This window comes from Chelon labrosus (genome assembly GCF_963514085.1).
Source record: "Chelon labrosus genome assembly, chromosome: 6".
Classification (NCBI taxonomy): Eukaryota; Metazoa; Chordata; class Actinopteri; order Mugiliformes; family Mugilidae; genus Chelon; species Chelon labrosus.
Genome location: NC_140342.1, coordinates 25,823,833 through 25,944,166, shown reverse-complemented (window position 1 = coordinate 25,944,166; position 120,334 = coordinate 25,823,833). Strand labels below are relative to the sequence as shown.

Genomic DNA, 120,334 nt, shown 5'->3' with positions numbered 1-120,334 from the left:
AGGAGAGAGAACTGTACGAGCGGTCTGAGCGCCAAATATCCCACGACGGTCGCCCCCTCCGTACCAAACCTCTGAACCCGTTTCTTCTTCTTTTGTTTATTTTTGTTTGTGGCAGGAAACCAACGTCCGATCATCAGACGAATTAACCGAGCAACTTAACGGTAGCTAGTGTTAATCTCCTCCTGCCAGTGTCGCCGCTGGATTGATTTTAAATTTGTCAGCCTAAAAAGTCACCCCGCATCCTCCTTCCTTCCATCCTTCATTCACTCGTTCATTCATTCCACAGCTGATAATGTTATTCCACAGTTCGATAGGAAACCAAAGGAGGAGGAGGAGGAGGGAGCTGCAGCAGCTGTGAGAGCTTCCTCTGCTTTCCCCCCCCCCGAAAACAAACTACGAGATAAATTCAGCTTCCCGCCGACAAGTCGAACGTCTTCAGCACCGACATTTCCAACAGATGCCTCAGATCCTAACCGGCCTTCAAGATAAAAAAAAAAAAAAAAAAAAAAGTTGGAGATATGCCCTTATCCGTCCGATCTCGCCTCGTTAGCTACGCTTCGTTAGCGGTGTTAGCAAACAGTGAAGACAACAAAACAGCAGAGGGGGAGAAGATCGGAAGAAGACGACGACGATGATGAGACCCGGTTAGCGACTATCGGTGACGACGCCGATAAGAATAAAAAATAAAAAAACTAATCTGCAAACGTAGCTGAACAGAAGTCGTCTAGTGTAAATGAATCAGAAATAAAAATAAAGATAAATCAGAGGCCACCAAAAAAAAAAGAAATAGGATCAAAGTGGAGATTTAAATATGTTCTAATAAAGAGCCAACGTGAAAACAAACCCATGTCGCTGTCAAACAAGATGGAGTCTGTTTACAGTCGCTTTCCCATCATCCTTTGGGGGGGGTGGAGGAGGGGGGTGTGGCTTCCAACAATGCCCTGCTGCTTCACACACACACACACACACACAATCACACACACACACACAGACTAATTAAATCCCACAAGGCCAGTTTGGACAGAATGAATAACTTTCAGTGTTGTCTGTGTCGACTCACAGGCCGACACAACTACGTAATGCAAAAACAAATGAAAGAAAAAAAAAAAGGAAAATAAAATAAAATAAATAGAAATAAAAAGGATGACACGGTGCTCTACATGCACAGTAAAGTGCTTTTTGTCTGCAAGCCCTGATCCAGAAAAGAAGGCGTCCTCTATGCTTGTTTGCGACTGGTGATTCTGGGATATAAGTATCGAGTAGCCCTGACTTATATTTCCTTTTTTTTTTTATTATTATTCTTTAAACGCATCTGTGGAGCGTAGTGGGGGGAGGGAGGAGGGAGTTGGAGGACTCGCCCTACTGCGGGGACTTGGGCGGGGTGTGGTGGGGATCTTTGCTGGGGGTTTTCCCTGGATGCGGGGGCGGGGAGCCCCATCGCCCGGCCGGCCTCCGGGCCTCCTTCGGGGGTCGGCCCGAGGCGACGGCCGCCGCCGCCGCCGCCGCCGAGCCAGGTTTGGAGGACGAGTGGTGTGTCTCTCTGGGCTTGGCCTCCCCCGCTGCAGGGGTGGAGGCGTCGGGGCACTTCCTCTCCTCGGCGTTGCAGGCTGGCTTGGCTTCCTTGGGGGTCGGCGGTTGCTGCGATGTCGGGGCGTCCTTCACCCGCTGGCAGATCTCAGCGTAGGAGGGTTTCCTCAGCTCCTAGCGGGAAAAACAAAACGTAATATTAGAAAACCTCTTTATTATGTTTTAAATAATGTTTTTAAGAGATTTAATTCAATAAATCTGGTTTATTTATAATAAATTATATCTTAAGAAGATCTACCACAAGATGATTTCTTCCATATTGGCGAGTCTTGTTTTAAAACGTCGAGAAACACACACACAGTCCAATCGGCCATAACATTATGACCGGTCTTGTCATCATGGCTGCTGTCAGTGGGTGGGACATATCCGACACATCGCTCAGGTCTGCAGATCACTTTCTGCTGGTTGTCCCAAGAGCAGGGCTCAGCTACAGCCCTCAAACTCTGGAACACCGACACAGCCACAACATTATGACCACGACAGGTGAAGTAAATAACATTGACCATCTTGTGACAGTTCAATATCTGCTGGAAACTAACTTCTGGACCTGGCATTCATTCATCTGGATGTTACTTAGACATGTAGCACCCACTTAGACCAGACCAGGCACCCCCATCCCATAGCAATGACACTCCTTGATGGCAGCAGCCATCCCCAGCAGGAAGTAGTCTCCATGGTGATCAAAAAAAATCATGAAGAACAGCACAAGGTGTTGACCTGGCCTCCAGATTCACTAGATCCCAAACTGATCAAGTATCTGTGGGATGATCCACAGAGGCCCCTCCCCTCAAAGGCCCCCCACTAACAACATTCTGTTGCCAGACACCACAGGACACCCTCAGAAGACCCATGTCCATTCTCTGATGAGTCACCACAAGAGAGACCTGCACCATATTAGGAAGGTGGTCAGTAGTTATCATAAGTTGTCCAAGGAAGGAAAAGAACGAGAGACAGGGTCGTGAACTCAGGCCAAGAATCACTGAGAAGTCTGGTCCGATCCCACAGATGAGATGCTGGAGCTGGTTTTGATAGAAAGGAACACACAGCGGGTCACAGTTTTGTTTAGTTTGGGGCTGCAGACCAGTCAGGGTGTCCATGCTGACTCCTGTCCACTGATGAAAGTCAGAAGTAGACCACGTAACGAGATCATCAACGTTGTGGCTGATGGGTGTAGATTATCAGTCTCATTTTGTATTTTGAAGAAGAAGAAGCAAAAAATAAAATAAAATCCAAACATACACTCATCAAAGTAAACCACTGGGACCGAACTAATCACAGCTTCACGTGCTTATTTAACCCACATTTGGTGCACAGACAGTATTTTTAATTTGCCACATCCTGCAATTGTGATTCACTGTTTCCCATTACTCCTATAAGTGCATATAAATGTCTCCTGAGTCTTATTTCCAGCACTTGGCTTCTCGTGCTTTTCCCTTTTATAAAACAAAGCCGAGTTTGAAATCTCACCACCTCCTCCTGAAGCCTTGTGTCGGCAGAAGAGAAAGTAAAAACGCCTTTTCTTTCCAGGAGGAGGAAGAAGAAATTAAGACACAATCAATATGAACCAGAGGCGAATTAAGGCGCAATTAACCCCCCTCCCTCTTTTCGTTCATGACTGGATCGATCTCGCTGTGATTGAGGCGTCTGAGAGCCAGTAAACATTACGGAGGACTGAGGTGAGGATGGGAAGAAAACAAAAAGAAAAACAGAAAGGACAAATCGATACTGACCGTGGCAGCACCGTTGACTTGCACCGATTTGCTCGCGGTGGAGAGAGTGCCCGGAACTCGCTCCACGGACAGCTGCACCTCCTTCGGCTTTACCTCCGTCACCTTCACCTCCCTGGAACAAACAGACGGCAGCCATTAAAACCACATATTCGTCGGGGTAACACATGCCGAACGGGACGCACGAGCCACAGCAGCGGTAGCGTGGAAGGTGTAAAGTAAATGTTATGAAAACGAGACGAGATTCACTCAGAAAACAGTCGGTGTTCTGAACAAGCAAAGAAATATTTTATCATTGCTGCAGGTTTCTAAAAATAAGTGTAATTTGGTCACATTGCTGTTTAGTCCTGGGTCCCAGTGTTTGTGTTCTGTCCACTTGTCTTTTACTAAAACAGTGGACAAATTAGAAACAGCAGTTATTTTCATCAAAATATTGCAGTCTTTTATGTAAGATTAGCCAGATTAGACTCTCTGGAGGGCCACCTTTGGACCGCGGGCCGTATGTTTGACACCTGTGGTCTAAACGGAGCACAGACGTGACTCTGGATCAATATTCAGATGTAATTTTAGACTTTCTGACTCAAGGTATCTGGTCGTCTGAATTAATCTCTGAGCGTTTGTCTTGTGCATCTGGAGAAGAACCAGGTTTATTTAGAGCTGGACACAATGATCCATGGACCAGAGACCTGGACTAGTGGTCACCATGGAGACTACTTCCTGGACCAGAGAGACCTGGCCTAGTGGAGTCACCATGGAGACTACTTCCTGGACCAGAGAGACCTGGACCAGTGGAGTCACCATGGAGACTACTTCCTGGACCAGAGAGACCTGGACCAGTGGAGGCACCATGGAGACTACTTCCTGGACCAGAGAGACCTGGACCAGTGGAGTCACCATGGAGACTACTTCCTGGACCAGAGAGACCTGGACCAGTGGAGTCACCATGGAGACTACTTCCTGGACCAGAGAGACCTGGACTAGTGGAGTCACCATGGAGACTACTTCCTGGACCAGTGGAGTCACCACGGAGACTACTTCCTGGACCAGCGGAGTCACCACGGAGACTACTTCCTGGACCAGCGGAGTCACCACGGAGACTACTTCCTGGACCAGCGGAGTCACCACGGAGACTACTTCCTGGACCAGAGAGACCTGGACCAGTGGAGTCACCATGGAGACTACTTCCTGGACCAGTGGCGTCACCATGGAGACTACTTCCTGGACCAGTGGAGTCACCATGGAGACTACTTCCTGGACCAGAGAGACCTGGACCAGTGGAGTCACCATGGAGACTACTTCCTGGACCAGAGAGACCTGGACCAGTGGAGTCACCATGGAGACTACTTCCTGGACCAGAGAGACCTGGACCAGTGGTCACCATGGAGACTACTACATATAGTACCATCCTTGAAAAAAATTATTTGACTGTATTTTAGTGTTTTAGTTTGTCCCATCCACTAACATGGAGGAGGTGGAGTGGCCTATACTGCAGTCAGCCACCAGGGGGAGCTCTACTTGCTTTGACTTCACTTTAGAGGAGCAGTTCTGCAGTCCATCTTTATACAGTCTATGATCTACACTCACCAGTAGTAAGAAGTATTTTAACAACTAATTATCCACCGACAAGAAAATCAGAACACAAGTATAAAGAAGTCGTTTCTGAGTGACTGTGAACGGACGGAGCCTCAAAATGACGACCTCACAACTACAGAACTGGTTAAACCGTCCCAGTCGATGCCGCTGCAGGTTTGGGTCGAGGCTGTGGCTTCTCTAATATTCCTCATTTTCTCTGAGACAACCTGAAACAGACACTTGAGATTCTTGGCACTTCTCGTAGGTGGAAGGCACCTTTCTGAATTTCAAACTCCCCCTCTTTCTCCGTGACTAACAGCCTATTATTTTACACAGGACTGACTCTTTTACTCACCAGTTTCACCCAGGACATTCATTAAAATAAGTAATTACTCCATCTTTTGCAATAACCTTAAGTTATTAACTTATTTAACAATTTTTTTCTGCTTAATTTTTGTCCAGAATTTCCTCTGTCGATGTTTAATAAGTGATAATTTCAGACGGTGTCAGTGCGGTTCTTACGTTGCAGGGAGGGAGGGAGCGGGACTGTGTGGCGGGCCGGCGGCAACGACGGCAGCGGCGGAGGAGGCGGCGACGGGGGTCAGGGTCGGGGCTGACGTCGGGGTCGGGGTGGTCGGCGAGGGCTGGAAACTTGTGGGCATCGGGGAGGCGGAGGACCGGAGAGGCTCTTTGGGGCCCGCTGGGGAGAGAGCTCCTCCTCCGCTACTGGAGTCAGCGCTGACGTTCTGCAACAGCACAAACAGTCGACGGTCAATGTGAGGCACAATGATGTTGTGGCTGATCGGTGTACATCTTGACATCTTGACGGTAGAGTCTGCTCCTACCCGTTCCTTGGCGGTCCCGACTACTACGCTGCTGGCCAGCCGGTTGTCGAAGGCGTCGTCTGACTTCAGCTGGCCGGCTGCACCGGGCAGCGGAGGGAAGCTGGACAGTCCCAGCTCGAAGCTCGGGGACGGGGGTTTGGGGGGAGGAGGCGGCGACTGAGGCGTCACTCTCTGCACGGCCGGCAACAAACACAAGAAGTCAAGAACGAAACTCGGAAAACAAACAGGAGGGAAAACAATACGTCTGACTCACCGTGGAGACAGTAAAGATAAATTCAAACCTAGAACATTTAACTTGATAATGAGGATTTTCTTTAAAAGTACTTACTGTAAACTTTTCGTCCCTCTTTTTCCTAGAAGCAGAAATATTTTTCCTTTAAGAAAGAGAACATCTCAATTTACAAACATCCATTCTATGTGTAACAGTGGCTTAACCTTACACGAAGTAAAACAAGACATACTGAGTAAAAGTTTTAGCATAAATCTATTACAACCAATAGTTTAGAAACTGAAAAGCTACTCAATTCATGTTCTGTTCACTTTTTTGAGCAAAAATCTGAATATTTAAGATGACAAGTGTCCAAAAAAGCACATTTCTACAACTGTACTTTCCCAGTCAGACCAGAATTAGCTTAATTCCCCTAAAAACTACGAGTACGGCCCGAGACGTCCCGTGGAGCAGCGCCATACCTTCCACGGCCGATGCCCAGGGAGTAGTCCGCTGCCGTGGGCTCCGTTACCCGTCCCGTGCCCGTGGTGTCCCTGCGGGGGAAGGTCGCAGTGGAGGGTAACCTCGTTCTGGGCTGGCTGGTGGGGAGTCGCGTCGGCGGGCTGCTGCGGACGCCGTTGAGCCTCTCCGCGGGGAAGGTGGGGAAGAGGCTCGGGTTGTCCAGGAGCCCGGCGCCGCGGTCCGTCGTGGGCATGGTCGGCCTCAAGTGAGGTTTGCTGTGATTCCTGCGGGTAGAAATTAAGACGCTGGTGAGGATTCACGAGAGTGGGACGGACCAAAAAAAAAAAAAACGGAATAAAATAAGCTGCGATAAAAGCTTCAAGGAGATTTTAAACGAACCTGCTCCTGGGCTGGTAGTGTCTGACGGTGAGAGGCGACGTCGCTTGTTTGAAACTGTGCGATGTGGTAAATCCGTTGATGAACTGGTTGTTGTGAAATGGAGCAACCTGGGAATGAAAAGACAAACGGGTTTAATCGGTCATTAACAGGAAGTCAACCGGCGGGAGGAAAACACCGTGGGGTAATTCATAGCACGGCCATCAATAGATTTAAACATCTCATTTCATTACTTGCACTTTTTTGTTCTAAATGTACTTAGAAGGGCTGTTTTTCAAACTTTTCTTTTATCTTTCTTGGACAGGATATTTTCTGTTTGGTCAAAATGGTCTTATCAACATCTCAGCTGCTCAGAAAGTCCCCGACTCTCAGTTTTTTGCTTTGTCAGATGGAGAGTAGCTGCAGATAACGTTGATCTGGTTGAGAAAAGCATCTGACGGGACTTTGAAGTGAACCTGACGTTCACAAAAGACCAGTTTCTTCATCCATTTCTGTTTTCTCCAGTGATTTTTGGCGGCATTACTGTCCTTCCACGGGGTAAGATTATTCACTTCAGGCCGCTTTCCACAGCGTTGGGCTGGAAAACGCTCTGATTTCGGGCCGAGATCACATTTTAAAAAACATTTGTGTTTATTTTTACAGCCCCAGTCGTTATTAGCTAACTGTTGTAAGAAATAATCTAAGAAGGGGGCGGCAGAGCGGTGCAAAACTCCTGCACTATAAATAGACATGACGCCTGCTAGCCTCACTACCGTCATACTACGATACAAAGCTGTAGAAAATAAGGTTAAGGAGCGACTCTTGCCTGCAGGAAATGCGTCATATCATGGTTTATTCTAGCCTGGAGTTCCTCGCAATTTGGATTTATTATGAGGAACGTCTCAATCGATGCAGAGAAAAAAAAAAGTAAACTAATTCAGGTCCGTGGTGCTCGAATGACGTGTATGGCTACTGTTACTCTTCTGTGTCTTTTCAACACTTAAAGCCTCAATAATTTCTCAGTTCTCGGGCGTCACAGTGCCGTGGTGGCACTGATGCATCGCAGCAAGAAGGATCTGGGTTCTAATCCGTTTAAATGGTTTTATTTCAAGATTTTAAAACTATAACGTTGACTTCTGCACAGACACGGTCCATTCTCACCAGCGTGGGGTCGATGAAGCTGTGTGTGGTCGACCAGGCCTGCGGCGTGATGAGGCTGTACAAGGGGAACTGCTGCTGGGGGCTGTAAACCGGCGGGATGTAGTAGGACGTGTAGCGCTGCTGGGCGTACGGGTTCACCTCCACCGGCCGGTAACCGTTCTTTGGCATGAAAGTGTTGATAGCGATTGCCTTCGCCTTTATCCTCGCCTGGAGGAGAAAGACGGAAAATAACATCGACGTGGATTAACAAGCAAGTACACGTTCCGCTGCTATTTTTTTGAGTAAGAAAACATGTCTTAAAGTCCATTTACTGTTCTTAATATCAGCAGTAATGACTAAATAAACCTAAAACAATCAAGGAACTAATTTAATTTACGTAAGTGGTGTATGAAAAGGGAAAAAAACATGGAGCAGGAAGGTTTCCACCTGAATTCGATCATTAAAAACACTTAGCATAGCATGTGCAGTCAATTTTGAGATGGAATAAAGTCAAAATAATTAGAGGAAAACCCCGTATGAATAATATTTTGAATGCAGGAGTGTGTGCCGTCCAGCAACAGGTATATGCCAAGTGCAGCTTTCAGACATAAGTGAAACTATCTGTGAGTTCTCTGCTCAAAACCTCCGTCACAATGATAAACTATACATGAGGAGGATCTCCTGTATTCACCCTGTTCCTTACAAACAAAAATTTAACACTTTGTTCCGTTCCGAGACCTAAAAACACAAACTGTATAAAAAAATAAAAAGGTTTTGGCAAAGCACAGCAGGTCGAAAGGAACAGTAACATTTGTTCTTAAGTTTGTAGCATGAGTTTTGGTTTAATTTAGTCTTTCCTGTTATAATAAATGAATGAGCGAATAAATAAACGAGCTTCAAATCAACATGAGCTACCTTAATTGGCTTCCCTTGGAAGGTCTTCACTTCCTCACGGAGATACTGATATGCCTTGAAGAGAAACGAGAGGACACAGCACAGCGTTAGAGAGCAAGTTGGTTCTAAACGTCATAAGAAACTCTCTAACTCTCCGACTGATTATCTGGTTGCCATGGCTCCTGTTGGTGGGTGGGATATATTTAGGGAGAAAGTTGAACATTTTTGTCCTCAGAGTTGAAGTGAGATGCAGGAAAAAGAGACAAGACAAGACAAGACGGTTACCTGCTGTGCATCTGCTTCTGATTCAAACGTGATGAACCAGTTGTCGTTGTAGGCAAATTCACAGTTGATGAACTTGGGTAAGTTGTCCCCTTTAAATAGGGCCTCAACCTCCTGCAAAACAAAAACAAGAACAGGACGTCATTATGTCAGAAAAAAAAAAATTTCTGGATTTGTTCCATAGTGGAACCGCTCCTCAAAAGTGAAGCCAAAGTGTGTAGAGCTCCCCCTGGTGGCTGGCTGCAGTATAGGTCATAAGCTCCACCCCCTCCATGTTAGTGGATGGGACTTGGGCCAAACTAAAACACTAACATACATGTCAAATATTTTCGATAGCTCCATAAAGCGGCCCCCTAGGACTGTGAACTAGCTAAAAACTAAGTACAGTGTCCATATTTATATACAGTCTATGGTTTGTACCAGTAAATAAAAACCAAACCCAAGACAACTACTAAATACGGTTTAACCAAATAAACAAACGAAGCTGTGAGCTGTAGCGGCTTCGTGAATCACGTTGGTAGAAACTTTGTTTTACAGCCGAGCTAAAAGGTTAATTATCATGTCTGACTCCTGCTGTAAATAATTTAGTCAAATCTCTGTAGTTTATGAGGCCAATAAATCAAAGTATGAGTCACATACTGGCGTCGGTCCAAAAAAACAGCCATAAAAAGTTTGACGTCACCGGTGTTACATAAATCTGTCATACTTTTATTTATAATGGACCAGCTAACTTTAAACGCCTATGATGCACTTTTATTCCGTTTGTTCATCTGTGTATCTCATACATCAGTTAATGACTCACTAGTATTTTTTTTTTTTCTTTTTGAGCTCTGCCTCTATGACAGGAGTGACTCTGAGCTGTTTTTTGTTTGTTTTGTTTCTTCAGAAGCTCCTGCAGGTTAAACTCTACTCTTCTATAAATCAACATGACGCTTGGTAGCCTCACAACCGTCCTACTACGATACAAAGCTGTAAAAAGAATTATGTTACGTTGTGAATTCTGCATACAGGACACGCGTCATGGCATCCTTCGGCCTTGGTTTATTGTAGCGTTGAGTTACTCGCAATTTGGATTTATTATGAGGCACGGTTCAGCCGATGCAGACAAAAAAAATAAAAATAGTGAAATAGTAAGGCAGTAGAATAGTCCTACATCCAATTAGTTGGAAACTAATTCAACTCCTAATTTTGACTTGCAGGAGCATAATCAGTTGTGAGATGGCACGGCAGTGTGGTGGTTACTGAAAGGTAACAGAAGTAACGAAAAAGTAAATAAAAGTCACAAAAAGTAACGAAACCTCACGAGTAACAAAAAGTTACAAAAAGTAACACAAGTAAGCAGTAACAAAAAGTAACAAAAAATAAAGAGTAACAAAAAGTAACAAAACCTAACGAGTAACGAAGAGTAACACAAGTAAGGAGTAACGATAAGAAACAAAAAGTAACAAAAAGTAACAAAACCTAACGAGTAACAAAAAGTAACAAAAAGTAACGAGTAACAAAACGTAACAAAAATTAACAAAAAGTAACGGAAAGTAACAAAAAGTAATATTACTAATATTAAATCCGCTTTAATATCATAATTAATAAAATCCACACTACACTGTAACTTCAGACTGTGAATCAACACCAACCAGGAAATGTGAACCGACCATGAAGGCAAACCGTCGGTGTACATAAGTCGTGCTTGTGTTCTGGGTGTGATGGTATTCATGCAATAACCATAATTAGTCTTCTGTTGACACGCGCCGGGAGAATCAGACTTCTCTCTAAACAGGACCGTGTTCTCATTAAGCCACAGTGCAAACCCAACAAAACACCACGAACAGTCACTGACCTCTATGGGTGTGCTCTCCGGGACCTCTCTGAGGATCACGATGCAGCGGTTCTGATTGGGGCGCACCTTCTCTCCCTTCTCGTCCACCTGGACCAACGGCAAAGCTGGAGGAAACAACGGAGAAATGCGCTTTAAGGATCAGCAGCTAACACACTTTACATCACTGGTTATGTTTACATCCACTAATACTAAGAAATACTTTTTATAATGTCACATCTAACCCAAAGCATGTATGTGTGTGTGGGTGTGGGTGTGGGTGTGTGTGTGTGTGTGTGTGTGTATGTGTTTGAATACGTTCCACAACTCAGCAATCCTGGCACCACCCAGGTTAATCTAAATAACATCCTCTAATTGCAGATGATTAGCAGACTGAAGTCATGCTAGATTCAAGTAGACAACACCCACAGATGATCCTAATAAAAACCTACACACTCTGCACCAGTCATTTAGAAATGCAGGAGCTACCTGGATGAAACGTTTTTTAAAGAAAACAAGACCAGTTGAACTTAGTTTAGCCTCGTTATTGAACGGACATCGTCTCCTTCTCTTTGTGGTCTCAATGTAATGACAATATAGGAAGTAACTTTCTAGATTAAGTAAGTTTCGGTGCATTCATAGACTTCAGCTTTAATTAAAGAAATGTGACTTCACTAAAGTCTCCAGTAGGCAGCAGGTTTCTGGAGACTTTCTACCAGTCTGTTGTTGCCAGTGTCCTGTAGTTTGCTGTGGTTTGTTGGGGGAGCAGTATAGTTGGAGACATTTGTGTCAGTGAGGGACAGGAGGACACAGGACAAACTGCTCTCCATCATGGACAATCAGTCACATCCACTACACCAGACAATAGAGGGACAGTGGAGCTCATTCTCCAACAGACTGATCCAGCTCCACTCCCACAGAGAACGCTACAGGACGTCATTCATACCAAACTATATCCAGCTGGACAACAGCTCACCTTTATGTAACAGATAACTCCATGTTATTCATGTTATTGCATCTTATTAATCTTTCCTATGTATATAATATAGATTTACTTCTGTCTCTGTTTCTTGTACATTTGTTCATATGCAAATGTTGTACATTTTTGTTCATACCGTTCTGTTACTGTTTTACTTATTCTGCTTTTTTTACTTTTATTATTTTATTCTACTAGATCTGTACTTTTATTCTATTTTTATTTTTCTTATTATATTTGTATTTTATTTATTTTATTTTATTTTAACTTTTATTCTATTCTATTAGTTTTCTTTTCTTTTATTAGGTTTTTACTTTTATTTTTATTTTACCAGATTTTTAGTTTTTTTCTATTGTTATTTTATTTTACTAGATCTTTACTTTTATTCTATTTGTTTGTCTGTTTCATTACATTTTTATTTTATTTTATTTTATATTATTTTACTAGATGTTTACATTTTTACTTTTATTTTACTACATTTTTACTTTTATTTTATTCAATTTTTATTCTATTTTATTAGATTTTTTCTTTTTACTTGTGGTTCTCAAGAGTGTTTTTTTTTTTTTTTTTATGTGCAACTGAGCTACTGTGGCCAAGCAATTTTCTTTGTGGATCAATAAAGTCCATCTAAGTTTATGTCCAACTCCTGCATCTCACTCGAGCAGCAGAAAAGTCCAGTTCCCGTCCATTTTCTCTCTTCTCTCAAATAAAAAGCCGTTCCAACGTTGTTAGAACAAAAGAGTTCAACTGCTGCACGAGGCCTAATAGCAGCACAATTAAGTTACACTTTGTTTACAGTAATAGATCCAATTTTAAATATAAAATCTCTGCAGTGCGTGGGTCACTGAGCCATAAAATAAAAGCACCGCTTGGAGCCAGATAAGATTAATTTAAGCAATAAATTGAGTATGTGTTCAAATCAAACACGAGCAGGTAAGACTCTGCTGGATGCACTTTAACAAGCTCCCCTGGGAAATCAACCTCCAACCACATGCTGATAAAAATAAATCACCGTGTCTGGTAGGTTCGTCTCGTCGTGCGGCCTCTGCTGCAGGTTGAGCTTCCGACGGAAAGCGGTGACGTGGGCTGATAAAAAAAAAAAAAAAAACACACACTCACATCGTAAAATGTCCACGATCAGCTCCACGTCAGTGCTGAGCTTCTTGACGTGGTCCAGGTTGGCCACCGTCACAATTGGCACATATTGGTCGCTGTCCATTTGGGAGATGAGGTACATGTCACTGGCCAGATTCTCCCTGGAAAAACAAAAGAGGAAGAGGAAAGGTTGTTAAGTGGCCTTTAAACCGAGAGGCCGTGAAATGTAACCTTTAACACGCTTCTCTGATTACCGCCCAGAAGAATCACACCTGTCCTCTCCTTTGACATGTCACATTTGACTACATCTGATGAATTTGTGAACCTCTAGATCTACTTGGCTGCTGTTTTCTCAAAGGAATGAAGCGTAGGTGTTCCCCGTTTCAAATTTCTATACATCTATCTTCTTATCTAGCCGTTGATAACCCGACAGTCCCCGTTCTGGTTTCTTTCACTGCTCATTTCTGTTACTTCCACTATAGTTTTGGAGACAGCAGAGTAAAACTTCTGTCGACGACCTGTTAAAGAAAGAGAGGTTGACTTTGTGAGGCCTTGCTTCGCTCCAGACCAGCAGCTAAACCGCCGCCGCTGCACAGGCATTCACAGTATGAAACAAGGCTTTCATCCAGACCACGCCTGACGCCCACAGAGAGAGGGAGACAAAGAGAGGGATGCCTGAAGGCACAATGGCGGCACACACACCATTATTGGTTTAAATCATTCGTTTTTATTATTGATTCATCTGCAGAATGTCAGAAGAAAATGTACAATTCTTTTTACAGCTGAGAAAAGAGCAAAGGGATGTTTGTTTTGGCTGATTAATGCATGTTTTCGTTTAAAAAATAATGATGAATTTACCAAACCTGGGGTCTAATACAGGTTATTCGAGCATCCCTAATGTTTTAGGACAAAAGTCCAAAGTTGAACTCATAAACAGACAATGCAGGCGTGAGCTGAGAGTGTGTTAATGCATCTCCATGTCCGAAATAAGTCGGGAAACAATAGTTTAACAGACAAAAACCAGAGAGCATGACACATTTCCGTTCACGGAAGCGCACGTGCAGCCAGCCGGCGGTCATATATTGCAGACCCTCGAGGGCAGATGATAACACCACGGACCCTTGAGGATTCCCTGTTACATAAAGTACTATTGGAGTTTGTGTTTTAACAGAAGCTGCACCAGTGTGCTGCAGGAAGAATAACAATAGAGGGGGGGATTCCACAGAGTCGCCCACAAAAGCCTTTCTACTTCGGTCTTTGTGTTACTTAATGATCACTTACAAGAGAGGCCTTTTTTGCTGTGACTCAATATAAGTGCTTTACTCCATTAACCCCTTCCACTCCACAAACTGGTAGCGGGTTAGACGAAATGTTATGTGACTAACTCCCAGTAAACACATTAAGCTGAGCGGTGTATTTTTGCTAAAAAGATCAGGCTTTAAAACAACGTTAATATGAAAGAAAATCCATCATGCATATACACAACACTGTCCACCACATGGCGACTTGCCTGACAGAATCTGAGCCCTGTGTCTGACTTTAATAAGTGCTCCCTCATCTCCGTCCGGTAGGCTAATGATGGTTGTAAAGATAACAAAGATAACACAGCTATCTAGTAGAGAGGATTAGCTTTAAGATAAGATAATCCCACAGTGGGGAGATATTACAGAGAGTAATAACATGCCTTGGTGACTCGTTCCCTGGGAAGTGTGCATGTACAGCCATATGGAGAAAATATATAATATTTTTATGGATTCTATAATGTGCACAATAGGATAATCTGATGCATATTGCCTCTTGAAAGGGAATCTGGCTATAAAATACCACTCATTACCACTATAGGAGGCAATATGCATGCTATTCAACCTTTGGACAATTTATTTAGCCTGTTTTTCATCAAATTCGTCCATTGTGCACATTATAGAATCCATAAAAATACTGATATTTTCTCCACATGGCTCTATGTGCACAACGGAGGCAAAAACTCAGTCTTTCACGCCTTGGTTTTCCAAATATCCAAATGTCCGAGTCAAGCTGGTACCATTTTTACTAAAAACCTTTGTCTGATATGCGTGCCTTGTGGAATGAGTTATAGTCAAGGGGTTGCTAAATGAGTTCAGTGGAGATCTGTGCACGATATTATTGCTATCAGGGTGTTTTCTACTATCTAATCTATAAGACAGTTTAGGCGAGGATAAAAATATAAATGCCCCCTTTGGTTTACCACAAATTAAATCAGGCATACTAACAGCCACAATGTCCCAGTACCTTAGGGCTTCAGAGGTTTACAAGTGTGATATAGCCGCCAAGCAATGAGATAAGTGGGACGTGTCACGCTGTGCGGAAAAATGTGTCATTTGTGGTTGTTATTTGAAAGAAAATGACACATCCACCATCCAAAAGAAATCTACTAGTAATTATAGATAATGACTGATGACAGCGCAGCTTCACACAATCGGTTCTTCACCATTTCGTCCACTGGTTTTCAAGCAAACACATATTAGTTGAAAGCACTCGTTCACTGCGCAAAACCACTGTTTAAGTCTTGTTTAAAATGTAAGGCGGTCTGAGGTCAGCTCACCTGGAAAGACAGAACTCCAGGGTTTTCTTCAGGTGCTCCCTCAAGCCCTCCTGGGGGTTGTCGGGCTGAGGATCACTACCTGATGAAAGAGAGGGAGGGGAAAGAATTGGTAGAATTAAGAGCAATTTAAACTAAATGCTGGTGACAAACTAACAAACAAACATTCAAACCAATGAAATGGGATGTGGGTGGAAAAAAAAACAGATGATTGGCTTATTTATAAACAGAATTATTAATGAATTTTTAACGTCAGTACTGATCAGAAACTCAACTGTGGTAATTTGGCTATGAAGTGGTGAATTTCACCAAAGTGGAAGTTGCCCAAGTTGAGCAATTAAAGAGGAAATCCACCACCGTTAAAAAATCCAATCTGCAGTAATGTTTAATTGATGAATCGATGGTGAGACGATCTTGGAAATCGATCCTAAGGCTTAAACAACTATTCCAAAAACCTTTAAACATGCTTTGCTTGTTTAATTAACAATTTTCTATTGTCTCCATTTGCCAGCCTCCACAGATGAAGGAGAGCTCATGATTATCTGTAAATCTTCCTCTGTAATTGATAATCGAGTGTGGTGGAAACAACGGGACAGAGCTCGAGACAACTGCATGTTTTTAATAATATCTCTATGAGAACCAGCCCTCCCTTTCGAACTTTGTTGTTCTTTTTTTTTTTTTTTTGTGCCGTCCCTTCGCGGTAAAGAGCACTTAAAAGATAAATGCCTTGTCACAGATAAGGGTCCGGTAGAGGGTCCTGTGATAAATAAATCATGGAACAACAAACAGCTCTTAAGCGGTCACTCTTATGCCTCTCAAAAAGAAATTTGGCTACGTGAGGATGAGCGCTCTTCTTAAAAGCATTTCATTCCCATCAGTAAGACCTGAACGACAAAAAATAAATAAAGAAAGAAAATGTTGCCGTCATCACTTAGTGTTCACCTGTGAGTTGACCAAACTGCCTCGGACAAGACTGCTTCTTTTAATTAGTTCTTAAAGTCTGAAGTTTCTTAAATTAATAAAAGTTTACATTAAGATTCACACATAAATCACGATGTTCTTCTTATTATTATTATTATTAAAAACCAATGCAGTTTGTCATAACACTGTGTCCTGGTACATAACCCTCCAGGTGTTAATTAAAACCAACCCTCGCCCCATGTGACCAATTAGCTTGTCCCTGTCTGGTTGTAGGCGCCACATACAGTTTAAAACCACCCTCCACCTAACTTCCACTAATTTTGCAAAGACCTCTTGGGGCAAAACGAGCAGTCGAAGCCCACCTGTGTGCCCCGGCTGCCCGGGCTCGGGGTATTCTGTGTAGGCTGGCTCGGAGCACTCCAGGGTGACGGAGGCCACGGGGGCCGGCTCGGCAGCCAGCATCACTGGGACCGGTGGTGGCTCATCTGGGTCGGTTAGTAGGGGCTCCTTGTAGGCCTTGTCTTCACTGGCTTCATAGCCTGTGGCAACAGATCAGAGACTGCCATCACTAAATGTTTAAACTAGCTTCCAAATTAGCAAAGATATACCTGTCAGATGGAAAAGGAGCATTAATACCCAAAGATATGTGAGGCATCCTACTAAACTGTAGGTTGAGGCATTTTTAATCATCTCTCTTTTCTTTTTGGACTGATATTTTCACAAAAATACCAAAAAAAAATGGCATTAAACTCAAATTATAGACTCAGCATAATCAGAACCAAAACTAGCTGCGTCTGCTTGTCAACGAACCTCAACATTTTCAGGATATGCTTGCACAAAAAGGAAGGAATCTGATCCTTTAAAGCGGTACGAAGGCTTCTAATGCGAGAACACTGCGAGGAAAGCCATGGATTACTCTGACCGCAGCAGTGACGACAATCAAACCGGACAACAACTGCTGCGGAGTAACATTATACCGAATGAAACCAGGACGAAATGCAGATGAGGATGTAGGAAAGGTTGAGTCATCGGCAAATCAAAACGGGAACAGATCAGAATGCGGGGATGCGTCTCATTGAAAACATCAAATATTTCCAAAACAGGAAACTATAACTAAAGCTCGCCCGCTATCAAGGAAGCCTGGTCATTTAAGATTTTATATCTCATTCAGAGGCGAATTACAGCTGGAGGCTCCGTTCTCTGACGCACAGGAAGTGATTGTAGTCGTTTCAAACGTATCTAAAAGATAAAATAAATCCCAAAGGGCCTTAGAATAACAAGCTGCAACAGTCACCACAATTTACCAATAGAGAATATTGATGAGTACGCTTCATGACGCACAATTCTGTTTTTATTTCAACTGTTTTTCAGATATTATGATATCTGGAGAAAATTCTCTGCAATTGAGGAAAAAAAACACACCGATCAGGCGGAACATTATGACCACCTTCCTAGTATTGTGTAGGTCTCATTTGTGGTGACTCATCAGAGAACGGACATGGGCCTTCTGAGGGTGTCCTGTGGTGTCTGGACACACAATGTTGTTAGTGGGGGGGTCTTTGAGGTGAGGGGCCTCTGTGGATCATCCCACAGATACTTGATCAGTTTGGCATCTAGTGAATTTGGAGGCCAGGTCAACACCTTGTGCTGTTCTTCATGTTTTTTTTTTTAGTTGTTCTTAAAGCGTTTTTGTGGCTGAATCCTGCTGGGGATGGCTGCTGCCATCAAGGAGTGTCATTGCTATGGGGTGGGGGTGCCTGGTCTGGTCTAGGTGGGTGCTACATGTCTAAGTAACATCCACACCAATGAATGCCAGGTCTAAAAGTTTCCCAGCAGAACACTGAACTGTCACAAGATGGTTTAAATGTTATTTACTTCTCCTGTTAGTGGTCATAATGTTGTGGCTGATCTGTGTAAGTCCAGATGTGATGGAGAAACTAGAAGCAAAATATTGTAGTGACACCACAAATCTCTGGAACCAATAACAATATTAGTTTAGTGAAAATCTCAACTGACTTGTGTCTAAACGAATCAAAGTAGCCCCCTTTTCTTAAAAATAAAATAAAATATTATAATTACAGACTACGTAAAAGAGTTCACTACATGAATGCTCCAACTATATTTAGTCTTCTGCCGTTAATCTTCCATAAATGTCCTCATTGAAGGAGGAGACGAGGACAGGCCAGGACGTCAATCAGAGTCACGCCCCGGACTAATCAGCCGTTTCTGTTTCACCACCACATCCCTGTTCCTTGTGAACCGGCTATACTTGGCCCGGGCACATTAGGGTGAGCGATTACGGTCATTTGTGACGAGGGGACGGTGACTGCGGTTGGAATATTCATAGCCGCCGCTAAATTGAGTATGAATGATGAAAGAGGCGTCTCGAACCGCGACGAGGAAAGCCACAAGAATGGACGAAGGCAGTCGGAGACAACGGCTTATTCCTTCAGCGCCACCTGACACCTCAGCTTCAAATGAGCAGTCTACTCATAAACAGTGTTTACCTCCAACTGTTGTAGATTAAACACTTCCAGCTTCCTTTAATTCTCAACTCCACGGCTCTTAAATGACGTGTATGACTACTGTTACTCTGCTGTCCATCACCACATTAAGCCCCGCCCCCAAACAATCTGATTTTTGGGATTTCCATGATACTTTCCCTCTAGTTTCACATCTGTAATCCGTCTTTTGTGCAACTCTTCTATGTCGTCATAGTTTTTAAATTCAATCATCTTTCAGGCCTGACGATGGATCTGAATCTCCCTCGTTGTCTCATAAAAATTGCGTCACGAGACCGCAGTGAGATTTCTAATTCTAATTCATTCATTCATTCTACTTTTTACCCTAGAAGTCAGACCAACTTCCCACACTAATATAGATTTTTTTATGGTGGAAAGTTGTTCTGGAGTCTCTCATTCATTTATTCATTCATTCATTCATCTTCTGTAACCACTCGTCCTCTGGAGGGTTGCGGGAGGTGGGGGCGGAGCCTATCCCAGCTGCCATAGGGGCAAGAGGCGAGGTCCACCCTGGACAGGTCTCCAGTCTATCACAGGGCTAACACAGAGAGACACTCACACCTACGGCCAATTTAGAATCACCAATGAACCTAACCAGCATGTCTTTGGACGATATAGAATCTTTAACATCAGGATCAGCTGTTTAAACCCAGCCCTTGTCGTCATGAGCAAAACATTATCTCAAGCACAGAAGCGGTCTTTGTTGTGTGTTGGTTGCCTGACCTTCTGGTCCGGGGTCGGCCGAGCTATCGCAGCCTTCCTTCCATGGCTGCAGGGCAGCAGGTGTGGTGGTGTCAGCAGTTCCGCTGGGGTCCAGGCTAAACATGTGGTTGGCCCATGCTTTCGCATTGGGGTTGAGGTCTGAAACCTTGGCGGATTCCTACGAACAGAACAACAAAGTGTGGTCAGCGAGGTCAACTCTAGCCCAAGCATGGTCAGCACATCGTAACATGCGGTCGGGTGGGTGGGGGGCTATGGGGCCATTATTGTAGCAAAACTATTTGCAAATGTGTAAAAAATAAACGCAAATGCGTACATTTATCTGTATGTGTAGACAGATCTGTAAATATGTGATCTGGCCTCTCCATTGGATGTGTTCTTACACGTGACTTTTGCTACACTTCTACACATTTGCAAATCTAGTTTCACACACACAGATTTTTTTTTAACACATTTGCAAATAGTTTTGCTGCAATAATGGCTCCATAGGGGGCAAAGACAATTATTTACCAAAACAAAACATGTGTCTCTTGTTGAAAGCCAGAAAACAACTCACTGGCCACTTTATCAGGTACACTACTGTAAACTAATCCATTTTAATAAAGCAGTCCTGCACTGAATCCACCTTCATGACCGTTATATGTTCGGTTTTATGTTGAATCGGCATCAGAAAGGTGGTACAAAGAGTTTCTGTGAGCCCACTGACTAAAATGGGGTTGCCAAAATAATAGAAACATGCATCGGTACAATTAATAAATACAATTCAACAGTATTACAAAGCCAAAGCCTCCAAAAATGAAAACACAGTTGAATCAACAGCTCTCTCAGTTTTTTGAAACACATGCTGAACCTCCACGAAGACAGGATTTAGTGCAGGACTAATAAATTGGAATGTATTTGTTTTCACTAGCGTACCTAATAAACTGTCACGTTTATGAAACTCAAATTTTAAGGTAAACCCATACACCAGGAGATCAGAGAACCAGTGTCAAACACAAAGGTGCAGCTGTGAAAAAGGAAAACTCAAACCCTTAACACTATGCAGGCCTTTATAACCAAAACTTTCCAACATAATAACCTTTTTTTAAAGCAGATTTCAAGCTTTCAAACATCTCTTTTGCATCTTCAAACACAATTACAACCCGTTATGTCACTAAAAGGTCCTGCGAGCATCTTTCATCCAGACAGTTCAATAAAAAACCAGCACCGGTGCGTTCAGCAAAGATAAGACAAGACCGCAACTGAAATCATTACGGTTCGTCTTTTATGTGATTAACATCTGACACGGGCCTATTACTGTCACCAAATATTTAGAGCCTTTTGTCTTTACTTTCACTTTCCTCCTCGGTTTCGCGAATGCAAAACGCTGCTGTATTTGTTTACCCGACAGCACGCCATGTAAAACGAGGTGACGTCAGCGCGAGCGGGGGAAGCCAGACAGAGGCACGGTGTGACACATGTGCTTTAATGACCCTCATTAACCTCCTGTGGGATTACACTCGCGTTACGTTAGTTAAAACAGCTCCAATAAGGAAATAAAAGACTTAAATCACTGGTGATTTCCTCTCTGATTAGCAAATGTTCACATGGAAGATTTTCCCTGCATCTGACAAATAAATAACGTTCACTTTAGAGTTTTTTGCAGAGTCGAACTGAGCTACAATTTTAAACCAGTTCAACAAAATCTAAAAACATATCTGCAGTTCTTTATAATTATCTAACTGGAGCAAAGAGAAACCCGTGCTCTGCTCTGCAGCCGGCGCGGACGCCGGACGTACTCACAGGATCAAAGCAGCAGTTGAGCATGCATGTCTCACAGGCTAACAGGCTGTAGCCCAGAGCCGTGGTCAGAGCCAGCGTTTCATTGAGCTCCTGAGGCACGGCGGGCCAGGCGCTTCCCGTCGGCGGCGGTATAAGGCTCCACTGCATCAAATCCATGACTTGACACACAGAACTAGAGTCTAAGCATCTCCACGGGCAGAAAGAACAAGACTTCCGCGTAACACCGTCTCTCGCCTTGAGGTAAAACCTGGGCTCGTCCGAGTGGAGCCGGCACCGTCCGTCACGCGGCTCTAAGCCATTCTTGTCGAATCACAGGCGGCGCCACGCTCCGTCTGCCCTCCTCTGATCCGAGCTGCTGGGTTGATTCAGGGAATCTGATGACAGCGCCGAGGCTCCGCTGCCCTCGTGGGCTAGGCTGACGTTGCAGACGCTGACTGGCTGTCTCGCTCCCGTTAGACATTCATCCCTGCTTTTGTTTTGTCGCTGTTGCACTTCTGAGTCATTCTCCAGAAAAATAAATAAATAAATAAAGCGCCGGAGCTGTGCAGGGAGTGATGGAGCTGCACACCTGAGCTCAGATGAAGCCCGCTCCACTGATCCGCACGCTACAAAATCAGCCCAGAGGGCTTCGCTCAAATTAAATCAACCCTCTAGAGTCTTGGTTTTAATAGATTATTCCGCTAACGAGCTGGAGAGAAAAAAAGAAGAAGAAAAAGCTGGGGAAACCGGTTTTACTCAAGAAGAAGTTGAAGAGAGGGAGAAGCCTAAATAGATACGAGACCAGCATCAAAAGAGACACAGCTCCTGGGTCGTATTTCCCAAACAATGCACTAGGAGATCATTCAGGTTGTGTCCAGCCACACAGAGACAAACACACACCCCTGCCTATGCTAATAATCCAGCCCTGCACCGAGGTGAAACCTCCCACACCCGTCCAAACCGGCTGCCATAGAAACAGCAGCCGACATCACCGGATGTTTACATCGCTTGACCTTTCAAAAAATAAAAAATAAAAAAAGTAAAATGTCCCCTTCAATTCGCAGGAGGAAGAGGAGAAGGAAAAGGTTGTCTGCTTCCTCGATTGAGTTCGTATCTGAGGACGTGATTCATCGTGAACCGCGGACAGAAGCGAGTTACTGTCTGAGTCGTCGGAGGGCAGCAGGCGCAGCGCCGGGTTTATGGGTCTGCCCTAAATGAGGGGAGGGGAGGGGAGGCTCGCAACGGGCGAACACGGAGAAAGACAAACGTCCTTCAGGGAAGCAAACAAAAACAGAAAATGTGGATTTATGTGCCTGCAGAGGCTCGTCTTTCTTCCGTGACAGAATGTGAGGAGACACTCGGCCAGACGAGGAAAACATATCACAGTTTCTTTGCTCCTTGTCAAAGTTAACTTCTCCCAGCTACGGCAATTTCTCTTCAATGAAATCGACATGTCACTCACTACTGATCAGGGCTGCAACAAAGATTTATCTAAGGAGTCGATTTGTCCTTTAGTTAAGCGCTGAAATAATAAAAAGGATTTCCACTATTAAACTTCTAATCCTCTGAGGTCTATTGGCCTATAATTCTGACTACTTTACCTTTATGTTTATCTTGCCTTGTTTGGCATCATTCTTTTCAGCAAAACCTCACCTCATGTGTAACTTCAGTTATTTTTTCATTTTGACCTACTGTATTAACACATTGGACCTAAAACCAAACTAAAAACATAAAATCAGAGTAGGAAGAAGTTAGATTTTTCACTGTGAAAACCACAAACATGTCCAATGAACCATTTTTATGACTTAGAATGCAAACCTAAACTGTACATTTTAAGAGCATATGTACAAATTTAGCAAACAACAACTATTTACATTAAAATGCAGGACATGCATCAGGCTCAAATCTCTCAAACTCACTGCCGTCACTCCATAGACCGTGCACAGCGTCACTCCCAAAACTTTTCCCTCTTCCTTAGCAACCAGTGCCAAATAATTGTCTGATTGGTTGATGTGATGCAGCAGGTCAACAGGTTAGAACCCACAACCTTTATGCTAAACACTGATAAATGTTGCTAACACCCACTGAGATCTGACCGTGATCATATCTTAAATCTACCTGGTTTAGTTTAGAACTGCTGGGAAGTAGCACTGCCATGCTAACCATTAGCATCGGCTCTGACCACCAATCAACCATCAGACTCACCTGGATGAACAACTGAAAGTGACCTGCACAGCCTTTTTTCACTTGCGCAACATCGTCAAACTCCCGTATCAGGGTGATGCTGAAAAACTAGTTCATGCATTCATGTCTTCCAGGCTGGATTACTGCAATTCATTACTGTCAAGCTGTCAAAATAGCTCTTAAAAAAAGCCTCCAACTGATTCAAAATGAATCAGCAAGAGCACTGACGGGAATGAGCAAGAGAGATCATATTACTAAAGTTTTAGCTTCTCTTCATTGGCTCCCTTTAAAGTCTAGAATAGCATTTAAAATCCTCCTCCTTACATACAAGGCCCTTAAAGGCCTAGCTCCATCGTATCTTAAAGACCTCATTGTACCAGATCATCCCAACAGATCACTTTGATTTCAAAGTGCAGACCAACTTGTGGTCAGGCTTGAGACTTTCCTTTTTGATAAAGCTTATACTTGGGGCTGGACTGAATCATCCCATAGTTATGCTGCAATAGGCCTAGGCTGCTGGGGGACGATGCACTGAGCACATGTCCTCTGCTCTCTACTCTCTTCTCTCTCGCACTGAGCTCCTATCCTCTACTATCTTTTCTCTAACACCAAGCTCCTATCCTCTACTATCTCTTCTCTAACACCAAGCTCCTATCCTCTCCCTCTATCTCTTCTCTGACACCAAGCTCCTATCCTCTACTATCTCTTCTCTAACACCAAGCTCCTATCCTCTACTATCTCTTCTCTAACACCAAGCTCCTATCCTCTACTATCTCTTCGCTAACACCAAGCTCCTATCCTCTCCCTCTATCTCTTCTCTGACACCAAGCTCCTATCCTCTACTATCTTTTCTCTGACACCAAGCTCCTATCCTCTACTATCTTCTCTCTAACACCGAGCTCCTATCCTCTATCTTATCGAATTTCTTCTCTAGTACTATTCATGCAATTGTTTGCTACTACTGTATAGCATGTTAACTACAGCCTCTTTGCCACTTAAGAAGCACAAATCTTGCACATTACACATGTGAAATACATAAACGATTGAGCTGGTACCCGGTAATAAAGCAGAATAACTAGCCGTGGAAATTAGCTCAACAACAGCCTAAGCTAACATTAGCAGCTAGACGTGGAGACATCTTTTGAGCATTTAAGTTGTCTCTCGGTGCTCAGACTTAAAAACCAAAAGCATTCTGTTTCTGTCCCCATATACAACCAAAAGCATTTTTACATCCTGGCTCTTAGCCTGACATCTCCAGAAAAGACGCCCGACCCGATCACAGTCGGCGTCCACCTTTCTCTGTGTCTGTAACTGATTGGATTTTGACACGCAGCACTATAAATAGGTCATGTTCAATTTCTGGTCCGTTTCTAACGCATATGTGCAAGGCATATGGCGTTTCACTCCGTCTCTCTGGGTGTATGCATGCGTGTGAATAAGGAATGAGGTGGAAAACACAAGGGTTTGGTGGCAACACATGGCTTTGTGTTACTATGCCACCGCTTTAGACTGTGTTTTCATCACTGAGGATAAAAGAAATAAATTTATGTATAACTGGATCTTGATAAAAAGCAAAGTTACTGTTTAACTGTAATGTAATTTCTTGTTCCACCGTTTTAAGCTCTTCTGGGTGCTATTAGTTAAATGAGGTGTTTTGAATATTGCCAGGTTTAATACTCCATAATTAATTATTGTGCCATTTTAATCATGTTACACAGTCAGGCAGAAATGAGTGTGCAGCCCGAGCAGCAGGCACCTCTTTCTAAATTTGGAGGAAATGACTGACAACTTGTATGTGGGTTGATGATTTAGTTTTTACTTCAACTCCTCCAAAGCATCGCAGCTGCACATTTTGACTCCATTCAGACCTGAACTCAAACTAATCTGTGCAGACTTCTTGTCGATTCTACGACAAGGGGAAAAAGTTGTTTTCTCAGGAAACTCGACATCCTGATTTGTGTCTATTCCACCATGGAAGCGGTGTTTTTGGTTTTCTGGTGGCTTTTTCCCACCATGAATTATAATGAGACCTACAGCCTGAAGCATTAGCCCAATCGACTCCATCGTTTGCCCCTTTCCTTTTCGCCTCCAATCTTCTTTCCAATCTTGAGCATGCGTAAATGACGGTGGAAAAAGACACGAGGGGTCTTTCCGTTTCCTAATTTCAGAGGTCTTGGGGAAAAATGACTCTTACTTTGCCTGAAGGGCATCCGCTTTACTTTTCGCCCATTTCCTCAGCTATCCACATTCTTTCCTATTTGAGGAGGCTGATTGAACATCAACAAGGAAACATTAACACACAATACACCCTGTGCTTTGTTACGACCCGGCTCAACGTCCGCAACACAAAGTGGAGACAGAGCTGCAAATATAAATAGTTTAATTTGATAGTTAGATTTAGTAAAAGGCAAAAAGGAAGCAACAGGTGAGACGTGGTGTAAGCTTCTGCAGCCAAGATTACAGCCATGAACGAACTAAAGACGTCTGCGCTGCCGTTACAAGATCAGGGGAGGAGAAGCGGGACGAAACAATAGACTATGGTTCACACACAGAAATAGTACATAATACTTCTCTACAGCAGGAGCATGCTTCACTACACAGAGGAAACTCCAGTTTCTATTAAAGAAACTAGTTTAAGCAAATGTTTGAGCACAAAGAAGCTACATTTCCAGTGACACCCAAGCAAGAATGACATAAAGGATAAGAACATGTGAAATAAACAGAGTTTCTATCCAAACCAAGAAGATTGTGGCGCCACTAGCCAAGAAAGCCAGCCACCAGGCCAGGACATCTAATTTATACAGCTACTACAACTTACATTCAGTCTGACCTGCCGTGTCTTCCTGTTCAGGCCCTGTTCAGACCTTTCATTAACATCCTATCTGGGCTATGTGATCATGTAAAAGACAGTTGTGAACACCCACAGGATGCATCGAGGTTGCATTTGAGAGATCTGATCTCTGACCACATTTGGAGGTGGTCTGGGTCGCATTTGACCTCCTTCCTTTGGTAGTGTGAACGCACAATGCATCCTGAGTCACGTTAAAGACCACCTACTCAACAGGGGTGCCCTGTCTCATCTCATGCATTCATTAAGGCGGTCATGTTCGTGTATGAGGAGCCACGTGTGGTTAAGCATTTCCTCAATAATCACCGGTGTCTTTATTTACCTTTATTACCAGCGGTTCCGGTTCCGTATAGAAACTTCCAGGGTTGGAGGTGAGATAGTAGTCTCATAGTAGAGATCAATTAGAAACAGTAGATGTTAAAATATTCTACTACAGCCCAAAATGAGTGCAAAACTGTGAAGGGATCTCGAGAAATGAATTCAAATAAACGACATCTTGTTAAGTCGATGGCGGAGATCGTATCTTTCCCCGTTAACACCAAAGTTTACAAGTCTTTGGCAAGGAGCCGGTGTAATATCCGACCCCGGCGACCACATTTAGCCCCTGACACATCTTTGTACGGGTCGTGCATGTGCTGCCGTCAATCAACCCCGCGGGGCCGAGCAGCACGCTGGCAGAATCAACAGGCCGTGAGAATAAACTGAAGAGGGGATAGCGTGAAGGATTACCTGCGCAGGGAGGTCTGCGAAAGGAAATCACACACACAGGCATAATCACCTTAGCATGAGAAGCTCTCCCCCCACCCCCTCACCCCCGCCGCCCTCGTAGGACACTTTCAACCCTGGGATGTTTTCGCTCCATTTTCATTTCCTGTATTTACAGGCTACTGGCACAGTCGCTGCACTTCTTTCTAGGATACATCCAGGTACTCACAAATGAAATAACGTTTGTGAGTCATTGAGCCAACTTTACATTTAAACTATTAATAGCTCATGTGTCTATATATGTAGTAGGATGTTTGACGATGTGTTATTTCTGGATGCACGTCCAAAAGTGTTGAGAAACAGCAAATATAAGCAGATCCTGGTGAGATATTCAATCCCAAAAGTCACAGGGATGCAAACAGGAAGTAGAACATTGACTTTTTAGTGAATCTGAGTCATGAATAGTCATAGTAATTATGTTTTAATCCAATTTCTAAACAGATCCATGGACGTCCGTCATGGAAAAACTCTTATTTTAGATTGGGTGATACGTCTTTAACAAATACAGGTCATTATCTTTTATCAAGCAGAGGCCACATGGCGCACACGCTCACTTGCCACTTGATTAGGCACACTAGTGAAAAAAAAAAATGAATGCATTAGGCTACAACAGTCCTGCAATAAATCTCATCTCCCTGAAGGTTATAGTATTTCTTGTTTGTCACAGATAACCAGAGGCTGAAATGATCGTCCAGGTGAATTACCACCTTTCTGACGCAGTTTCAACATCGACTGAACGTCACAACAGTCGTGAAGGAGGATTTAGTGCATTAGAATACATCAGGTGTACCTAATGACGTGGCCAGTGAGTGTAAATCCCTATTTGCAATGATGATACAACAATGCAAACTAGGGACGTCCTGATCAAGCTATTTTGCCTCCTGATCCGGAGTATCGTCCGATCTAATCTTAAATGTCCAAAAGTTGGTCCCCTGTAGATTCCTGAAGTCTTTTCTTGTCTTTTCCTGGATTCAGTCCAATAAATATTTCTGTCAAGGGATAAACCGAAAATGCACCGAAAATTTATCGCCGAAACAACACGGCCGAAACAGGATGTCGTGATGATGCAAGCAACAACCGCAACAATTTTCAGCCGAAAATGGCCCAAAAGTGCATTTTCGGTTTTCTGCCGAAGATTTTCGGTGCATCCCTATTTCTGTCCGAGTTAATGTAGTGTGGAGAGGGTAGCTGGTACCTTGGCTGCAGAAAACCTGTGTTCTAGACTCCAGATTTTGGTTCTTCTTCTTTGATTTCCGGCAGCTTTGATGCTGGCCAACCACCGTTAAAGCAGAAGTGTGTGATTTTGGTTTCCAGAAGACCTTTCAACAAATAACTACAGAAGACGAGGCTTGGCTAAAGCATGATACCGATGCAATAATTTAAAAAAAATTGGGACGTCCCTTGTGCAAAGTGACAATAGCTTTGTACTTCCATAGATAAATGACTAATTTATCAACCATTACTTCAGCTGAAAACACTAAGACTCTAACTTCTGTACATGTCAACTCAGTTCAGAGCAAATTTTATCAAACTGGCTTCGACTGCCCCATCAGTTCCTCCAATGTCTGATTGGACCTGACCTAACTTGGCAATGATTGAAGTAACATTTTTGTCTGTATGCAAGACACAAGCAATCCTTTCTCATAATAAACAAGTCTGCACGCAAAGCAGTCAGAGTTTCAGCCTTTACTTTTCTTGGTAGTAAAAGTAAAACCGGTTTTCCACATTCTCAGCTTAAAACCACTTATGTTCAGCTGCGTACATGGCCCCAATTTCTGAGTTATGACTTCAACACATTTCTTTTATTTTTGAGCGATGACGTTTCCAAAAATAGTTTTTTTTTTTTTTATCGACTTGGGTCTGATTCACACCCACGGTGACCTTTTTAACAAACGTTTCAAACACGCCCACCACAAACTGAGAAGACAGATGAGTGCAGAAGATGCTTCCCATGTTTCACAGGCGCTGACGATCTGAGGCCACACAGCGAGACTGGAAGTTGTCAGTGTGGTTTATCTTTCCCAAAGAAGCGCATAAACCGCTGGTTCGACAGCTTATTTATCACTTCTTCTTTTAAACAATCGAGGCTTCTTGTTTTGTCTAGAAATGTGTCGCAATAAGTGGCAAAAAAATAAGATTGAATTTCTCAAACAATACTGGATAGAAGCATTTAAATGTCACCCATCACCAGTGACCTGACTCTTAGCTACTTCTGCTTCATTTCTTCTGAAAGTCAAATTGTTCATGTCTGAGAGCAGCATCCCTAACAAGGTAATTTTCCACTTAATTTCCACCGGTAACATATTGGGCAATTCACGCGGCGTTATCTCGCAAAACACATGGGCTGTGGGTTTAACAGTTCTGTACGAGTTTTACGTGGTCCCTCCAAAATTAATCAGCACATATTTAATATAAAATCAGCCTCCTGACAGCTGGCCCCGTTTCCACCCACCCCTAACCTCCTCGTATTGTTTTATGTCTTGCCTAAGTGTGGAGTGAACTGCGACCGCATTAATCCCCCGAACTAGAACGCTTCAATCCTTCACCGTCGAGCCAAAAAAATGTAAAACATCCTCTTGCTTACTGCGCTCGTACGCCGTTTTAGCAGACGGCCTGCAATTAACTTCAGCTGCTACCCTTGTGTTAAGAGGGGAACGCGCTAATAAAAAGGAGGAGACAAAGTTTAACGGGCCGTGCTCTGTTTGGGGGTAACTCTACGTCTCGCTTCCAGCAGCAGCAGAAGGAAAAGCAAAATGTTTTCAACGCTTGAAACAAACAATTAGACGAGTAATCAGGTAGAAGAAGTCTAGATTTAAGTTATTAATGAAGAACTAGTTAGTTTAAAACTATTTCAGATGTCGCTCTGCAAAATATGGATGCAACAACATGTAAGTAAACATGTTAGATTTGTGTGGAATACACTGATGCAGAATCCTTTCAATGATTTTTCTCTCATAAGTGCCAAAAATTGACAGAAAAAGCTTGAGAACGAACGCCAGGAATTGGGGAATTATTTACACACACCCAATTTATAAAAGTGAAACCGTCCACAGCTGTAGCAGGATGGTTATGAACGAGCATCTCAACAGAGAAGATCCGTCACGGTGTTCTGGACCTCAAAACGACTTGAAAGTCGAAGTATTCCAGTGACTTTAATCTGATTGTTGGTTGGTGGTCTGAGTGGTTGTGTATTTTAGACAACAAAAGACTCTCTGGAGCAGATGCTAATGGCTAGCATGTCAGCGCTAGTCTCCAGTGCATTTACAAGTTGTAAGCAGTTTGGTTCTGCACACACAGACCAATAAAACTCAACTATGTAGATTGCCACTAATGTTATGATCCAAGTGGGTGGAAGCAACCTTTATCAGGTCGTAATTGTCGTGAATAGGGCAATAGGGCTTAGTTGAATAGTATTGTTAAGATAGAAGTTTGAAATTGGTTCCAAGTTCACATGGTATCATGAGTTGACAGTCGAAGTTGTGTCTCTTATTTACGGTTTAACAAAGAGTTCGTTATTTGAGTCCAAAAGCAAAAAGGGAAACATTCATTGCTTACGACTTCTAACATCTGAGAACTGACGGCTTTTGTTTTGTACTGTTGTTAATTTAACCAAGCACGGGAGATTTGATCTACCTGCTCGTGTGAAGTTCATTCGCCTGTTTCCGACCACAGATAACGTCACCTGTTTGTGTCCCAATGGAGACCTTTGATTATCTGAAACTGATGCGCCTGCAAAGATCTGCTGGGCCGATTAAATCATGTGGGCGGGATTTATGCACCGTGGAGTTGAATTTATAGGCTGCTTAGACTTCTGTTGGAAGTTGACGCTGAGGCTACCTTCACAGAGCCTAGCGCCGTAGCCTGACGTGCACCTCCCCAGAAATGTAACTACGAGCCGCGGTGACATAGACCACAAGAGCTGTGATTGGTCCGCTTGGTAGCAGCGTGTTTCCACTTTAGTATTTCCAGCTGCTTCTCCATCTCCGCAATTTTCAAATTGATTGTTTTGGATCAATAAAGATGGAACACATGGAGGAAAGGTTAACTGAGGAGGTTTGACTCGTGTTTGGCAAAATCCAGCAAAAGTTTTGGCGAAAGTTTCAGTCGCCGTTGTTGAAAGTGAACCAGGAAGTAGAAACAACACAGCGGCGATTAGCGTTTGGGCGGAGTTGTTACAGAGCGAGCCAGACTGACGAGCGCACAAGTAGAAATGACTCGCACCAACGTAGGCTACAAACGTAGGCCCGTGCGTTTAGGTCCCACAGTACAATCTAAGCGCCTTTAGTTTCCAACTGAACGACTCTGATTGGTTGGGGGACTATCCAGGTGTGTGCAAAGGTATTTAATTTCGTTTTATCAGCAATTTGAAGAAGCATATTTCTTGTGTTTTGACATTTGCTGACAATTCTTTAGTAGCATTATTAGTTGCAGACACAAAACTAAACCACCTTTATCAAAAACAAATCAGGGCAAGAATCTGTAGATAATAACGACAACGACATCATCCACACCTAAACTAACTAAACGTCTCATTTTCAGTCCCGACGCTCGACTGTCAGCTCCTGTATGTTCAGCATGTCGTCTCACGAACCGAAGACAATCCAAACTCGACCGCTGCTGCTCTGCTGAACCCAAAGACGTATGGCTCAGTTTTTAAACGCCGGCCTTCACGCTCCGACGACAAACTAAATGTCACGCCTGTGATCTATAGGACGGAGCGTTACAGGCTCCGTGGAAAAGAGAGAAATAAAAACAGGTCATGGTTATCCGGTTACAGGAGGCGCCTCCTCTTTTTCTCTGGGTCCCGATTCTTTGCCGAGGACTTCTCTATTATATGAACATAATCAGTGTGGGACATCAGTCAAAGGCGGGCTGTGGCTGGTATGACGCTAGTTTAGCTGAACTGGTTTCATTATCACAAAGATGGAACAAAAATAATATTTAAGGCTTAACTCTTCCTTCTGTCGGCGTCTTGATTAAATAAAATAAATGTTTAATGACATGAGATAGTAAATATTGGTGGAACTATCACACACACGACAACACTGGAGCCAGACCTGCATCCTAGTGAATGGAGACGCAAAGTGGCCCAACAAGACCGACTGAAACCCAATACATGTTGTACTCTCAATGCAATGTATTGACACAGATCAGCCACAAAATTATGACCACAGACAGGAAAAGTAAATAACATCAATCATCTTGTGACAGTTCAGTGTTCTGCTGGGAAACTTTTGGACCTGGCATTCATTCATGTGGATGTTACTTAGACATGTAGCACCCACCTAGACCAGACCAGACACCCCCACCCCATAGCAGTGACACTCCTTGATGGCAGCAGCCACAGACACACACACAAAAACACTAAAGGAACAAAGGAACAACTAAAAAAAAAACATAAGAACAGCACAAGGTGTTGACCTGGCCTCCAAATTCACTAGATCCCAAACTGATCAAGTATCTGTGGGATGATCCACAGAGGAACCTCCCCTCAGAAGGACCATGTCCATTCTCTCATGAGTCAGAACTGTTTTGGAGGCACAAGGGAGACCTACACAATATTAAGAAGGTGGTCATAATGTTATGCCTGAGTGTAGGAGGACTGGTCTGCAGCTCACACAGCCCCAACCTAAAACCACTTGATGTTCTGACTCCTACGTGTCAGACCGCTGCAGACCAGGAACCAGGAGATGCTCTGACCCGGTCCTCTTGTCGTCACAGTTTGACCCTCGTCAAAGTCCCTCACGTCCTTCCACAAGTCCATTTTCCCCCCCATCAGCTTTGAGGACAAACTGTCCCACCCACTGACAGGAGCCATGATAGATAACCACATAAATTAGTGGTAGCCACCCGTCAGTGGTCATAATGTAAAAGCAGTTTAAGTTAAAACCGACTCAAAGGTCTGAATGTAAAAACGTAAAACTCACCAAATGAGAGTTCTCTTTTGCCTCTTGTACTTGCTGCACCTGTGGTTCAGCTACAACTTTCGTGTCCTGGTCAGAAGTCATGAGCCGTCTGCTTCTTGGCTCCTCAGGGAGAAGTCTCTGCGTCACCAAGTAAGCTACAGGGGTAAAGGGGTGGGGGGGGGGGGGGGGGGCACAGAGGGGACAAACAAGTTAGATGTGAGAATGGATGCATGTCCGATAGCAACTTTAACACAAAACCTACACGGATTGTTTTTAAAAAAGCTCTTAATGTTCATCGCTTCATCGACCCCGACTCAAACATAAACGCAGCTTGAATATAATGAATCAAAACATGGAGATATACACTCACTGGCCGCTTCATTAGGTACACCAGGGGGAACAAATACGTTTTAATATAACAGTCCTGCTTTGAAACTAAAAGAAAAAAGTTGTAGTGTTATTAAAAGTTATGGAAAAGATTTTAAATTTGTGCAAATATTGTTATTATTCCTTTTTCACAACTACAGCTGTGTCTTTCTCTTCTCTTAAATTAGTCACTGGTCTCATGGCGTATTTGAATCCCAGGTTTCAAGCGTATATGTTCAGAAATCGAGAATGCGAGTTTTCCTTTCTTTCAAAAATGCAGCGTACAATCGAATTGTACTTCTCCATTGACATGTGTTCCTATTATTTTGGCAGCCCCATTTCAGCCAGTGGGTCAGGCTGTTTAACAACAATGATCATCCGATTGAATTACCACCTATCTGACGCTGTTCCAACATTAACTGAACAGTCTTGAAAGAGGATTTAGAACAGGGACGTCATATTAAAATTACTTCTTTTCCACTACTGTACCTAATGAAGTGGCCGGCGAGTTTATACCCATATTTGCAGTGACGATAACTTATTCTTTCCCCAGATAGATTACTCATTCATCCGTCATCTCTGCAGCTGACGACACCGAGACAATAACTTCTGAACGTGTCAGTTAAAACCAGTCAAATCTGGCTTCCTGTTTACCACCATATGCTCCCCGCGCAACGATCATCCAGCTGAATTACCACCTTCCTGACGCGGTTCCAACATAAACCGAACAGACGCGAAGGAGGAGTTGGCGCAGGACTGATATTAGAACGCCTTTGCTTTCACTGGGGTACCTAATGAAGCGGCAAGTAAGCCAAGTATCTTGATAAAGGTGGTTTAGTTTGACAGAAAATACGTCAAATCTGACATTTGAGACGTAACCAGTGAGTACTTCACAAAAAGGTTGATTTAGAGCAGGACAGTTACACTAGTTGTCACTTGTGTACCTAATGAACTGGCCAGTGAGTACTATAGTAGTGCAGCGCCGCCATTATTCTGAGAAAACTCTCGGTCTAATTCCACCTGCAGGCTACGGGAACGGCAGAAGGGACATCACTTCTAGACATACTGAACAATACGTCAGCCGCAGACGTGCTGGGAAACTTGGTTAGACTGGTTTGACCGAGTTTAAAAAAAACTTTTATGGGAACAAGAGAACAAACAGCCTCAGCTATCTCCACGTCTATCCCACGGACGACGTCTCAGAGGCGGGCAGAGACACAGATTTACACGAGCAGTGATTGATCCAACTTTAGACGCTTAATTCAAGAGAGAAATACGTTCCGTCTCCTGAGGACGCTGGCGACAGGTTTACTGTAAAAGACATGGAAGTTGGACGTCAAATGCAGATTACAAAACTGGCTTTCAGATCAAATCAAAAATAATGATTTAACGACAAAGTAAAATCCAATTCATCCCAAAGTTTGTACACTTCAATAGTCAAAATGAAAATGTAAAAGAATAGGACGAGACAAAATCTGAACAGTAGAGTTTTTAAAGCAATATTTTGGTCTCTGAACAGGAGGCAGGGAATCGTTGCCATGGCGAAGTGGACGGATACGAGGCTGAAATGCTCTCGACCAATAGGAGCCACTGATACAGTTGATTGACATATGACGCAAAAACAGAGCTTCGGGCCGAGCCTGATCTTTGTTTTAGGTCTGCCACAAACGAAACCTATGTCATTGTAGCCTCAAAACGCTGTCGCCGTCTTCTTCTTCTGTTTTAATGGCAGTTGGCTAGCGTCAAAGCTGCCAGAAGAAGAAGAAGAAGAAGAAGAAAAATCACACGACTAAACATGCCTGCTGTAAATTTGTAAATCGTGCAGCGTGGATGTTTTGGTGAGGTGGTAGTAGTTGATCGTCATTTAATGCTACCAACTAGATTCAACACTGAGTCCACTCAGACAACAAACACTGAATGTTTAAAAGTTTCCTGGAGACAGCGTCAAGGAGAACAATCTTAATCCAGAGAGGGTTAGGGAGTTTATGGCAGCGTTGGATGACCAGAACATTTGTGGAGTAGAGAACACAAGGTACCAGCTACCCTCTCCACACTACATTAACTTTGACAGAAAGATTTATTGGACTGAATCCAGTCCACTCTAGGAGAAGACAAGGAAGACAGGGACAGACTTTAGGAAGCTACAGGAGACCAACTCTAGGAGAAGACAAGGAAGACAAGGACAGACTTTAGGAAGACACAGGAGACCAACTCTAGGAGAAGACAAGGAAGACGAGGAAAGACTTTAGGACGCTACAGGAGACCAACTCTAGGAGAAGACAAGGAAGACAAGGACAGACTTTAGGACGCTACAGGAGACCAACTCTAGGAGAAGACGAGGAAGACAAGGACAGACTTTAGGAAGCTACAGTAGACCAACTCTAGGAGAAGACAGGGAAGACAAGGACAGACTTTAGGACGCTACAGGAGACCAACTCTAGGAGAAGACAAGGAAGACAAGGACAGACTTTAGGAAGCTACAGGAGACCAACTCTAGGAGAAGACAAGGACAGACTTTAGGAAGCTACGGGAGACCAACTCTAGGAGAAGACAAGGAAGACAAGGAAAGACTTTAGGAAGCTACAGGAGACCAACTCTAGGAGAAGACAAGGACAGACTTCGGGAAGCTACAGGAGACCAACTCTAGGAGAAGACAAGGAAGACAAGGACAGACTTTAGGACGCTACAGGAGACCAACTCTAGGAGAAGACAAGGAAGACAAGGAAAGACTTTAGGAAGCTACAGGAGACCAACTCTAGGAGAAGACAAGGAAGACAAGGACAGACTTCGGGAAGCTACAGGAGACCAACTCTAGGAGAAGACAAGGAAGACAAGGACAGACTTTAGGACGCTACAGGAGACCAACTCTAGGAGAAGACAAGGACAGACTTTAGGACGCTACAGGAGACCAACTCTAGGAGAAGACAAGGAAGACAAGGACAGAATTTAGGACGCTACAGGAGACCAACTCTAGGAGAAGACGAGGAAGACAAGGACAGACTTTAGGACACTACAGGAGACCAACTCTAGGAGAAGACAAGGAAGACAAGGACAGACTTTAGGAAGCTACAGGAGACCAACTCTAGGAGAAGACAAGGAAGACAAGGACAGACTTTAGGAAGCTACAGGAGACCAACTCTAGGAGAAGACAAGGAAGACAAGGACAGACTTTAGAAAGCTACAGGAGACCAACTCTAGGACATTTAACATCAGATCGGGCGATACTGAATATTAAAAGATCGGTATCAGGAGACAAAAAATTGATCGAGTCTCTCCGTTGGGAACGGATTGATCCACGTTTAGTCGCCATTGTTTGAAGACCCTCAACGTGACTGATTAACATTTTGTAGAGTGACTGCAGACAAACCAACCAACACGTAAACCTGTCGCGAGAATATAAAACCAAGCTTAAGTCTCTGGGAAGTTGGGAAGTCGACTTATTTACAGGAAAATAATCCGTGGCTTTACAGATCAGCAACTCGTGACAGACGTTATTATGTTGATGTTTAGGTCCAGGTTTCAGCACCTGCTCTCCCATTGGTCGATCGCTCCCACTACATCTGACCCCGACCCATCCCTGGAAACGCTCTCCTCTTTCTGTCCCCGCTGGTTTGTAAGCGCAGCGATAATCCGCCACAACAATCGGGCGCCTGTCTCTTGACACGGGCCCTCGTTGTGTTTGCACACAAAGCAGAAAAAAAAAAAAAAAGAATGGCCCCGGCTGTAAAGCCTGCGACCTTTGATCCACAAGCGGAGACGTGCCACCGCCGATGAATGCGGGGCTGAACGCCGGGTCTCCGCCGGGTCTGCTCGGCCGCGGGATGAACTTCTACTTTATTTACTTTTTCCTTTTAGGAGATGAACTCCTCAGTCTGCTGTAAATCGTCGTGGTTCATGTTTAAACTCCAAAAGCATCCAGAATCTAGATCCACGCTTAAAAAAAACAAAAAAACAAACGCGGATTTCTGTCTGACTGAGACAACCTCACGGAGATCAATAAGTAAATATTTAAAAAGTCTGCAGCAAACACATTTAAAGGATATATAACTGCACTCGAGTGTCTTGATTTGCCTCCAGCTCAGAGACCAGGGGGTAAATCACAAGACTCCCGGTGTATTTTGACCCGACACGCGTCGTAAAACCACCCTGGACCCAGGTCCAAATACATGTCCACATTTCCTCTCCACAAGCAGTGAGTCAATGACAATGTCTAGACAAGGCCTGAACCAAAACACCACCCTCATCATCCTCCTCCTCCTCCTCCTCATCCTCTCTCTCTCCTGGCTCGTTTCCACCCTGCCTGATCACAATAGGTGATTTATGACCCAAATGTTGCTCCAAATTAAGCTTGACGTTCAACACCACCGGTGGAAATAAAACTATTTATAGTCGGTGGGTTACCGCTGGTGGAGGATGGTCACTAGGCATCTTGGATGTCCCCCCTCCTTGCGGTGGGAGACAGGTGGCCGGTGCTGATCTCCAATCCAAACAGGTTAGCAGACAATCCGGGTTTGTTCGGATCAACTTTACCAACTCAACCCGCTGCAACAACTTCCACCAAAGACGCAATGCAGGCGGATTTAGAAGCTGACACAGCCGAGAGAGACTGCAGCTCACACATGCCATGCCTCCCCCCACCACCACCACCCCCCTCCCGTGCCACACCGGGGGCCACATCCAGCGACACTCCTCCCGTCCCCGAGCGATAGCTGAATGTGGCTAATAAATAAACAACACGGAGCCGGGGGCTGTTCGAGCCGCAGACACGTCCAGATAGTTGTCTCTCCCGTTAGCTGGCCTCACAGCACCAGCGTCCAATGAAAGATGGCGACCTCCGGCGTGATTTCGCGGATTCCCTCCCCCCCCCAAATCGTTTTTGAATCAAGCTAATATTTAGTTAGCAGCTTGAGCTAACTTTTTCAACCCACTTCCGAGCAGAGACAAGTGCTGTTGACAGCGTCCGCCCTTCGCTGTCTCCTGCTCCGGAGCTCACTGCCCACTGGCAATAAGTTGTGAAAACAGTTTCTCAGTACTCACCTGTCAACTCTCACTGCACGGCAATGCGAATGCTGTGGTGGTGGTGGTGGTGGTAGTGGCAGCTGATGGTGGTGGTGATGGGCTGAGGCCTTGAATTGGCTTCCAGGCTCAAATACGCAAGGTATTAGCTAGCAGGCTATGTCGAGCACGCTAGCTAACAAACAAACCGGCTCACCGCTTTAAAACCTCACCGCGAACAGTCTCCGGATATCATGGGGGAAAACAGCCACGGACACTCGCGGTGGAATGGCTAAAAAACGACGCCCCCCTGAAAACCGACTGCCAGATTAAAATAAAAAAATAAACGGGCTCCCCCGACCGACACTGCAAGCTAGTTAGCAAGTGAGCTAGCTAAGAGTTAGCTAGGTGGCTAGCTAGCTAGCTTGCCTATCAACTTTGTGCAGTCGGGCTCGATAAATCTGGCGCCTGGGATCTCGAGCGGAGCAACGTCCTCACGGTCGACAGGAGGCGAAAAGCAGCCGAGAAACCCTGAAACCGGGGGAATGGACGTTACTCGGGTCTCGAGTCTTTTCCGATCGATCACAGGCACTCGTTTACTGCTAAAGATGAGAGGGGGGATTTTGGAATGGAGAAGTCGGCGTTTCCTTTCCCTTTCGTGTGCAGCAGCAAAGATCGTCTATGGTGGCGCGGATGAATCACCGAATCAGAAAGGTTCTCAGCAACGACCCCTGGTTCCGATTTCTTGGGAAACAGAAACTTTCCAGGTTAATGCGATTCAGAAATGTTTTACAGATCACTGACACGAATCTAAATAAAACAAACAAAAGGTTTTAAGTTTGCATTTCAAAATGCCACAACTGTCAAAAGTTGCGGGCAGTAAAACATTGTTGTCCCCAAGGTTGGAAAATAAATAAGACTCAAAATAATCAAAACAATATAAACATATAAAGTGGTCTATCATCAGCGTATCAGCGGATAGAGAAAAAAATCTCTTAAAATGCCAGACATTAAGGTCATTCCTGTGTTTTTTCCCCTATTTATTTTAAATTATACAATTACATAATAGTTTTGGGGCTTTTTTATACTATCCAGCTCGCATTTTTTAATTATTGCCAAAGTTTCCAGGTTTTCATTGTTCTAAACACCCTCATTTATCAAAGGTTAAATAAATCAATTAAAGAAACGGGACATAAATATGTATCTCAGTTTATTCTTGCATAAAGTGCTTGAGTAAAACCACAAACACAGAAAGCTGTGTCAAAATACAAATGCTTATTTTTAAACCCCACATTTTTCCCCAAATTGTGTTTTTTAACCACATAAAAAACAAAAATACTGTAGAAATTTCTTTTAATTTTACCAAACCAATAAATATACTCACATTAAAATTGATTAAAAAAATAGGAGGGAGGAAGAACATCATTAAATGTCATTGATCAGAGATTTATTAACTGAATATAAACCAGTTTTGGCCATTTCACACGAATGGGGGATAATTAAATGTTATTATATTGCATTAATATGTTCTAAAATGTCTTTAAATCAGCTGTTATTTGTATATATATTTATCAGATGACAACATGAATGTCAAAATGGTCACTTACCTGAGTATTATCAACTGATTCTGCAAGTTTAAGCTACAGCTCATGGTTTTAATATTGTTGTTGTTTTGTTCAAAGCGCAAAATTTATATCACGCAGAAGACAGATGCAGTCACCAACTAGCCGGTGACCATAACGTTGCATTTAAAAGCTAAAAAATGGAATAAAAAGAGATATTTCCGGGTAGTTTGCCGGTTGAGACCAAAAACGGAGCAAAAAGAGAGTCCCTTAAATAGCTAGCAAAAACAAAACTCATATTTAAAGGTAATGTTGCTCCATAGATACTAGATTTGTAAATAATCAGTTTGCTAATAAGTTCTAAAGAGATACTGGCTCTAAAAGCGTCGAAGACTCTTTATAATAAAACAAATTCTTGACTGAAAAGATGTAAACATGAGCCGCACTTTGGGCTGGCGGAGTGAGACCTCTTGTATTTTTTCTCTCTCTGGTGCAGCGCTGAACCCGGAGCTGTCACACAGGGGCTCCAGCCCCCGCCCCTCCTCCTCCTCCTCCTCCTCTCCCAAACCTCTACCCCACCCCCCACCGTCCTCCCGCCCTCTCGCAGGGGGGCCGTCCTGATTGGTTCAGACTGGCGGTGGGCGCACGCGGATCCACTCGTGATCAAGCAGAGTGGGTGTGGTCTAGGGAGGGATGGACGCCGCTGATTGGCTGCTCCCCGATCAGCGCGGATCACAACAAATATGGTGTTTCCCCTCTTGTTGTCTTTAATGGCGGATGTGTGCAACAGTCATTACAGTCAAAATAATACAATAAAAATAAGAGAATATTTATTATGATGTTTGAAAATAAATACATGTAAATAATAAAATTAAAACTTAAAAAATAAAAATGATAACTCATTGAAAACAAGGTGTGAATATATTCATTTAAAATTAGAAATAAATTTGTTGTGGGTCTGAGAAAAAGAAAAAAAAAAAACCTCCGTGTGCCCTGTTATTGACAATAAAGGTGACTTTGAGAAGGCGTTTACCAAAATAAGAATTATAGTTATAATTATATTATAAATGTGTGATGTATTGCAAACATCACACAATTAAATAATCTGGGAGGATGTTTCTTAAGATAATAGACGACATTACAGTCAAATTGTTGTTTTTAAATGTATTTTTTTTTATGTTTTGTCTACATTTTCAAACGAGACTCATGAGGACAATTAATATTTCTTTAAGTGACAAGAGAATAATCTAAATTTATTTGTGCACAACACAGTGAGAAATTAAAGGGACTAAATTGTCATTAATGTAAAATAATATAAATAATTATTTTATTTTAAAAAAAAACAATTAAATGGAACAAATATATATTTTTATTTATTTTTTTGTAATTTTCTCGTTGTAATATTCACCTCCGGACGCCAGGGGGCGACGAGCAGAACAACTGACACCTACTGTTTTAACCGAGGCTTTTCCGGTTGTGGCGGAACACCGAGTTTTCCTTTCCCCGTGCCGTCAGCGGACCACAACGTGTCCCGTCAAGATGGCACTTTATAATTTCAAGAAGATTATGGTGGTTCCCACCGCAAAGGTGAGTTTTACGCCTCGTTATTAAACGTTTTATACCGGCGGAAGTTTTCAAACGGTCGGTTCCTGCGGCTCAGAGTCGTGGTAGAAGGTAGAATAAGAAAAAAAAAACAACATGGTGGGAATGTGGCTGAGAGGAAAACACGTGCTGTGCTGGTGTAAAGAGACAGATCAAGTGTGGGGGAAATAAAACAGAGAGAAAACGGATAATTCTTACCACGAGTCTGATAAGTTATGATCATAAAAATCAGGCTCCAAAATGTCCTTTTGTGTCAGTTATCGGAAGCCGAGGTATCTCCAATACCAAACTCCATTAAAAAAATGTGCAAATTTAACATTGTACGAGTTTTTATCCCCTCATTCCTTTCTATGCACATTTGAATCTGTTAATTTATAGCATACATCTACCAGCACATAACAAAACACCCTTTTTATTTTTATGCATAACTTAACAGTGTCAGTCCTTTTAAATACCACGTTGTGGCTGCGATCCCTGTCAATTAAGTCATAAATATAGTATAATCACTTGGAAACAAGAGATGTTGCTTCTATAATGTCTATGCCGAATTTATAAGAAGACTGAGATTGTGTGTGGAAATTATATTGAATTGAATTTTAAGTTGACTATTTTTTCTAACAACTGATTATTCATTAAAATATAGAGTTTGTCAATGAAGTTTGGCAGGACTCTGGGTAAACATTTGACATGAGCTTTTTCTGCACAGGATAATGGCACATTTATGTAAATAAATGTTAAATTATAAATCTAGTGCATGCTACAGTATTCAGCATTGACCCAAGATAAAAACAGTTAAGGCAGTTGATTAATTTAAAGTTGATCAAACTTATTTAGGATTTATTTTTGCGGTGATGCATGACTAACCCGAGTCCCGTTTCCCTCCCTGCAGGAATTCATCGACATCACTTTATCCAAAACTCAAAGGAAGACGCCCACGGTGGTACACAAGCATTACCAGATTCACCGGATCCGACACTTTTACATGCGGAAGGTGAAGTTCACCCAGCAGAACTACCACGACCGCCTCACGCAGATCCTCACCGACTTCCCCAAACTCGACGTAAGTCCCTGTGACGGATCCATACACTAAATACAGATGTTTTCAAGTCGTGTCTTGGTGCGGTTTGTCATTTTTTTTTTAATGTGTGTCTCCTCAGGACATCCATCCGTTCTATGCTGATCTGATGAACGTGCTGTACGACAAGGACCATTACAAGTTGGCTTTAGGACAAATAAACATCGCCAAGAACTTGATCGACAAGTGAGTTGGTCTGAAAATCCTACTGCTGTGACATGTCTTTGTTTTTTTTAAATAATCCTTAAAGCAATGGACATATTACAAGATGTGTGTCTGTTGTTTTTTTATTTTCTTACTATCATGGTACCTGTCGGTGGGTGGGATATATCAGGCAGCAAGCTCCAAACATTTTGTCCTCAACGTTGATGTTAGAATCAGGAAAAATGGACAAGTGGACGGATTTGAGCGACTTTGACAAAAGACCAAACTATGTTGGCTGGACGACTGGGTCAGAACAAATCTAGAACTGGTCTGCAGTGGTCGGTACCTGTCAACAGTTGTCCCAGGAAGGGGAAGAACCAGAGACGGGGCCGTGGACCAAGGATCTTTGAGGCTGACCCGTGTGGTTCTGCTGAAGAAATTGATGCTGGTTCCAATAGAAAGAACTCGGAACCACTTAGTGGATCACAGTTTGATGGAAGCTCCTACACCGGAAACATCATAATCAGAACTGGATCCTGAGACAAGGGAGGAGAAGGTGGTTCTGGTCCAAATCCCATGGATGGACAGGTGGGTCACTTACCACCAGGAAGACAATCTTCATCTGGTCTTTCCATTCCTTTCCATTCATGTGGATGTTGCTTTGTCCACCTACCTATGCAGACCATGGAGACAGTGTTCCTTGATGGCAGTGACCGTCTCTCTCTTCCACAAAGCATCATTGGTTCAGGAATGGTTTGAGGAAAAACGACAATGAGTTTGAGGTGTTGACTTGGCCTCCAAATTCCCTAGATCTCAATCCAGCCCAGCATCTGTGGGGGATATACTGGACGAACAAGTCAGATCCACTCAGACCGCCACCTCTCAACTTTCAGGACTTAAAGGATCCCCTGTTAACGCCTTGATACCACAGCACACCTTCAGAGGTTTAGAGGAGTCCAGGCCTCGACTAATCAGGGTTGTTTTAGTGGCAAAAGAAGGACCTGTGACGTCCAGGCCACGTTATTCCTAGATGGCAGTGGTCTCCTTCAGCAGGATACTCCACCTTGCCACCAAATGGAAATGGTCCAGGAACGGTTTGAGGAACAAAACAACGAGTTCAAGGTGTTGACTTGGCCCCCAGACTCCTCAGGTTTCAATCCAAGGAGGAGCATCTGTGGTGAAGCTGCAACAATCAGCAGTGGGAAGTAGAAAGGACAGATTTGTTTTCCTGCTTTAGTGAAGTCAGAAAGGTTTTACTTTGTAATTCCGCTCTTATCAGATTTCTGAACTTGCTTTTTCTTCCTTTAACCCTCCAGTGTTGCCAAGGACTATGTGCGTCTGATGAAGTACGGAGATTCTCTGTATCGGTGCAAACAGCTGAAGAGGGCCGCTCTGGGTCGCATGTGCACCATCCTGAAACGACAGAAATCCAGTCTGGAGTATCTGGAACAAGGTGACGGACGTTCAGGGAGACGATATGTGTCTCTTTGTTAGACGTTTTCTAACGAACCACGTGGCCTTTATCTGTGTAAATAACTGGTTTCCCCGTCGCCTACAGTGCGCCAGCATCTGTCCCGTTTGCCGAGCATCGACCCAAACACCCGGACCTTGCTTCTGTGTGGTTACCCCAACGTGGGCAAGTCCAGTTTCATCAACAAGGTAAAATAACAAGACCTTAATCAAAGTAATCAGCGTCTTTATAGCGTCTCATCTAACACAGAATAACCGGTTCTCCTCCTCATCAGGTGACCAGAGCAGATGTTGACGTGCAGCCGTACGCGTTCACCACCAAGTCTCTGTTTGTGGGTCACATGGACTACAGATACCTGCGCTGGCAGGTAAGATTTAAATTGGATAGTCCTACAACCAATCAGATCTTTGCAGGATCATAATTACTTCCCAACGGAGAGACTCCAGACTCCCAACTTTCCCCCACTAAAGACTTGTAGGCGGTGGAAGTTCTTGTTTCCAGGCTAGCAGCTCAAACTTTAACTCCACCTCTCTGAATTTGAAATGCGTTGTCATTATTTCTGTAGTGTTATTGTCACAAAAGCCTTAGACTCATAATTAATGTGATTCACCTGCGCTAAAAGCCGAAACAAAAGGTGTTTCCCCCCCGTTGCTGACGTGTTTCCTTTGTCTATGTTCCCGTGCAGGTGGTGGACACGCCCGGTATCCTGGACCACCCTCTGGAGGAGAGGAACACCATCGAGATGCAGGCCATCACAGCCCTGGCTCACCTCCGAGCGGCCGTTCTCTACGTCATGGACCCGTCTGAGCAGTGCGGTCACACGCTGGAGGAACAGCTGGAGCTCTTCAACAACATCCGACCGCTGTTCGCCAACAAGGTGGGCGCCCCAACGTCTGTCTAACATCTGTAAACAGCAGCGCATCGTTAAACGTTTGGGCTTTTTAACGTGGCAGCTTAAAGGATTCATAGATTAGGCTGCATGATTTCTTGCAGTGTCTGGTTTGTGCTTATGGAAAAGATTAATCAGATGTTATGGAGTAAATGTTTTGTAATTTTAGAGAGACACGTGTAAAAAAGGTCAAACTAACGGTGACGTCTTTCTTCCTGCAGCCGCTCATCGTCGTCGCAAACAAAAGTGACGTGAAGAAGATCAGCGAGCTGTCCGAGGAGAACCAGGTGGGAGATTTATTCGGTTCAGAGATTCTTCTGATCATCAGACGCTAGAGGAGCACCTTTAAGTTTTTATTGTATCTGAAGACTTCATCTCATGGTTGTTGTGTATTTGCTGCCAGAAAATCTTTTCAGACCTCACTGCCGAGGGAATCCCCGTCATTGAGACCAGCACCCTGACAGAGGAGGGAGTCATGCAGGTTAAAACCGAGGTGAGGTGTAGCCTAGCAACAAAGCATCTGGATTTCATTATGGGGCAGGGTTCAACCATAGACTGTATAAAGATGGACGGTGGAACAGCTCCTATAAAGTGAAGCCAAAGCAAGTAGAGCTCCCCCTGGTGGCTGGAGGCTGTAGTATAGGTCATAAGCTCCACCCCTTTCATGTTAGTGGGCGGGACTTGGGCCAAACTAAAACGAAGATGAGGCTGCGGCCGGTTTAAGACGTGATTCTTAGCCCTGCGTCCACGTTACTCACGTTCTTCTGGTTCTCAGGCGTGCGACCAGCTCCTCGCTCATCGCGTCAACACCAAGATGAAGGGCAAGAAGGTCCACGATGTTCTCAACCGGCTTCACCTGGCCATGCCCGCCAAGAGAGACCAGAAGGTGAACGAATCGATTTAGAAAGTCACAAACCTTCCAACCTTCTTATTTCAGCTGATATTTATCATCATTTCTACTTTAATCTATTCCAGGAGAGGCCTCCGTTCATCCCAGAGGGAGCCTTGATGCGAAAGAAAGCGATGGAGGTGGACACGCCCAAGCGCAAGCTGGTACGTACAGTTAACTCACCTGCTTTGTACGTGGAAGCAAATATATTTTGTACAAATTAAGAATGTTTGACTGATTTGAGATTTAAATCTGTGTGTGTGGCTTTACATTAAAACATTTCATCCTTCACGTCTCACAGGAGAGAGATCTGGAGATGGAGCTCGGCGACGACTACATTCTGGATCTGCAGAGTAAGAAGTGTTTTCATTTCCTGTGATAAAGCTGCCGCTGTGACGCTGCAGGAGGCGAACGATGATCCAATGCTGGTGTTGTTTTTCTTTCTTCAGAATACTGGGATCTGATGAACGAGGAGGACAAGCAAGATAAGATCCCCGAGGTGTGGGAGGGCCACAACATCGCAGATTACATCGACCCTGACATCATGAAGGTGAGCGTCTGCAGCTCCGTCTCAGAAACTTTTAGCCCGGTTACGGGACGCTAAAGGAGTCTGGACTCATCCCGTCCTCCTCTCGCTCTCCTCTTTTACAGAAACTGGAGGACCTGGAGAAGGAGGAGGGGCTGAAGGAGCGAGCCGGGGAGTACGACTCGGACGACGAGAGCGAGGACGACGAGATGCAGGAGATCCGCGTCCTCGCCAAGCAGATCCGCGAGAAGAAGCAGCTCATGGTGGCGGAGTCGAAAGAGAAGGACGTGCACGGGCCTCGCATGCCCAGGACCGCCACCAAGGTGAGAGGGGTCGGCCTCACGTTAACGGACCGCTTATCGATTACAGACGTCCTCGCAGTCCGATATTTTAACATCGAGTGTCAGCCAATCCCAGTCCTGATCTGATCTTAAATAGATTTCCTTGTATTCTCCTAGAGTAGACTGGATTAATTAATAATTCCTGTTCTTTGTAAATCGTCCCAGGCCGCATTAGCTCTCCTGGTTGTTATTTATCAGGTGTGAACTAACGCTTTTGTTTTTATTAAATGAATTCTTTTTCCTCTCGTGTTTTTTTTTGACAGGTTGAGAGGAAGAAGCTTGAGAAGGAGATGGGAAGCCTCGGACTGGACATGACCGACAAAGACGACGTAAGTTCTTCTGCTCCTTCCTCCTTAATTAAATTCTAGCAGCTGATGTCACAAAGGACGTCACAAAGCAGAGCACCTATCTGATCTTGTCATCCGATCAGATTTCTCTCAATTAGATTAGTTTGTTCTGTGTTCTTTGTTTTTTTTGGGGGGGGGGGGGGGGGGGGGATCTAGTTACGAGGCAGATGTTCATGTTTTATGTTCTTTTACTTCCAGAGCCACTACGCGCAGCAGTCCAGACGATCCCGCAGCGTCACTAAGAAACGCAAACGCGAAGCTTCAGCTCCTCCGACCTCCAGAACCCGCAGCCAGAGCGCCTCCCGTCCGCCGCGGGACCAGTCCGGTTTACGAGATCCAAAGGTGTGTGACGGCGTTGCCCTTTTTATTACCTCTTTATTTACTGGAAACTCACTGGATTTGTTCTTGTTTTTTTTGCTCCTCAGATGATAAAGAAGACGAAGGTGATGATGAAGAGCTCCCAGAAAGGAATGAACCGCGACGGCAGGAAGGGCGAGGCCGACAGACACGTGTATGACCTCAAACCCAAACATCTCCTGGCCGGGAAGAGGAAGTCGGGCACCAATGATCGCAGATAAAACTGCTTTTTCTGGACTGTTGAGATATGGATGCTCTCGGAAAGGAAAGAACTGTGGGGGAAAATGCTCCCTTTAAAATGATTAGTAATTATAATAATAGTGTGTCCTTTATTCGTCAGAATAGAACAATATAGAGAAGCAGAGGCTCAGAAATAAGTCTTGTGAACACCGTTGCCATGAATCGACCCTGTCCTCAGATATTATTCAGTTGTTAAACTGATATGTATTCACATTTTCCTCTTGGCAGGAGTAGTAAAGTGAACTTTTATGCCTTACATGGCTCAGGAAATGCTGGGCTTACTTTGGATAAAGTGATGATGATGTTTCTTTTAAGTCTCCTCTTGAGAAACTTATACCAGGGAGATACAAATAAATGTACACCTGAACTAAACTGCAGTAATTTCTTGATATTTCTGTGATTGTCTGTGTGAATATAAAATTTTAATAAGCCGAATTTTTAGGAATATTTTTATTCATATGTGGAAAACTAATTTTAAAATATTTAATTGCTTGTATGTGGTAATCGTCAAGAAGGCAAAAAAAATATACGATTTTTAAATGGAGTTTGGCATGAACCTATTCCAGCTTTTATTGGGAAATGAGGTGCAGTGAAGAACTGTGATTTTATGTCTTGAGTTTAAATTATTGTTCGGTTTTGAACGTGCCGAATTTTTAGGAACAGTTTTATTTATATGTGGAAAACGAATTTTAAAAGATTTAAATGATTGTATGTTGAAAGCATAAAATATATATGTATATATATATATACGTTTTTCGAATGGAGCTTGGCGTGAAGCGATTCCAGCTTTTATTGCCAAATGAGGTGCAGTAAACTGTGATTTTCTGTCGGAACTTGGTTTTTAACATGCCGACTTTTAAGATTTTCTTTATTTATATGAGGACAAATGTTTTAAAACGGATTAATTTGCGTGTATGTGGTAATCGTCAAGAAAGTTTAAAAAATACAAGTTTTTGAATGGAGCTCAGCGTGAAGCGACTCCAGCTTTTATTGCGAAAATCCTCGGGCCGGAATTGGCTTCGTTATCTTTTTCTCGGTGCCCGTCAACTGTCAACACGGATTTTTTTTTATTGGGACAAAACCTGCGCAGCGTTCTCGTTCACCGAAGAAGATGGTGGAAATAGCCGGATTCCCCTCATCATCCCGGAATAAAGCGCTGTATTTGTAGACTTTTCCGGTAAGTTTGGTCTCCCGTGTTCGGGGCAGGTCCGTCTTTACCGTTAGCCCATTAGCATGCTCGGCGCCTCAAGCTAACGTTAGCCTTTTCCCCCTTTAGCTCATCGGCGTAACAAGGCTAACACGGTTGCTAATGCTAATGTACAGTCTTAGATATAGAATTTGAGTCGGTATTCCCTTAAACTAACGCGTTTTCTTTAAAAAAAAAAATTAATAAAAATAAATAAATGCAGAATTAACGTTTTCGTTGCCCTTACATCTTCATGTTCAGTAAGAGGAACTAACAGTCAGTCAGGGTCCTGTCTGACAGCTAAGGCACCTTTTTATTATTACTACAAAACAGATATAAAGAATAATATAAATGAAAAGCAGCAGGTGTATTTATAGGCTTAGCCCTCTGACACCTACTTATGTCAGCTCAAGGGCAAATATAACTCACCGGTTTCCTTGTGACAGCTGGAGGCAGCTTAAAGATGTCATTACTGGGATATGAACATCCACAACAACGACCCCTTCACCCTGACACACAACAGATAGATCAATGAATGAATGAATGAATGAGTCCTGCAATCCCTGTTTTTATGTGGAAATCACAATAAGATTCATATCACATCAAGATGACCAACATTTATTTATTTCCTAAGGGAATTTTTAAACCCTTAAAGTGTTTACTCATTGAAAAATAAGGATAATCAGACATTTACAACTTGTTGACTCTGAGTTAAACACCTGGGAAGAAAATCTACAGCTGGGATATTACACATGAAGATCAGAAAGTGGCCTTCAAGACGTCTTAAATTAATATTAATAGCTAAAGAGGATCAATGCAACAAAAACATAGGAGACAGAGGAGCATTGTTTCACTATATTTGGGATTACAGAAAGATTAAAACCTTTATGAAGAAGTGAGATATATTTATTACTATCAGGTTTATACCCAAAGACACATAATCATAGTAAAAGTGAGTATTCATAGACGTCAGTTTTGCTAAACGCCGGGAAATGTATTTAAACTCTAAAATTATTCAGCACCCAGTGGATAAGACAGAAATTATTTTATCAAGACTGACAGAGTCACTGGAGGCTCGTTCTAAAGGAGCCGACACATGCACTACGGTACATAAGTACAGAATCGACTGCTGATATTAAGGTTACATTCACTTTTATACAGGACGTCCTGACCTAGAGACGGTTCCAGAGAGACGGCCTTGTTAGAAATCAGCTAGTCATAACAAAGGAGCTGTAGATTGGGAGCATCGGTGCCTCATCTGTGGGACCTTTCCTCTAATATTTAATAAGAAGATGAAAGAAAAATATCTTGTGCAACAGTTGAACCTCTGTATTTTTCCAACACGTACATATTAAAGGATAAACAGCTGTAAAATATATGGAAGCTCTTCTTTTCTTATGTTAAAGATTTGAACTTAAACCTAAAACCCATTTATTTTAGCAGGTAGACAAACATTTATTTTGTACCAACCACAGCTCGTTTAAAAGGGGAAATCACTTTTTGTTCTGAATTGTTAGTTAATTTTTCTTTGCATTTATCTTTTGTAATTAACACAGCGATGGCTGTAACTCAAGCTGTATGAAGGTAAATAAAAGTAGTTGTACTATACCACCACTAAAGCTAGACCTGTTATCATAATGCGTACATTTATAATGCATTAAAACGAGGGTATTGATCGGTGTATTAGTGTGGGATTAGTTAAGAGACAAATTAAGATGCTGACGTTAACACGGCAACGATTAAGATGCAAGTCCCTTTGAATGATTTATGAAATTTAACAAAGTAAAAAACAGAAATCTGGTTCCACCTGTTATTGACCTTTAAAATGAGATAAATATAATATAATTAACTAATCAAAAAGGCCAAAGAATGGTTCCTCTCCAGTAGGAATGATTGTAAACTGAATGCGTTTTGGTTTTTGGACCGATAATAAGCAACACGTTGAGTTCTGCAGAAAATGTGAAGATGTTTTTCTAGAGCAAATTAAAAAAGGAATTGAATAAAATAATCCCTAAACTGAATGTCAGAATCTGAAGATATTTAATGAGCTGATTAATCAGTAGAAGATATAATGAAGTGGTTTGTTTCCCCTTCAGCTACATAAATAATTAAAGTTGTTGTTTCCTGTGTGTAGTTTCAACATTGCCAACAAAACACTGAATGTAGACGAGAGAAACAGGAAGAGGAGGTTCTCGTATTGTTGCACACTTCTCAGTTTTTGTCCCAGTTGTCCCTCGTGTTTCACCTTAAGGTTCCCACCGAGGGTTTATTACGCTCGTTCACTGAGTCATTTCACACATGGAAGCTGCCAAACGCAGCCGCCGTCGTCTTGTCGTCTCGCCGCTGAGCTGGAAGGAGTCGGATCTTTCAGCCGAGATTAATTCTCTTCACCTTGAGGTCGCTCCCTCTCTGTTTGTGCTTTCCAGATTGTGGTTACGTCAGGTTTGGACGGCAGGATGCCCGTGGAGAGCGGGAGCAGCGCGGCCGCACGCCAGGCGAAGCAGAAGAGGAAGTCCCACAGCCTGTCCATCCGGCGGACCAACAGCACCGAGCAGGAGCGCTCCGGCCTGCAGAGGGACATGCTGGAGGGACAGGTGAGGAGAAGTTACACCGAGAGGACAAACACGACCACAGCGAGCTACCTTCACCTCCCTCTAATTCCAGCTGTCACTCCTCCTCCTCCTCCTCCTCCTCCTCCTCCTCCTCCTCGCTGTCATCATTAGCTCGCTGTCCTGCTGCTGCTGCCAGCGCCCGTAAGCTGTGTAGTTGTAAGCCTAAGCCAATTAGGTTTTAATGCAGCCATTTAGAGAACACAAAATGGTTTGTGTAGCGTCGCTGGCTTAAGCGCGCCGCAATTACTGCGCGATTGCAGCGAGATTACTTTAATTCAGTAGTTAAAACAGAAGGATTTGATGCGTTTTGCAGCTCGCGCTTATGGATGGCTGGAGTTGATTTACTGCAGGGATGCAGACTCTAATGAAGTGTAGGGTTTGACTCATTTCAGCGTGAGTCAAGCTTCAAAATACTAATGAATTCAGTCGCCTACGTCTGGTAAAATAAAACATCACTTTATTTTAGTTAGTCAGCGTTAATGTAGTCGCACTTTACGTGGACGTTTAAAATTTCCAGTGAATAAAACGTCCTCGCTCGGAACAGACCGACCTGAAGGAGTTTTATTAATCAGACTGAGATTAACACATTATTAACACAGTTTGGGGGAAAACTACTTCTTCTTCTTCTTCTGTTTCATTTCCTGCAGATTTGACGCTCCACAGCAGCAGAACCGCTTCATAAATAAAGTTCTAGCTCTGAGTGACGTTTCGAGGGATGTAAACACGTCTCAGTAGGAGAAACACTCGTTACCGTTATGAGTAGCACCTGTGCTCGTCCCGCTGCGTCGAGGTCGGCCTTTTAAAGAAACCTCCCCAGTACACTTGTGGGAAGTAAAAAAAGCGTCATCCTCGATTGACTCTTACTTTAATAGGTCCTTAACTTGCTAAAAAAACCCTCTAAATATTCTAAACTAAAGTAAATGTGTTGTGATTGTTGAGTCTGAACCTCCGTCCCTGTGGAGTTTATGAGCACAGAGCTGTTCTGGATTTCAAAAACCTGATCCCAGCGCCCCTTTTTCTTTCTTTCTTTCTTTCTTTCTTTTTTTTTTTATACCCAAATAACGTGGCGTAATCCCTTCCTCATGACTTTTTGTTTTTCACTCTGGCCCCTGTTGGTCCCAGTCCTCTGATAATCTGGAGTCCTTCATGAGGATGGAGGTAAGTTTTCAGGCGTCTAGCGAGCCGTGTTTCAGACAGTAGCGTGACTCCTCTGATAGTTTTTAGACTTGCTAGATCTAGTCGTGTAGGTTTTGGTGCGGTTTAGTTTTAAGTAGCGTGGAGAGGAGGTTATGTGTGGTTAAACTCCCCCCGTAGAAATATTATTCACTAAATGTTCCAGCAAACATTTAGAGCTCAGTTTTCTTTGGTAGTTTAGTTTGTTTTGCGCATCAGCTGTTATGTACATCGATTAGCCGTAACATTATGACCAATAATAGGCCTGGGTCTTCATTTGAAAGATCCTATACCTGACATCAGTGCAAATCTCAGTTATACTTAAACTCAAGGCTGTAATATAACGGTCAGAGCGAGTCCTTCTTCACTTTCTTATGCAAACATGTTCCAGCGTTCATGCTTCTATCTTTAAACGTAGATTTCTTTACGTCTTTATGCTGCAGCCCTTTTATTCCTGTGCATTTTGCTCCGTGGCCTCTCAGCTTGTGAAAGCCAGCAGCACACTTGACTGATTCCTTTTACTTAAATGTAGCTGCCGGCGCCGAGCGTGCGTTAGGCCGAGTGCACTGTGCTCAGGTACAAAGGCAGCTCCACACACTGAGCCGTTCATCATGGATGGACTGTGACTCATAAGACTCATAAAAACTAATTTTTCCTCTCTAAAACATAAATAACACTCAGAGATGCTTCACTGTAAAATGTAGGGAAGTTTATGCCACGAATATTTGGTGATTCTTGTTTATAGGCCCTATTAAAAACACATTCAGGCGTTTGTAAGGCGCCGTCTCATCCCCTCTGCTCTGTACCGACTCTTTCCTTCTATTAAAACTTTTATTTATTCTTTCCTGTTTGACTTTGAAACAGCAGCTAACTCTTATTTCCTTCCTCCAGGTTTATTGCGCGATAAGAGGCGTTTCTTGTGCTTTGTTGCAGAAACACGCTTTGCAGTGTGAAAGCTTGCTGTGTAGGAGTTTGTATTTGTTCCGAACGTCAGGATCACCGGTTTAGTTGTGTTATATAGCCTGTCCCCTAGCAAGACCCTCTCCTCAGTGGTAGTCTCACATGTTTCCTGGTTGTTTAATATTCTCCTTTCTCCCCCTTCGCAGGACTCCAAGCTGCCGCTGTCTCTGAGGAGCAATCTGCTGGACCTGTTCAGTCAGATCGAGCGGGAGTTTGAAAACCTCTACATAGAAAACCTGGAATGTGAGTCGTAACGGAGGCAGGAGCTCGTCCTGTTTTAATGCATCCAACAAGTGCTCACATGTCAGACTTCTGCTCTTGTTTGTTCACACTTGCAGACAGGATATAAGACTGCATGAGCTCCTTCCACATTTTTAAAATCAGGTTGCATCACACACTTAACGGAAGCTTTGCAGAAATTCTTCTCTTGAATCTCAAACGTGCACACAGGCAAGCGTACATAACCGGTCCACCAGAGACGGTCTAATCTGGCCCACGGCGTGAATTTGTAAAGAGTTTTAACTGCTGTTCCATTGTTTTAGTCAGTTACAGACATAACACGACACTGAGACCCAGAACTAATCAGTAGATGGCAGCAATGCTCCGAAATCACACTTATTTGCACTAACATTTCAGGTTGTTCATTAGATGTTAACATTTTCATAATGTACTTGTTGTTCTTTGCGCAAAAAGAATCATTTGCAGGTTTATTGAGGTCCAGGTTTTATATAAAACATGGTTGATATTAATCTTGGGGGCTCAGATGAGTCGGCGATCAGTTTGGGAGGTTTAATCCTGGATCTGTAAACATCTCATATAACCAGATAATCTGGGACGTAACTTGGTACAGAGCAAAGTTAAATCCTTTGTCCTGACTAGAGTCTCCCCGTTTAGCTTTTAAAACACTTCTCTATCCATTAAACATAAAGCTCAGACTCTTTTTAACTGTGCATCTTTGAACACGTGTTTGTCATTTCAGTGCGCAGGGAAATCGAAACGCTCAACGATCGCTTGACAGGAGAGGGACAGACATTCGAAGGGACGGACTTGGCTAAAGGAGCTCTAAAAACAAAAGGTGGGTCGTCATACATTTACATTTTTACAAGTTCAGATGGATACAGATCTGTTTTTAAGAATTATTTGAATCCACTGATTTACAGCGAGTCACAGCACGAGTCAGCTGTCTCAGAAACTGAAGACGACCTACAAGGCTTCTACAAGCAAGGTAAGAAACAAATGATAAACAAATCAGGGTTTTTCTTTTTCCCTCCTAGTCAAAAAATGTGTTAATAGTGTTGATCTTAAATAATGGGATAGGCTCCTAGGTCACTAGTGTACCTAACGAACTGGCACATGTGTGTATGTTAAGATCTACTTGCAGATCAGAGGTGTTGATTCATCTGTACGGTAACTGTGGATGTTGAGCTGTGCTGAGCTGCAAACAGAAAATGTTGATTTGTCAGATTTGATCTTTGTACTAAAACTGTGAGAAGGTCTCGTCAGTGTGAGATGAGATGCTTGTGAATGTTAAAGAGAAGAACTGCTGTCTGTTTTTCACCCTCTTGCTCGTAGCCGCGTTCAAATTCTTGCCACGCCAGAGTTGGCGGATCCCGCAACTTCAGCGTAACCAGCTGGGAGTTGTGGGGTGGAGACTCATGGGTAAATTGTTGATTTCTCCCCCCTTGTGTGCCAATATGCATGAACAGCCCAGCCAGGGGGTCGACACTCCCTCCCCACGAGACTTGGTCATTCAAATGTAGGAGTTTAAGCTCTTTTTTGTTTTTCCATCTGCGTGAGATAAAACTTTTTTTTTTTAATTATTATTATCTCACTAACGGTGCTTTTTAAGTTGCAATCCGTTCAGTTCTGGTTTTAAAGCTTCTCATTGGCGTTCACATAATGGTACACGCTGGAGACATCTTTAACACGAAGCTGTTGTCACCTTAAGAAAATGCTTTTTGATCCTTAAATCATGAAAAAACAACTCAAGGCTTTAGATCATTGCTCAACTTTGTGTGGAACAGAGCTCAGCCATATCAGATTTTTAAATGTTTACCCCTTCAGATTACTCAGCTTGATGAAATTTTAGCATTTTACACATTTTAAGTCTTAAGTGAATCACTAGAAATGAACCTGATGAACCCAGATTGATATTAGAGCTTCAAGATAATACCATGGCCTCTCTGTACCGTTAAAACCTGCATTTGGAGAACGTCCTCCACTTCTTCTGGGGGTAACGGACTCTCTCAGTTTCTACGTTTACATGGCCATTAATAATCAGAATAAAAACAGCCTATTGGCATTTTTAAAATGATCCGATCAGCCTGATCTTCTGCAATTGTTCATTTTAGGTCCCTGTAGAGTCAAAACGTCTTCTTTGTCTTTTGTTTTAATGGAAGTTGGCTAAGAAGAAGAAGAAGAAGAACCAAAACGTGTCACGTGACTAAACATGTCTGCTGTGTGGAAGACGTATATATACAGAGAGAAATTAGAACATTTTACAGCGTGGATGTTTGGTGAGGTGGCAGTAGGACATCATCAATCAATGCCACCAACTTGATTTAACACGTCCACGCTCCATAGCGACAGAACTACTTTGTGCGTAAACATACCTCATCAGTTAAATTGGAAATTAAGGTCAGTTTCAATAAGTTTAAACAGATATTGTCCACGTAAACGTAGCCAGGGGCTGCACAGTGGTGTGGTGGTCAGCTCTGATGCCTCACGGCAAGAAGGGGTTGCATGTTCTCCCTGTGTCTGCGTGGGTTCTCTCCGGGTTCTCCAGCTTCCTCCCACCGTCCAAAGACATGCTGGTTATAGGGATGCACCGAAAATTTCCGTCCAAAAGCCGAAAAATGCTGCGGTTGTTGCTTGCACGTGTTGTTTCGGCGATAAAAGTCGAAAAATTTTTGGCCAAAAACCGAAAATGCACTTTTGGGCCATTTTTTTGTTTTTAGGTTTTTTTTTTGTTTGTTTGTTTTTTGTTTCAGCCGAAACAGGATGTCGTGATGATGCAAGGAACAACCGCAGCAAACGTGCATTTTCGTTTTTTCAGCCGAAATTTTTCGGTGCATCCCTAGCTGGTTAGTTTCATTGGTGATTCTAAATTGGCCGTAGGTGTGAGTGTCTCTCTGTGTTAGCCCTGTGATAGACTGGAGAACTGTCCAGGGTGGACCCCACCCATCTCACCCAATGAAATAGGCTTAAATGTAGTTAAAAAAAACTAAAAATCAAACTCCTGATATGGCTGTGGCTGACCGCACACTGAAGCTACAAACTATAGAGCATTAGATTCACTGCTCAGCACCTGACTTGAAGCTTTTTTTTTTTTTCTGCAGTGCTTTCCTAAAACATCCTCGCTGCCGTTTTAAATGTAACCCGTTGCATCCGTTTCACATCTGAACTGAAATCAACACTGAATATAAATGAATAGCTAACAAACGCCCACAGCTGCTGCTAACCCCGTGCCCAGCAGCAGCGGTATCTCATCATCACAAACGTTTAAACAGTACGTTCTGTTTCCTCAGGTTTTTATTGTCAGATGAATGACGCTGTTCTTTATCTTCTCCTCCTCCTCCCTTTCAGTTGGAACTTGTTTAGTGGTCTGTGTCCAAAACGAACCTCGAGTCCTGTTTGTATCATCCCCATCTTTAATGTAAACACTTTGACCAAACCTTGTCGACATGACTTTAAAAAAACTACTGACGTGTCTCCCCATAACTTTGCATATTTCTACATTTTATTTATTATTTATTTATTTAATCTTTCGGTTGCGGTTTTGCATTGACAGTACTGAAACAGATACCAGATCTAGGTTGAAGCCTGGTGTCACTTGGCTCCTCTCAGAGTAATTTCATTATGGCTCGTGTTTCAACCGATACAGAAGTAAATACCTCTGCATCAACTGGCTAGTCCTCCAACAAATCAGAGCCACTCTGTCTCTTCTTCTGTCCGTCGCCACATAAATAAAGCCCCAAACGATCTGATTGGCCCGGCAGATCTTAGCTGGACCATAATCGCTTCCCACCGGAGAGACTCCAGACCTCCAGGCTGCTTCAACCCAGCACTGATACGACTAATGCTGTCTTCAGCCAGAGCTTCTTAGCGTCCCTAGCGTACTACAAGGACCCCGCTGAGCCGCTCCTCAGTGATTCTCAGTTCTGCTGACCCGCTTTCCTCCCTCGGTCAAACCAGGGTTCCTACACAGAAATAAAACTGGATCATAAAATGATTGGGCAACTGGTGTAATGATAAGTGGCACGACATGGCTGCTTAAAGTTTATGGGTTTTGGATTAGCCACAGTAAACTCATGTGGAGGATTCAGTTTTAAGACGCGTTGTGTAGAAGCCCTGGCAGAGACGACGCTGGGATTTTTTCCGGTGCTCTGCGTTAACGCTCCTCTCATGTCCGTGTCAGATTGTGTCCAGCTTCAAAGCGACCACGTCCAGAGCGGTGTGCCAGCTGGTCAGGGAGTATGTCGGCCACAGGGACGGCATCTGGGACCTCAGCGTCACCAGGACCCAGCCCGTGGTGCTCGGCACGGCCTCTGCAGGTAAGTTCCTTCCTTCCTCTGGTCTCTCTCTTCCTTTGCTCTGTCGGCATACGTCGTTGAAAAGGTTTAAGCTTTGAATCTATTGTCAAATCTGAATCTTTTCATATTTTATGGAGGTTTATTTAAGCCGTGATTCATTTTCTGCAGAATTTAACATTAAACCAAACAATTAAATGTCGATACATGCGTCCTGAGATGCAGGATTTTATCACTGGATGTGAATAAAACACAAATATCCTTTTTGTTTGTTTCACTCTGGTGTTCACTATGTTTTCTAACAGATCACAGTGCGATGCTGTGGAGCATTGAGACCGGAAAGTGCCTCCTCAAATACATGGGGCATCAAGGATCAGGTACAGGACATTGTTTATTCATAGTGGACTGATAAGAGAGTTAGGGCCTAAAAAATAATTTTCTAGTATTTAATTCAACTAGGGCTGGGTTTAAAAAAGTTTTTTACAATTCAGATTGTTCTTTGTTTGAAAGCTTCGATACCGATTCATAAAATCCAGCATCGTCAGACCTGAAAGCTGAGAGAGAAGAGGTGCGCAAAAGGAAGGACCTTTCCAAAATGAATGTAAACAATAACCAAGTAAAACTGAAATAAATCTATACAAATAAAATGATATTGTTCCAGGTCATCTCTCAGTCATCCAGGTCTTGGTTTATCCAAAAATTAACCTGAAGCAAACACTTGTTGAGTTTCTTGAAGACGTTTCATCCAAGTCTTTAGTTTCCAAGGCCTGGTGGAGGAGTTGAGGTTTAAACAGGAACATGTGTGGGTGTCGTACACCTCGTCAGACATTTCAAAAAGTCTGAGGATAATTAAAGCGTCTTAGAAGTGAAAGCTCAAGGTTAGCTCACGGTGTACGTCAGCGGTGTGTCTGTTGTGTTGTGATAAATCTTCTGTCTCTGATCCTCTGCAGTCAACTCCATCAAGTTCCACCCAACAGAACAGATGGCTCTAACAGGTAACGATTCAAAAGAGTAGCAGACAAGTTTATTTATGTTTACTTACTGCAGGAAAAATAAGACTCAAATAAGAATAACTGGAAACTAGAAAACGTTCTGCAGAAGTTTTAGTTTTATTTTACTACTCGTTTAAACTCTAAATCATTGTTATCCTGAACAGACCCTTGAAGTTTTTCTAGACTCTAACCAACGTTTTAACATTTTTCTCCCGTTAAAGCGTCTGGAGATCAGACCGCTCACATCTGGAGATACATGGTGCAGCTGCCGACTCCACAGCCCGTAGCTGACATCAGCGTAAGAAAGAACAGAGCTTCTGTTTCTCTATTGTTTGAGCCCGTTTCTCTTAACTGAACTCTTCTTTCTTCCTCCGTCCGTCCCTCCGTCCCTCCGTCCCTCCGTCCTGCTGCTGCAGCAGACGCCCTGCGACGACGACGTGGACTTCTCGGACAAAGACGAGGCCGACGGCGAGATCGAGGGGCCGAACGACTGCCCCTCCATCCGCGTGGCGACCACGACTCTCCGCAGCCACCAGGGTGTGGTGATCGCTGCTGATTGGCTGGTGGGGGGCAAACAGGTTGTGACGGCGTCCTGGGACCGGGCGGCCAATTTGTACGACGTGGAGACCTCAGAGCTGGTCCACTCGCTTACTGGTAGGAAGAAGATCACACTGGATTTTGGATTATTACTTACACCGATCAGCCATTACATTATGACCTAATATTGTGTAGGTCTCCCTTGTGCTTTCAAAACAGTTGTGACTCATCATAGACATGGGCCTTCTGAGGGTGTCCTGTGGGGACGGGGGGGACAGACAAACTGTGTCGTGCTGGGAAATAAAAAATAGTTGCAGGAAGGGATGTAACGCACGTCTACGACTAACACTCTGTGCTTGTGTGTGTGTGTTCAGGCCACGACCAGGAGCTGACCCACTGCTGCACACACCCCACCCAACGTCTGGTGGTCACCTCGTCCAGAGACACCACCTTCAGGCTGTGGGACTTCAGAGACCCGTCCATCCACTCTGTCAACGTGTTCCAGGGACACACCGAGTCAGTCCCACATACACGGTCTTATTATGTCACTGTACGATCTAGGAAACATATTTAGAAAGAGAAACTTTGACTATTTCTCAGTGAATATCCAGAATCTATGAATGAGCAAGTATTTCTAATGCTGCTCACTCAAAACACTGAAATCACTGAGTTTCTTATTGGATGAAGATTTGCTTGACTTAAAGCCCCTTTACCAGTCCTGACATCCTGTGTTACTGTTGCTTGGTTAGGAAATAGAAAAACTTTGAAAACCTTCAGATTTAAGCCCCATTATCACGGGACATTTGAGTAAAACACAGAGTTTCTCAGTTTAAATGGTGCTTTTAACTGTGATTCTACATGTTACTGTCCAGATTTTAACTTTTCCTACGTCTGACAACATTAGCGCAGTTTCTAACGTTACCTCTAGACATCAGACATTGAGACGCACTAAAGACATTTGGAGCGGTCTGAACACGAGTGGTCGCGGCTGAACAAACAAACGAGACAAACTTGTTTTTCCCCCTGTCCTCCGCGTTCCTTCCCAGCACGGTGACGTCTGCTGTGTTCACGGTGGGAGACAACGTGGTGTCCGGCAGCGACGATCGAACCGTCAAAGTGTGGGACTTGAAGAACATGAGGTCGCCCATAGCAACCATCCGCACCGACTCTGCTGTCAACAGGTGTGTAAGACGTGAAACCCTGTCAGGGCTGCATCTTGATTATGTTTCTGATCAATTATTTAGTCTCTAAAACCCAAACACGTCCGGTTATACTGATATAAAGAAGCTGGAAACGCAGAGCGACTAAAAGGATGTTGTCTCTCTTTAGGATCAGCGTGTCGGTGAATCAGAGAATCATCGCTCTTCCTCACGACAATCGGCAGGTCCGGCTGTTCGACATGTCCGGCGTCCGACTGGCCCGACTCCCACGAAGCAACAGACAGGTCAGTCACATCTAGTGTTTGGAAGAAATGGTGAATAGGAACAGGAAGTGGCTGAGTTTCAGGTCTCTCTAAAGTAGTCTCCATGGTGACTCCACCGGTCCAGGTCTCTCTGGTCCAGGCGGTAGTCTCCATGGTGACTCCACCGGTCCATGTCTCTCTGGTCCAGGAAGTAGTCTCCATGGTGACTCCACCGGTCCATGTCTCTCTGGTCCAGGAAGTAGTCTCCATGGTGACTCCACCGGTCCATGTCTCTCTGGTCCAGGCGGTAGTCTCCATGGTGACTCCACCGGTCCATGTCTCTCTGGTCCAGGAAGTAGTCTCCATGGTGACTCCACCGGTCCATGTCTCTCTGGTCCAGGAAGTAGTCTCCATGGTGACTCCACTGGTCCAGGTCTCTCTGGTCCAGGTAGTAGTCTCCATGGTGACCACTGCTGCAGGAAGTAGTCTCCATGGTGACTCCACCGGTCCATGTCTCTCTGGTCCAGGAAGTAGTCTCCATGGTGACTCCACCGGTCCATGTCTCTCTGGTCCAGGAAGTAGTCTCCATGGTGACTCCACTGGTCCAGGTCTCTCTGGTCCAGGAAGTAGTCTCCATGGTGACTCCACCGGTCCAGGTCTCTCTGGTCCAGGAAGTAGTCTTCATGATTGACCACTGGTATAGGTCTCTCTGGTCCAGGGAGTAGTCTCCATGGTGACCACGGGTCTAGGTCTCTCTGGTCCAGGAAGTAGTCTCCATGATGACCACTGGTCCAGGTCTCTCTGGTCCAGGGAGTAGTTTCCATGGTGACTCCACTGGTCTAGGTCTCTCTGGTCCAGTGAGTAGTCTCCATGATTGACCACTGGTCTAGGTCTCTCTGGTCCAGGAAGTAGTCTCCATGATGACCACTGGTCCAGGTCTCTCTGGTCCAGGAAGTAGTCTCCATGATGACCACTGGTCCAGGTCTCTCTGGTCCAGGAAGTAGTCTCCATGGTGACTCCACCGGTCCAGGTCTCTCTGGTCCAGGCGGTAGTCTCCATGGTGACTCCACCGGTCCATGTCTCTCTGGTCCAGGAAGTAGTCTCCATGGTGACTCCACCGGTCCATGTCTCTCTGGTCCAGGAAGTAGTCTCCATGGTGACTCCACCGGTCCATGTCTCTCTGGTCCAGGCGGTAGTCTCCATGGTGACTCCACCGGTCCATGTCTCTCTGGTCCAGGAAGTAGTCTCCATGGTGACTCCACCGGTCCATGTCTCTCTGGTCCAGGAAGTAGTCTCCATGGTGACTCCACTGGTCCAGGTCTCTCTGGTCCAGGTAGTAGTCTCCATGGTGACCACTGCTGCAGGAAGTAGTCTCCATGGTGACTCCACCGGTCCATGTCTCTCTGGTCCAGGAAGTAGTCTCCATGGTGACTCCACTGGTCCAGGTCTCTCTGGTCCAGGAAGTAGTCTCCATGGTGACTCCACCGGTCCAGGTCTCTCTGGTCCAGGAAGTAGTCTTCATGATTGACCACTGGTATAGGTCTCTCTGGTCCAGGGAGTAGTCTCCATGGTGACCACGGGTCTAGGTCTCTCTGGTCCAGGAAGTAGTCTCCATGATGACCACTGGTCCAGGTCTCTCTGGTCCAGGGAGTAGTTTCCATGGTGACTCCACTGGTCTAGGTCTCTCTGGTCCAGTGAGTAGTCTCCATGATTGACCACTGGTCTAGGTCTCTCTGGTCCAGGAAGTAGTCTCCATGATGACCACTGGTCCAGGTCTCTCTGGTCCAGGAAGTAGTCTCCATGATGACCACTGGTCCAGGTCTCTCTGGTCCAGGAAGTAGTCTCCATGGTGACCACTGGTCTAGGTCTCTCTGGTCCAGGAAGTAGTCTCCATGATGACCACTGGTCCAGGTCTCTCTGGTCCAGGAAGTAGTCTCCATGGTGACCACTGGTCTAGGTCTCTCTGGTCCAGGAAGTAGTCTCCATGGTTACCACTGTTGCAGGAAGTAGTCTCCATGGTGACTCCACCGGTCCATGTCTCTCTGGTCCAGGAAGTAGTCTCCATGGTGACTCCACTGGTCCAGGTCTCTCTGGTCCATGGATCATTGTGTCCAGCTCTAAATAAACCTGGTTCTTCTCCAGATTCAGAGATTAATTCAGACGACCAGATACCTTGAGTCAAAACTTCTTCTTTTATATGAATCAAATAATAATCAGTTTTCTCCTTTAGTTCTCTTTCCATTTTCTTACTTTGTGTATTAAGGGACGAAATTTACACTTGTGTAGCTTCTTTTTTTTTTTTTTTTTTGTTTTGCTGTGAAACTCAACTAAACTCTATTTTATTTTAGAGTCTAAAACCACTTTAAACTGGACATACGAACTCCTACACGGACCTTTCAGACCTTTAAATCTGGTTTATTAGTTTATTTTCTGGGTTGTTAGTGTTGATCAAATCAAGTCTGTATTTGCCTCGAGTGCATCAACACGCATACAAAAAAAAAATTACCCCCTGCTTCCAAGTAAACACATGTGGAGCCGTGTGCAGCCATGCATGGTAATATTTTAATTAGCTACGTCTTGTTTAGATTTATTTAAAGTGTTTCACAGCTGATGTGTTGCCTCTCGTGTTTCAGGGTCACCGGCGCATGGTGTGCTGCTCCGCCTGGTGTGAAGACAACACCACCTGTAACCTGTTCACCTGCGGCTTCGACCGACAGGCCATCGGTTGGAACATCAACATCCCCGCCCTGCTGCAGGAGAAATGACCTCCTCCTCCTCCTCACACTGTCACCTTACAGTGAAACTCGGAGTGTCAAACCTAATGGTAGGTTTAGAAGGCGGCTGTGGGGGAAATTGTAGTTTTCGTTTTGTTCAGTTTGAAAACTCGTCACATGTTCCACGGGACAAAATTGAGCAGCCGTCTTTTAATCCTCCAGGAGGTTTAGTTTTTCACTCCTTATGTTCTGTGAGATCTGTCCCGCCACGCCGCGTGGAAGAGGACGGAGAAGGGAAGTCGCGCTCGCTGTCTGCTGGATAATGTCACGCTCTCTAAAACCACCAACGCCAATATACACAGAACACGCAAAGAAGCACAGACACGTAACTCTAGAAAAACAAAACAAAATAAAAAAAATAATAAACGCTTTTAAATAAGTAAAGTTGCAGAAATATCTGCTTGATGCTGATTTAAGCTGCAAATCTAATCTGTGCCACTAAGAGCAAACACGTTCAACGTTTGGACGAGGACGACGGTCAGCTGCTGGGTTTATATATAATTCCTTCTTTGCTGCATCGTTCAGATCAGGATTTATTTTAAATTCTGCTTCACATGGACACAGAATGGCGTCTCTCAAGTCTCTTTGAACATCTGGAAATAACTTGACAACTTTGACCAGTTAACCATTTAGGTTTTTAGCAGCTTTAAAGTAGATTCCCTCTTTGAGTTTATTCCCCAACTGATCATAATCATCAGAGGAAGTAAGATAATCACATTTTAGACCGAACCCCTGCTCTCGTTTGCCCGGAGTCATTAGTCACAACTAATGCATATTTTCACCAACCGCTGTCGCAGTTTAAATATTTGTCGTCAGCCTTGAGTGGTAGAGATATCAAGACGTCTGAAGAAGAGAAAAGGAACAAGTTACGACCGTCAGACTGAACCTGAACATTCAGCAGTTCATTAAATTTTTGCATAAAGGAACAAATTCGCGATCTAGTCAGACAGATGTGACTCTTCTTAATTTTTCTGTGTAAATCGGATTCATAATGCGTAAGTAGCACGTTAAATTATTAGACTGTTAAACCTTCATGTGGGAAGGTAATCCACGTTAAAGACTTTTATTCTCCAGCTCTTCATCTAATTTATGTTTTTAATCAGATTTCCCTGTTTCTGTTTCTATTAACTATTTATATTTTACATTTCAACTTCTCTTCCATTGGGAATGCACACAGTATTTGAATTCTTGGATTCAAACCCAACAATCAAGACGACATGTGCATCACTTTATACAAATTTTACCAACATTCATCTTCCAGAGTGTAGCCAGACTATGTTTTTTGGGGGATCCATTTTGATTTCAGAGAAATAAATACCTCTGCACACAATCAAAGCCATTTTGTTGGGAACAAATTCAACTCCACGGCTCTTAAATTACGCATTTCTCTTCTGTCCATCCCTATGTGAGGCCCCGCCCTAAAACAAATGATCTGATTGTCCCGGAAGATCTTTGCAGTAGCGTTACCATTTCTCAACAGACTCCACGCTACATAAATAAATACTACGGTTTAAAACGTGCATTTGTACCTCAGAAAGAAAAGTAAACTACCCATGTCGACATGAAAATAAAAAAAACTCTACGGTGTTTAGTTGACGTGTATGAATACTCTTCTGTCTGTCATCACATTAAGCCCCGCCCCAGACCATCTGATTGGCCCGGCAGATCTTTGCAGGGGCAGAATCGGTTCCCAACAGAGAGACTCCAGACAGACTTTCCCCAACAGATATTTTGTTGGCGATGGAGGCTCAATAACGAACATCACTGCAAGAAATAGTTTCACATTCATATATTTTTCATGTTTTTCTGTATAAATGTGGCTGAAATGTTCAGGTTCTGTCTGATAAGTATCCAGTATCACAGTACAGTAATGTCAAACCACTCCACTGTGGCTTCCCTCTAATGTGGATTCTGTTGTTCCTGTAGTGAAGCTCCTCCCACATCGGTCACACGTTTCCTGTACGGAGGCTTCACCAAGTAATCGAGTCCGGTTTCAGTCCGAATAACGAGATTCACTTAATTAATCTGACGTTTCCACAGATGTGCCGGTCCCGTCGTCGTCGTACCGATACTTGATATGATTGTAGAACCTTGTTCTTGTTTTATCGCAGTGCCCTTTAGTCATTAGTGTGTAAACACTGTTGTGGGGATTCGGTGTGTGTTGCGTGTGTTATGGTACTTTAAAAAAAAAAAAAAAAAAGTCGGATCTCTTGAGGAGTTATCGTGATGTGTTCGCTGTCACTTGCTCTGCTTTTCCACTGCCACTAAAAACACTTAGCCAAAGCTGCATTTAAGGGAACGGGAGGTTTTTGTAGTGTGTGTGTGTGTGTGTTTTAAGGCGATTTCTCTTACGCCGTCAGAACAAAGTCTCGTCTATTCTGGTGAGACTGTTCGTCGTCTGAATAATTAAAAGTGTTAAATGTTGTAATACGGAGCGGTTCGAGTTTGGGCCGCGGTGAACAAGCACAGCTCATCATTGAAACTGTAAGTCTAGCTTTAGATTTGTGAAGCGTTCACTGCTTTGTTACCACTCCATTGACATGCTGAACATTTCCCCCTCAGCTTCTACGTACGTACGGTAAATGTCGCGTCACTTTACGGCTGCCTTTTGCATTTCTAACAACAAATAAAGCCTTAGAAAAAACATGTTTGCTGAGAACAGCTTAGATCTCAGCAGGCGTAAAAAAATGTTTGCAGCACTCGTCAAAAGGCACATGTAAAGTTTTCACATCCTCCTACTTTGAAACCGTAACATTTGTATGATATAAATTGTAATATATACGAAGAAAGTTTGGCTGTATAGTGTATTTCCGCTGCAGCAGTTTTATTAGCCTTTATAACTTGATGACCTTGCGTTTTTGGTTTTGTCATTTCATGTAAATCCATTTCATTGCTTCATGACGGGTGACGTCTGTTTGACATTCAACATGAAACAGTTCATTTTCTCATTTATTCCTGGGATGGCAAAGGCAAAAAAAAGAGGTTTTAGCATCAGGTTGATTATTAAATCCCAGATGATTTATTTAAAAAGCAGGCATTTCTCTACGTTTGTGTTTATGGATTTTGGAAATAAGTGGAGTGACCCATCAAGCCGACTGTTTGGACCATCGTTGGGCGTCTGTGACCTTAGTTTTTATGGTGTATCATACACCTTTGGCACTAGTCGGACCTCTGTCGGTGGCTTTTCTGCAACCTGATTGGCTGATTAGCTCAGTGGAGCAGTGCAGGAAAAAAGAAACGGAACTGATGAGTGTTTTATGAGCTGTACAGCAACAGATCAGCATGATTCAGGCCAATTCTGCACGGCGCTCTTAGCCTTCCAGCTAACAGTAGCTCTTCCTGTTTCTCATTTTGAATGACAAATACAGACTGCTGCCACCTACTGGTACGGAGATAAATGTCCTCATACAGGTGAAGAACTTACGTATCTGCTGACCGTTCACTGTAGTCTTTGGACCTGTAGTCTGTTTGACGTACCTTTAAACTCGTTACTGTGCAAAAACAAGTCAAATTTAAGAAGACCGTTCTTTCTTTTGCCGTTATCGTCTTGGGATGAATTTCTTTTTAAAGCTTGCACTCCATCATCCGTTTGAACTTAAGAGCACAAGCATCCATCCCAGGTTTGAACAGAAAAAAAAAAAAAAATGTTGTTCGTGTGAAGAATGTCCATTTGTGTGTGTTCATGAATGTGAATGTCTTAACCTTCATCCCATAATGTTTTCTTCCTCGCGGACATTTTTATGCAGGTTTCACTGCGCTCGACTGCATTTTCTACCAACACTGAGCCACTTTGTTACCAAGTTCATAAGTCGCCAGTTTAAACTGAAACCTCAGTTGCACTTTTTCACAGCGTCAGTCACGGGGGGGAAAAACTTGATCGCATCCTCACTGAGCATCGGCCATCTCAAATCTGCTGTCTTGAAGCCTTGTAAAACTGTGGCTCCTTGGTGTTAACAGTGTTTTGTGTGGTTGATGTAAAACAACAGACATCACAGCTCAGTTCTAAAAGAAACGTTGTGGATTTTAGCTGTGTAACGAGGAACAGGCACAGAATCTGCTTGTGGAATTAAAATAAACCATTTGTGCTGTTTGAACATTTGCTTCTCGTCTGGTTTTTGCCCAAATAGATTGTAAAAGCAATCTCACTCTAAAGTTGTAGTCTCTTTAAATGAGTGATTCATTTTAAGCATATATCGTTTTTTATCTTTTAAGAACATAATGTGATCCTAATGCATGAACCTGATCCACAGATTTAAGCTTCGAAATCTATTAAAATGCCAAAATACAACACTAACACAAATATAATCATTTATTTCTGATGATTAAAAATAGTCATGACCAATATAGAATACATACATTCTGCACACATAATAATAATAAAAGGTTCATAGCATCCAGTAAGCCTTTCAGCAGACCTCCTTTATGTCACTCAAAATCTTTTCCATGAATAAACATCAAGAAACACAGGAAAATGAGTCTTTGGAATATTTGTAATCAAATAAATTTTTAAAGGGATCAAATGGTGTAAACACAAAACAAAACTAGTTAAAAACAATTGTTTCCTCTTTCCATCCTGTAGGGAACGCCATCTCCCCCTAGGTGGCAGTGTGCCATCAGTCTTAAACACACTGACACTCACTGGGAAACTTTTTTTAACACAATTAAACACATGAGGCGCAAATAACAAAACCAACACAAAACACAGGAGCATTTGTGTATGTGGGACACGAATATGCACATTGTGGGGACTCCCCTCCCATTTGGGGACAAAGGCCTGGTTGACTCAGGTCCCCTCAATGTAAACCATTCAGTTTCAGGGTTTATACTTTTGGTTTGAGTATGTGTTGGCCTTGGTTAAGGTTTGGAGAAGTCAACAAGAACAAAGGTTTGAGTGGTTTGTTTATGGTCTTTGCGAGGACCTTTGATTGGGTGCTGACCTTATGAGGACACAGATGACCGAGGACTTGGGTCAAGAATGAAGGGTTGTGTGGGTCATTACAAGACAGCAAACACAAACTTGTACATGAAAAATAAAATGAGATGATGGATAAAACTGGATTATGATTGTATATCTAATGCTAAGTTGACCTCCATATTTTAGGAGGAGTATCTTCTTGGTTTTCCAAAAGACATGACCTGCAAAACATTTGTGCTTTCTTAGTGGCGTACAGAATTACTCCATTATCATTCTGTCACACCAATAAATGGAAATTATGTCCTAATTACATTGTCTACATATTTCAGTGTAGGGTTGGTCAACAATTATTACCAGGTGTTTTCATATGGATCTTGTGATCTTCTGGTTATGACGTAAAAAGTTGAGGAAAAGATTGCATCTATCAACAGACGTTATCAACATTTTCCTCAGGGGTTGTCTCTATAATTTTATAACCTCTCTGAAAGGATCGAAGTCGAAATTAACCTTCAACGGCAATGTCCGAAAACGTCTTTAAAAATATCACAAACTTGTGAACTTTTAAAGATTCCATTTCCAAAGTAGGGAATACCACAAGATGGAGCATTCGTATGGTTTCTCCTGGGGGAACACGATAAACACAGCTCCTTTTTGAAGGCACTGTGTGACTTATTGAGTCGGTTGTATGTTTGCTGACGAATGAATGGTGAATGCTAAGGTAATAAATTGTAAATTTGCCATATGCTGTTTTTTTTTCTTTTTTTTCCCAACATTCATTTCCAACATTTAGTTATCCTGTTTTTGCCTAGTGACGATGTTCTCGGGACTGATGCTGCCACTTACACACTTCAATTGTCATAACCACAAGCTCAAGAGTTATTTGGATGCTATTATGCTACCATTTCACCCCAGATGGGAGATAGTTGGCATACATTTTAGTCGTAACAGATGTTATTAGTCTGTATGATGTAACAGAAACCTCACCTTATTAGTGCTTTATCCACATTTGAAACAGTGGTAGTTAGTCTTGTAGAAACTATTTTTGTGGTACCAATCCGCTAGCTAAGTGATTACATTTATGTGACTGTTCAGGTTTAAGCTAGCCTGCTAAGTTAGCATTGGTCAGAACCTTTTGACTACTAAAGCTAATATTACAGGCTCAGAAGTCTACTCCAGCTTTTGCCTAAATGTACTCGTCTGCTCAGCCTCTTCTGTCCGACTCAGTATCTCATGTAAGACGAATGAAACTGAAACTTCCCAATTTGTGCCACATTTAAAAAGAAAGATAAACATGAACTTCGCACTAGCCCTTCATATTCAGCCTCTATAACTCAGTTCATTGGAGGATTCCTGAGCCACATCCCTAGACCTCGACCTTGCAGAGCGCTGGTAAACTGCTGCTTCACCCTCTGGTAGCGTCCGGCCGCCATCTTGGAACCCGAATATGTCCCTGTAGCAGAGTCTGTGCCCGAACTGTTCAACTGGAGAAAGAAGGACAGAAACGTGTTACATGGACTGGACCGTACAATGTGAAAAACCAGTGGCAGCCCAGTGAGTGGTGCACTTGTTAATTTGTATTTTTGTCCAAAAATAACTCCTGTCAATCAGCCTCCAAAAAAAAAAATAAAATAAATGACACCTGTCCCATGGAAATGGACAGCAGACATTTTGACCTGTCAATGCAGGAAGAGTCCAGGTGTGACTAACAACGTTAACAAAGTTTCAGAAAGGTTGAGCAGGAAGTGGCATGTCGAAAGAGGGATTAATGTTATTAGTCACACATGCCAAGTCAAGAGAGTCAGAGTGGTCTGTGAAACCCCTCGAGAAAATAGAGATGTCGGTACTTTTATTGCTCAATAATTACACATGGAGCAATTCTGAATTTTTCGGTGAATTTTAAGGTATGGTATTTTAAGAACGCCTTGTTTGGCCACACCCTATCAGTGCAAAATATTCTTTATTTGGCATTTTCAGTGTCAGTAGATGTGCTTTTATCTACCATACAGAAAAACGCATGCACTTATTATGGAAAAAAGGTTGTAAAAGTTGATGTTTGCTAAAATAATTCAACAAAAACGTTAATTATGTGTAAAAGAAATCTCTCTGGAGAAGTTGAATAAGTCAGACAGTTCATAGGAGGGTAGGAATAAGTTTTCTTATAACTTTAGATTAACAGTGTTTATGGGATATTAAAAGCTACAGTTTTAGTAACGCTTGTCACTACAGGGGCATCATCATCAAGTTCAGAGTGACAGGTGTCTCCTTTAGCATTTAACACGACATATTCATCAATTTGAAGACAAAACAGATCAAGTAACATTAGATTAACGACTGAAAAGTTCATATTTAGGGAAAAAGTCACCTTAAAACCTGACAAAGGTTTTACTTGGGAGCTTTAACTAAAAACTCAGCAAAATGATGCTTTAATGGTAAAAAAAATAAATAAAAAAAGGTTATTAAACTGGGAGAAAATATGTAATTAAAGACAAAATCCACCCAACAACAGCCCAAAAATCTTTTAAAATCAATTTTTTTAGTTCTATTTTTCACTAATTCCGTAATTTTGAGCAGTATCCATCCAAATTAGATCAAATAACATTAGATTAAGTTAAGACGACCTGAAAATTCATATTTAGGGCAAAATGTGCCTTAAAACTTGACAAAATAAAGGTTTCACTTGGAAACTTTAACCAAAAACTCAACAAAGTGACGCTGTCATGGTAAAATTGTTCTAAAAGTGAGACAAAAATATGTCATTAAAGATAAATTCTACAGAAAAATAGACAAAGAGCTTTTCTTTTAGTTAGCTTTAGCTGTATTTTTCACTAAGGATGAGATTTTTGGCAGAATCCAGCCGAACTAGATCAAATAACATTTAATGAAGCTAAAACATCCTTAAAACTTGACAAAATAAAAGTTTCACTTGGAAACTTTAACCACAAACTCAACAAAATGACACTTTAATGGTAAAATAGTTCTGAAACTTAAAGACAAATACGTCATTGAAGACAAAATCCACCCAAAAATGGACAAAAACTATTTTTATGCTAAAACAAAACTAGAAACATCACTAAATGGTTCATATTTAAGGCCCAATTAGCTTTAAAACTAGACAAAAGCTTTACAAGATAAAACAGCGGAAGCAGCGGGTTTCCTCCTGGTCTTCAGCCGTCCGACTCACCTGCTGCTGCAGCCTCTGCCATCCGGTGAACATGGAGCGCCTGCAGAGCCGTGACGGCGTCCCAGAGTCTGTCCTCCTTCCTGTGGAGGTGCTGATCTCCTCCGGGCCTCCATCACCACAGCTCCAGTTCACGCTGACACTGGGCGCCTTTCCTGCTGGTCGGACCTCCCTGCTGCTCAGACCTGGGTGGTTTTATTACATGTCAATATCTAAATAGCTTCTTCAGAAAATGTTTGGGCGACCTGAGCTGCCTGAATTAAATATTAGTCTTTTTGAAATAATGCCTGCAGAGGTGACACACCTAAAAAATGTGTTCTACAAGACAAAAAATTTGCTTCCAAAATACAAAATCTAGACAAAATATAACAGATTTAGCCAAAAGCCCCAGAAAAGTACACGTTTAAGACAAACTTATGTTATTAATAACAAAATTCCCTCATACTACTCTTTTGTTTTAATCTAGTTCTGGTTGTAGTTCACTAATTCTGTAATTTTAGGTCAAATCCCACCAAACTAGTTCAAGTAACATGAGATAAAGCTAAAACAATCTGTAACCTCGACCAAATAAAAGGTTCAGTTGGATATGTCCCTTAAATGTTAAAATATTTCTTGAATGGAGACAAAAATATGTAATTAATGACATAATCCACACAAAAGTAGAACGGTTTTAGTTGTATTTTCCCACTAATTATGTCCTTTTGGGTCGAATCCTGCCAGAGAAGATTAAGTGACATAAGGAAACAAGACAAAATTACATTTTTTGGACACAATTAGCCATACAACTTGACAAAACAAAGGTTTCGCTTGGAAACTTAAATCAAAGACTCAACAAAATGACACTTAACGATTAAATATTTCTGAAATGGAGACAGAAATATGTAATTAAAGACAAAATCCACCAAAAAAATTAAAAAAAATTAGGTCAAAAAGATGAAAAAATGTGAACAAATAACTGAAAAGCCGTTGAAATGTGTAATTTTTTGTAGTTTCTGGGCAAAATTAGCCCTAAAATTAAATTTAAACTGGAAACCTAAACCAAAAACCCAACAAAATGACATTTAATGATTAAATATTTCTGAACTGGAGGCATAAATATGTAATTAAAGACAAATTTTAATCAAAAACCAATAATTATCGTGAACCTACAGCCAAGCAGCAGCTGCTGTCGTCGGTAGGGGTAGGGCAGGTGTTTGACGGGCGCGAGCCGGCGTGCCATGGCTCTGGCCAGGTGACCTGTGTGGCTGAGCGTGCCCACCGTCAGGCTGTGCAGGTAGACCGGCTCCACCAGGTGAGACAGAAGAGCCCCCTGGAGACCCACGACACTCCACCTGTAGGACGAACCCTCAGAGAGTTGAGTCATCTATCCACCTTCTATTCATTTATTCATCAATCGGACTTACTTTGCCATTTTGTCAGTGCAGGACATGCTGACGGGAGGTTTACTCGGCGTCACACCAGGACATATCTGATTGGCTCTCTGAGTCGTAACGGGCAGCGTGCCCTCGCCCCCGTTCACCTTCACCCTGAGGTGACAGCGAAACCTCCGGCTGGGATCTGAAAGGAGAATAGAGGGAGAAACTCAGACCCTGAAAACTGATTTATTACAAGGTCCCTTCCAGTTATTACTCAACATTCTGTTTCATCATCTACATGGTCCCGTTCAGACCTTACATCAACATCTGTCCTGGTAAGTCTGATCTCAAGTGTCCAGCTGTAAATACCTGTGTCCACACCTGGCATTAAAATGTGTCTCTACATTTGTCCCCAACCAGAACTTGAGATCTGATCTCAGTTTTGTGCTCTGTATGTAAATAAACACAGACATAATTTGAGTTGCTGTCTCTAATTGATCTCTACCTGCTGCTGTTTCAGAACAGCTGTTTGCTGTGTATGAGTCATGACTTGGGGAGATGATCTATGTTTTGGAACAAGCTGTAAAGTCACTCTCATTGACAGCACGCGAGGTAAGTTATTATTCACGACGTTAGTTATTTTGGAAGCAAAACTCAGATTATAACTGAACCCTGAAAAATGTAATTAGTTAATTCTAATTTATTGTGTAGTTAGTTTTACAGTTACAAGGACAGAATATTTTAAAAGGCTCTCATTACTAATAAACAGGCATCATTTTCACATGTACACTCTGGGTGGTGGTTGGGGATTAGGTTTTTGATTTAGCTACACCAAAACCTTCTACTCAAACACCAACTCCTCCCAAAGGAACGACTCTGGTGGGACTCGAACCCACAACCTTTGAATGACATCTCATGTCTTTGACTAGAAGTCCAACGCGCTATCCATTGCGCCACAGAGCCGGGCGACAGTGGAATGGTGTCCTTTTCTGAAAGGTGGCCTTTAATGTGTCCCAGGGCTCATCATGTGTTCACACTACCTGAGGTCAAATGTGTCTCAGACCACTTCCACATGTGGTCTGAGATCAGATCCCTCAAAAATGTGCTGGTTGTGTTCACATCTGTACTTTAAGCTGGACGCTCGGGATCAGATTGCCCAGGACGGATGTTAATGGTCTGAACTGAGGCCTCTGCGTTTGTCTCACATGCCGCTGTGGTCTCGTAGGGACAGTTGAGTCGAGCGTCTCCACACGGCGACGAGCTGACGTACATGTGGAAGAGGACGTCGTCCTGCAGCCGGAAGCTGGCACTGCCGCCTTTGTTTGGAATGAAGATGGATTGTTCCCCATCGTCTGCTGGCTTACTTCAGAGAGGAAAGAGACAAGTTCAACGTGAGACGCAATGACACCAACTGCACCGACATCATCACATCGTCAAATCATCAAATCAAGACAAAAAAAATAAATATTAATAATTTGTCAAATTACAGAAATATACCCCCAAGCTTGAGTTACAATCTTAAAATCAATAGGGACACTGGAAAAAAAGACATAATGTTCCCAAATAAATAGAAAAAGAAACAACAAATATTAACGATGCTTCCTTAAATGCACCATTCATAAGGAAGAGGAGGGGGGACAAAACAGTCCCCCCTCAACAATAGGTATGTACCCAGTCGTTAATGGAAATTAGCTGCACCAGTTTCTGGTTGTTAACATAACAAGCAAGTTTTTTCAGGAGGAGTTCCTATTTAAACCTCAGACTTCCCACCAGTCCCCTAGGACTGAAGAAGCTACTCGGATGAGTGGTGAAACGTCTTCTCAAAAAACTCTACAAGTCCAGTTGCCTTTTTTGAACCTTTATTGGATATACCATGACCTGGATGACTGAGAACTTTCACAGACAAGTTAAAATAGTAAAATTAATATTTAATGATAAAATAATTGCTTATTTAGACAATATTCAACATACAAAATGACAAAAAATTGGATTTTCAAGAACAAAATCTAGCAAAAAATTTGAAAACTCAACTCTTAATAGCAAAATATATCTGAAAAACTGACAAAGCACCATAATTAATGAAAAAAGCTCAGTCTTCTTAAACTAAATTGATGTTTTTAAGGTTGAATCCACCATTTAAGTCGACGCAGTCAACCCAGACTATTGACAGTACCAGAGCAGCAGTTCCAGCTGACTGTACAGGAATCGAACCAGCGCCCTTCGGCTGATGACCTCGGCGTGACAGTCTCCGAGCGTACAGCCGCGGTCGTTCACGTTGTCCGAATCCAGACACTTCGTCCCCGTGGCCAGAGACACGACCTGGGCCGACCGAAGGTCAAATCCTGGAGGAGGCAGAAAGGATTGAATTCATTCAACAGATGCTTTTGTCTCTTCTCCGTCTCTGCATCCCATAACAACCAGGATGTTAACAATCGGGCTGGCACTTTTCTAAATGCTTTAAGCTGAAAATCATTTTTAAATCAATGTTTTTATGCGTTAAATGGAAACTATTAACTGTTTTTTTGATTGAAAAAGACTCAATGCATGATTAGTGATTTTAATAGGAGTCCTCACAGGTTGCTAGCTCTCTTTAGCCTTAGCTCCACCTCTTTGATTATTCTTGATTCAGTTAGGTGGAGTCAGGTGCTGCCAAGATGGCGACACACTGAGCTTCAAAAACTGCCCTATAACTAAATTCTGAACTAAAAATGGTAGATTTGCCCCAGAAATGTAAAGAATAACAATTTTCAACAATAAAATTTGCCTCCAAAACACAAAAGCTAGACAAAATAAAACATAATTAGCCAAAAGACCCACAAAAGTACATGTTCAAAAGTTTTTATGTCTGAAATGGAGGCAAACGGTTGTAGCTGTGGGTAGAATCCAACCAAACTAAATCAAGCAGCATTAGATGAAGCTAAAACAACCTGTAACCACGACCAAATAAAAGATTCAGTTGGAAATGTCACTTTAATATTTAGCTTTCTTTAGCCTCAGCTCCACTCACGCTCCACCTCTTTGATTATTCTTGAATTAGCTGGGAGTTAGGTGGAGACAGGCGCTGCCGACATGGCAACGCCCGTAGACGCCACATTGAGCTTCAAAAACTGCCCTATATCAGAATTCTTTATCCTCTTTCATGGAAATCGAAACCCTCCATCGCTCACCTCTGGTCATGACGATCCCGGCCAGCACCTTGTGACGTACGCCGTGCGAGGTAGAGAAACATCCATCCATCAGCTCTGAGTATTTCTCTCTCACCAGGTGATAGACCGACTCTGAGAAGAACTGCAGAAGAGAAGAGGAAGAGTTGAGGATGCAGCAGGAACTCGTCCTTTTCTTACACCATCCTTCTCTTTCTTCTTTACATCATCACCATTGTTTAGTGGCGATCGTCATTTGTGTTGGTAACCGTTCTCTACCATGTTTTTCGGTGGTTGTATACAGAAAGTAGTTTGCTGGTTGTTAATTCAGGCTCCAGTCAAAGGTTAGACTCCATGAGGAGGCCTAAGTGTTGCTGGCCAGGAGACAGATGCAGGAAAAGAGTTGCTGGCATCATGAAAGACTCATGGACTCTTTTACCCCTCTTCCCCTCAGGATGACGGCTGCTCAGCTTCAAGTCCAGAACATACGGACTCAGGAACAACTTCTTTACAGCTTTGGTCCGCGTGCACACTTTTATTAATACCTATACTTGTGTTTTTATCCTTGCTGCGCTTGATCTTTGTTAGATTTATTAGTCTTGTTCTCATGAATGTTAATTGTTGTTAACGCTCCTGCAGTTTTCCTGCAGAGTCGCCTGGAGAATGCATGCTGCTTCATGTTGAAGCTATATTCAAACCCAATGACAGGGTGAGGGTTAAAACACACATTCACCTGGGCCGCAGGGATGGACGTGGCAAAATAAAAAATAAATAAAAAAGCAGACAGTCTGTCGACGATGGCTGAGAGTTTTCTCCCTCTTCACTCCCTCAGTCTGTGGAAGACTTTGCTGGAGAAGCCGTTAATGGTCTTCCACATCCTGGGGTTTCTGTGCCGAAGCTATTTCCAGATGCATGCACATAAAACTCCATGACAGAGCCTTGAGTGGTTGATTGATTTCACACTGGGACAGTCTTGAGAAACTATGGGGAGAACCCATTGGATTTTAAGTCCAACAGCCAATCATAGAGAATCAACAAACCAATGAGTGTACAATAGTGAGTTGTAGAAAGAGTTCAAAAGGAAGACTCGTGACTTCAAACGCTGTGAGTAGGGTTTGAACCTACGCGGGGAGACCCCATTGGATTTCAAGTCCAACGCCTTAACCACTCGGCCATCACAGCTGTGGAAAAGGGCTTCTTCAGTGAGAAAAACGAAAGTGTTTCAAAGACTCTGCTAGAGAAGCTTTAATCGTGATATATTGTGGGTTTACTTGTTAGAGCAGTTTCCAGACTGGTACATGTGGATCATCCCACAGATACTTGATCAGTTTGGGATCTAGTGAATTTGGAGGCCAGGTCAACACCTTGTGGTGTTCTTCATGTTTTTTTGTTCCTAAAGTGTTTTTGTGGCTGCATCCTGCTGGGGATGGCTGCTGCCATCAAGGAGTGTCATTGCTATGGGGTGGGGATGCCTGGTCTGGTCTAGGTGGGTGCTACATGTCTAAGTAACATCCACACCAATGAATGCCAGGTCCAAAAGTTTCCCAGCAGAACACTGAAGACATGTTTAAAATATGTGAACCTCGCCTTTTAAAATGTCTCTGCAGAGCTCCTTTAGTTGGAAGAAGAATTTCTTTTTTTTTTCTCCCGCTCGTCGTTTTCTGGGTGACGGTGCCACAAGGTCGTGCGTAATGACTGTGTTAAACAATTATCTGCCGGATTATTATGCTCTTCACACCGCCTTCCCGCTCCACCTCTATCTCCTTGGTCTGCTGCCGCTCCTCCTTCATCTCTAATGTGCTGTAATAATGTTCATTAATGCGTCACGCCGCCTGACAGACAGTTCTTATTGAAGGGAAGGAGGCGAGGGGTTGATGCTAAGTGATGAGTTGAGAAAAAAAAAAATCTGGAAACTGTTCACTTAGGTTTTGGTGTATCAGCCTGCAGCCTGAAAAATGTTTGCTCAGACTCATAAATCCTTGTTTTCTGTCTCTGTTGCATCTGAATGTCAGTGGATTCTCCCTCCAGGGTTTAATAAACTGAGGACATGTCTGTCTTTCTACATCATCCTTTGCATATTTGACCCACGGTTCAATCCACCTCCCCCTCCTCCACCCCTCCCCCACCTCCCCTAGCGACAAATCTTCTTGTATTCATAAAGCACGACAGCAAAAGACGGCGGGGACAATTCTCTGCGGCTCTGGGACATAATGAAGCTGTTTAGATGCTGCAGATGAGCGTGCAGGACACCATCCGGATCTCGGGCCTCAGGACACGACGATGGCCGTGCTGATGTGCGGCACACTCCATTTGGTCGCTTACGCCGCACCTCAGACCCATTTATCCAGACTGTTTAGTAGAGGCTAAAGAAATGAGGTGCAAATTCAGAGCTGCTGCTTAAAGCTGACGTCTCCAAGCGAGAGACATTTGTCTTCAACATGTGAAGGGCACGAAGTGAATAAGTGGTGATGAGTCACCTCTTTATAAATCCTCTGAAATGCTGATTGGACATCTTTTCTGCATCGTGCTTAGTCATCTATATACCACCATCACCAAATGATGGTGGTATATAGGCTTTGGGGGGTACTGTATCTATATATATGTATGGAGATGTGTAATGTCCTTAATGGTCATCCTAAAAAGCCATGGACGGTTTTTGTGAGATGACAATGCAACATACACAAAAAGAGGAACATTCAAAACAAACTTCTTTCCTCCCAGTAGTTGCTGCGCTTGTGGTCAATTTGTTTCTCATTTAGTTCATTTACATCTAATTCAATTTCATTCATTCGTCTTCTGTAACTGCTTGTCCTCTGGAGGTTCGCAGGGGGGGCTGGAGACTATCCCAGCTGTCATTGGGTGAGAGGCAGGGTACAGGTTTCCAGTCTATCACACGGCTAACACAGAGAGACAGACAACCATTCACACTCACACCTACGACCAATTTAGAATCACCAATGAACCTAACCAGCATGTCTTTGGACGGTGGGAGGAAGCTGGAGTACCTGGAGAGAACCCACGCAGACACAGGCAGAACATGCAAACTCAACATAGAGGCCCAAGCCGGCCCATGGATTAGAACCCAGAACCTTCTTGCTGTGATACATCAGTCCTAACCACCACACCACTGTGCTAGTTCAGTTTCATTTCATTTATATAGCATTGACAACAATTCAAATTGCCAATGGTGGATCGCAGAAACCTGTAACCTCCAGAGCAAGCACTAAGGCGACAGCAGCAAAGAAACAACTCCCTTTAAACAAGAAGAAACCTTGACATGGTAGGATCCATCTGCTTGAGGCCAGCTGGGTAAAGAAATGTAGCTATAACATGCTATACGTTAGTAGCACATGAATGTATGGATACAGAGAGCGAAGAAATTAGAGGATAGGTGTTAATTGCATCATGGAAAGACTTATAGCAGCATAACGACTTAGTGGTTCTAGCTGGCTTCACAGGAGAGTGGCCTGGTGGTGGTTCAGGGTCACCTGATCCACTCTGGGTTTAATAAAGTATGGACGCGTCCGTCTTTTTCCATTGTCCTTTGCATATTTGACCCACATTTCAATTGTGCATTAGAGGTTCTTGCTCACTCGCCCCCTTCGTCTCCCCAGAGTCAACAAAGTTTTTTCAAAACTCCATTTTAAGGCAAAAAGCTCAAACTACAAAGTCACTTTACTCTCACGTCTCATAGTTTCAAATCTCAGTTTCAAGTGTAAGCAGCATTTAAAACTCCATATACTGTGTTGGGTAAGTTCTGTACAAGAGTACTCACCTGAGGTAGCTGATTTTTGGCCCTGCTGCCCTGGAGGCCCATCACCTTCCTCTCCGGTCCCAGGCTTATGTTGTAAAGAGACTGTAGGGCGGCTGCAGCTGCGTGGACCTTGGCCAGTCTTTTACTGTGACCACACCCTTCAAATACCCTCCCCTCCAGCCTCACCACCATAACAAAACTCCTTGTGGGCCTGCCATGAACTCTCTCCGTCAGGCACATGTACCTGAGTCCCGGTCGGAGCTCGTTGAGCAGCACCACAGGACTCAGGCGCTCCATAAGTGAGGTGCTGTCGGCTCGTCTTCTGGGATCCTTGAAGTCCAGCGTGAGTCGAACGAGTCGTCTGTGGTTGTAAATGCTGGAGAAGACCTCCTTTTTTGCTGTGCTACAGTGAAGGAGGTCAAAGTTTTCAACACATTCTTTGAGGAATGTGTCATTGATGTCCAGTTTATCTGCGGTAAAATCCTTAGGTGCGCTGGCGATGCTCCGCATGGTGGCGTGAGCTTGTGAGGCGTTTGGGAACTGGACGAATGACTGGAGGGCCAGCTCTGCGGCCCTCATCTTGGCCTGCTTTTTTGTTGGCCCTCTGCCCTCGAAGTGGACGCCGTTCACCTCCACGCCCACAGAGAACACCGGGGCATGGAGCGGTCCAGTCTTTGACACGATCTCGTACCGCAGACCCGGTCGTAACTCGTTCAGCTGCACCAGGGCGTTCTTCTGAGTCACAGCCCAGGCTGCTCTTTTGCAAGTCAAGTGGCTTTGGTAGAGCGGTCGGTCTTTACCATCGACCAGTGGCTGCTTCCTCTTCAGGGCTCTTCTCGGTCCGTGTCTTGGAAAAGTTGTGAAAAAGGTCGATGGGTGATACTTTTGAAGAGGATTATCCTGATTCTCTTTCACCTCCAAACTACTGTTACCTGTTGAGAACAGAGTCATGATGGGGATTGTAAAAATTAATGGAAAGGATATATAGACAAACATTAGCAAAGTTTATAGCCATGCTAGCAGCTCAGTGACACTCTACTATGCTTGTTAGCATGCTAACAATAGCTAAGGCTGAAGGAAAGGGTTTTAGTTTTGCACGTACTTAATCATAAAATCCTGCAGTCCTGTGTGGTGGTGTCGACATTCTTATAAGTGAAAGGATTCTGTAAGCTTTATGAGTTATGACACGTGGTGATTGCTAGATTGCTTGCTAAACTGTTAGCCTCGCTGGCCTCTAGACGGTAACAGTTGCCTAGCAGAGATCTTCTCATGACTTACGACTGATGTTAACACTCGAATGCCAAGAATGGAGAGATGCCGAGATCAAAAACTAACAACAAGCAAGAAATAAGACAAGTCCAACTGGGTGGCTAGACGGAAAATTCGTTTTTCGACTACTAGTCAGACTGGACATCATTGCAAGTTTGTCTTGATGGTCAGCAACATTTAACGTTTACGTACACTTACGTACATTTAAGCTAATTCAAATCTAATTGAAGCTAACTTTGGATTGCCAAATGATTCATCCTGAGGGTGAGGGGATACGAATGAATGTACAAAAACGGTATAGCAGTTATTGCAGAGACACCATTGCACACTGGGAACCATGGATGTCGTGCTGGTCCATGTTGTAGCTCAGGGGGGGTCAAACTCATTTTAGTTCGGGGAGTCAATTTGATCTCAAGTGGGCTGGACCAGTAACATGACAGTAACAGCAGAATTACCTATAAATAACAACAACTATCCTTTTACAAAACATTTTATGAACAGCCTGAAATTTTCTTAAGGAAAATAAACGCAATTTCAGCACATTGCAGTCATCTGCTGTTCAGTTCCGGGTCTCAGTGTGATGTTATGTCTGCAGCAAGTGCAACCCATAGGGATAATTTTATTGAAAAATTGCACTTAAAGTCTTAGATGTAATTTTTGCACTTTGCAAATTCATCCCGTGGGCCAGACACGGGTAAGTTCTGGTTGGCCGTTTTTTTCTTGGACGTGTTAAATGTTGACCGATTATTGGCCTTAGTGAAGTCAAGGGATCACCGTGAACTGGATTCATTTATTAATCTCCAGACGACACTGTCGCACATAAAGCCATGGCTAACATTGTAATCTATTTAAATGTATTAAAGCTGTTGTATAAAGTAGCTTGGAGCTCAAACGTAGTAAAGCACTGTAGCTGGAGGCTGAAAGAGCAGGAAATACCACAAAATAATTAGCATGGTTGGAAAAATGTTTACTTGAATTGTCTGCATCCTCGGCTGACGATGCTCCAGTGTCCCAGTGTTTTATGGGACCGATGAGGGTTGAACCCGTGTCGCTCCGTCCTGAAGAAAAACCCCAACAACATCAAAAAACACATGAAATCCTTCAGTATTTTCATGAGACAAATCCCTGGCTTTGTATTTCCAACCACAGACGTGATGAAATGGACGGCCCTAAGCACATCTGTGGAGATAGTCCAAATCTAATGCATGAGGCCAGGGAGGCCATTAGAGTCGCCACCAAAAGAACGGGGAGAAAACAAACAGAGGGGCGACTCAGAGGCAGCCGGGGTAATTGAAAGGCGTCGATGATAAGGAACCGAGGCTTTCAGACAAGATGCATCAAGGGGTTTAAAGTGAATGGGAAGCTTTGTCTTGTTAACCTAGTCACGCTGTTTTCTGGAGCGACAATCGCCTTTCATTAGATCTCCAAAGATTGGGCGAGAGGTTTGAGGGTTTCATGAAAACCAATGTTCTTAGTGTGATTGCTGTCTGTCAACTTTTTATGCTTGGTCAAACCACTCTTCTGCAGATTTGTCGGGATTTGGAAACACGCTTGGTTCGGGGATTTCTGACGATTTGGAGGGAAAACACTCAGACAATCTATTTTGCAACTTCTCAGAATAAAGTGAGAAGCGATTGAGAAGTCAGAGAGACATGACTGAAGAAAGCTGGTGGAAATTATCCGTTTAAAGTTTAATGTAGGGTAACAGAACCCTTCAGACTCCACAGACACAATACGGGTGACTTCCATTATTAGAAATATAACGTCACTAACTTAGAAACTAGCCTGCAAACTTTTCATCATGTCCCATTAAACATCCGCAGACCTTTAACAAGTCAAAACCAAAGAAACAGAAAAACAAAAAGTGAAGTTTGTTCTAAAAACTTTGGTTTTATTTCTCTAAATCCTGCTCCTTTTTCCTCCTCTCTGCTCCAGCTCAATTTATCTTCCACGTCCTTTTGATTTTGGAATTTGTCTTCAGGAAACACCCTGCAGAGCCCGACTGCTCTAATAGATCACCTGCTGATTCCCGCCGGCGCCCAGAACCAGTGACCCCATTCATTCCCGTTAAACTCATCCGGGCTTCAGCTTTTGTTCAGCAGCGCTCTGTGGCGGCAGAGTGTATGAGTATAAGAGATCACCATTATTATAAGAGACGTGTCGGTGAAGAGTCTCAGTCTGTGCATGCATTTCTGACTTCCTACACGTTTGTTTTACGACCCACTGTCCAGTGATTGTGTCGGAGTCCTCAGTGCAAACTAAAAGTCCTCAGAATAATGGAGAGCGCAGGCTAAACTATTCTGCATTAACCTTGCACCTTGCCGTTATATTAGGCGTGCACTGCCATTAAGTGTTGGGCCGATATGAGCGAGGGCTGCGAGATGAGATGCAAACGTAATGATGTGAGGCCCGAGCTTCTGAAGGCAGGTGGAGGTGTTTTAATGGCCTCCATCATCATCAACAGCTAATGGGCCGATTTATTTTAGGGACGAAACAAAAAGAAAAAAGGAAAACGTGATAATTGTTTGTGTTTTGTTGACTAATCCCATCGTCTCCTACACTAGACACTAACGTATCATTTCATTAACTCACAGACATTTGTGTTGGTGTTTAAGTAGAAATTAACCAGGTTGCGACTTGACAAATTATTTCTTATATCTACCTGTGATCTTCTCCCCAAGCTGACATGTAAAAGCAAATAATGGAGGTCACCAATGAGCAGTATGAATTACTGAACCTGTACCCTCACTCTGTGTAAATACACCGATCAGCCACAACATTATGGCCACTGAAAGTAGAAGTGAATAACATTCACCATCTTGTGACAGTTCAATGCTGGGAAACTTTTTTACCTGGCATTCATTGGTGTGGATGTTACTTAGACATGTAGCACCCACCTAGACCAGACCAGGCACCCCCACCCCGTAGCAATGACACTCCTTGATGGCAGCAGCCATCCCCAGCAGGATGCAGCCTGACATAGACACACACACAAAAATGCTTTAGGAACAACTAAAAAAAACCAAAAAAAACATGAAGAACATGAAGAACAAGAGGCCAGGTCAACACAAGGTGTTGACCTGGCCTCCAAATTCACTAGATCCCAAAATGATCAAGTATCTGTGGGATGATCCACATGTACCAGTCTGGAAACTGCTCCAACAAGTAAACCCACAATACATCCCCAAGGTGTAGTAGGTGATAAAAGCTTCTCTAGCAGAATCTTTGAAACACTTTCATTTTTCTCACTGAAGAGTTTCTTCTTTTACAGCTGTGATGGCCGAGTGGTTAAGGCGTTGGACTTGAAATCCAATGGGGATTCCCCGCGTAGGTTCGAACCCTACTCACAGCGTTTAATGTCTCTTCTCATAGTCTGTGAAGGTACTCAGTCATCCAGATCATGGTATATCCAATGGGTTTTTTTGAGAAGATGTTTCACCACTCATCCGAGTAGGTTCTTCACTTCTAGGTCTAGGGGACTGGTTGGAAGTTTGAGGTTAAACTCAAACTTTGAGGAAACTCAATCAGAAACTTGCCTGATTTGTTTCAGTTGACAATTAGCTGCACCACTTTCTGTTTGTCAACTGAAACGTCACTGTGAAATCAACCAACAACTCAAGCCTCTGTTGTGGATCTTTAGAGCTTTATGTGCATGGAAACGGCTTCGGCAAGGAGACCCCCAATGCTTCCCCAAGATGTGGAAGACCGTAAAGGCTTCTCCAGCAAAGTACTATTTTCAGACTGGCTGAGTGTCAAACTATGGCGACTGGACACTGAGTGGCTTATGTTGCTTTTCCTGAAATCATTTTTTTTTTTTGTACTCCAACAGAAAAGACGATGGTTCGTGGGAGGCAGGAGGAGGGAGAATCTCATGTGTAATGCACGAGAGGTAAAGGCTCATTGGCTTCTCGAGGTAAGACTCAGCGGTAGGGTTTTCCACAGCTGTGATGGCCGAGTGGTTAAGGCGTTGGACTTGAAATCCAATGGGGACTCCCCGCGTAGGTTCGAACCCTACTCACAGCGTTTGAAGTCTGAGACCAAGCTTGGGTCTCCCTGGTTTTGAAATTTGTCTGCAACTCACAATTGCACACATTGGTTTGCGGATTATCTTTGATTAGCCATTGGACTTAAAATCCACTGGCTTCTCTCCATAGTTTCTCAAGACTGTCCCACTGAGAAATCAACCAACAACTCAAGGTTCTGTTGTGGACTTTCAGAGCTTTATGTGCATGCATCTGGAAACTGATTCGGCACAGAAACCCCAGGACGTGGAAGACCATTAATGGCTTCTCCAGCAAAGTCTTGTTGCCTGCTCATTCTTATTAACCACGATTTTCATACTGGCTGAGCTCCAAACTGTGGTGACCGGACATTGAGTGTTTCATGTTGGAGCTAACAAGGGAGACCTACACAATATTAGGAAGATGGTCGTAATGTTATGCCTGATTGGTGTAGTCTCCCTAAGAGGGTCTCCATCTCAGGATGATAAACATTTATATCTCAAATGCAGGACGTTCTGTAGGGATAAGCAGATTAAACTACCGTGTAATGTTTTGTTGACATGACTACTTATCACATTGGTCCGGTTTTCATGGGTTATCAGTTAAATAAGGTTTTGATTCACTGAAATTCACTCATTTCCAGGTAGAGGGTAGGAACACTAGTTGCCAATAAACATCTATTTACAATCATCCTTTGAGTCGTGTTCACTACTGCACAGCTGCATGTCGTCAACAGGACAGTAACTTAGAGGCCAATTGAGAAGAAGGTATTTATCAAACCTTAGAAGTAGAGTTTCTCCATCCAGCCGCTGCTAATGAACCTTATTTAATAGAATAATGAAATTAGGCATGGCAGCGGGGGGGTTGGGGGAAGCACCCGCTCGCTGTCCGGTGTGTGCGTGCAGTCTGACAGCTGTGGATAATCTCATTTGCTGAGCATAATTAATGGCAAGTGGCTTCATTTACTTGTAACGTGGACTGTCTTTCCTCAAGGGCAAAGAAATACGGAAACTTTTTGGATTCGTTTCTCATTCGGTGACCGCCTCCAGTGTTGTTTGCATCTTTTTACGTGCTGTTGTAGCCTCAAAACCATTCTGGAAAAACAAATCTACCTCTCTGACGTCTAGGCAACGTTCTCTAGTGTTGCTAAAACCCATTAAACATTAAAGCTGTGTTGGCTGATTGGCGAAGGTGTTAGATTTGAGATACCCGTGTTCCCCTCTGTTGGTGAAGAGTGGTAAAGACTTTTTAAATCTTGTGTTCTCACCCTCAGGTGAAGCTAATATGGGGTAATCAGATGGATCCAATAAATAGGGGCAGGAACCTTGGTATTGTCTTTCACATCACATTCTCCTGGCCACTGCAGCAGGAGCCATTGTTTACGTAGCTTCTGTTTTGCTTCTTTATTCTGTTTGATGGGTTTTGGTAGTCTCTCTTTTTCTGTCTTATTTCTGATATCGGTTCAGTTTGGTATGTTTATGGCTAGGGGGGAAACACCAGGTCGTATGGTCCTTTGTGGGCTGGCCTGAGTGGCAGACCCATTGATTGATTAAGTTGTTTAATCTTAATAAATTACAGTTTAACACAACATCTGCTTGTTTTCAATCACTTTGTTGTGAGCAAGTCAAGGTGGTCCTAACAACACCGGAGGAGCTATTCTTTTACAGCTGTCATGGCCGTTAAGGCGTTGGACTTGAAATCCAATGGGGATTCCCCGCGTAGGTTCGAACCCTACTCACAGCGTTTAACGTCTGACTTGAAGCTTGATTCTTGCTGAATGCACATTGCACACTCATTGGTTTCTATGACTGGCTGTTGGACTTAAATTCCAATGGGCTCTTCTCATAGTCCACTCATCCGAGTAGCTTCTTCACTTCTAGGTCTAGGGGACTGGTGGGGAGTTTGAGGAAACTCAATCAGAAACTTGCCTGGTTTGTTTCAGTTGACAATTAGCTGCACCAGTTTCTGTTTGTCAACTGAAACGTCACTGTGAAATCAACCAACGACTCAAGCCTCTGTTGTGGATCTTTAGAGTTTTATGTGCATGGAAACGGCTTCGGCAAGGAAACCTCCAATGCATCCCCAAGATGTGGAAGACCATAAAGGCTTTTTTTGCACTCCAACAGAAAAGACGTAGATGGTTCATGGGAGGCAGGAGGAGGGAGAATTTCATGTGTAATGCATGAGAGGTAAAGACACTTCAACAACAACTCATTGGCTTCTCGAGGGAAGACTCAGCGGTAGGGCTTTCCACAGCTGTGATGGCCGAGTGGTTAAGGCGTTGGACTTGAAATCCAATGGGGTCTCCCCGCGCAGGTTCAAACCCTGCTCACAGCGTTGCACTTTAATGTTTATTTACCATTTATAACAATGCCAGCTGTGTCTCATGAGATCAGCAAATTTATCTGAGCAATTGCATAATGCGTTGACGTCTGCAAGTAATGATGCACCGTTCTTCCTTTTGCAGAATATTAAAGGCTTCTCTAACAAAGTCTTTGAAAGATGGTAAAAAAACAACAACTTATCATCCTTATTAACTTTTTTTTTATTCGGCTTCTGGAGCGATGACAGATCACCACGATGAACCTGATTTTCAGACTCTGCATAACTTTAAGAGTTGATATTGTTTAAAGACGTCTTAAAAATTCTTTCCACACAGAAATTAGCTTTATGTACCAGGTTTTAAACATTTTTATTTCTGCTGTAAAGTTAATATGGAGGTCAATGGGGATTGATATCCTTTGACACTAGAGGAACTGCAGCTGGCTTTATTTTTCAGCCTTGGATGTTTCTGCTTGTCTACACCATATACTGTATATAAATATGTATGATGCGTTCCCACTTCCTTGTATTAGCCAAATTGATGCTATTTCCCATATTTTTTATTTATTCCAATTCTTAACACACTTGAATATGGATTATATTAACTACATAAAATGACTGAAACCATCATTGAAATGTTTTTTAAATTAAATTTTAAGTGTATTTTAATGCTTTAGTTTAACCCAAGTCCCATCCACTTACATGGGGGGGTGGACCTTATAACCTATACTGCAGCCAGCCACCAGGGGGAGCTCTACTTGCTTTCGCTTCACTTTTGAGTCATGCTGTCTGTGGTCTACGAGCATCCAGTTAAAACATGATCTCTCTGAACTCTAATATGTTGCAGTCAATTAGGATTGACATTACATTACAAATGACATGTATTATCTAATTAAATCTCGGTTTGTGATTTGACCTCAGGTCTAAATCTAGTCCGTTGCGTAAAGTCACACTCAAAACCTAAACATCTGCCTTCAACTCAAACGGGTGGAGAGATCATTATTTGCAAATGAGTGATGAAACGAGTGCCTGAAACATATGGTAATGTGCAATGAAACAGCAATGAGAGATAATAACAGTGACAGCGATAATCTACGGCAGGCTGTTGACTTCTCACGACGGCCTCGCTTCAACTTTTAATGTCCTTGCCTGCTGCTTCTCTGTCGCTTTATCTGCTTGAAAGATTAGCTTTCATTTAGCTCCGAACTCGTTGTTTTGTTATTTTTTAATTTTGATGAGACTTAGTCGAACTATAGGGAAACTACTTATCATGAGACAAAAGCAGCTATCAGAGACCAATATGTGAACGTAGAAATCTGTAGGTGTAATTTTTTATTTGTATTTAAAGAGAATATTGAAATTGAAATTGAAATTGAAAAAACCTTTATTAGTCCCGCAATGGGGAAATTGCAATAGTGGGGGGAGGAAAAGGGGAAGAAAAACAAGAGGAGAGGGGAGGATAAAAAAAGCAGCTCCCAGACTACACTCATCAGGGGGAGTACAGTGTGGGACCGGGAAAAAAATCCTCGGCAACATAAGCACATATGAGCACACTTTACAACATAAGAACTCAAAACAACTTTCACCGGGGGAGGGGGGAAAGGGGGGTGGAGGTATTCCAGCGCAAACAAATTGATTGCACAGTTTTGTGTTTATTTTTTTTGTACAGTTAAACCTGAGATTTAAGAAATGTGGCATTAGGTGGGTGTGTGGTGAGAAAATGGCAAGAAAACAGCTGTGATGGCCGAGTGGTTAAGGCGTTGGACTTGAAATCCAATGGGGGTTCCCCACGCAGGTTCAAACCCTGCTCACAGCGAGCTTTCTTTATAGACAAGGTTTTAAATATGTGTGTGTGTCAGTCTGGGACAGTGGATGGACGGGTTCTCCGAGGTCCCACAGCCTCAAGGTGGTGTTTCTGGGTAAGGTTGCCAAAAGCCGTTGGGTGCTGTCTGCAGATGAAGAAGAACGTTCTGGTCAGTGGTCAGCAGAGCAATCAGGAGGCCATTAGGTCAATTAGGTGAGGATAGGTCATTGTTGTCCTGCTCCATAATGTCCAGAAACGCCAAATGCTTTTGAATCTGCACCAAAAGACAATGTCCAGCATTTTCATGGAGACATCCAACTCAACTCCATATCTTTCTTCTTCAATTGACAACTATAATGTAGACTAGCGGCATCACTTCCTGTCTGAGCTGCAGAGGAAATGGGACCCCTAAACCCTTACAGAGTTAGTGCCACACTTTACCCGTCGAGCGTCCCCGCAATTAAGTTAAATGGGCGCACAAACCATATTGCTAATGTCTCCATGAAGCCAGGGCTCCAGAGATGTGTGGCGATGGCAGAATCCATCAGTGAAATTGCGCACTGACATGCCCCACTAAGTTTGACTGCGCGACGGAGCTCGCTTATCCAAAAAGCCTCCGATATACAGACAACGTCCAAACGCCTCTGACGCGCCGTGAGAAAAACCAACGCCGCAGACACCAGCTGTTTGTTCCATGTGGATAGGGTCGTAATCCGCGCTGAAAGCAGGACAATCAAATCATTTCTCCAACCAGACTTTACAGCCAACGATTGACAGTCTGTTGGTTTGACTGAAAAAAAGACAACAGAAGGGGATTTTTATGAAGACAAGCAGACTTTTTATTTTTTTTAATGAAAAGCTCACCACAGCTTCGTGTAGGCATCTGTATGCAGAGAACTGTCCTTATTAGCAAAGTAATTTCATTATGTGCTCAGTCTGCTCAGTGATAAATGAGCTCAAACAAAGCTGCTTTTCAGTTAAATCTAAATGCTGTGCCAACGAATCGAAAGAGTTGAACACACCACAAAGACTACAGCCAACAACCAGCTGATCTAAACGTACTGCACCTGAGAGGAAACAGTTTTTGATACCAGCAGGAGGCAGTAGTCTGGGATCATCAATCAAAAGGAAACAAAAAAAAAAAAAGCATATTAGCTGAGATGCTAGGAAGAGCTACTATTAGCCTGGATTCTAGGAAGAGGTACTGTTTGCTGAGTAGGTAGGAAGAACTGATATTAGCTGGGGGGCTAGGAAACTAGGAAGAGCTACTATTAGCCTGGAGTCTAGGAAGAGCTACTATTAGATTGGTGGCTAGAAAGAGCTGATATTAGCTGGGAGGCTAGGAAGAGCTACTATTAGATTAGTAGCTAGGAAGAGCTACTGTTGGCTAGGAGGCTAGGAAGCTAGGAAGAGCTGCTATTAGATGCGAGGCTACGGAGATAGGAAGAGCTGCTGTTAGCTGGGAGACTAGGAAGAGCTAACTCAGAAATTTTATTTGAACATTAATGATGGTTATTGATTGGTTTGCTGACCACCAATCAGGGGGATCCTACCATTTCTGGTAGCATGAGTTTCTCTGTTAATAATGCTAAGCTATGTTAGACAAGCAATGGCCACGCCGTGGTCCATTCCCATTCAAAATATTAAAAACCGACAATAGTCGAGTCTAGCATTAACATGGAGGTGAGACGGCCAGCATTAGCAACAACACTAATGGTCTAAAAGTCTTTTTTATGGATGGTTATTTCCTCTACTGTACCAGAACTTGTCCACTGAACAAGTTACACAAAGAAAGAAAACAGTTTTCATGAAGGTCAGAGAACCTTCTCAGCTCGTTTAACTTTTTCTTGCTGCCTTTGAATTACTCAGAGCTCAGCTGTCACATGACGCGATCTTCCCTCCTGCCGTGCGTTCACAGAGCTCCATTGTAAACGGAGAATGAAAAAGATGCCACCTTCTGTTCCTAAAATGCCAGCTGGTGTTCAAATGTGCAGCTCATTGTTGGATACCGTGAAAGCATTAGCCGACAGTCGGATTTGAAGGGGGCTGCGCTGAGTAATGACTTTCTGGAAGCATTTATTTTCCAAAGAGGATGCGCTTTCACTCAGTGATGCACAAAAAAAAGGTCATTAATGAAAGTGGAATGTGCTTAGCGCACTTTGAATAACCACTGGACTTAATACCAGAGCCATCAAGGAGTAATCTGCGGCATTTACAGAGGATTAACATGCTGAGAACAATGACAGCTTAATCCTAAAAGGCTGACCTGTTGGCCAGACGACTGTAATTATGATTACCAGAGCCGGTATCGTGATGAGAGGTTTCATTTATGCACATACATACAGCAAACAACGTATAGTTTGCAAAATATCAGCCTCTGATCTACTCACATTTGAAAAATCTTTATATTCTTTCATGAAGTCGTACAGCGAGTCCATCCATATTTAAACATCAACCGGACAGATTGCATCAGACAATATATCCTAATGACTTCGCTGATCCTCTGTATTTTCATTTCTTAAAACTATTGGATGGTCGCCGTAAAATTTGGCACAAAAATAATGTCCTCGCCACAGAATAAATCATGTTCATCGTGTTTTATCCAGAATAGACAGACAACCAACAACTTTTGCACTTTCTGTAGACTTTCTGGTCGTGAGAGAACAACCGGAAGCATAAAGAACATATCGCCGTGCAGGTTAATCTGAATAAACATCCTCTAATTCAGGTGTTGTTCATAGAATCACTAAGAAACCCTCATCAGTCTTCAAGAAAACAAGTTTTTCACTCTGTTTTAGACCCAATATCTTGCAAAGTTCATCTTCCCCCACCTCAAAGATAAAATCAAGGTGTAAAGGAGCACCTCACTGTGAGAAATCCAGCCGGAAAACATGGTTTACATCCAAATTACATGCATCATCTCTCCGTAATTCATGATTTATCACGTCACGGCCCTTAACTCACAAATGCTTCTGCTAAAAGTGGCACCATTTATTTTGTCTAAACAAAAACTTGCAAGATTAACATCATGTCCAAATTCTGCTTCTCTTTTCTCGCAATGAAGATGAAAAATGTTTTTTTTTCTCCAACATGTCTGAAGCAGATCAAGATATATTTTGAAAGAAAAGTGTCACACAAGTGATTCCAGATGTCCAACTGAGAATTAAAGGATATTCCTGCCTCCGGAACACAACAGAAATAGTGACACACAGCAAATAGCACAATAAAGGTCTCGCAAGTCACGATCAATCCGACGTAATAGAGTCACTTTAAACCCTTCATATAATCCCTTCTACCTTTGGAGGACGCTAGCTGACGGTTAAGAGCATTAATTAATTCAAAATGTTGAAGTATTCCTTTAAACTAAAGCTGTCAATTAGAAGAATTATTTAATTTCTCTCAAAAATGAGCTAGAAATGAGAGATTACTGGACGGGAATTCTCCAAGGTGCAGAAACTCAGAAAGTTTATTTGAAACGTTAATGATGGACATAAATTATTTGGACACGACCAAATTCTTACTTTCTTTTTTTTTCTTGTAATCAAAAGAGAGGAAACGAGTTTTAGACATGTTGTCATTTTTTCTATTTGAGTATATGAAGCAAATGGTTTGTTCGCATATTAAAACTCCGATGGACGTATTTTGGTAGAAAAGTGTCACACAAGTCAAGTAAATGTCCAACTCAGATGATACACAATAAAATGACACAATAAAAATAAATTAAATACCACATCAAAACAGTATACAATTATTAAAGACGCCATGAAGCACAATTAATCAGATGTGATAAAGTCATTTTTCATAATCTGAGTGACAACAACTTTACCAGCCACAGCTTCTGGACTGACCTTTACACCTCCTCCTCCTCTTCCTCTTACACTTTCCTTTCACGTCACAGTCTGGCGGCTCCATGAGATTTGTCCAAGAGACTTTTCTTTAATTCTTTTGTATTTAGATTTTTCTTTTCCCCCTGTAGTTTGTCCTCTGCTGCTTTGTCTCAGAGCTCGGTGCAGGTCTGTAGCGGGTCGCTCTGCACAGTGAAACTGATCCTCCCCCCTCCCGTCACTTGCTGCCGGCTTTAGGAGGCAGGCGTCTGTGACATCATGAGAGGAGGAAGAGCTTCAGCTCATCTGATTCAAAAAGAGAAACCTCTCAAGTAACAGTTTGGTTGATTCTGGTCTGATACTCACCAGCAGGACAAAAACCAAAGGAAACCACTGGTCCAAGACCTGGAAGATCACCAGAGCGTTAAAGAGACAAAAAATAAGATCCTGTAAATTATTATGATGAAAAATGAATGAATTAATGTCACATATCACACAGTTAAGATAGGACAAGACGAGACGAGATGAGACAGGCGATGAAATGGCAAGACGAGACAAGAGACGAGAGATGTCGAGACACGACCAGACCGGACCAGACCAGACCAGACCAGACAAGGTAGGACAAGACAAGACAAGACAAGAGACCAGACCAGACCAGACAAGGCCAGACAAGACAAGACAAGACAAGGTAAGACAAGGCAAGACAAGACAAGACAAGAGACCAGACCAGACCAGACAAGACAAGACGAGGTAAGACAAAAGACAAGACAAGACCAGACCAGACAAGGTAAGACAAGACAAGACAAGAGACCAGACAAGACAAGACAAGACAAGACAAGACAAGAGACCAGACCAGACCAGACCAGACAAGGCCAGACAAGACAAAACAAGACAAGACAAGACAAGACAAGGTAAGACAAGGCAAGACAAGACAAGACAAGAGACCAGACCAGACCCGACAAGACAAGACAAGACAAGACAAGACAAGACGAGGTAAGACAAAAGACAAGACAAGACCAGACCAGACCAGACCAGACCAGACAAGGTAAGACAAGCTAAGACGAGAGACCTGACCAGATAAGACAAGAGACAAGACAAGACAAGACAAGACAAGACAAGACAAGAGACCAGACCTGACAAGACAAGACAAGACAAGACAAGACAAAACAAGACAAGACAAGACAAGACAAGACAAGCTAAGACAAGCCAAGTCAAGACAAGACAAGAGACCAGACCAGAACTTTTTTTTTACCACTTCTCACTGATTAGTTAAAAGATTTAAATGTCTGCATTAATCCTTACTAATATTGATAGAATTTTTAGATATAGATAAATAGATAGAATCAGATGTGGTAATGGTTTTAATTGTGGAAATTATAATTGTTTTAAGTGTCAGGCTTCACTGTGTTAAAGAGCTGTCTATGAAAAGTCCTGTTGTTATTAATACATGTGAAGACATGTGGTGCAGACCCTCCGCTCCATGTCAGTCTATTCACTTGTAGTATTTTGCATCATAATACCTGCTTTGCATAATCTTCTTCTCACCTGTGCTTCCAATTAACAGCAGCTGTTTAATCCCTGCCAATCACCTGCTCCACATCTGAGCTAAGACTCAACTCCTCACCCTCAGTTTATTGCTGCTATCGCCTCATTTCTTCTCTTCTTCCGGCCTTACCTGTGTTTTTTTATCCTCTTGGTCTGCAGCAGGTTTCCAGTGACTGACTTCCTCATCAGAGGATTAACGCGACACCGTACCTTTTTGTTCGTCTCCAGGTGTCGAGACTCAGGGGTTTATATTTCATGTAGTACGACTCTCTGAGCGCTCCACGGCGTCGCCTTCACTCGTCATGTATCCTTAACTCTGCCTTGTTGATTTAACTTTAACGTGGAGGATTATTCTAATTTGGTTCCAGGGAAGTGTCGGGGATTTGACTGATGTATGTACACCAGTGATGCATTAGCAAGTGCAGCTGAAAAGACAACAGGTTATGAATGATCTTGTGGTAGCTACGGGAGGGCAAATGTTGCTGCGATAGCTAAGGTGACCGATTCAGTGGGTAAATTAACATTTGAACAGTCCCCTCTTGTGGAGAAAGGTCCAAGTTCACCTACATTTTTTATAAATATAGGAGGTGGATGGAGGGTTAATATATTGAAATAGTTATAATTTCAAATTTTGTCTGAGAAAAGAGTCGTATATTTCCAGCGGCCTCATCCTTTTATTAAGCTACCAAGCCGTTAGCTTGCTAAGCTGTTAGCCTCGATGCCTTCTATAGACGCCTAGCGGTTGACACAGCAACCGCGCTGTATCGTTGACCGCCAGTATATTGACTACAACTCAAATATCTCATTCTACTGGCAACCTAAAGAAGAAAACAGACGTTAGAAATGACGTGCAGCAATCGAGACAGCATATTGGACACAGATGGAAACCAGACAGTGCGCAACCTAGATTACTTGATCTGTTTAATCCCCATTAGGGACACGATGTCATCGATTAAATCCTACAGACGCATCATGACATCCGTAAAGCACTCGGATAGCACTAGTTAGCTTAGCATGTTTGATCAAGCGTCCTGATGATGAAGGAGAATTTTCAACATTTTCAACGTTGCTGTCCATCCGTTCTCACAACTTACAGATAGCATTTCCACTTATACACCAAACACTCTGGACGCACAACTTCCGATCGTCCGAATGACTCCAAATGACGCCAAATGACGTCAAAGTTATATGGGTGAGTAAACGATCGTATTTTATGCCAGAAATAAGGTCCAGGTTGTAAAAAACGGTAATTCCCCTTTAAGCAAAAGCTCACCAGTTCAACTGAAAGGCAGCAGATGTCGGATTGTATTTAAACAATTGATTTTCAGCTTGTGTAGTAATACCACCAGTAACCACTAGATGGCTGCGTAGTCCTACAACCAATCAGAGCCATTTTATTGCGAACAAGTTCGACTCCATGGGTCTCAGACGACATGTATAACTACTTTTACTACTCTTCTGTCCATCACAGCATAAATACAAACGATCTGATTGGTCCAGCAGATCTATGCTGGAGTAGAATCAGTTCCCAAAGAAGATGCTTCAGAACAATTTCCAGCCACAAACGTTTTTTTTTGGGCATGTTTATAATGATCTAAAGAAGCCGCTGAACAGTTTTGCAAATTAACTTTTAACTGAATTCCCGGAGGAGGAATCCTTCTGACCACTCAGAAGTCAACTCCTTCTGAGTTCAGACAACGTATTAAACCGATTTTCGTGATCCTCTACCACCACAATGCGACCAATTTGAAGTCTGATTATCTTCTCTTCCATTTCATGCCTCGGCCACCCCAGTCGAGCTATTTAAAGTCATACTACAGAAAGTCATGAGACACTGATGAGTAATAATTGTGACTTTAAAGGAACTGTCTGACATTTTTTGAAACTGGTTAATTAAAATACTCTCTTTGTCCTTGCAGTTTTTATGCTAAGCTAATCAGAGAGACTTATCATATTATCACGGATGTCACAGCTTTATTAGAAGTTTACTTCAGGTTTCTGCATCAATTACCTTCATTGCTTCTAAAAGCTTGAAGCTTTAATACGTCTCAAACTTTTAAACTTTTCAAGAGTCCTGCAGAGATGAGAACAAAACATCATCATGTGGAAATGATAAAAACATGTGTAGCGTCTGATGAAAAACACATATAGATCGTACTGTATTTCAGCCTGTGGCCAAGGTCCCACGGGGAAGGGGAAAATGAAGTGCTCTCCAAAATGAGCTCGACGTCGCGGCAAATAGGCCACAGCAGCCTCCCCCGGGCCAAGCATTATACTGTACATTAGATGCATGCTGGTGTTCCTCTGTAAAGAGCTGCTGCAGCAACCCCGGGGTAGAATACGCTCTGCAGCGCCGAGGATGCGACTAGGTGTAGAGGATAAAAGATTGTTGTGTCATCTTTGGAAACTCGTCATATTACTGAATTAGCATATTTATGTTCCTCTGCTTCTCTCCTCAACTCCGTCTTGCTTCTCAGGACACAATATCTTTGCTTTGTTTTATTCCTTTTAGAATTAAATCATAAAAACATTAATTCATTCATTTTCTGTAATGGCTGAAACCTATCCCAACTGTCATTGGGGCGAGAGGTGGGGTACACCTTGGACAGGTCTCCAGTCTATCTCAGGGCTAACACAGAGAGACAGACAACCATTCACACTCACACCTACAGCCAATTTAGAATCACCAATGAACCTAACCAGCATGTCTTTGGACGGTGGGAGGAAGCTGGAGTACCTGGAGAGAACCCATGCAGACACAGGGAGAACATGCAAACTCCACACAGAAAGGAACCAATCGGCCTGGATTAAGAGAGTTTTAAGGTGTTTTAAGAGAGAGACTCTTTTGGCATTTTTCTCTTTTAATTCTCGTCCACCACACTGTCTGCTGCTGTCGTTGTAAGTTTTACTGTTTTCAGCAGGCGACGCCGTGGAGTCACACTTGGGTGAAGTGGCGGGGGAGTTTCATTTACGAACGATCCCGCCGTGATTAAGTCGATTAGATTTCATGAATATTCTGAACGGCGAAGCGAATCGCTGATTAAATATTAGCCGCTGGTTTTCCTTCCTGACAGACTGCGAGATCGTATCGCTTTTCCCAAATGGTTTTACTGTACGATGCCCACGCTCCGATAACACCAGACTGTGTGCTAATCAGGTACACAACTGTCATTCTGATGGAGTTTATTTTTAGACTTAGATCCCGTGTGTTGAGATTTCAAAGAGAGTCAAAGAAACTGGAGTTAGATTTTTGCCTTATTTCTAAACCACAAACATATGGCGCTGCGTTATCCTCCCAAAGAGACAAAGCTGTTGGCCAAATAATACGATAACCTATGTGTACTGAGTTTTTAATCTTGTTGAAATGCTTCCATACAGTGGGGGAATTAATTTGGTAAAAGGCAAAGACGGAGGGGGATGGATTTATGGTGCAGGGATATGACTATTTCCTGGTGGAACTGCGTAGGAGGCCCAGAAATATAACTAGAAATGATTCAATGTCAGCAATATTTGACATTAGGAAACCTGCTGAGCTACCGTTCCCATCAGAAAACAAAAACCTACAAATCATCTCGTTTAGTATTAACGGGTACAATCACAACTTCATTCATTCATTTCTTTTCCTCAGTTTAATTATTAATTCTTATCAGGAAGTTGTTCGTTGGTTAATAAAATGAGATTCTGCTTCTGATTAAACGATAAAAGCACACAATTCATTTGTCTGCTTTGTCAAATGTAACATAATTAAATGCTGACCTGAAGAAACGTGAAACACTGGTGACACCAAGTGGCAGCGACAGCTAACTGTGTGACGATCATGGACTTTATGGGAAGCTCTCTGAATTAATTGAAGTAAATAACCAGGAATGTTATATTCATTCATTCATTCATTCATTCATTTTCTTTCATTTTTTCAGAACATGCAAACTAAACACAGAAAGGAACCAGTCGACCAATGGATTAGAACCCAGAACCTTCTTACTGTGAGTAAAAGAGAAAAATTGTGTTTTAGGAGAGGATTTAACTGGCAGATTAGATCTAGAACGAAGGACGCTCCTTTGAAGATAACAACATCCAAATCTTAGCCAGAGAAGAGAGATGGTTTGAAAGAGGAGTAAAGGAAGACATCTATGACTGGACTGGAAAAACCTTCTCTGATCAGAGACTGAGATTTAACCTGAAATCCATTTACAATACAGTTTTAACTTCTGTCCTCAAGAAGTTTCAACCCCATTCGCACCTTGCGACTGGAGACTCTGACTGATGGGTCATTAGAGCAACATCATTCAGAGGGGAAAAGGACAGACAGGTAAGTATCTAACCTTTAATGGAAATTAGCTGCACCAGTTTCTTGTTGTTAACAGAAACAACTGAAGCAATATCTGATGGGTTATACCCTCAGAGTTTCCCATATAAACCTCAAACCTCCCACCAGTCCCCTAGAACTAAAGAAGCTACTCGGATGAGTGGTGAAACGTCTTCTTTATTAATTTATTTGCCTGCCTATCTGAGTCTTGAATTTGATCTAGACATGGGAAAACACACCGTGAACATGTTTTGATTCTTAAAATGAATCCTCCTACGTGTTGGCTCAGACTCAATCTAAAAGCTAAGAGTCTTCTTCATACGCTCTCACTGAGATGAATTTCTTCCCTATCGCCTCCTCCCAGAAACTTTGATAAGATATCTTCCGATGAGCAGCTGGAGTATAGAACCAGTTAGATGGTCAAACAAGCTTTCAAACATCTCCATTTTAACAGGAACTCTAAATGTGTATATATAAAAAACCCAACAAAGACATTAATCTTTAAATATTTGTTGGTGGAAAACCTTTGATACATTTATTCAAGTATAGCTCTGATGCTTATATTTTATCATACTTCATACTTTTATTCCAACTACTTTCCATGAGGTACTCCTCTTTAACTCTGTCACTTTGCAGAGGATGAGTTTAAAAAACTTTATGAACACATGCTCATAGAAACGGTTTCCAAATGCAAATGCCACACATCTGGTCCTGAAACAGTTCTTGAGTCAAGAGCTGCTGAAAATAATTTCTACACTTTTCCCTCAAATTAAAGCTAGGGGTCTGCATTATTATATAACTACAACTAAAGGGATTACTTTTTCTTTGGATGTCTCAAAGGTGCAGCTCTTGATGGTAGAAAATACTAATTCAATGATCTTGAGATGTCCGAAACCCAAAAGAGTTCCTCGTCTATAGTTTGATGTCTGTTGTTTTTTGATTCTTCGGCCTCCAGTAACCCTGATAACCCTGTCTTTTGGTGTGATGCCTCACAGTTCAGCTGGAGGAAGAGTGCGTGTTTCATCTGATAAGGCTAATCTTTCTGAGAACTGAGCATCAAGTCGCTGCTTAGAGAGTAGCTGAAGGACCAGATAGATCAGTGCCTATCCTGCAGGCTGTCAGGTAAACAAGCATGGAGAGCTTTAGGATGAAATTACAAAGCCTGCTGAAGAAAACGGGAACTATGTTGAGTTTTTTGAGATTGAGAGGTGAAAAGGCACAGCAGCCAGGAGTTGAGCTGGATGGAGAAACCTTTTCTTGTTCCATCTGTCTGGATCTACTGAATGAACCTGTGACTATTCCCTGTGGACACAGCTACTGCATGAACTGTATTAAAAGCCACTTTGATGAAGAGGACAAGAAGAATATCCACAGCTGTCCTCAGTGCAGACAACTCTTCACCACGAGGCCTGTCCTGGTAAAAAACACCATGTTAGCAGTTTTAGAGGAGCAGCTGAAGAAGACTGGACTCCAAGCTGCTCCTGCTGATCACTGCTATGCTGGACCTGAAGATGTAGCCTGTGATGTCTGCACTGGAAGAAAACTGAAAGCCTTCAAGTCCTGTTTATTCTGCCTGGCTTCTTACTGCGAGAAACACCTTCAGCTTCATTATGATGTAGCTCCTTTAAAGAAACACAAGCTGGTGGATCCCTCCAAGAAGCTCCAGGAGAACATCTGCTCTCGTCATGATGAGGTGATGAAGATGTTCTGTCGTACTGATCAGCAGATTATCTGTTATCTCTGCTCTGTGGATGAACATAAAGGCCACGACACAGTCTCAGCTGCAGTAGAAAGGACTGAAAGACAGAGAGAGGTGGAGGTGAGACGACAAAACATCCAGCAGATGATCCAGGACAAAGAGAAAGATGTGAAGCTGCTTCATCAGGAGCTGAAGGCCATCGCTCACTCTGCTGATAAAACAGTGAAGGACAGTCAGGAGATCTTCACTGAGATGATCCGTCTCATCCAGGAAAGAAGCTCTGATGTGGAGCAGCAGGTCAGATCCCAGCAGGAAACTGAAGAGAGTCGAGTCAAAGAGGTTCAGGAGAAGCTGGAGCAGGAGATCACTGAGCTGAAGAGGGAAGACGCTGAGCTGAAGCAGCTGTCAGACACAGAGGATCACAAACAGTTTCTACACAACTACCCCTCACCTACATGTCCCACTCCAGCAATACGCTTTCTCGCTATCCACTCTTTTTGTCTGCAGTACTTTAATGGAGTGAAAGTGGCTGTCTCAAAGACCAGTGATCGAGTGCAGGATGTTCTAAGTGAAGAACTGACAAACATCTCACGGACAGTGACTGAAGTGGATGTTTTACTGCCACAACCAGAGCCAAAGACCAGAAGTGAATTCTTGAAGTATTCATGTGAAATCACGCTGGATCCAAACACAGCAAACAAAAGGCTGTGGCTATCTGAAGAGAACAGAAAAGGAACACTCATGATGATGGAACAATCGTATCCTTATCATCCAGACAGATTCACTTCCAGTGGTCATGTCCTGAGTAGAGAGAGTCTGACTGGACGTTGTTACTGGGAGGTGGAGAAAAGAGAGGGAGGAGTTTCAGTAGTGGTTGCATACAAAGACAATAATTCAGTAAAAAAAATATTTGGAGAAAATGACAAGTCTTGGGCATTAGGTTTTTACAAGAGTCGTTACAATTTCAGACATAATAAAATCCAGACTCCCGTACCAGGTCGTCCTTCCTCCAGAGTAGGAGTGTACCTGGATCACAGAGCAGGTATTCTGTCCTTCTACAGCGTCTCTAAAACCATGACTCTCCTCCACAGAGTCCAGACCACATTCACTCAGCCGCTCTATGCTGGACTTTTCCTCAACAGTCCAGTTGGAAACTCTGCTAAGATGTGTAAGCTTAAATAAGTATAAATTCCTGAAAAGAACCTGCATTTCGACTGAAGTCAGTTCTGATATTGTAAGTGAACTTAAATCATGACATGTAGATATTATTTCTATAATCCTTTGACTTGCTGATGAATTTCTTTTGATTTTTCTGATGCTGAAAATATGTAAACACAAAGGTAATATGAGCTCATCCTCTCATTTGTTACAACTGCGACAGAAAATAGTTTATTACATGTGTTTTCATTATTTCTGCTTGTGATTTGATTTTCATTTTGTTGATATTTTGGGATGCCAATATGTGAATGCTGAATTTTAGATATGTTTATCATATTTTACACAGTAAATTAGATGTTGCCCGTGTGGTGGTGGTAGATTAGTTTGCAAAGTAAAATCACAAACTCAAGAACTAAGATCTAATAAAGGTTGGACAACATATTTTGTTTGTAAGGATTTGAAATAGTTTTTCCTGTTGGTACTTTATGTTTTCTTATTTGCAAGGTTAAAACATTTGGAAGTTTTGTACTTCATCTGCCCCAGATTACCAGATGTTTTTATCATAATACAAATGCACATATCCTTCTGCTTTATACATTTTGTTTTGCTGATTTTTCTTGTTTTAATATACATTTATTACATTTCTGTGTGTTTTCTATGGGCTTTATAAAAGGTAAATAAAGTTGTCCCTTCTAAATTGCATATTTTGCAACCCTTTCTGTTTCTTTTATTTGATATAAGCATGGAAAGACAGATTGTATAAGTGTTTTAAGCTTTAAAGTGAAACCTGTTATGTGTTGGGCTGGACTCGGTCTAAACGCTGAGTTTATTTCTTTTCCTATCGCCTCTTCGCAGACATTTTGATAAGATATCTGCCAATGAGCAGCTGGTGCGCAGAACCAATTAGATCCAAATTATCTCAATTACAGCAGAAAGCGGAAAGTCGCCGTGTGTCACCACAATTCACCACATTGTACTGTTTAGTCCTGTGTTTATGTGGTTCCTCTCGCTAGTATTGTGTTATTTTGCAGAGTATGTGTTTAAAAATGTGTAAACTGAAAAAAACGTGATCCACAGGTTAAAGCTTGTTTAAATTTGTGAAGATTATAGACATGACCACAGCTGATGAGTTTTGTTTTTTTGTCTTGGATGTTTCTGTTATTCTGCCATGAGTTTCAGTTTTGGACCTTTACTCGGTTTTGTTTGTACTTCCTAATTTAATTTGAAAGATTGACTAATCATGTGTCTTTCTCTTTGCTTCACTTCCTGCCCTTGTATTTTTCAGGCCTGTGTGACTGTTTGCTTCTACCTAATTAGTTTCACCCCTGTCTTGCTTTACTGTTAGTTCTTTGTGTATATATTTTCCTGTCCCTCCCTCTGGTCTGCTCTATCTCCTGGCATCCCTCTGAGTAGCATCTCTGCATCCGGGGCCACCACCCTGAACTCTCTGGGACCCATGCTCTGACCCAGTCCAATGCGCTGAACCCTTTGGGACCCATGCTCAGCCTCTGGGCCAACCCCTGAACTCTTTGAGACCCAAGCCCTGTCCCCGGGTCACCCCCTACTCTCTGGGACCCGTGCTCTGCCTTCAGGCTGACCCAGTAAACTTTGTATAAAAGTTTTCTTTTTTTTTTTTTCTTTTCAATGTACATTATGGGTTTAAATGCGCCCTTCTGCTCTTCTTGCTTTGGATCTCTGTTTTCGTGATTTGTGACTCATGTGACAGACTTTTTACAGGAAGCTTATTCCTTGGTGGATTTCTAATGGGAGTACTCAAGCAAGTAAAAGTCAGAGAGCAAACGTAGGATTAGGCACAATCCATTCAGAGCCAAGACATGCCCCAGACAACAGCATGTGCCATTCTATGGAGTATGATAACCATTGGGATGTGGGGAGAGACTCAACCCCTGCCATGACCAAACAGGAAACTCATGCATGACAGAAAGAACAAACCCCATCACACGAGGGCTCGAGCTTGATACTGAACCAGAGTCTATCCCAGAGCCAATGGGAGCAGGGAAAGATTCAACCACACATTTATTCAAATGCTGTGAACATTAGAGCTTCACCTTAATCACCCAAAGTCCCAGTGTCATGAGTATGCTGATGTCATTACACACCTAAAATGTTTGGTAGACAGCAAACACCAAACTGACAGCAAAATTATTCGGTGTGTCCAAGGGTGGAGGGACGTTTAACTAAGGTGTAACTGTAAATGAGGGAACAATGTGTTAATGTACATTGCACCTTGTTTTGGAATGTGGAAAAACCTGATAAGCCTCATTCTACTTCCTGCTCTCACACACAGCAGCTCCACTCTGTCCATGTACTTCCTGGTTCCCTCCCCTTTAGATCTGCACAACATGTGGTGAAGTGTAACAGCTGACTGGACCCATTCACTACAGAAACACATGACGTTTAGATCAGAGCTCAGACTAGTTTCACTTCTAAGAAAGAGAAACTCACAGAGTCACTGACACTGAGAGCTGAAATGGCGGAGAAAGGAGTTGAGCTGGATCGAGAAACCTTTTCTTGTTCCATCTGTCTGGATCTACTGAAGGATCCGGTGACTATTCCCTGTGGACACAGCTACTGCAAGAACTGTATTAAAAGCCACTTTGATAAAGAGGATGAAAAAGAAATCCACAGATGTCCTGAGTGCAGACAACTCTTCACGCCGAGGCCTGTCCTGGTGAAAAACACCATGTTAGCAGTTTTAGTGGAGCAGCTGAAGAAGACTGGACTCCAAGCTGCTCCTGCTGATCACTGCTATGCTGGACCTGAAGATGTGGCCTGTGATGTCTGCACTGGAAGAAAACTGAAAGCCTTCAAGTCCTGTTTATTCTGTCTGGCATCTTACTGTGAGAAACACCTTCAGCCTCATTATGATGTAGCTCCATTAAAGAAACACAAGCTGGTGGATCCCTCCAAGAACCTCCAGGAGAACATTTGCTCTCGTCATGATGAGGTGATGAAGATGTTCTGTCGTACTGATCAGCAGAGTATCTGTTATCTCTGCTCTGTGGATGAACATAAAGGACACGACACAGTCTCAGCTGCAGCAGAAAGGACTGAGAGACAGAGAGAGGTGGAGGTGAGACGACAAAACATCCAGCAGATGATCCAGGACAAAGAGAAAGATGTGAAGCTGCTTCATCAGGAGCTGAAGGCCATCGCTCACTCTGCTGATAAAACAGTGAAGGACAGTCAGGAGATCTTCACTGAGATGATCTGTCTCATCCAGGAAACAAGCTCTGATGTGGAGCAGCAGGTCAGATCCCAGCAGGAAACTGAAGAGAGTCAAGTCAAAGAGGTTCAGGAGAAGCTGGAGCAGGAGATCACTGAGCTGGAGAGGGAAGACGCTGAGCTGAAGCAGCTTTCAGACACAGAGGATCACAACCAGTTTCTACACAACTACATCTCACTGTCATCACTCAGTCAATCTACACACTCATCCAGCATCAATATCCGTCCTCTGAGGAACTTTGAGGACGTAAAAGCAGCTGTGACAGAGCTCAGAAATATACTACAGGACATTCTGAGAGAGACAAGGACAAACATCTCACTGACAGTGACTGAAGTGGATGTTTTACTGCCACAACCAGAGCCAATGACCAGAGATGAATTCTTAAAGTATTCGTGTGAAATCACATTGGATCCAAACACAGCATACAGTAAGCTGGTACTGTCTGAGGGAAACCGAAAAATAACATCAGTGATTCAACAACAGTCTTATCCTGAACATCCAGACAGATTCACTGGTTGTTATCAGGTCATGAGCAGAGAGAGTCTGACTGGACGTTGTTACTGGGAGGTGGAGAAAGGAGAGGGAGGAGTTTCAGTAGTGGTTGCATACAAAGACAATAATTTAGTAAATGAAAAATTTGGTGAAAATGACAAATCATGGGCATTAGGTTTTTACAAGGGTCGTTACAATTTCAGACATAATAAAACCCAAACTCCCATCTCAGGTCCTCCTTCCTCCAGAGTAGGAGTGTACCTGGATCACAGAGCAGGTATTCTGTCCTTCTACAGCGTCTCTGAAACCATGACTCTCCTCCACAGAGTCCAGACCACATTCACTCAGCCGCTCTATGCTGGACTTTTCCTCAACGGTCCAGTTGGAAACTCTGCTAAGCTGGGTGAGCTTGTACAGTAGACATATATGAATCCCTTGTCTGAGTTTGTACAGTTGAAAATGACTTTAACACAGTAAATTGTACTGTAGGTTGTTAAATCATCAGCACATCAGCTGCAGGAAAAATGGAGGAAGTGAACTCAGGGCCTTTACTGAAGGAATTCAGTATCAATATCATTCCTGATTCTTTAATTTGTGCTGACAGTCTTTATATGTTTAATGGTGTTAAATATGAATAATCTTTAGATCTATGTCTAGCTATGTAATATTTTCATCTTTATTTGCAGACTTTGTGTTCTCCACTAGAGGTCGCTCTTTACGATAGAATGCGTTCTCTATTAATTCACTACTGGGGCAGTTCTGATGAATATGTCTTGTGTTATTTTGGCCATATAATATGGTAAAAAAAAGTTCTATGTGTCTTTCAAGTGTCCACAAACTTTTGGTAGATTTGAAATGTGCAGCATTTAAGTGTGATATTCTGATGTCCAAATACATCCAACAAAATGAGTAAATAAACTAGAATCATGAAGAGCAGATTTAATTCCTGTAATTATTTGACTTTTATTTTTGACGTCTTTGTTCTTTCAGACGCTGATTAAATGTAAACATGACGAATACGTTTTTTTTTTTTACATGTTTAATGGATATATATGTTATTTTTGCTGCATGATTTGATGTATTCATGTATTTTGTGTTTTTAATTTCTTTTAATGGGATATTTTTGGATTGCCATTTGTAAAACAACCAAATTATTTTATTACAATGCAAATGCACATAACCTTCTGTTTAATTCAAGTTTGTTTATTTTCATAATTATGAAATTATTTTTGCAATGATTTTGTTCTTATATGCATATTAATGTATTTATGTGATCTTATGTAGAATGAACAGATAAATAAATGCTCAGAATGCATGTCTTTTTATTGTTGCACATAATATTATTTTAAAAGTTTCCAAATGTGTTTCCGGTATTTTTCCCAAAGACTTGTGGATGAGATTCTATTTTCTCGTCTCCTCTGAGTGTCAGGTCAGTGAAAGCTGTGATTACTACCTCAGCAGGTCCGCTTCAGTAGTTAGACGCTAGCTGTGCGGCTGAGTAGACGGATGTAGCCGCTTTTTTCAAAATAAAATCTGTATTATGCCTATAACTTTTTATTAAATTCTTGTATATTTGAAAAATAGTTTAGGATGAAGGGTGGTTGGAGAGTACAGATAGCTGTGGAGAGTCCGGTCAGAACTCTGGTGGGTCTCAATAACCAGGCCGTGGGGTGCAGAGATGGTTCTTTATTTGCGTATGTGTGGTTTCTAGGATATACGAAACAACTGAAGGACCACACCTTTGTAAACATCTTCATAATATAGAAGGGTAATCATAACAAATAGTAACTTAAAGTTTACCACCTCAATACACTGCTTGTTACTGTACTCAAACAGGTTACATCTCACAAGATAATAATTATTAATATCAAACTGAAATCTACTTACAGGACAAATGGACACACATATACCTCTTAAACTGAAAACTAGACCTGGAACCAAAAACTGACTGAAAAACCTCCAGAAAACACCTCTAGTCTTCTCTCCTTCTGCTACTGGCAAAACTAGTCCAGACTGGCTCTCGTTGCCAGGCAGAACAGCGCCTATGCACCCTCTAGTGGTTGGTGTTCAGTCACTCTTTTCTCAGGCCTCAGGTGACAGACAGCCTTTTCAACAATATTAAAATATACAACAACTAAAGCCAGGACCCAATGCTCTGCCTCTGGGCCAATCCCCTGAACTCCCTGTTACCTAAGCTCTGCCTTCGGGCCAACCCCCTGAACTCTATGGGAGTCATGCTCTGTCCCCAGGCCAACCCCCTGAACTCTCTGAGACCCATGCTCTACTCATGACCACCCTCTGAACACTCTGGGACCCATGCTCTACTCATAGGCCACCCTCTGAACACTCTGGGACCCATGCTCTACTCATAGGCCACCCTCTGAACACTCTGGGACCCATGCTCTGCCTTCAGTCAGAACCACTGAACTTTGTATAAAAGTTTTTGAGTCTTTTTCAATGTACATTTTAATGTCCCCTGCTGTTCTTCTTGCTTTGGACCAATGACTTGTGATTCATGTGACAGACTTTTTACAAGACCATTTCTTGGCATATTTCACCTGGGACTACCTGGCCCCACAAGGTTCATTGTGGGACCCATTCTCTGCCTTTGGGCCAACCCCCTGAACACTCTGGGACCCATGCTATGCCTTCGGGCTGAACCACTGAACTTTGTATAAAAGTTGTTCAATCTTTATCAATGTACACTTTGTGTTTACATGTGTCCTGCTGCTCTTCTTGCTTTGGACCACTGTTTTCATGATTTGTAACAAACTTTTTAAAGGAAACTTATTCCATGGCATATTTCTCCTTTGAGTACCTGCCCCCACAAGGTTCATAGATGGGCCTACCCCTGAGATGCATATCTCACAATACTACTACTGTCCTTAACTCTGATGTCCCCATCCACAATGAGGCAATCAGCCTGAACCTGAACCCATCTGTGGGCAACACACTTCCTTTGGGAGTCTCATTAAGACTCATATGGTGAAGAATGTTCAGTGACACAGTTAATCAAATGCTGATGCCACCTTCTGCATGTCCAACTACCAGGTCATGTAGGACTTACAAACTGCCCCTCAAGCAAGTAAAAGTCAGATAGCAGACACAGGAGCAGGAATAATCCATCCAAGAGCCAAGAAATGCCCCAGACAACAGTATGTGTTATTCTATGGAGTATGATAACCACTGGGACGTGGGGAGAGAGTCAACACCTTATATGACTACATGGGAAACTCATCCAACAGAAGGAATGAGGCTCAGGCACCATCGAGGTTGAGACACAACCAGCGTCTACCCCAGAGCCAATGAGAGCAGGGAAAGATTCAACCACACATTTATTCATATGTTGTGAACATTAGAGCTTCGCCTTAATCACCTGAGGTCCCAGTGGCGTGAGTATGTTGATGTCTTAAATAAAAAATTCTGTATCACACGGTACCTCACACCATCAACACCCTGCTCTGCATATACTCCTGATTTGGTTGTGTTTGAACTCTGATTCAACATGTGGACCTGGAACCCAAACACTGCATAGCTAATAAGGAAGTTGAGTTGTTGCCACGGACAATTATATTACACTTATTGTTTTACTGCTTTGAGTTCAGATCATGTTATCAGCAGATGGGGGTATAAAGTGATTCTGTTTTGTGAACTCTTTGCTCATTGTCGATGTCCAACTACTAGGTCATGTAGGACTTGCAAACTGACTCACAGGCAAGTAAAAGTCAGAGAGCAAAGGCAGGAGCAGCAACAAGAGCCAAGAAATGCCACAATATGTGTCATTCTGTAAAGTCTGATAACCATTGCAATGTGGGGAGAGAGTCAACACCTTCCATGACCAAACAGGAAACTCATCCGACAGAGGGAACAAGGCCCATGCACCATCACACATGGGCTTGAGATGAGACACAACCAGAATCTAACCCAGAGCCAATGGGAGCAGCAAAAGATTCAACCACACATTTATTCATATGCTATGAACATTAGACTTTCACCTTAATCACTCGAGGTCCCGGTGGCTGCAACGGAAAATTCTGTATCACACGGCACCTTACACCATCAACACCCTGTTCTGCATATACTCATGATTTGGCTGTGTTTGAACTCTGATTTAATGTGTGGACCTGGAACGAGGGATGGCTTGATCCAACTTTTTCATGTCCGATACCGATACTGCAATTTGGAGTATCTGCCGTTACCGATATCAATCCGATACCTTCTTTTCTCCTCTGTTAAGTTGTTTATGATACATATAGTTTGTATAGATGTACTTTGCTTAATATGGACATCTAAAAACACCATGGTCAAACTGTGCAACAAATATTCTGCTCCCCTAAGGGAAGAAATAAAATAGCCCACGATGTGCCATACGCCATAAGCTCTTTATTTAAACTTCAAATCAGTGCAAACTGCAGACTTGAATGTTTGTTCTTTCACATGTAACCTCTGGGGTTGAACTCTATGTAAAACACCCATATCAAACTAGATATAGAATGGACTCAGTTCCAATGTTAATAATAATAATACATTTTATTTAAAAGCGCTTTTCAAGATACTCAAAGACACTTTACATAAAAAGGACATCAAATTAGCAAAACAATGTGAAATATAACATCAAAAACACAATAAACTGAGCTAAACATTAAAAGCAATTTTAAAAAGGTGTGTTTTTGTCAGAGATTTGAAGGTAGGAAGGTCGGTACAGTCGCGGATGTGTTTGGGGAGAGAGTTCCAGAGGGAGGGGGCAGCTGCAGAGAAGGCTCTGTCGCCCCAGGTTCGATGCTTGGTCTTGAGTGGTGGAGTAAGGAGGTTTGCGTCACATGAACGGAGGCTGCGGGATGGATTGTGGCGATGGAGCAGGTCAGTGAGATAGGAAGGGGCCTGGTTATGGAGGGCTTTGTGTGTGAGGAGGAGGATTTTGAACTGAATACGCTGTGGAACTGGGAGCCAGTGGAGTTTCTGGAGGACAGGAGTGATGTGATCACGGGAGCGGGTGTGGGTGAGCAGACGTGCAGCAGAATTTTGGATGTACTGAAGTTTATTTAAAGTTTTGGATGGTGTGCCATAGAGGATGCTGTTGCAGTAGTCAATTCTGGAAGTGATGAAGGCGTGAATGAGGGTTTCAGCAGCAGAGAAGGAGAGTGATGGACGGAGTCGGGCAATGTTCTTGAGGTGGAAGAAGGCAGTTCTGGTGATTTGATTGATGTGATGATCAAAGGAGAGGTTACTGTCAAAGATGACTCCGAGGTTGCGGCTGTTGGGGGATGGAGACAAGGTGGAGTTGTCGATGGTGAGGCGGAAACTGTCTGTGGTGTTGTTGAGGGATTTGGGGCCGATAATGATAATGTTCCATTGAAGACTATAGGACAGGGGTGCCCACACTTTTTTGGCTTGCAAGCTGCTTTTACAATGACCAAGTCAAAGTGATCTACCTATCCTAAGTCAAATTAATTGTTGCTACAGTGTTAAAAGCTGTATCCATCTTTGTTTTTATTTTTATCAAGAAAAACTGGTGCACTGCACCTTTAGAAAAATAGCGCTGTCTCTTTAAGAAAGACGGTAGTGTTGAGTTGTTGTGGTTGAAGTTGTGCGTGGCTGTGGATGTGTGCCGCTGAACTGAGGGCATGTTGGAAATATAAAGTAAAATAAATAAAGATGAACGTTTGTCTTGCTGTTTGTTTTGGAGGTGCAACAGATAATGTTAAGCCAGACTAACATTTTTTCCAATGGTACGCGATCTACCCGCACCGGTCGATCGCGATCGACGTAATGGGCACCCCTGCTATAGGACATACAGCTGCTTTAAGTGACTGCTAACTTTAAATAACTGTCACAAACACTTGCGTCCAGTGCTGCTGCCACCCCTTGAGACACTCGCGTTGCACAAGTTGCATTCGGCTGTTTTACTTTTCTCTTCCTTGCGTGCAAAGTAACTCCACACAGCTGACATGATAAGAGTGCTAGGCTAATTCACTGTCACGAGGTTCTGTTTACACACGCTTGCAGCAGCTGCTCTCTGTTTACGGCATGTCACGCAAAGTTATGTTGAGCATTTGGGTATCGGATCGGACGGCCTTTAGTTATTTTTTCCGATATCCGATCCTGAAATTTTGACCAATATCGGGCCGATACCGATCCTAAGTATCGGGTCGGGCCATCCCTACCTGGAACCAAATCACTGCATAGCTAATAAGGAAGTTGAGTTGTTGCCATGGACAATTATATTACACTTATTGTTTTACTGCTTTGTGTTCGGGTCATGTTATCTCATGTTTTAGCAGATATGACGTTTATATCAGAGCTCAGACAGGGTTCACTTCAAAGAAAGAGGAACTCAAAGAGTCACTGACACTGAGAGCTGCAATGACGGAGAAAGGAGTTGAGCTGGATCGAGAAACCTTTTCTTGTTCCATCTGTCTGGATCTACTGAAGGATCCGGTGACTATTCCCTGTGGACACAGCTACTGCCTGAACTGTATTAAAAGCCACTTTGATGAAGAGGACAAGAAGGAAATCCACAGCTGTCCTGAGTGCAGACAACTCTTCACGCCGAGGCCTGTCCTGGTGAAAAACACCATGTTAGCAGTTTTAGTGGAGCAGCTGAAGAAGACTGGACTCCAAGCTGCTCCTGCTGATCACTGCTATGCTGGACCTGAAGATGTGGCCTGTGATGTCTGCACTGGAAGAAAACTGAAAGCCTTCAAGTCCTGTTTATTCTGTCTGGCATCTTACTGTGAGAAACACCTTGAACCTCATTATAAGTCACCTACATTTAAACAACACAAGCTGGTGGATCCCTCCAAGAAGCTCCAGGAGAACATCTGCTCTCATCATGGTGAGGTGATGAAGATGTTCTGTCGTACTGATCAGCAGAGTATCTGTTATCTCTGCTCTGTGGATGAACATAAAGGCCATGACACAGTCTCAGCTGCAGTAGAAAGGACTAAGAGACAGAGAGAGGTGGAGGTGAGACGACAAAACATCCAGCAGATGATCCAGGACAAAGAGAAAGATGTGAAGCTGCTTCATCAGGAGCTGAAGGCCATCGCTCACTCTGCTGATAAAACAGTGAAGGACAGTCAGGAGATCTTCACTGAGATGATCCGTCTCATCCAGGAAAGAAGCTCTGATGTGGAGCAGCAGGTCAGATCCCAGCAGGAAACTGAAGAGAGTCGAGTCAAAGAGGTTCAGGAGAAGCTGGAGCAGGAGATCACTGAGCTGAAGAGGGAAGACGGTGAGCTGAAGCAGCTCTCAGACACAGAGGATCACAACCAGTTTCTACACAACTATCCCTCACTGTCACCACTCAGTCAACCTACACACTCATCCAGCGTCAATATCCGTCCCCTGAGGAACTTTGAGGACGTGAAAGCAGCTGTGACAGAGCTCAGAAAGAAACTACAGGACATTCTGAGAGAGACAAGGACAAACATCTCACTGACAGTGACTGAAGTGGATGTTTTACTGCCACAGCCAGAGCCAAAGACCAGAGATGAATTTTTAAAGTATTCATGTAAAATCACACTGGATCCAAACACAGCAAACAATAAGCTGTGGCTATCTGGAAAGAACAGACAAGCAACAATTATGGCGATGGAACTATGTTATCCTTATCATCCAGACCGATTCACTTCCTGTGGTCAGGTCCTGAGTAGAGAGCGTCTGAGGGGACGTTGTTACTGGGAGGTGGAGAAAGGAGAGGGAGGAGTTTCAGTAGTGGTTGCATACAAAGACAGTCATTTAGTAAATGAAAGATTTGGAGAAAATAACACGTCTTGGGCATTAGGTTTTTACAAGAATCGTTACAATTTCAGACATAATAAAATCCAAACTCCTGTCTCAGGCCCTGCTTCCTCCAGAGTAGGAGTGTACCTGGATCACAGAGCAGGTATTCTGTCCTTCTACAGCGTCTGTGAAACCATGACTCTCCTCCACAGAGTCCAGACCACATTCACTCAGCCACTCTATGCTGGACTTTTGCTCAACGGTCCGGTTGGAAACGCTGCTAAACTGGGTGAGCTTATACAGTAGATATATGTGATTTCCTGGTCTGAATACGTACATATGAAAATGACTTCAACACAGTAAATTGTAGTGTAGGCTGTTAAATCATCAGCACATCAGCTGAAGGAAAAATGGAGGAAGTGAACTCAGGGCCTTTACTGAAGGAATTAGTATCAATATCATTGTGATTTGTGCTTAGCTTCTTTATATGTTTAATGGTGTTAAATATGAATAATCTTTAGATCAATGTCTAGCCTGACCTCCATTTCCATGTAATATTCATTCATCTTCTGTAACCGCTTGTCTTGTGAAGGGTTGCGGGGAGGACTGGAGCCTATCCCAGCTGTCATCGGAGCTAACACAGAGAGACAGACAACCATTCACACTCACACCTACAGCCAATTTGGAATCGCCAATCAACCTAACCCGCATTTCTTTGGATGGTGGTAGGAAGCTGGAGTACCTGGAGAGAACCCACGCAGACACAGGGAGAACATGCAAACTCCACACAGAAAGACCCAATCTGCAGATGGATTCAAACCCAGAATCTTCTGGTTGTGAGGTATTATGTCATATTTTCATTTTTATTTTCAGACTCCACTAGAAATTGCTGTTTACAACTAAATTATTCTATCATGGAAAGCTCTGTTAACTACTGGGGCAGTTATGATGAATATATCTTGTGTTACTTTTGCTAAATAGTATGTTAAAAAAAAGTTCTATGTTTCTTTCAAGTGTCCACAAATGTTTGGCAGATTTAAAAATAGCAATATGCAGCATTTAAGCGTAATATTCAGATGTCCAAATACTTTTAACAAAATGAGTAAATAAACTAGAATCATGAAGTGAAGATTTAATTCCTATAATGATTTAACTTGATGATGAATTTATTTTTGACGCTTTGTTCTTTGAGACGCTAATTAAATGCAAACATGACGTTATGTTACTGTTAATTTTATCATATGCAACGTAAGCCACAGATAAGACTCTGGAGTTTTTACTCTTTTACATGTCTAATGGATATATATCTTATCTTTTGCTGCCTGATTTGATGCATTTATAAATTTTGTGTTATTTTTAATTTCCTTTAATGGGATATTTTTTGGATTGCCAGTATCTGAAAGATGAACCTGAGACATGTACACTATGGAGATTAGAACTTTACTTAAAATCACAAATTGTGTACGTGAGAAAAGGTGCAGGGTACTAATCTATGTCAGTAAACATTTGCATAGTTTCTCTTACTGATAATGTTTTTGTACCTACAACGAAATGGTTTCATTACAATGGAAATGCACATATCCTTGTCATGTTTTCTGTCATGGTTTAGTTTCTTGGGTTTTCTGTTTATTGTATTTTGTTAAGTTCTTGTTTTTACAATAGTCCTGGTTAGGGTTTGGTTTTTCTGTTCTGTTTCCAGTTTTATTTTGTTAAGTTCTGGATTTCCTGTTTGTGCTACTCCATGTCTTTTTTCCTTTTGATTAGGTCATTGGTTTCACCTTGTCTTGTTTCTTAATTTGCTTCACCTGTGTCTCGTCACCCCTCTGTTCCTCGTGTGTATATGTAGCCCTGCCTTCCCCTTTGTTCCTTGTTGTGTCATACTGTTTGTCTGCCTTGTCCATGTTTCATGCCATAATTTTTTTTCATTTTTTCCATGTCTGGATCTAGTTTTTTCATAGTGTTTTGGTTAGTTTTTTAGTTCTTGGATTTCCTGCCACCTGGGCAGCGCTTTTAGTTTTGTTAGTGATGGGCAATCGAGGCTTTGTTGAAGCCTCACACGTGATTCAAAAAAAGGTTCATTACTCGAAGCTTCAGTGACACAGTGCTCTATTAGGACATCTAGTGGACAATAAAATGTAGTGCAATCGAGATGTGTCTGGTTCATGCTTGTATGGGACTTGATTTGCCATGCACATTTCTGTTTGACTACATTACAGGGATATGTGGTTTAAAGCTGATAATAAATAAATTATATACATATAACAATAAAATGCATACAAAGCAATGAATGGGAATGGAACAGTTGCTTCACTAACGAAAGACCGTTGTTTTTTCAATGTACCACTAGCCCCTTTCGTATTGCGCTTTTGTCGTTGGACCTTTTTAATTTACGTCACTACTACGTTCTATGAACCTTCGGTAATTTACACCAATGTTTATGTTTCAGCGCTTACAGCAACATTTGCTCTTGGTATCATGGTTTGTAATGTTTGAGAATATTTGTACTGAATGCAACTCTGTCAAACCTGTCAAGCTGTCATAGGCTCACAACGCATGAACACTACGAGCCAATGAAACACACTGACACACACTATGAGCCAATGACACGCACTGACACACACTATGAGCCAATGAAACACTTCGAAACATTTCGAAGCAATGAAGCGCTTAGTGCTTCGGTCACGTGACGCTGGTGTTTTGATACAAGCTCCGACACAGAGGTTCGAACCACTCCGCTTCAGGAAGAGCGACACAAGCTCCAAAGCCTCGGTATCATTTGCCCATCACTAAGTTTTGTTGGCTTTGTCTTTTTGTTAATTAAAAACACTTTTTTGCCTATTCCTGCCCCCTATGTCCTGCATTTGGGTCTTAAACTCCATTCCCTGCTACCCCGTCCTGACAATCCTACTGTTTAATTTTAGTTTATTTGTTTATTTTCAGCTTAATGATTATATTTTTATCAATTATAGTCATTTATTTACCAATATTAATAGATTTCTGTGATCTTATGTAGAATAAATGAATAAAGTCTCTAAATCAAAATGTTGCCATCCCTTACTGTTCCACATGGTTTTATTTTGAAAGATTCCTAATGCATTTCAGGTGTTTTCTCCCAAAGATTTGTGGATGAGATTCTATTTTCATCAATGTGTTTTTGTCCGGGTTTTACCTCATTTACTCCATGTTGAATACTTCGGATATGGATGTTTAAGGGGTAACTCGTCTCCCCAGAGTGTCAGGTCAGTGAAACGCTCTTTTTGTTTTGTTTAGCGGTGATTATTACCTCAGCAGGACGGCTTTAATAGTTAGACGCTAGCTGTGCGGCTAAGTATACGGATGTAGACGTTTTTTTTTTTTCAAAATAAAACCTGTATTATGCCTATAAATTTTTATTGAAGTCTTGTATATTTGAAAGTCTCTCTGTGCCTGTTTCAAGGCTTCCAGTTCAGCAGCAGTATATTCATCAGCAGTCACAGGGGTTGAAAGGTCGGCCGCCCCATGTAGTTGGTGGGCAACGAACTCCAGATAGTCACTCAGGGTTTGATACTGCTGTGGATCTGGTGCAGTTGAAACTGTAGTCAACAGCACAGCGACAGTAGCATGCTATTGGTAGTTTGGTGGGTGCACACTGGTGATGTTATGAGACGTGCCGAGGCTTCGAAGTGTGTGTTGAGTAATGGAGGGGGCGTTTCCTAGTGATGGCCCTCTGACACCCGAGGCTCCGACACATGCGCGGTAGCTCATGAAGCAATTGTATCGAACCGCTGTGCCGAGGTGTGGTTCGGTCATGTGACGTTTGAAGCACTTGAGGATGTGAAAGTGACTCAAGTGCTTCCGCGGCAAACGAATCACCTGAGGGGTTCGGTTTGTCATGTGAATCACTTGGCGGGATCGAGTGTGTTCAGGGATATCCAGGATATCCTATCCCTATTTAGTGGTGCTCATTTGACTGTTTCTTTGCAGAGTAGGTTGGTTCGTTGCTGTAGTTGGAGTTAGTTGCGTATTTTGTGGAGACAGATCGTAAGATTCAGAGAGAAATAGATAAATTAGTTACATAGTTAGATAACACTAGATTGATAGGTAGACATAGTTACATAGATAGTCCTACATAGCGTTATAAGAAAGAGAGAGAGAGATACAGATAAGATATAGATATATATATAGTCAGAAGTGCGTGTATAGTTTTTGTTAAGACAAATCACGTGTTTTGTGACGTATGAACCATTTCACTGCTTCATTCAGAAACCCTGTCACTGGTTTGGTTGTCTCGGCTCTTCTGGAGAGATGAGATGAGTCTTCGAAGCAAATAATGACTGAGTCAAGAGAGATTTGGTTTGACACTGTTGCATTCAGTACAAATATTCTTTAACACTACTAAGCCATGATACCAAGAGCAAATGAAAATAGCTGATGTAAGTGCTGAAACATAAACATTAGTGTAAATTAGCAAAGGTTCATAGAGTGTAGTAGTGACATAATCAAAATGGTCCAACGGCAACAGCCCAGTACTAATGGGGCTAGTGGTACACTGTGAAATCACCGGTCTTACATTAGTGAAGTAAGGGTTTGATTCCCATTGGTTCTGTTTTATTTTATTGTTATATGTATATAACTTTCTTATAATCAACTTTAAACCTCATATCCATGTAATGTAGTCGAATAGGAATGTGCATGGCAAATCAAGTCCCATACAAGCATGAACCAGTAAGACACGTCTCCATTGCACTACATTTTATTGTCCACTAGATGTCCTAATAGAGCACTGTGTCACTGAAGCTTCGAGTAATGAACCTTTTTTTGAATCACGTGTCGAGGCTTCAACAAAGCCTCGACTGCCCATCACTAGCGTTTCCGCGAAGCGCGTATCGAGGCTTGCTTCATTTAGGGGAGGTGCCGAAAATAACGACGTCCAAAGCCTCGCTGCCCGGTTGTACCAGGTGACTGCTTCAGGAAGTGGTTCGAATTTTGCCGCGAGGTTTGACCGGGTTTGACAGTAATGTAAACCCCTCGGGGTTTTTGATAGAGAGTTGTGGTCAATTCAGAGTTTGGGTAGTTTAGAGAGAGAGATATGGTTTGAATATTTAGGAGAGAAAGCTAGGTAAGAGGATGGAGGCAGCTAGGAAGAGACATATTCAGTGCTGTCTTCCTAGTTCCACAAGCACTTTCACTTTCCTCTGCTTGCTTAAGCTCATGCAATTTGCCTAAAGTGACAGAAAAACATTACACAACCTGCCATATCATATGATACTACCATTTTCTGAAAATTTACACACACAGAATACATTCAAAAAATATTTTATCATACACATGTGATAATTTAAGTAGAGAAATTATTTGGTGATACATTTTTTTTGTAATTCATAGTCATTCCCAAGAGCCATTACAGACACAAAAATTCAATGCACACATTATGTGGTTAAGAGCTACAGCTGCCTGTGATTATACACCTGGCCAGTAGGTGGTTTCGTGTGCACATGAAGCTTCAAGAGATGAACCCTTTCTCGAACCAATTGGCTCAAGTGGTTCGATGACTCATGAGGCTTCATCTCACCATCACTAGTGCACACACAGAGCTACATTTAACATCCAAGTAAGTTTCCTGTGCTATTTAAAAAAACCGATTGCAGAGCACTGTTTCAGTCTGCTCTAAGATCATCGGCCTGCCTGTAAGAACTCTTACTCACATTCATGACCAACAGACACTCAACTTGGCAGTTAAAATCACCAAAGACCCCTCACACGTCCTCCACTCAGCATTCCAGTGGCTTCCGTCCGGACAAAGGCTCTGCTGCCCCGCCTGCAGAACTCAGAGGAGAAAAGCCACCTTCGTCCCCAAAGCCATCCTCCTCCTCAGCTCCTCCCCACACACTCTCTCTCTCTCTCTCTGACTCTCTCTCTGACTCTCCCTCTCTCTCTCTCTCTCTGACTCTCTCTCTCTCTGACTCTCTCTCTCTCTGACTCTCTCTCTCTCTGACTCTTCTCCAGCTCACACACAGCCATAGTACAGTCAACCTCCCCCTCCCCCACACCCCCATACTCACATACCAGAGACTTTATGGTTGTTTTTATTTATTACCCATTTTATTTATTACCCATTCTACCTCGGCTATAACTGGCATATACTCCCTGTAACTACTGTTTACTGTTTACATTTGCACTTTAGTCACTTTACTTATACAGTCTGTTTACATTCTCCATGGATATTTTGGACAGTCATAACATTTATGGCATGGTAACTTGTATATACTTTGTATTTTGTATCCTGTTCTGTTCTGTCTCTTTTGCACCTTAAAATGTCTGTACTTCCACATTCAGCTGCTCACCTGTGCCTTAAATTGCCCCCCGGGGACAAATAAAGTTTTCTGAATCTGAATCTGGATCTGAATTTATTCCCATAAAGTTTCCGGAATCACACACAAACACATTTACTGTCTTTTTATTATGAGG

At 42.8% G+C, this 120,334-nt stretch overlaps 6 protein-coding genes across 9 annotated transcripts; 4 read left to right on the top strand and 2 right to left on the bottom strand.

The window, feature by feature from the left end:
• Positions 1-6: 6 nt before the first annotated feature.
• larp4b (La ribonucleoprotein 4B) lies at positions 7-39,148 on the bottom strand. Of its 2 annotated transcripts, none has more exons than XM_084546305.1 (17): positions 38,585-39,148; positions 33,203-33,336; positions 19,721-19,877; positions 16,838-17,014; positions 15,558-15,636; positions 13,001-13,137; positions 10,930-11,033; positions 9,096-9,206; positions 8,832-8,885; positions 7,938-8,144; positions 6,801-6,907; positions 6,422-6,685; positions 6,060-6,105; positions 5,732-5,902; positions 5,409-5,632; positions 3,318-3,429; positions 7-1,701 (listed from the first exon to the last, which is right to left on the bottom strand). In XM_084546305.1, exons 2-17 carry the CDS (start codon positions 33,281-33,283, stop codon positions 1,360-1,362), a joined length of 2,373 nt encoding a protein of 790 aa, XP_084402431.1. In that variant the 5' UTR covers positions 33,284-33,336; positions 38,585-39,148; the 3' UTR covers positions 7-1,359. The 2 variants fall into 2 exon arrangements, with proteins under 2 accessions (XP_084402431.1, XP_084402432.1); XM_084546306.1 differs by having other exon boundaries at positions 6,060-6,084.
• A 2,434-nt stretch (positions 39,149-41,582) lies between these two features.
• Positions 41,583-48,357, top strand: gtpbp4 (GTP binding protein 4). The gene is made up of 17 exons (XM_084546314.1): positions 41,583-41,691; positions 42,596-42,766; positions 42,864-42,967; positions 44,242-44,378; positions 44,484-44,584; positions 44,671-44,763; positions 45,082-45,273; positions 45,507-45,572; positions 45,689-45,778; positions 46,061-46,171; positions 46,261-46,338; positions 46,476-46,527; positions 46,624-46,724; positions 46,826-47,023; positions 47,305-47,370; positions 47,587-47,730; positions 47,814-48,357. Exons 1-17 carry the CDS (start codon positions 41,644-41,646, stop codon positions 47,964-47,966), a joined length of 1,905 nt encoding a protein of 634 aa, XP_084402440.1. The 5' UTR covers positions 41,583-41,643; the 3' UTR covers positions 47,967-48,357.
• A 668-nt stretch (positions 48,358-49,025) lies between these two features.
• On the top strand, positions 49,026-68,319 carry LOC311489305 (WD repeat-containing protein 37). 3 transcript variants are annotated; one of them, XM_084546327.1, is made up of 14 exons: positions 49,026-49,162; positions 51,598-51,765; positions 54,063-54,159; positions 54,896-54,991; positions 55,077-55,141; positions 58,334-58,469; positions 58,751-58,822; positions 59,396-59,440; positions 59,659-59,735; positions 59,857-60,091; positions 60,349-60,490; positions 61,021-61,155; positions 61,304-61,418; positions 64,010-68,319. In XM_084546327.1, exons 2-14 carry the CDS (start codon positions 51,628-51,630, stop codon positions 64,139-64,141), a joined length of 1,485 nt encoding a protein of 494 aa, XP_084402453.1. In that variant the 5' UTR covers positions 49,026-49,162; positions 51,598-51,627; the 3' UTR covers positions 64,142-68,319. The 3 variants fall into 3 exon arrangements, with proteins under 3 accessions (XP_084402453.1, XP_084402452.1, XP_084402454.1); XM_084546326.1 differs by having other exon boundaries at positions 59,854-60,091; positions 64,010-68,318; XM_084546328.1 differs by lacking the exons at positions 49,026-49,162; positions 51,598-51,765 and adding an exon at positions 52,844-52,941 and having other exon boundaries at positions 59,854-60,091; positions 64,010-68,318.
• A 292-nt stretch (positions 68,320-68,611) lies between these two features.
• Positions 68,612-95,527, bottom strand: LOC311489290 (double-stranded RNA-specific editase B2-like). The gene is made up of 11 exons (XM_084546307.1): positions 95,391-95,527; positions 93,740-94,120; positions 82,736-82,822; positions 80,517-81,427; positions 76,766-76,886; positions 75,772-75,940; positions 74,804-74,961; positions 73,647-73,800; positions 73,393-73,574; positions 72,247-72,428; positions 68,612-70,546 (listed from the first exon to the last, which is right to left on the bottom strand). Exons 2-11 carry the CDS (start codon positions 93,801-93,803, stop codon positions 70,397-70,399), a joined length of 2,178 nt encoding a protein of 725 aa, XP_084402433.1. The 5' UTR covers positions 93,804-94,120; positions 95,391-95,527; the 3' UTR covers positions 68,612-70,396.
• A 4,661-nt stretch (positions 95,528-100,188) lies between these two features.
• On the top strand, positions 100,189-103,125 carry LOC311489295 (tripartite motif-containing protein 16-like). The gene has a single exon (XM_084546317.1). It carries the CDS (start codon positions 100,699-100,701, stop codon positions 102,445-102,447), a length of 1,749 nt encoding a protein of 582 aa, XP_084402443.1. The 5' UTR covers positions 100,189-100,698; the 3' UTR covers positions 102,448-103,125.
• Positions 103,126-103,262: 137 nt separating this feature from the next.
• Positions 103,263-114,212, top strand: LOC311488906 (uncharacterized protein). Its single transcript, XM_084545767.1, has 2 exons — positions 103,263-106,578; positions 112,444-114,212. Exons 1-2 carry the CDS (start codon positions 104,915-104,917, stop codon positions 114,191-114,193), a joined length of 3,414 nt encoding a protein of 1,137 aa, XP_084401893.1. The 5' UTR covers positions 103,263-104,914; the 3' UTR covers positions 114,194-114,212.
• The last annotated feature ends 6,122 nt before the right edge of the window (positions 114,213-120,334 follow it).

Excerpts from the sequence above, each read along its gene's own strand:
- larp4b (XM_084546305.1), bottom strand. The coding sequence starts at position 33,283 with ATGACTTCTGACCAGGACACGAAAGTTGTAGCTGAACCACAGGTGCAG. Across the intron at positions 13,138-15,557 it reads CTGGAGTTCTGTCTTTCCAG|GGAGAATCTGGCCAGTGACA; the intron begins GTGAGCTGACCT and ends TTGTTTTTCCAG. Across the intron at positions 1,702-3,317 it reads AAGTCAACGGTGCTGCCACG|GAGCTGAGGAAACCCTCCTA; the intron begins GTCAGTATCGAT and ends TTTTCCCGCTAG.
- LOC311488906 (XM_084545767.1), top strand. The coding sequence starts at position 104,915 with ATGGCGGAGAAAGGAGTTGAGCTGGATCGAGAAACCTTTTCTTGTTCC. Across the intron at positions 106,579-112,443 it reads AAGCTGGGTGAGCTTGTACA|ATATGACGTTTATATCAGAG; the intron begins GTAGACATATAT and ends ATGTTTTAGCAG.
- LOC311489305 (XM_084546326.1), top strand. The coding sequence starts at position 51,628 with ATGCCCGTGGAGAGCGGGAGCAGCGCGGCCGCACGCCAGGCGAAGCAG. Across the intron at positions 59,736-59,853 it reads AGCCCGTAGCTGACATCAGC|CAGACGCCCTGCGACGACGA; the intron begins GTAAGAAAGAAC and ends CTGCTGCTGCAG. Across the intron at positions 60,092-60,348 it reads GCTGGTCCACTCGCTTACTG|GCCACGACCAGGAGCTGACC; the intron begins GTAGGAAGAAGA and ends GTGTGTGTTCAG.
- LOC311489290 (XM_084546307.1), bottom strand. The coding sequence starts at position 93,803 with ATGGAGCCGCCAGACTGTGACGTGAAAGGAAAGTGTAAGAGGAAGAGG. Across the intron at positions 82,823-93,739 it reads GAGGAGGAGGAGGTGTAAAG|GACGGAGCGACACGGGTTCA; the intron begins GTCAGTCCAGAA and ends GTTTTTCTTCAG. Across the intron at positions 72,429-73,392 it reads ACAGCAGCTGCTGCTTGGCT|GTCTGAGCAGCAGGGAGGTC; the intron begins GTAGGTTCACGA and ends AAAACCACCCAG.
- LOC311489295 (XM_084546317.1), top strand. The coding sequence starts at position 100,699 with ATGGAGAGCTTTAGGATGAAATTACAAAGCCTGCTGAAGAAAACGGGA.
- gtpbp4 (XM_084546314.1), top strand. The coding sequence starts at position 41,644 with ATGGCACTTTATAATTTCAAGAAGATTATGGTGGTTCCCACCGCAAAG. Across the intron at positions 42,968-44,241 it reads GCCAAGAACTTGATCGACAA|TGTTGCCAAGGACTATGTGC; the intron begins GTGAGTTGGTCT and ends TTAACCCTCCAG. Across the intron at positions 46,339-46,475 it reads ACACGCCCAAGCGCAAGCTG|GAGAGAGATCTGGAGATGGA; the intron begins GTACGTACAGTT and ends CACGTCTCACAG.